Source organism: Ostrea edulis, chromosome 6, assembly GCF_947568905.1.
Source record: "Ostrea edulis chromosome 6, xbOstEdul1.1, whole genome shotgun sequence".
Taxonomy (NCBI): domain Eukaryota; kingdom Metazoa; phylum Mollusca; class Bivalvia; order Ostreida; family Ostreidae; genus Ostrea; species Ostrea edulis.
In genome coordinates this window covers 71,536,954-71,681,132 of record NC_079169.1, presented here as the reverse complement: position 1 = coordinate 71,681,132, position 144,179 = coordinate 71,536,954, and the positions used below count along the sequence as shown (strand labels likewise).

The 144,179-nt window shown below is 35.0% G+C and overlaps 6 protein-coding genes, 1 long non-coding RNA gene and 1 other non-coding gene across 10 annotated transcripts; 3 read left to right on the top strand and 5 right to left on the bottom strand.

Annotated features, from left to right (window-relative positions):
- Positions 1 to 10,001: 10,001 nt before the first annotated feature.
- LOC130047317 (neuronal acetylcholine receptor subunit alpha-7-like) lies at positions 10,002 to 11,362 on the bottom strand. The gene has a single exon (XM_056141985.1). It carries the CDS (start codon positions 11,360 to 11,362, stop codon positions 10,343 to 10,345), a length of 1,020 nt encoding a protein of 339 aa, XP_055997960.1. The 3' UTR covers positions 10,002 to 10,342.
- Positions 11,363 to 25,420: 14,058 nt separating this feature from the next.
- LOC130046938 (neuronal acetylcholine receptor subunit alpha-7-like) lies at positions 25,421 to 26,820 on the bottom strand. The gene has a single exon (XM_056140669.1). The coding sequence runs from the start codon at positions 26,637 to 26,639 to the stop codon at positions 25,515 to 25,517; it is 1,125 nt and encodes a 374-aa protein (XP_055996644.1). The 5' UTR covers positions 26,640 to 26,820; the 3' UTR covers positions 25,421 to 25,514.
- Positions 26,821 to 38,428: 11,608 nt separating this feature from the next.
- On the bottom strand, positions 38,429 to 39,622 carry LOC130047316 (neuronal acetylcholine receptor subunit alpha-7-like). The gene has a single exon (XM_056141984.1). It carries the CDS (start codon positions 39,620 to 39,622, stop codon positions 38,501 to 38,503), a length of 1,122 nt encoding a protein of 373 aa, XP_055997959.1. The 3' UTR covers positions 38,429 to 38,500.
- Positions 39,623 to 48,368: 8,746 nt separating this feature from the next.
- On the bottom strand, positions 48,369 to 50,414 carry LOC130046936 (neuronal acetylcholine receptor subunit alpha-7-like). The gene has a single exon (XM_056140668.1). The coding sequence runs from the start codon at positions 50,049 to 50,051 to the stop codon at positions 48,924 to 48,926; it is 1,128 nt and encodes a 375-aa protein (XP_055996643.1). The 5' UTR covers positions 50,052 to 50,414; the 3' UTR covers positions 48,369 to 48,923.
- Positions 50,415 to 54,726: 4,312 nt separating this feature from the next.
- LOC125647504 (phosphatidylcholine transfer protein-like) lies at positions 54,727 to 68,229 on the top strand. Its single transcript, XM_048874190.2, has 6 exons — positions 54,727 to 54,972; positions 56,250 to 56,367; positions 63,775 to 63,854; positions 64,427 to 64,598; positions 67,249 to 67,316; positions 67,889 to 68,229. The coding sequence occupies exons 1-6, from the start codon at positions 54,835 to 54,837 to the stop codon at positions 67,976 to 67,978; spliced, it is 666 nt and encodes a 221-aa protein (XP_048730147.2). The 5' UTR covers positions 54,727 to 54,834; the 3' UTR covers positions 67,979 to 68,229.
- On the bottom strand, positions 55,825 to 74,806 carry LOC130046937 (uncharacterized). Its single transcript, XR_008796007.1, has 3 exons — positions 74,677 to 74,806; positions 59,775 to 59,906; positions 55,825 to 56,177 (listed from the first exon to the last, which is right to left on the bottom strand). It is a non-coding gene; the product is annotated as an uncharacterized LOC130046937 (long non-coding RNA).
- Trnay-aua (transfer RNA tyrosine (anticodon AUA)) lies at positions 56,668 to 56,742 on the top strand. The gene is given in 2 exon segments: positions 56,668 to 56,704; positions 56,708 to 56,742. It is a non-coding gene; the product is annotated as a tRNA-Tyr (tRNA).
- LOC125683402 (transient receptor potential cation channel subfamily M member 2-like) lies at positions 74,692 to 136,092 on the top strand. 3 transcript variants are annotated; one of them, XM_048924539.2, is made up of 27 exons: positions 74,693 to 74,843; positions 79,692 to 79,786; positions 80,649 to 80,826; positions 81,122 to 81,302; positions 81,873 to 82,036; positions 86,980 to 87,169; positions 88,287 to 88,393; positions 88,526 to 88,620; positions 89,215 to 89,408; positions 94,951 to 95,051; positions 96,031 to 96,165; positions 96,255 to 96,314; positions 97,196 to 97,301; positions 97,753 to 97,862; positions 100,361 to 100,461; positions 107,276 to 107,501; positions 108,339 to 108,491; positions 109,044 to 109,123; positions 110,336 to 110,438; positions 110,811 to 110,939; positions 115,584 to 115,871; positions 118,641 to 118,815; positions 128,007 to 128,157; positions 128,492 to 128,682; positions 129,743 to 129,863; positions 135,305 to 135,398; positions 135,642 to 136,092. In XM_048924539.2, the coding sequence occupies exons 1-27, from the start codon at positions 74,790 to 74,792 to the stop codon at positions 135,750 to 135,752; spliced, it is 3,693 nt and encodes a 1,230-aa protein (XP_048780496.1). In that variant the 5' UTR covers positions 74,693 to 74,789; the 3' UTR covers positions 135,753 to 136,092. The 3 variants fall into 3 exon arrangements, with proteins under 3 accessions (XP_055996642.1, XP_048780496.1, XP_048780497.1); XM_048924540.2 differs by lacking the exons at positions 74,693 to 74,843; positions 79,692 to 79,786 and having other exon boundaries at positions 80,687 to 80,826; positions 81,117 to 81,302; XM_056140667.1 differs by lacking the exons at positions 128,007 to 128,157; positions 128,492 to 128,682; positions 129,743 to 129,863; positions 135,305 to 135,398; positions 135,642 to 136,092 and adding an exon at positions 119,934 to 122,335 and having other exon boundaries at positions 74,692 to 74,843.
- The last annotated feature ends 8,087 nt before the right edge of the window (positions 136,093 to 144,179 follow it).

Genomic DNA, 144,179 nt, shown 5'->3' with positions numbered 1-144,179 from the left:
TACAACATAGATAGTTGAGCAAACACGGACCCCTGGACACACCAGAGGTGGGATCAGGTGCCTAGGAGGAGTAAGCATCCCTTGTTGACCGGTCACACCCGCCGTGAGCCCCATATCCTGATCAGGTAAACGGAGTTATCCGCAGTCAAATCAGTGTGCCAAGAATGGCTTAACAATCGGTATGAAACACGTCAGACAGCATTTGACCCAATGCGAGGTCGTATTGACGAACTAGATCGTTATAACGACCATAGAATTTGCGAAATGCTGACTTCAATCGAGACTGTTGAAATCCCTGTACCATCAACTTGTTTGTCAGTAGCTTACCTCGATTTAAAAACTGACTATACCCAGAACAAGCTCTTGCATATCGAATCAGTTGAGATATATAAACACCATATGCAGGTGATCATGGAATATTGCTACATAAATGTGGGAAGTTGACGATGGAGAAGCTGAAATCATCCCGTTTGTCATACAGTTGAGTTGTCAGTTTGCCGTTGATGTCTACTTTCAATAAAATATCTGAGTATGAAGCAGAAGTGGACGACTCTGTGGTGTCCTTTATTTCGAGCTCTATGTTATGCTTTGTAATCACTCTTATTGGTCTGTATGTTAAACATACAACATAAATATTGGACTTCTATATCGTTGTGCTAGGGGTGTAAAGGATGACAATCGAATCTCTACAACGTTGTTTTATTTTGTGGCTTGTAATATATTTTGAATAAATAATATCCCCGTCATGTTAATTTCATAACTGCTTATGTCAATGAAAGACTAAGTAAGTGACCAGTATTGTATGATTAATGCAAGCAGTTGAGGGTAACATTGAAAATTTTCACCCCTCGAAAACCATACCAAGATTAAACATGGCTTTTTTTCGATTGGTGAACATTTCCATGTAGAGTTGCCTGTGCATGCACTGTTTGTTTTTAAATCCACAATTTTGCCAAGAGAATGAGAAGAGAATTCTGGTAATTTGTGGCTTGTTTTAGCTGTACATTCTATATGAAAGAAATAAGAAGGAATTCCTTTGTGTGAATTTGTCATGGCTATTAAAAGTAACAAATGACTAGAAAAACTAATATCAAATAATCTTGCATAACAATTAATTGGCTGGGCATAAATCTGGCTAATGAATATAAATTGAATAGTTAATGTTTAAAACAGGCTGACTAATCACATGAACTATTTACTGTAAACGAAATCCTGTTTCCCTACGCACATGCGCACATCCACCATAAAAATCACCGTTTTCTCCTTGCACTGAATACACCAACACTCCGTTAATACCAGTATGTAATTTGTCGAAATTGTCAGATACAGTGTATTATCATTCTTTTTTTTTTCTTTACAGTTTATGAAAATGACAAATTTGCAAAATTACAAATTTTGTCTGGTTTCCTACATAAAAAAAAATTACTGGTTTAATACGGCACATATACCTTAAAAAGAGCCATTAATACCATCAAAACTGTACTTTTAGATGCATTTTAAGTATAATTAGATTGATCCCAGTTTCCAATATATCAACAACATTCAACACTGCGTGAAACTAGGACTCTCACTCTTCACAACACATTAATGACATAGAAAAGCACTGAGAAAATATTGCAACCTAAAATTAACAGGAAAAAAATTATATCCAATTGCGCTCCGCTTAGTCTACATTTATTCCCAGCACAAAACGTTTTGTTCTTTCCTTCTTTGTGAATAGAAAAATGGAAATGAACAAACAAAACAGGGGTCTCCAATACAACAACCAACCCACTGACAACAAGTTGTGTTATCAGATACACCGTGAAATACGGAACTTTATCGGAAGATTTCGGCATGGAGTCGTTAATTATTGTCAAGAATACTGCAAAGGTTAAAAAGATGGCCATACAAAAACCCATCTTCTCTCCAGACTCAATTGGTACCCCAAAGCAGAACAAATTCAACACTGATAAGATCATCACGGGTAGTAACAATAGAAATCACGACATAAAAGGGCTTTCTGTCCAGATGTATATGAAAATAGAACTGCTGTTCTATATTGCTGATTGATGGGTCGTAAGACTCTTTAAGAAAAAAATCTTGAGTTCTGAATTTTCCAAACTTCGTTCGGTAAAAGATACCCATCAAGGAAGTGGGAATTCTTCGCATCGAAATGAAGATACTCTGTATCACCATTGAGATTTCCTATTATGATGGAACATACGTGAGAATCAAATGGATAGCTGGTGACATCTATTACACACTGTGAGACAATTTCATATACGAAACAAGCCCTGTAGAATACACTGTCACTTGATCCCCGTTTGCCTTGATGCATTTCTCATTCCCTACGTCATTATAAACGCATATTGATTTTGGTGACCAAATTTTATCGGCTTTTAAGAATATTGAGGTAATATTTTGGTACAAGTACGGATTCCATTGAAGACGGTGGTCAGTCCATTCGAGCACCACCCAGTAAGAACCCGACATTGTTTGACGTTTTTCGTTTATATCTGTTATGTCCGTCACACGTAGATTTATCATAACAGATTTATTCATTTTGACGGACTCAAATGGAGCTATGTCTGGATTCAGTTTATAAATAACATCATTGAATAACTGCAATTTGTTAGATGCTTCCAAATTTCCTAAATATTCCAAAAGCAATTCTATAAAGAGAATTGTCCCACCTCTGGTGTGTCCAGGGGTCCGTGTTTGCCCAACTATATATTTTGTATTGCTTGTAGGAGTTATGAGATTGATCACTGTTCGTTATCTTCACCTTGTTAATGGCAGAACTCTCATTTTTCTGCTTTAATTAGTATATCACAAAAAATCGACGTGAATACAAAGGTTAGATACATGAATACCGCTCATTTTACGTCATTCCACAAGAAGTCGTTCTCTGAATCCTGTAAGGAGTTTTTGTGCGTCCATGATAGTTAACAACAATGAGTGTTGTTAAAATTAATCCGAATGTCCAGGGTAGTTAACAATCAATGTTGTTAAAATTGTTCTGAATGTCCAGGGTAGTTAACAACAATCTTTGTTGTTGAAATTGTTCCGAATGTCTAGGGTAGTTAACAACAATCATTGTTGTTGAAATTGTTCCGAATATCCAGGGGAGTTCATTCTATAATTAGAGGTCGTGTCATCAAGCTAACACTAATTGATGTGGGTAGCACTTGACCTGTGTGTACACAATTGAGGGTACTTAACAACAATCAATGTTGTTAAAATTGTTCCGAATGTCCAGGGTAGTTAACAACAATCAACGTTGTTAAAATTGTTCCCAATGTCCAGGGAAGTTAACAACAATTAATAGTGTTAATATTGTTCCGAATGTCCAGGGTAGTTAACATCAATCAATGTTGTTAAAATTGTTCCGAATGAGCACAGCATGCGAAAGTCGCAAATCTGAATTTAGTGTACAATATTTATATATATATTGTCAACGAACGATCTGTGTCGTCTATTTAAAACGAATTCATACAAATGTGAAGAGTTGTTGTATGACCTACATTTAATATTGTTTGCAGATACAAATCTACTAAAACCAAATTTCCGTTTGATTTATAGAAAAGTTGTGGAACTCGACTGTGATTGGTCACGATAAAACTCATTATAAAGTTATCTCACAACTTAATACCAGTACTGTATAGCAGTATAGCAGACAGACTCAAAGCTTATCTAAAGCTAGGAAATACGATTTATTGATTTACAGTGAAAAACCATTATTTCACTAAAGTGATGTTTGTCAGGACGCTGTTTACTGAAGGTCGTAAACTCTACCAACTAGTCCAGGACGTAATTCAGTTATGAAATATTCTTCAAAGGAATCTTTCTAATTCATACAACAAATATGTAATTTTCAATACTTTACCAAACATGATTTCCTGGATTTGTACGAGGTCTGATTATTTTGCAAATCAATAAATCAAACAATTCCTGGAGGAGATGTACATATTCTGCTGATTCACGTGTACAGTATCTACTCTGCTGATTCACGTGTACGGTATCTATTCTGCTGATTCACGTGTACGGTATCTACTCTGCTGATTCACGTGTACGGTATCTATTCTGCTGATTCACGTGTACGGTATCTACTCTGCTGATTCACGTGTACGGTATCTATTCTACTGATTCACGTGTACGGTATCTACTCTGCTAATTCACGTGTACGGTATCTACTCTGCTGATTCACGTATATGGTATCTACTCTGCTGATTCACGTGTACGGTATCTACTCTGCTAATTCACGTGTACGGTATCTACTCTGCTGATTCACGTGTATGGTATCTATTCTGCTGATTCACGTGTACGGTATCTACTCTGCTGATTCACGTGTACGGTATCTACTCTGCTGATTCACGTGTACGGTATCTATTCTGCTGATTCACGTGTACAGTATCTATTCTGCTGATTCACGTGTACGGTATCTACTCTGCTGATTCACGTGTATGGTATCTACTCTGCTGATTCACGTGTATGGTATCTATTCTGCTGATTCACGTGTACGTTACATATTTTGCTGATTCACGTGTACAATATAGTATCAACAGCACTAAAGAAGATGTTATTTAAGTGTTTTACACATAAACACTTTATACCATGTTTGGCCTCGCTCTGGGGTCAGAATCCCTACCCCGGGGATCATGAAATTTACAATTTTGGAAGAGGCTTTTATGCTCTCCATCACCATGCATTTAGTTTTTCTTACACATATGTGGTTCTTGAGAAGAAGATTTTTGAAAATTGATCAATTTTGGGCAGTTTTTGCCCCGACCTAAGGTCTCAAGGGTGCAGGAATCCTGAAATTTACAATTTATGTTTCCCTTGTTCCAAATATGTTTCATACCAAATTTGAAAAGAATTGGAATGATAGTTATCAAGAAGTTAAAAATGTCTATTGTTCTCACATTTAATAACTGACCATTTTGACCCCACCCTGATATCAAAAATCCTATCCCTGGGATCATCAAATTTACAATTTTGGTAAAGGACTACCTATTCTTTCTATATTTCTATTTACTTTCAATTTAGTTTCAATAGCACTGAAGAAGATGGTATCTAAATGTTTTACACATAAACACTATATGCCAAGTTTGGCCCCGCCCTTTTGTCAGAACCCCTACCCCGGGGATCATAAAATTTACCATTTTGGTAGAAGCTTTCCTGCTCTACGTCACTATGCATTTGGTTTTTCTTACATGTGTATGGTTCTTGAGAAGAAGATTTTTGAAAATTGGTCAATTTTGGGCAGTTTTTGTCCCGACCCTAAGGCCCCAGGGATGCTGGAGACCTGAAATTTACAATTTATGTCCCCCTTGTCACAGTAAGGCTTCATGCTAAATTTGAAGAGAATTGGATTAGTAGTTATTAAGAAGAAGTTAAAAATGTTCCATTGTTAATGCACGACGGACGACGACGAACGACAACCGAAACTCAGGTGACCTACAAAGTGAATAGCGCCATTTTAAAGTCATAAATAAACATCGATGGTCGTGGATAGTGTACTTCGATTTTGAAGTCGATGTGCTTTACTCTCATCGCGTCTATTCTTATATATTTCATTTAAATTGACATCGGAATGCCAATCAAAGAAAGAGAAGTCGGAATAGTAGTACAATTGCTGCACCGTCCCCCACTGGACCAGGGACAAGGGGAAGCATCTGGGAATCGGGCGACAGGCTCAGTGACATTACCCCCACCGATTGACCAAGGGCGGGAGGGGTATGTAATTACTACTCGAGGGGTGGGTTCCAAAATCAGAAAAACACCAGAATCCAGTTAACAAGTTGCGAATGTGGTTCAGACCATCAAGAATAACTCCGCTCGGACCAATATGCCAGGTACATCGGCATTCTTTGAATCCCCCATTTTAGTCGACTCGGTCTAATAGAGAAGTAGACTGATGCATTTATCATTTACAGTAGCAACCCTGCATCTCACCTAGAACTTTTAAAGCATATGCACGGTGTTAGGCTTGGGGCAGGAAGGGGTGGTGGTTTTATGAGCTGGAAGACCTACGATGCCAAAACCTTGCTAAATCATAAGGCGATATTGACTATGAACTCTGGCTTATGAACATGTCACTTGTCAGCTCAACTTCTGGGGTGGGAAGTTCAAGTTTCCCGAAACAAGCAGGGAATATGAAATGTAACAGTTTCAATTTCCAGAGTCTTTGTAACTGACCCCGCTGCTTTTATTTACATAGCTGATGCATTGATGCCCATCCCATCTATCCTTGTCCTAAAGGGGCAGATGATCCCACTGCACAGACACGACAACCATTCCAGTCAAACAATAGGTCCCCTCAGAACCAACCTAATTCTCGTCCCATAACACCAAATACTCCTCCAAATACTAGACCCACTAGACCACAAACAAATCTGGGAATTAGAAAACACACTAATTAAGTTGGAGATGCTTAGAAATACTTACAACACTACTCCCAATAGATTGGAGCAATATTTTTAGAAAGTGAGTTTACCAGAGGATTTCGGTTTTGTTACACAGGCCCCAAAGTAAACAAATAAGTAACCTTTAATTTGGGATAATATTGGGTTAATTTCGTCATTTACCAACAACAAACCTCCGTTTATCTTCATTTGGGGTTATCCCTAAATCTGAAAACGACGTTTGGGGTCTTGGTTTTTTTTTTTTTTTTTTTTTTTTTTTTTTTTTTTTTTTACAAAAACCTTGATTCCCAGAACTCTTCTAACATTTTACGTAGTAACCAAGTCATCTTTTGGAAGATGAATGGTGGTGTTCTGTAGATGTGCAATGAGTTTTTGGAATTTTCTTTTTCCTCTTTAAGGCCCAAATTGGGGTTGAAAAACGATTATTTTTCTATGTTTAAAAAAACCCTGGTTTTCAGAATTCCACTTACAATTCACGCAGTAGGCAATCCTCTTTTGGAAGATGATTGGCGGTTTTCTGTAGATGTGCAATAAGTTTTCGCAATTTTCATTTTCATCCTGGGGGCCAAATGAAGGTTATGATAAAACCCACCACGTTTTTATGGCTAAAGATCCTCCCTGGTTAAATTGTACGCAGTAGCCAAATAATCTATTGGAAGATGATTTGTTGTCCTTTAGTTTTCAGAATTTTCTTTATCACCTTGAGAGGCAAATGAGGTGGAATAACAGTGAACAAAAAACCTGGTACTCAGTGTATTGTGTCATGTACAACATCTATATTTCCTTTGAGGGCTGGAATCTCAACCATTTTAAAGATATTTGAACAATACAAAATGATGGGGGTTGTAATGACCCTGGGGCGCTTGCCTATCAGAATACTGAATGCATATTGATTGATTGATGTTTTTCCAACGCAGTCAACAATTTTTCAGTTATCTGGTGGCGCCCAGTTTTTATTGGTGGAAGAGAAAACCCAGATACAATATACCTGGGAAGAGACCACCGACCTTCTGAAAGTAAACTGGGAAACTTTCTCACTTACCGGCGCGAGGGGGAGTCGAATCCGCGCCGTGTGATTTTGAGCGTGATGCTCTAACCACCCGGCCACGGAGGCCCTGAATGCATATTGATATTTGCAGCAGGAACATATATGTTTTAGGGGTCAGGACCTCTATTGTTTTAAATATATTTCAAAAATTATTAAATAGGGTTTGGGGTGGCTCAAGGACACTTGCCCAACAGAATACTCAATGCATCTTGACATATGTAGCAAAAATACATAAATGTATGGTACAAGGTGTATTATAAGATAAGTATTGTTGCTTTTTTTGCTAGATGCACAAGCACAGCGGAGAGCGTATTTAAAGACAAACACTTGCGGACGGTTATTACTGTCTTAAGACAGCATTTAGTTTAAATTGGATTCCAACAATGTAATTTACTCCAAAGGTAGATAACACAAAGCGAATTATGAATGGTAATTTTGAATGAATATATGTTGCTTTACAATTCATAAAAACAACTAAACAAACTGTCGTTCAAATTGCAGCATCTTCCGTTGATTATAACTTATAGAGAGAGTCAACTAAACTTTTCAAATAAAAATCATAATACACATTTGATAATTAAACCTCAGAACATGTAGCGAATTAAAATTGAATATTTTAAGCCTGACGTAGTTCTTGTTCATGACGTCGCATAAAAGAACAACAAATTGGTGGAACGTAATCGTAAATATAACGCATTTACATATGTATTATACGTAGATAGGGCTTCATACGAACACATTTATATGATAATCATTGTATTACGATATACTCTCTATGGAAGAATTCTGAGGAATACTGAATTTGGACAATGGAATAAATTTGGCCCCAAGCACGCCGAGTTGCTGCAAGTGTTGTGCCTCATTTTGACAATCACTACATCGATCAAGGCCAGTCTTCATAGATGACAATTCCAAAGCAGAGAGTATTTGTGATGAGTGGAATATTTTGCGTAGAGAATCAGTTGTGACACTACCATGACCTTCACGAAGTCCAGATTTGAACCCTATTGACCATATTCAGGGCATCGTTGGCCGTCGCGTTCATCAAAGGACACCGCCAATTCAAACATGAGATGAACTGACGCAGGCACTGCATCCAGAGTGGCAAGCTCTACCACCACATCCAATTCACCCGTCATTCTTGTGAATGGAAGTTACACTAGATACAGAGGAACCCCCTGTTTAGTTTGAAGTTTACAACATTAAGTTTATTTTGTTTTAATAGACATTTGAATCAATAGCTAGAAGCATAATTATTTACTGCAAATTTTCACGTCTTCCTATCTGATTTAATTATTTTATTCTATGAAAAAGATTGACCATGAATACATTTACTGATGGTATTATTTACGTATTTAGGAATCATATGATGCTAATAAAAATAACATTAAAAATTAAAAGCCTTATTAATGTTATTGTGTGACATTAATCATCATAATAGATAAAAACAACAAAAAACTTAAAACTTGTGTTGCGATATTTTGTCCATGTATAAATGTAAGATGAAGATAATGAACAGTGATCAATGTTATAAATGTGAACTTCCCGTAAAATAACACACCGAAGTACGTGTTAACAATTCCGGGAGTCACCCATCAAATGGAAATTACATTATCTAAAATACTAGATTTATCGCTTCGATAATAGTATAATAATTTGTTTTTCAGCTACTTCCGGACAGCAAATAATGACTTGTACATATCAAAACCATTGATTTTATACCTACATCTTAGAATTCGGGTGGGGGGATTTAAACCTACAATTTTTAAAATATTATTTCCACCGAAAGTGCAGTCCGATTAAAATCGGATTCTTTGAATCGATCACATAGATCACTATCTTGTGTGGCGATCTACGCGAGTGGATCAAAGAAACAGATTTTAATCGGATTGACCGAAAGTGTGTATGACAAGCACATTGTCCTACAAAATCAGAAAACAAAATCTCCACTAGTCGATTGGGAAGTGATTTACGTAGTATGTACGTGTATACATCTACATAGCATATAAATGAATTCTCGAGAATATCAGGTTTGAACCAACGTGGTATTATGTTCAGGAATATCACGGAATTTTCTGACTATCTCCGATTCATCGACCTATTGGTTAAATATTCAACTTGTGACATTGGAATCTATTCAGTTTTCTGAACCGTTGAAAGTCAACATTTTGCAAATTCCATGGTCGTTATAATTATCATGTTTGTACGGACAGCCTATGGTTGGGTTGAATGTTTTCTGACGTGTTTCATACCAATTGTTAAGCCGTTCTTTTCATATTGATCTTAATTACGGATTACTCTGTTTACCAGATCAAGACAAAGCGCTTAGGATTGATATAATTGGTCAACATAGGATGCTTTCTCGTTTTAGGCAACTGATCCCATCTCTTGTGTTTCTTGTGGCCAATGTTTGTTCTGCTCTCGATTTTGGATATAATAGGATTTATGAAATCGATCACTGTTTGTTAGCTTAACATTTTCAATCGCACATAATGCTACCTTGTGAATATAAAATATATTTTAAAACACAATGGCTTTGAATTATACAGATTTTTTTTTATTGTTCCATATAATTTTTAATACAAATACACAGTGATCTACAAATGGACTGGTCAAAAGAAACCCCGAGACATTTAATTTTTTTCAAGTTAAAGTTGGAGCAGCTACATGTACTATACCAAATTTATGCATAATATCTAAAACTCTTTGAAAGCTAGGACGTTAAAGTTCACAACACTATTACTGCAAACAAAAGCGTGTCAATTGTCCTTATTACATTTACAGCACAAAACACCGTGTTCGCAGTTCATAACACTATTGATGCATATAGTAACATGTTCATAATTCCTATCATCACCGTTATTACATAAAACACCGTATTCACAAATCATAACACATTTACTATATAGAAAATCACGGAGGCGATGTTGCAAAGAGCAATTTTCAAGAAGAAAATTATATCTAAATGTACTCCATTAAATTGGCATTTCTTCTGAGATGATAATTTTTCGTCATTTTCTTTCTCTTCTCTACTCGAAGCAAAATGAAAATGAGACAACAGCACGGTTGCTTCTAATACAACGATCAACCCACTGATAGCAAGTTGTGTTATCAGGTACACCGTGAAATACGGAACTTTATTGGAAGATTTCGGCATGGAATCGGTAATCATTGTCAAGAATACTGCAAACGTTAAGAAGATGGCCATACAGAAACCCTTCTTCTCTCCAGACTCGATTGGTACCATAAAACAACACAGATTCAACGCGGATAAGATAACTACGGGTATCAGCGTGGTAATGACGACATAAAATGACTTTCTCTTTAACTGTATGTTGAAATTAAAATGATCTTGTGTAATTTGGTTTTCTGAATCGTAGAAACTATTTATGAAAAACGATGTGTTCTGAATGTCCCAAATTTCGTTCGGTTGAAGATACTGAAGAAGGAAGAAGGAATTTTCCTCATCAAATTGAAGAAATTCGCTGTAGAAATTAACGTTTCCAAATACAAGAGAACACATTTGGGAATCAAATGGATAGCTGGTGACATCTATTACACATTGTGAGACACTCTCCAAATATTTCATATACATAATATATCCTACGGAATACACCGTCACAGGATCCTCCTTTGCGTTGATACACTTGTCATTTCCTATTTCATTATATACGCAAATAGATTTCGGCGACCAAATCTTGATAGCATTTACTTGCACAGAGGTAATATTGTTGTACAAGCTCGGGTTCCATCTCAGGCGATAATCTATCCATGATAGCACCACCCAGTATGAACCAGACATCGTTTGTTGTTTTTCGTTAATATCTGATATGCCCATCAGATTTACAGTAATCATAACAGTTATTTCTGTCGTGGCCGATTCAAATGGGGCTATGTCCGGATTCATTTTATATATAACATCATTGAATAATTGTAATCTATTAAGGCTTTCAGATTTTGGAACGCAGTTCGCAGTTCACTATTCGCAATTCAATAGCGAACTGCATTCCAGAACGCAGTTCGCAATTCAAATTTCTATATGCATAAAACAACACCACACTGTAATTATAAGGATGGGGTGCCAGTTACCACCCCAAACAATGTGAAGAAATGGTGATGGTAATCTCTCTAGTTACGGAGATCCGCCCCTCCAATTTTTATGCATAACGCATTACACTTAGTGAATAAACATCGGGTTCGGAATCATCGAAGACCCTTACACAGGGGACTGAAATTTTTATGGTAGGGTGTTAGTGGTCCTCTCTCACCACTGTCAAGAAATGGTGATGTTACTCTCTTTAGTTATGGAGATCCGCTCCTCAGACATTTTTAAATAACGCATTACACTTAGTGAATAAACATCGGGTTCGGAATCATCGAAGACCCCTACCCCGGGGACTGAAATTTTTGTAGTAGGGTATTAGTGGTCCTCTGCCACCACTGTGAAGAAATGGTGATGTTACTCTCTCTAGTTACGGAGATCCGCCCCTCCAATTTTTATGCATAACGCATTACAATTAGTGAATAAACATCGGCTTCGGAATTATCGAAGACCCCTACCCCGGGGACTGAAATTTTGATGGTAGGGTATTAGTGGTCCTCTCCCACCACTGTGAAGAAATGGTGATGTTACTCTCTCTAGTTACGGAGATCCGCCCCTCCAAGTTTTATGCATAACGCATTACACCTAGTGAATAAACATCGGCTTCGGAATCATCGAAGACCCCTACCCCGGGGACTGAAATTTTTGTGGTAGGGTATTAGTGGTCCTCTCCCACCACTGTGAAGAAATGGTGATGTTACTCTCTCTAGTTACGGAAAACCGCCCCTCCAATTTCTATGCATAATGCATTACACTTAGTGAATAAACATCGGGTTCGGAATAATCGAAGACCCTTACTCTGGGGACTGAAATTTTTGTCGTTGGGTATTAGTGGTTCTCTCCCACCACTGTGAAGAAATGGTGATGTTACTCTCTCTAGTTACGGAGATCCGCCCCTCCAATTTTTATGCATAACGCATTACAATTAGTGAATAAACATCGGGTTCGGAATCATCGAAGACCCCTACCCCTGGACTGAAATTTTTGTGGTAGGGTATTAGTGGTCCTCCCACACCACTGTGATGAAATGGTGATGTTACTCTCTCTAGTTACGGAGATCCACCCCTCCAAGTTTTATGCATAACGCATTACACTTAGTGAATAAACATCGGGTTCGGAATCATCGAAGACCCCTACCCCGGGGACTGAAATTTTTGTGGTAGGGTATTGGTAATCCTCTACCACCTCTGTGAAGAAATGGTGATGTTACTCTCTCTAGTTACGGAGATCCGCTATAGACAAAAATAATTTGATGATTTCCATTTTACTTACTTCTATTTATATTCCTGATCTTGTAGACAGATTTATTAACAATACCATGGTATTGTTGTTATTTGTATTTCTTTCTGATTATTTACCCATTCCTTTTCATTTTGATATATTTTATTTATCCATTTTTCTTTATTTACATGTTGAGTTTTCGTCTGATCAAGGTTAGGACTGCCCCCCCCCCCCTCCTAAAACGATGTTACGTGTCTAGCCTACATGTACATGTGGATATCGATCTCCCTCTCAATGAAAAATAAAACAAGAGGTACTGTGATCAATGGTCATTAAGAATAACCCCCGCTTACCCCAATCTCCCAAAGGATGTTGTGAATAGGTATAAATTACCTCTTTCCTGAGTGTAAAAATATGGTACGCCTTTGTAGAAGAAAAAGGAAGATATAGTCCGAACACAAATCCATGGCATAAACCTATAATTTTGACCTTGAGATCAAAGGTCAAGGTCATAAAGAGGTTATGAATGTACATGACACATAGTCTCATGGTGATACACCCATGTCTTATGGTATGACTATGTCAAAACCCTATAATCACTTTTGACTTTGAGGTCAAAGTTCAAGGTCATGTAGAGGTCATGAAGGTACCCGACACATCGTCTCATGGTGATACACACCCCCTGGACCCGCCCTTGCACCATTCCATCACATGTTGCACCTCTTGCCTCAACAGATGTTTCTCGTTTTTTAAATAAGAAAGTAGATTAAAATAATTATAATAGCCAATAAAAAAATTAATGCATGACTTCGGGGAGGGAGATAAGGAGTGACTGCAAAAAATTAAACCAAGGTATGTATAAACAATTCTCAAGAAACGCATACTAGTATTTCTACTGAAAAAAATTAATCAGCTCGGAATCTCTATACAGTTATTCATTTTCCCTCTTTTTATAGTACGCACTGATTTATAACCTAAACTTGGAAAATTTTAGGGGGTTGGGGGCGTTTTCACCCTGAGAAAACCATTGTCAACCGAGGCGTAGTCGCGGTTGATAATGGTTTCTCGAGGGGTGAAAATTTTCAATGTTACCATCAACTGCATGCAATATTTGTTTTATTATACTGAATGTTATAAAAACAACAAAGCAGAAAGACTTACGTCTGTTGACATTTGATCAATCACTGTCATGCGATATTTCGAATATCGATGCGGGTATTTGCGCTCAAACGACGTCGTCTAACAATCTACGGCGAACCGTACGCGCATAAATTTGACGCATGTGATAATTTTTATAATATCACCCGTTGTCAAGTACTGTTACCAGTTGCTAGATACTATCACCGTAGAGGGCGTGCTTTCTGTTCTCACAGGGTAACAATATGTTTTTTCAAATGATTCTCGACCAATCAGATTCGAGTATTTTACATGAAAGTATACTAATATATAAATATTGCATGTAGTTGAGGGTAACATTGAAAATTTTCAACCCGAGAAAACCATTGTCAACCGAGGCGTAGCCGAGGTTGACAATGGTTTCTCGAGGGGTGAAAATTTCAATGTTACCCTCAACTACATGCAATATTTGTGTTATTATACTGAATGTTATGTAAACTGGAAAGCAGAAAAACTTACGTCTGTTGACATTTGATCAATCACTGCCATGCGATATTTCGTATTTCGATGCGGATACTCGCGTTTATTACAAACGCTCAAACGACGTTGTCTAGCAATCTACGGCGAACCGTACGCGCATAAATTTGACGCATGTGATAATTTTTTTTATAATATCACCCGTTGTCAAGTACTGTTACCCGTTGCTAGATACTATCACCCTGGGGAGCGTGTTTTCTGTTCTGAGAGGGTAACAATATGTTTTTTCAAATGCTTCTCGACCAATCAGGTTCGAGTATTTTGCATGAAAGTATAATAAATTAAAATTATTAAGTGTAATATGTGGCAATAGAAAAGTTTGTTCCCATCGAGCGTCAAGACTGATTTGAACTGATCAGCCCTACGCTGGATCAAGTCAATATCTAAGCATGACAATGTACGGTATATGATAAATGGGTTATTGTTTTTAATCATATACTGTATCGTACATCTGCAAAACATAAGCAGTTAGTTATTTTCGGGGGGGGGGGGGGGGGTAGGCATTTTGGTACCCAATTGTAAAAACCTCAAATTCTCATTTTTCAAAAAACAAACGAAGAATCAGGTACGGAAACAATTTTTACTTTACTGGTCAAAAAAGAAGAGGGTCAGAAATCAGGAAAACTCACAACATATTTTTCGTATAAAAAAACTTTACAATGGAAAGTTATATATTTTTAGAATCACTAGAATTAAGAAAAACTCTATGTAAATTTCGAATTAGTGCACATAACCTTCGAATTGAAAGAGGAAGATATGAATTTATAAAAACCAATTCTGGCCAGATTTCTTTAGAAAGAAACAAAAGAATATGTTAATTATGTAACCTTAATTGTGTAGAAGATGAATTTCATTTCCTCACTGATTGTCCATTCCATGTTGAAGAGGAAAATATGTTTTTTAATGGTATATACAAGCTCAACAAAAATTTATCTATTTAACAAATAAGGACAAATTTACTTGGTTGATTATTAATGAAGACAAACCAGTAATTGTCAAATTGAGTGAATATTAGTTCAAACTTTCAGAAAAAGAAGTGATGCTTTAAAACAGCAAAAATCATTATAGTTTATTATTCATATGTTGGTATAATACTGATATTGTCCATTTACTTGTGTATATACATGATTAGCAATTCATATATGTATGTACTCGTTTCCCCAACATGCTACATCCACATGTAGTTTGCAGTCCATGTAACCTGTAGCTACATGTAATGTTGTAAACTTTCTTTCTTTTTTGAAATTTCCTTCTTTATAAATTGTCTTGCTGTTATGCCCTCTGGGCCCAAAATTGGAATAAAACTTATCTTATCTTATCTGTAAGCATGAAAAAGTACAGTATATGATAAATATAATACTATGTGCCAAAATCCATTTCATATGGCATGCATGTATAAACTCTCGAGCCCCATATCAACCCTCGGGCCTTTGACCTACGGGCTGATATGGGGCCACTTGGGCTGATATGATATACAGTGTATCATATGGTTTTTTTTCTATTGACTCCATGGATATTGATAATTACTATCTATTGGGGTGAAAATTTTTGCTGTGTTACAATATATATGATTAGTAGTTTTTTGTTAAATCTGTAAACAATTTTGCTCATTTCGGGGTATGAACTGAAATAGAGTAAAATACACCTTCTTAATCTTACCCATATCCCATGTACATGTACAAGAATTTCGATCCATACATGCATGTGTTTCTTGTCTTCCTTCTCAGAAAGTGTTGTTGTTTTTTTGTCTCATCAACACTTATGGGAAAAGAGTACCAATTCATTTCCCATAGACCTCAATGTTAACCTTTGGCCCTCTCACTAATTAACTATATCGATTTTAAACAAATGACCGCAAACATTTCAAACTTCATTCCAAGTGTTGATAAAAAATGACAAAAAATATATAGGGTCCCGTGCCTTTTATATGCCATATTTGTACTTTTTTACAACACATAGCAATCTGCAGTAAATTACACACTTCATTTTAAGCACACCCCTACCATGGTAATTTCCTCAGTCATTTCTCGATTTTGTGCGATAATTTTTCATCCTGACAATTAATTTGAACCTCTATAATATTTCTTTCAATTCCAAATAATTTCACTCTTGATATTAGCCAATCGCGCAACACCTAGACATTTATACCTCCGCTCAATCTTTGGGTAAACTGCGTCCGGGTTATGCATACGGGGGTTTGGTACTCTCATTCCTTATAGAGTAAGGGGTACAGCTTAAGGTGGGTCGAGCCTCATGTGACTTATCAATATTAATGGTTAAAAGAGGAAAAACTGTATTAATTTCCACTCAATATAGTTTAATCTAATCAATAACCAAAGAAAATGTGTATGTTGCCACCCTTTTAAAGATGTCAGACATACAAAAACAGAAGTATATATCAACATAAAAAAATTGCACATTTTCGTTGAACAGAATGATGAAAATTAATAAAAACTTGTTGAAATGACAAATTTTAAATGTCAACAGTTTAAGAAATCTGATAATTCATAGATATAATATGTCTTACGGCGTGACCGTGCTTGAGGGCGAAGCAAAAAGTATTGGCATTAGTATCTATATCCTAAACAAGACAAAAATCAAGTTAGCACGAGAACAGAGGTTCATCAAAGCATCCTAATTTTGGACATTCGATCCGCCTATATATTGAACGCTGGAAATATAACGCAATTGATGTAAACAGTACATTGTGACGTCGTATTCAGCGTCGTTATTTAGCAAATTTACAAACATAGCGTTTGAACCAGGGTAGACGAAATTCAAAATGGAGGAATACATGTCCACGTGCTAACATTCGAATCGAAGCCATTGCTACCAAACGTTTCAAGTTCCATAGGTATGGTTTACTTTTTCATTATTTTCATATATTTTCCTTTTAAACATGTATATACGTGTTACCTATAGGGAGAGCTCCGCTCTCACGGCCCTTCGGGCCGTGAGAGGGCTTCGCCCTCTAATAAAAATTAATTGTGTATATTACGGAAACCATTGTGTCATAGACATGTAGTAGAGGACATTCCAGCATAGGAGTTATTGCCCTTGACAACATTTTTAAAATTATAGATAATTGATTATCAATGGAAATTTAAAACTTTTTCAGTATCAAAAGTTTACAAATTTTTTTATTTTCTTCAGTGAATAAAGTTCCTCTGAAAGATATATTTCAATCATGTGCAAAATCTAAATAGATAAAGATTTTGCAAAAACCTATGACATCACAAGATGATCGATCCACCTTAATACGGGGTCAAACGGAAACAGAAATGCAATATAACAAAGAATTGATGTTACAATGTCCATAGTACTACTATAAGACATCATGGTTTTCTAGAATTGTATATTTGTTTTTACGCTGTTCAATATATCTACTAGTTGAAAAATAAAACACCATACTTAAATTTTAGTCCCTGGGGTAGGGGATCTTCGATGATTCCGAATCCGATGTTTATTCGCTAAGTGTAATACGTTATAAAAGAAAGTTGGAGGAGCGGATCTCAATAACATCACCATTTCTTCACAGTGGTACAGTGGTTGGAGAGGACCACTAATACGCTACCACAAAAATTTCAGTTTACGGGGTAGGGGTCTTCGATGATTTCGAACCCGATGTTTATTCACTAAGTGTAATGCGTTATGCATAAAACTTCAAGAGGCGGATCTCCGTAACTAGAGAAAGTAACATCACCATTTCTTCACAGTGGTGGGAGAGGACCACTAATACCCTACCACCAAAATTTCAGTCCCCGGGGTAGGGGTCTTCGATGATTCCGAACCCGATGTTTATTCACTAAGTGTATTGCATCATGCATAAAACTCGGAGGGGCGGATTTCCGTAACTAGAGAGAGTAACATCTCCATTTCTTCACAGTGGTGGGAGAGGACCACTAATACCCTACCACCAAAATTTCAGTCCCCTGGGTAGGGGTCTTCGATGTTTCCGAACCCGATGTTTATTCACTAATTGTAATGCGTTATAAATAAAAATTGGAGGGGCGGATCTCCGTAACTAGAGAGAGTAACATCACCATTTCTTCACAGTGGTGGGAGAGGACCACTAATACCCTACCACCAAAATTTCAGTCCCCTGGGTAGGGGTCTTCGATGTTTCCGAACCCGATGTTTATTCACTAATTGTAATGCGTTATAAATAAAAATTGGAGGGGCGGATCTCCGTAACTAGAGAGAGTAACATCACCATTTCTTCACAGTGGTGGGAGAGGACCACTAATACCCTACCACAAAAATTTCAGTCCCCTGGGTAAGGGTCTTCGATGATTCCGAACCCGATGTTTATTCACTAATTGTAATGCGTTATAAATAAAAATTGGAGGGGTGGATCTCCGTAACTAGAGAGAGTAACATCACCATTTCTTCACAGTTATGGGAGAGGACCACTAATACCCTACCACAAAAATTTCAGTCCCCTGGGTAAGGGTCTTCGATGATTCCTAACCCGATGTTTATTCACTAAGTGTAATGCGTCATGCATGAACATTGGAGGATCGGATCTCCGTAACTAGAGAGAGTGACATCACCATTTCTTCACAATGGTGGAAGAGGACCACTAATACCCTACCACAAAAATTTCAGTACCCGGGGTAGGGGTCTTCGATGATTCTGAACCCGATGTTTTATCACTAGGTGTAATGGGCTATGCATAAAACTTGGGAGGGGCGGATCTCCTTAACTAGAAAGAGTAACATCACCATTTCTTCACAGTGGTGGGAGAGGACCACCGAAACCCTACCACAAAAATTTCAGTCCCCTGGGTAGGGGTCTTCGATTATTTCGAACCCGATGTTTATTCACTATTGTAATGCGTTATGCATAAAACTTGGAGGGGTGGATCTCCGTAACTAGAGAGAGTAACATCACCATTTCTTCACAGTGGTGGGAGAGGACCACTAATACCCTACCACAAAAATTTCAGTTCCCTGGGTAGGGGTGTTCGATGATTCTGAACCCGATGTTTATTCAATAAGTGTTATGCGTTATGCATAAAAATTGGAGGGGCGAATCTCCGTAACAAGAGAGATTACCATCACCATTTCTTCACAGTGCTTGGGTTTGGTAACTGGCACACCATCCTTATAATTCCAGTGTGGTGTTGTTTTATGCATATAGAAATTTGAATTGCGAACTGCGTTCTGGAATGCAGTTCACTATTGAATTGCGAATAGTGAACTGCGAACTGCGTTCCAAAATCTAATTGCCTCTATTTAAGGCTATCAGGTGACCGAAATTAGAGAGCACCAATGTTAAAATAATTCCAAATGACAGAGCTGGCATCTTCCTGCTGTTAATTCACTGTTCATAATACCAATATCGGAATGATCACAAAATCTTATTTTAAACAAAATCCTTTTCATACGAAAACAGTTCTTCCCGCTGCTTATATACGAAATGCGTATTGCAGAACGGTCTTTCATGAAAGTTGACTGTCCTTTGTTGACAAAGTCACGCTTATTTAATCAATTCAAATGGCCTTCAGTTCAAGTACGGAAAATAAGATCGCCTGATATTTAATACGCTCAGCCATCAAATGTTCACGTTGGTTTCGATGTTATGTTGGAAATAGCCAGTTAATGGTCACTACTGAAAATTTTATGAAGCCGTGAAGCAATTCAATACAATGAATTGTTACTTGTGGCTTTATCTTAAATCAATGGAAAAGTAAATGAGTGTTCGATGTTACAGTACAATATATACAAAGAACGATGAATAATTATCAAAACAAACATGCTCTCATTTAGATAGTATTATTGTCATTTGCCTCTCAAAGGGATTTGATGTCATTTTTCTGAAATCACAACACCTGAAAGAAATCTTATTAAAGTTAGCCGTAAAGTCTCCATTCATGCAATATTCATTGACACTAGAATTCAACGAGGTCACTCATCCAGAACGTAAAAGTCAATTGCATCATGTAAGTTTCAATGTTTCTTTACAGGTATTATCACACTCGTAAAATCTGTACAAAGAAATGCAATCATTCAACTTGGCACCTCATTCTGAAATACCGGCCAAATATGTTTTTTTAACTTAATCACTTCCCATCATTTTATTTCACAATCACGTTCTTTTGGAAGTTTTCTCTGTAAATTTGTCTGATTTTTATAATTTTGAAAATATAATTCTATTTTCAACCCGACCTGACCATGCTACAAACTCTTTACTTTGTCATCTGTAGACACACTTATAACGAAACCGTTTTTCTCAATTCAGTACAACAGTGCATCATTCTTGTTAACAATGTAGATGATTAATATTTGTCGTTTCTTCGTGGTGTGTGATATTTTTTAATGTTATACATGTCTCTTGACATCTAAAGACACGGGTTGCGTTGAAAACTTGAGGTTTAGATAATCTATCTATTTATCTATATGACCAAATGAAGAACCATTTGGTCATTTCTGCATGCATGATCGACGTTGCCGCTATACAAAATACTGTTTTCCATTCTCTGCACATCCCCATTCTATAAACAACCAAGACTTTCCTTCCTTCAATATCTGCAGCCTGGGGTTTCCCGCCAAATATTATGGAAATTCATTTTCAAAAATTCTTTGTAATAGACGAAGCAAGATACCCCCTCTTTCTAAGGAAGGTTAGTTGTATTGTTGATATCCACGTCCATTAGTCTGAGATTCATCAACGCTTCTTTACAAAATTCGTGTTATATTCTTTCACGGTACCACATGAACTACTTTTGAAGATATCAAATGCTCTTACAGTGAATCAAATCTGTTTACAGTTTTTCCATTAATATTCAAGGGTTTCACTCACCTTCTTCTTTCCTTCTGATACTCAATTTTGCCTTGTGGATATTAAGAAAGACGACCAAACTTCATGGATTCTGGAAATTGCTTTGAATATCAGCATCCAGACCTTTAGAGACCACCTGACTACAGGGGCTAAGCCCGTTTTGGGCCCAAACTTTGTGATACCATGAATATAAAAAGGGGTCTAACTCTGACCCAGATAAAGAACAACCCACTCGCTTCAAATGCCTAAAAATCAGAGACTGGGTTTGATATGCGTAATGTGTCGGTCTCCTTGAATAGATTTATGTTTTAACTACAGGCATGCCAAATTTCAAGCCACAGGTTCTTAAAATAACAGAGATATACGTCATCACTCTCTCGATTCTACGTGTTTATTTTACGAGGACATTTATCGGTCCAGGTTACCGTGTGGTTTCTAGCCTATGACAGCAGGGAAATTCAGACTAGTGTTGAAGATTTCCGAGAAATCAATTAAAATTTGAAGCAAGTTGGTAGTTTTTTTTTTAAATCTTGGTCAGATTTAGGCCCCTTTCTATAGTTTTGGTATCGCAGAGTTCAGGCCCACAACGGGCTTAGCCCCTGTGTACCTCAGGAAATTGTAGTTCTCTGCCATTTTACAGCAGAACGTGCATCATAGCTACTGTTTATGCGTACCAAATTCATATATTCTTTATGGTTATGAAACCAGCTTCCTGGGCCCACTTCAAGGTCTCAGATGTCCAAATTTTGCCCAATACGGATTATTATTCCACAGCAGTACACATTTTTCAAATCGTGCAAAATCAATATTTTATGTCTTATTATTTGCGAAAATATCTCTCTCTGCAAAGATATCCTCCTCATCCATGATATCGTTTCCTGAATTACAATTTAAATGTGAATGCGTGATTAAAGCGCAAAATATCATTACACCATACATTGCATGTAAAAGAGTTGGTACACATGTGCGTGTAAATGTCGACTTCTCCAAAACCTATGTAAACTAATTGATTGAGAAATAAATCTGAAGTACGATTATCTTTAATCAAATAATAGATATCCATAGTATTTAAAGTATGAAGTATCGACAAACTGACAATAACTCATACGAATGCCAAAAGTACATATTCCGACGATACCAGCCTGATTCTTAGTTATTGGATCTTAAATATGAAATATTTAAATGTGTTGAAATGGAAAGTACTGAGTAACTGTTGAGCACTGGAAATGTTGGTTTCTTGTTTCATTGAATGAAATTCTGTCACACAATAATCTGTTTCTTTAACTACTTGTTTTTGAGAAAGATCCTCCAAAAAATTTCAACACCAAAATTACCCGATATACCGATAGTTTAAATCTGTCAGTCATCAGTTTATAGCCATGTAGAATATTTTGGGGACATCTGAATTTCTGTGTATGCACATGTAAAGTATCCATGATTTTATGTTCTCTCCCAGGGCTTCATAATTCGTTTTTAAAATCAGACAAGAATCCATAGCGGAGAAAATCTTACGACTACAAATTTAGACTTTTTAACAAGTAAGATTGAATAGAAGTGCATCAAATGTTTTTAAAAGACACAGAAAATCGTGGAAGATGACAATGAAATAGCAGCATTAGAGAATAAAAAAATGATGTCAGTAAATATTAACAGATGACAAAAAAGCCAAATGGTACTAGATACATTGTACCTATTGATACTGATAAAGATGAGAAAGAAAAAAGGTAATTAGTTTCAAGTCAAATAGAACAAATTTCAATCGTTTTAATAAATTTTCTACTTTGTCGCTTATTTCATGGTTGTTATGACACTCCATAGTTTTTGGAGTGAAATGGAAGTGGATGACAGATATCTTCGGGGTAGACCAGTAGAAGCGATTACCTGATAAATCCATCGGAAATGTATAACGGAGAGCATAACAATGAGAGATGTCAAGATAATGACATGTGTAAAATATATCTGAATATGTATAACGGTGAGCATAACAATGAAAGATGTCAAGATAATGACATGTGTAAAATATATCTGAATATGTATAACAGAAAGCATAACAATGAGAGATGTCAAGATAATGACATGTGTAAAATATATCTGAATATGTATAACGGAGAGCATAACAATGAGAGATGTCAAGATAATGACATGTGTAAAATATATCTGAATATGTATAACGGAGAGCATAACAATGAAAGATGTCAAGATAATGACATGTGTAAAATATATCTGAATATGTATAACGAAGAGCATAACAATAAGAGATGTCAAGATAATGACATGTGTAAAATATATCTGAATATGCAAGGACATTGAACTGAATATGCAAGGGCACTGAGCAAAACGGGTAGCTTCTCTACTGGCTAAGTAAGTAAAGTCACTTTATGATAGCAGCGATTTAGAAAGCACAGCCGTTATCCTGGTCATAAAGCATGGGACATCTAGTCATATCGTATATACTATGTAAGGAGTAAAACAATATCAGTGCAATCTAATTTCATAAATCCCACTTCGGATACAATATTCTAAATGGGCCATCGGACTCAACCTGTTTAGCAAGGTTCTGTCTACGTCAAACTGACTGGTTCTTTTAAGCAAATTTTCAAATCGTTAAAATGCGTCTGAACGCTCAATTATATATCAAAATGTTTCTTCTATCACAAAAATGGAAGTACACAAGCCAAATGGCTGAATTCAAATATAGGTGCGTTTAACAATGAAGACAATTATGTATCAAAATATTTGTCTTCTAACAAATAATGGAAATACACAAAGCAAGTGGCTGAATTCATATGTTGGTGCAATTAACAAAACAGGGCAATTACAAAGTTCCTAGAAAATTTATAAGTTTTTTAAAATGCTTGAAGAGGGATATACTGCTTGAAATATTTTCACTAAACATCAATGTAGGATATTTCAGACATGAACTTTTTTCTATTTTAATTTGCTACAGTACAGTCTGCTTAAAACATTGTTCCTTCAGAGAGAGAGAGAGAGAGAGAGAGAGAGAGAGAGAGAGAGAGAGAGAGAGAACGCCACAGCCGGTATTGATGTAGAAAAGCATAGTTTTTACATGTTTATGCCCATTTGGGGCCTGATTTGGTAATAAATACTATTCTATATTGCCTGCAAATTATGGCGTCACTAAGGGAATACTTACTTCTGTCCATTCTTCCAATCGTTCGTCTTTCCCGGAACGTGAGATTGATTTGCTATTTTCAATGTACATTTCGTTCGCGACTCATTTGATGTATACCACTATAAAGAATACATATACCATTGTAGTCTGTCTGTCTTTCTGTCTTCCACATCCTGGGACCTTTTAACTAGAGGACACAAAATTTTGATAGTTAATGTGTTAAGTTTTCGTGTGAGGGTCTTTGTATTCCCTGTCACGCAGAAAAACCGACACTTCGTATGTACATGTATATGTTTACGATCAATTTATAAACCGGGGTAGTCTACTTGATGTCACAGGGCTTTCAACAGTCTCATTTAAAGTAAGCGCTTTGCAAATTGTATATTCGTTATAATGATCTTTTTGCAAATACAACCTGTCATTAGGCCGAATGCTGTCTGACGTGCTTCATATCAATTGTTGGGCCGTTCTTTAATACTATTTTAACAACGAATTATCACATTTACCAGATCAAGATCCGAGGCTCACGATGAGTGTTACCTGTCATCAGGAGATGCTTACAACTCTGTGTTTTCAGGATTCATGTTTATCCTGCTCTCAATTTCGGATACTTTTTAGGGTGAATATGAGAGGTGAAGATAATGACAAGTGATCAATCTCATAACTCCTATAAGCAATACAAAATAAAGAGTTGGGCTAACACGGACCCCTGGATATACCAGAGGTGGGATCAGGTGCCTAGGTGGAGTAAGCATCTCCTCTCGACCAGTCACACCCGCCGTGAGCCTTATATCTTGATCAGGTAAATGGGGTTATCCGTAGTCAAAATCAGTGTGCCAAGAACCTCCTAACAATCGGTATGAAACACGCCAGACAGCATTTGACCCAATGAGAGGTTATATTGGCAAACTAATCATAACCGCCATATAAACATGTACAATCATCACAGAAATAATTGCATACAAGTTCCATTTTCAATGTGTCTCAGAGTAAAAGATTACCTTGACTGTACTGCATATAATAGTTTGTCAAGAAAGGTTTAAAAATGAAAGGAGAAGTCGGGAACTACCTGATATTGGAAAACATTTATTAATCATTGTACAGCGAGTTAATGTAAAAGGAAATAATTTACATCAGAAAAAAATAATCACCTTATAATTGGATAATTCACACCACATTTACAATGAAGAAAACAATGGAAAAAATATTACAAACCAGAATAAAAATAAAGAATATTATATCTAAATGCACTCCAGTTATTTGGCATTTCTTACAAAAACTTTTTTCGGTATTTGCCTTTTCTTTTCTATTCGAAACAAAATGGAAATGATACAACAGCACAATGGCTTCTAGGATAACGACCAATCCACTGATAACGAGTTGTGTTAACAAGTATATAGTAAAATATGAAATTTTATCTGATGACTTTGGCATGGAGTCATTAATTATTGTTAAGAACACTGAAAAAGTTAAAAAGATGGCCATGCAGAACCCCATTTTTTCTCCTGATTGGATCGGTACCAAAAAACAACACATATTCAAAACTGATAAAATAATAATAGGTATCACTGTAGAAATAACAAGATAAAACGACTTTCTTTTTAACTGTATATAGAAATGCAATTGTTGGTATGTACCACCCAATGTAGGATCACGAAACTCATAAATACGAAACGTGGTGTTCTCAATGTCCCAAATTTCGTTCGGTTGATGATACTGAAGAAGGAAGAACGAATTTTTCTCATCAAATTCAAGAAATTCGGTATAAGAATTAACGTTTCCAAATACAAGAGAACACACATGAGAATCAAATGGATAGCTGGTGACATCTATTAGACACTGTGAAACACTCTCCAAATATTTCATGAACACAGCAAACCTTGTGGAGTGTACTGTCACGGGGTCCTCCCTTGCGTTGAAGCACTTGTCATTTCCTATTTCATTAAAAAGGCAAATAGATTTCGGCGACCAAATCTTGTCAGCATTTACTTGCACAGAGGTAATATTGTTGTACAAGCTCGAGTTCCATCTCAGGCGATAATCTATCCATGATAGCACCACCCAATATGAAGCAGCCATCGTTTGTTGTTTTTCGTTCATATCTGATATGCCCATAAGATTTACAGTAATCATAACAGTAGTTCTTGTTTTGGAAGATTCAAATGGGGCTACATCCGGATTTAGTTTGTATACAACATCATTGAATAACTGCGATCTGTTCGAGGCTTCCAGGTGCCCAGTTAATGTGAGAAACAATGCTGTGAAGATTATTCCCAATAACGAAACTTCCATTTTTTCAGTTTCGACCACTTTTCCACAAAATGGGTGCGAACAGAAAATTCACAATGTGCAGTATTCCAAAGCTTGTTGTTATTTCGAAACACCCATTTCCACTATTTATTTAAGTCTCAAATACTAGAGACGAAAAGGGTTTACGAAAAAGCTATCAACAAAAGAAAGTTTAAAATTCAACACTGGTCTATTTGAACGGGTCACGCTTGCTTGTGCACTTAATGGACTGTCAGTATGGATGGTTTTACCTGAGATTTAATACCCTTAGCAGACAAGTACATATTATTGAAATTGGTTTTATCACGAGTCAAACAAAAGCTACAAGCACTGTTGCACACAGACATTTTTGGCATGGATTCATCATAATTATACCAGAAATTGCTATCAATTAGTGGTTAAATCAATTCACTTAGCTATGTTTGCCAGTTACTTTTCGTAATGTTAACTCAAAGAAGTAACACAATTTGTTAATGAAAACAGTAATCAGTGGAATTCATGGCCTTTATTTTAAGGTATTCAATGTATAATGACCATATTTCATATCTAATAAATGGATGGTGGAATATTTGTAATCATGGTATCATTTTGAAGGGTTCATCAAATAAAAATAATCCACCATAGGAATTTTCAAATTTTGTTTATTGCTTGATTTATTTCACCTAGAATTTAACATTGAAGTCTGTGGGAAAAGCATGTTTTATTACAATATTTTAAAAACAAATTATATTTTCATACTAATCTCTTCGTAGAAAGTTACATAAACTTTCTTTTTATGAATTTATTAAATAAAATTAATCATTGACCACACACATTTTTAGAAAATTAGATTTTTCTTATTTTTACAAAGGGCAGACAATTCTTCCAAAAAGTCTTAGGTGCACAAAGGTCAGCTTCTAATCATTTACCAGTCATGTAAATTTCATCTGCTTCACTTTCATCATTATTTAACAATAAACTATTATGTTGATCCTTCAAAATTGTTCATTATCTTTTCATTATGCATGGAATACCTTAATACCATATTCTTGAATAGAAAAGGTTAGATGGATTAATCTTTTATCTATGTTTGATATTCACATTTGTATTCAATAGATTCTTCCACTGATTACATTATTATTGTGTATATAGAAATTCGAGGTTCAATACAAGCAAATTATATGCCACAATATATTAGTATTACAGCAAGTTCCGATGAATTCCGAAATATGCATATTGACTTCTACATTTTGTGTCCATTTTGTCTGTTTCTTTATATGTTTTACTCACCCTTTTCCTTAAAATGATTACACTTTTGAGAAAAATTGGGAACAGTCAACAGTCTCATAAACTCTATAAAGAATTCAAACTTTGAAGTAAAAATCTACCTCAATTCAAAAAGTTTGCATATTGATATGAATCAGTTTGGCATTGCTAGTCTCGATTGTTTTTATGTTATGAATCTGCACTGCTTTGGAAAGTCTTCATATTACTATATTTAACCAGTGGCTTTTGGTAAGAAATATTCCAAAGGTTATATATATTGCAATGTAAAAATATGGTTCTTTATGGAATGATCATCCTACCTCCACCCTTCCCCAAAGGCCATGATTTGAAGAAAATTGAATATGCAATACTTGAGGATAACTTCATATTAATAATTATAAATCATTGTATCGGTGTTCTAAGAAAATTTTCAAATAAAATAAAAATCTCACAAAATTGCCCCCCCCCCTTCATTGTGGCCCTGCCCTACCCCAGGCGTAAATTGGATTGGATGAACTGCATTACATGGAATGCTTGTATATTACTATATCTAATCAGAAATTCTTGAAAAGAAAATTCCTATCTAGTGATCAGTCATCCAAAAAATTACTTCGTTAAACGCCACTCTGATTCCACGTACAAGTACTCTGAAAGTTGAAATAGAAAATGTGCTGGAGTTCCTCATTGACAATGTCTTCGTAGTCTTTAGTGATCGGTTCTTCCAACAGTCTGTTATAATTCCCATGGGCACCAATTGTGCTCCTATGTTAGCTGACCTGTTTTTATACTCATATGAAGCAGAATTTATTCAGAAACATCTACGTGAGAAGAAACAAATCTCTTGCTGATATTTAGATATATCGACGGCGTTTTATCTATTAACAATAATAACTTTCATTCATATGTGGATTCGATATATACCTGCGAGCTCGAAATAAAATATACAACAGAGTCGTCCATTTCTGCTTCCTACTTAGATATTTTATTGAAAGTAGATATTAACGGCAAACAAACAACTCAACTTTATGACAAACGGGATGGTTTCAGTTTCTCCATCGTCAACTTCCCATATTCCATTATCACCTGCATATGGTGTTTAAATCTCTCAACTGATTCGATACGCAAGTCAGTTTTTAAATCGAGGCAAGCTACTGACAAACAAGTTGATGGTACAGGGGCTTCAACAATCTCGTTTAAAGTCAGCATTTCGAAAATTCTATGGTCTTTATTACGATCTAGTTTGCCAATACAACCTATCATTAGGTCAAATGCTGTCTTATTTCATACCGATGGTTTAACCGTTCGTGACTGATTTTGACTATGATTAACTCCGTTTATTTGATCAAGATATAGGGCTCATGGCGGGTGTGACCGGTCGACAGGGGATGATTACTCCTCCTAGGGACCTGATCGTGCCTCTGGTGTGTCCAGGGGTCCGTGTTCGCCCAACTGTTTATTTTGTATAGATTGATCACTGTTCGTTACAGCTACAATCGATGAACTAGTTGTCAAACTTACCGACGGCATATGTTTTCTTTCGGACCACGTGTAGAGAAGGCGCGCAAGATGCAGATATTATACAAATAAGTTAAACGAAGATGTCCGAGAGTTAAATTAGTCAATAATGAACTCAAACGTTCCACCTTTTCCTTTCATCTGGAATGAAATCAAATAGCTTATGCTGGAAAGTTATTATATATCGCTTTTATAGATGCACCAACCATACTAATTTGGAAAGAAAAAATATTAATCGTTAGCATATATGTACCTTTATTTAATTTCCTTTTGAAAAGGATATGACCCTTCATTTGCAGATTTTTGAATTAACTTTACCCAAGATTACTTTATGACAAGTTTGGTTGAAATATGTCTTGTAGTTCTGGAAATGGAATTCCAAAATAAGTGATGTTTACCAATATGGAATTCTGAAATATTCGAATTATGTAATAGGTAATCCAAAATATTCGTTTAAAACATCCATTCTAATTATCCGCATAAGTACTATAGGTTGATACTAAAAAGATGCTGGAGTTCCCCCTTGATAATATATGAAGAGGTGAAGATAACGAACAGTGATCAATCTCTTAACTCTTTTAAGGAATGCAAAATAAAGCTTAGGGTAAACAAGAACCTTTGGACATACTAGAGGTGGAACCAGTTACGTAGGAGGAGTAAGTATTCCCTGTCAACTGGTCAAAACCCGCCGTGAACCTATATCTTGATCAGGTAAGCGAGGTAATCTCTAGTCAAAATCATTGTGTAAAAAGGATCTTACAATTGGCATGAAGCACGTCAGACAACATTTGACCCAATAAGAGGTTGTATTGGTAAATTAGATCGTTATTACCACCACTGAATTTACGAAATGCTGACTTTAAACGAGACTATATATGTAGTTATCTGCCAGCAGTCGATATCCCGAGGGAATACGGGTTAGAATAGGTTCTCAGTACCCCTTGCTTATCGTTAGAGGGGACTAAATGTGGCGGTTCTTCGAATGAGGCCATATAAACCAAGACCCCGTGTCACAGCAGGTGTGGTACGATAATGATCCTTCCCTCCTCAAGGGCCGTAAGCACCGAGCATAATCCTAAATTTTGCAACTCTTCGCCGGCAGTAGTGATGTCTCCATAGTCCATATGAGTGAAAAATTCTCGAGAGGGACGTTAAACAATATACAATCAATCAATCAATCAACAATCGAACTAAAAGTCACTACATAGTCATCTACATCTGCTTCATACCTGGATATCTTATCGAACAGCAAACTAACAACGCAACTTTACGACAAACGGGATGACTTTTACATCTCTATCGTCAGCCTCTCATATTCATACAACATTCTACCATGGTTATTGTGAACATCAAAGAAATACCGCGGTCATTATTCTGAGATACACCTTCATATAAAATAATTGATTATGAGAAAATTGAAATACATCTCACTTGCACTTCGTGTTTTGCTAACACGATAATAAAGTCGATAACTAATAATTCAATTTTATTATTATCATAAAAATTATCACTAAATGTTGCAAAACAAATGTATAAATGAAGAATATTTGTCCCTCCCTATAAATCAATCGTCTGCATTTCGAGATCCATACACATGTAAACAAACATGAGGATTCACAGACAAGTTAACCCTCTTCCAATAGTCTAGTCAATCTAGCTCATATGTGAGCAAAACCTCAAACTAATTGCAACAGAAATGCAAACAACATATTAAAAATCGGCTTTTGTATTTCAATGGGAAAATTGGAATTTTGGGGTAAAATGATGTGTTTTTTTCATGAAAATCGCTAAAAACTGGAAATTGAAGAAAAGGTCCATTTCATGTAACATACAGTAAAAATAAGTTTCATATTTCAAATTTCAACCTGGAAATGTTCGATTAAATTTTTTTACAGCAGAATATATTCTTTCTTTGACTGTAATTTTTGGGTAAAATCTTGCTTTTTTTAATATAATTGTTAAAGATTGAAATTTTAAGAAGAAACCCACATTTTTTCATACATTTGAGGCTACCAATAAAAAAATGAGGTTAGGATTTATTTTAAAAACTGTTCAACAAGTAAGATATATAGATTATTGGCAATATATATGAAAAATACCATTTTAGGTAGGAAAACCTATCTTTTTCTAAAACAAAAATAGTGAAAAACTGGAAATGATAGGAAATGACTGTTTTATAGAAGATATAAAATTAAAACAAACAGTGTATAGTAAAGCTTACGTTACCAAATTCTTTATTAAGCTGAGTTTTAACAGTTTGTACTTCATCTATGACGAAACAAGGTTCAGTTTCTTCGATTTTATAAAGAAATCTTTAATACGTCAAACTTCGTCAAATTCTAGAGTTTGGGAAAGTGGGGGGGGGGGGGGGGGGGGGGGGGGGGGGGGGGGGGGGGGGGGGTTAGCCGTATTTGACGTTTAGTTCTATCCAAATATTGTGCAATTAATACCGAGAATTTCAGAAGTAATTTGTTTTAAAAACAATGGACACATAGAATTAAAAGCAAAATGAATCAGGCACGCAGCATCGTAAAAAAAAAAAAAAAAAAATAAGGGGGGGGGATGAAGATAATTTCACAATATTGCCTGAAAATTGACAAGTAAATTTTAATCCAAAGTTATAAAAATCCCTGATGATGTGTGTGTGTGTGTGTGGGGGGGGGGGGGGGGTAGAGCCACTGTTGCTACGTGCCTGATAATTATATAAGTGATCATTTGAGTAATTTCAGTACAGTTCAGTCCATGTTTTTACAAGTACAACGGCTAATGTCACAATTTGCCTTGCATTTACAGCGAATAACGTTCAAAAGTTTATCTGGCGCGACTTGTAATTTAGTTTTAACGGATACAAGAATTTCTGAAAGCAGTGCTAAGCCCCAGTTCGAAGGATTCAAATTAATAATTTCTTTAGTCCACTCTATGACTTAAAAAAAATATTGCAGTGCTCCTCTTCTGCAGCTGTAGTTAGTAGTTAGTGGCAATAACTGAACTTATAAAATGATATTGTGTTAGACAATACTTCACACAGCAAATCTCCTATAACTGAGACAGTTATAGGAGATTTGCTTTGTGAAGTATGGTATTCCATCGTACAAAGTCGATATGATATCGACACCAGAAGATATCTTTTTCTCTATGGAATCCTCATTTAGAAAGGTGAGGATAACGAACAGTGATCCTTCTCGTAACTCCTATAAGCAATACAAAATGGAGAGGTGGGCAAACACGGACCCCTGGATATACCAGAGGTGGGATCAGGTGCCTATGAGGAGTAAGCACCCCCTGTTGACCGGTTACACCCGCCGTGATCTCTATATCTTAATGAGGCAAACGAAGTTACCTTTATTCAATATCATTGTGCCAAAAACGGCCTAACAATTGATATGAAACAAGTCAGACAGATTGACCCAATGATAGGTTGTATTGGCAAAGTAGATTGTTATAATGACCATAGAATTTGCGAAATGCTGACTTTAAACGAGACAGTTGAAACCCCTGCACCATCAACTTGTTTGTCAGTAGCCTGTCTCCATTTAAAAACTAATCATATACAGAATTTGTTCGCGATTTGTCTATATTTTGACAAACATTCTTGACGTTGTGTCGCATCCTATGAATGGATGTAGAAATGGCAAGGATTGACAAACTTCGTTTCCTAAAGAGACGTCTGATTTTAACGATATTCTTCACTTAGGGGCAAGATCAAAAGTTCAATGTCTCACAAAAACCTAAGTTCACATAGTTTTCACCAAGACTCCCCCCCTCCCCCTATAAAACTTAATATGACAAATGTTGAAACTAATCGAATAACAAGAAAAGAAACGTACGATTATAAATGACACTCTGTATACCTTTGTATACATTTTCTACTGTTTATTCACAAATGAAAGTGTACATTAAATCTATTTTAAATGTTCATTATATGTTTTAAATATTATTAGGTATTCAACAGTCGCTTGTCTTTTCCCTTTTTCCACTAAAGTGTAATCGATGTCGGAAGACAGAAACTTACGGGAGTTTTTATTCCCCTCCCCCTAACTAATTGAATTTAAATTTTCATCCGACATTGATCTCGTCCCTTGGGGCAGTTATGTTTGTTTCAGAGTTCGTTGCTATTTCTGTGCTTTATATAAAACATTTCAAACACAATGTGCATTTTGTATGATCCTCTAAAATTTACGATAAATAACTGTATCCCCTTTCCATTCTCAATGATCGTGTGCCAGCGTGGTAAGAATTCCATCGTCATCGAAAACAAGTTTTGTCTTGAATAGATGGCCGAGCGGTCTAGCGCGCTGGTCGCATGCTGCTAGGAGATGTGGTTCCGCAGGTCGTGAGCCCAAGAAAGAGTAACTACTAGATTTTACATCAAATCATGATACTATGCGCAAGTGTTTACTTATATTGATTTTTATTATTCATATTATCAATGTTTTATTATCATTATTATTACCCATGAATGACTCCCCAAACATGAATTTGAAAAAGAAAAGCAAAATTACTTTACTTACTTAGTTTTATAAAACTTTTAAATACAAAACGCTTGCTCAAATGATGAAGATACAAAATAACTGAAACTTTTAACCCGAATAGCTTTCCATACTTACTTTTTTTTTAACAAACGTACTCCCCCCTTGTAAATTGACACTAATTTTTTAAGATTTCATTTATAATTGATTATTCATAACTTCTAAAGCAAATATTGTGTTTCATAAATAAAATTAATTCAGTAAAGGGTCAAACAAAATATTTTGAAGCTTTGTTCGCGAAAGTTCCCCGGGAATGGAAGTCGGCAAAGAATATGAGATGCTGAGCAATATTGTATGTATATAGAAAGTCTGAAAATCACCTATTTACTGTTTAATCTCGTTTTTTATTACATGTATGCACTTTAGAACGTCGTGTATAACTTTATTCCGATGACCGTCACAGTTAAGTTACTCCCCTTTTACGTGTACGGCGTGCCGTAAACACCACAAAATATCGATGGTTTACTAAAACATTTAAGTCTAAATTTGAAATATTTCCCATTGTCCGATTTTGTCCGATTTTTTGTATGTTGATAACCGTGCTTTTGTTTATAAAATTCCATCGAGTTTGTTTCTGATGCAATTACTTTGAGGTGATTTGCTAGATTGACAAGACTACAAACTTTACGTGAAATTTTCTTGAACTGGGTACTCAAAGCAGTTGATATAATCCGTCAATGTCAGACTGAATATTTGAAATATTTTTTTTCAAATAGATCTTAAACTAGTATACCCTACTATCTCACCCTTTTCGTCAGCAAAAAAAAAAAAAAAAAAAAAAAGCATGTAGGCTTAGTCCGTTTCGGAAACTGTCATGACGTCATGAAGTGACCTAGCTCTATAAGGTAAACGATCTGAGCCTTAATAGAATAGAAATAAAGTACTTGTTTGATGAAACAGGATAACATCACCAGTTTGGAAATATAAAATCCGAGTCGTTAGCCTAGTTCTAAACAAAATTTTCTACATGAATATATTAAAAAATTCGGTTGTGGTTATGTACAGTTATATATAAGAAATGGGAGAACGGAACCGGAAATCACATGGAATTTGAACATGTATTTTGAAAACGTGGCAGGTTTGATTATAAATGTCTGATAAAGAATAGGTAAATGTTTTGCCATAATTGTCAAATGGTAAAATATCTTGAAAGATCTCGTCATTGTTGATTACATGACATGTATAACAAAGTAGGACATTCCGTGGGGAATCCGGGTTAGAACAGGTCCTCAGTACCCCTTGCTTGTCGTAAGAGGCGACTAAATGGGGCGGTCCTTCGGATGAGACTGCAAAGGCCGTAAGCACCGAACATAGGACTACATTTTGCAGCCCTTCACCGATAATGGTGATGTCTCCATATGAGTGAAAAATTCTCGAGAGGGACGTTAAACAATATACAATCAATTCAATCTAATCGTTGCGAAGATGAAAGTTCTAGAATATCAAGATCACATTCCAGAAACTTCCTCTCGTTTTGTTCAGTGTGCTTAACTAGTTTTGTCTGTTAGTTCAACAGAACATGAGCAAAACAATCATGTCAAAATTAGATTAATACATGCTCATGAATCTTAATAGTATAGACATAAAAAGTTTAATGCTATTAGATTGGAAATAAATAAATAAATGATATGTGTGCACTTGAAATACTAAAATTCCATCGTTTAAAATCTGAGACTTTGAAAGAACATACTAGCAGTAGTTTCAGTTTTTTAAGTTGCACAAAAGTTAGAATGTCTTGCCTCAAAATTTAAGAAGTGGGAGTTGTAAATCTAATTCTAGAATTAGTGGCCAAAACACTCAATTTACACCTAAACCTTCGAGTAGATTGATATAGAAAATGGGTGCTCTGTTTTGAAAATTATATGTACCTGTGGAATGTGTTTACAACATTTGGATTAGTTACTAGGTGTATGATAAACTACAAAAGTCAAATACACCTGTAGGGGTATATGTATATTGACAATACACCTGTAGAGGTATATGTATATTGACAATACACCTGTAGGGGTATATGTATATTGACAATACACCTGTAGGGGTATATGTATATTGACAATACACCTGTAGAGGTATATGTATATTGACAATACACCTGTAGGGGTATATGTATATTGACAATACACCTGTAGGGGTATATGTATATTGACAATACACCTAATTGTTCGTTATCTTCACCTTACAAACATGATGGAACTATTTGATATTTATAAACTTACTAAATTTGAATGCAGTTCAGTAGGTTGCATGACAGTTGGTAATGATCCTTTAAACAATACAAGAACACAGCGATAAGTGTTTGTGTGCAAAATCAGTTTTTAAATAATTGATTATTTTTTTTTTATTCAGGACAAACACCTGACCACACGGTTGATAAAATTTTCAAATTCAATGTTGGTGTATTCTGAACCCGGTCTCTGTTCATGTGTATACGGCTGATTGTTTGCTCTCTCTCTCTCTCTCTCTCTCTCTCTCTCTCTCTCTCTCTCTCTCTATTAGCCAGTGTATTGTGAGAATCGCCTGAAGTTGTTAAATTATGATGTCATATTAGTTGTTTTAATCAGCGAAGAAAGTTGTTAAATTATGATGTCATATTAGTTGTTTTAATCAGCGAAGAAACGCCTATATGTAAATTAGAATAATACAAAATAGCGTGCATGTGCAAAATATGAGAGTCCAGAATGCACGATGAATGAAATATCTTAGAAAATTATGTTCATTAGTGAAATTAAAAAGAAAAAAATTTTGTCCTTACATTTTGTTAGAATAATTGAAACATGAATAATTATTGTTGATAGCGATACAAAATTAATGTGCACTCTCGTCCACACATCCCCCTTCTAGAAATATTCTGAATATCAATACAAGAATAATGCTTCTGAAAAGCAAATGTTCAATTTTATTTTTATGCTCCCGTAATCGGAGATTCGGGGGGCATATATAGTTTTTGGCCCGTCCGTCTGTTTGTCAGCAAAAACTTGAATCTTCGCCACAACTTTTGAGTGAATATTGATATGGCTTTCACATAGTTCGTCAATACAACCTATCATTGAAAATAGGAAATAAACAGTTTTTGTGCAGCATAAATATGATATGTTTGTACATTTACGCTATTCACAATAAATATATTTACCACATAATATCAAAATAAAACATACCATAGATTATTTGAAGTTCATCTAATGTCAGAGGGTATCTTCTGTATAAGTAAACAGATTCTGAATTTTTGGTGTCAGAGCATGTGCTCTATGTATGGCACAATTTACATAGTTTTCATTTTAGCTCTTACAAGATTGCTATTATTTCGGTTTTCCAAAATTTCGGCTTGAGCATCACTGAAGAGACATTATTTATCGAAATGCGCATCTGGTGCATCAAAATTGGTACCGTATAAATTTTACATTATGACCCCTGGGTCGAGGCCTCTGCTGGTGGACTGTTAGTCCCCGAGGGTCTCTACAGCCCAGTAGCTAAGTACTTAATTCGTTACTAGCTTGAAAATACGGATGAATATTTAATTGCCGGGATAAAATTTAGAAATTCATTTCAAAATTAAGGATATCTCCCTCATGCATAGCTCTGATCCTTTGACGAATTTGGCTTCAGGTTTTTTGGGGTGTTTTTTTTGGCACTCTAGTTTTCATTTTAGCTCTTACAAGATTGCTATTATTTCGGTTTTCCAAAATTTCGGCTTGAGCATCACTGAAGAGACATTATTTGTCGAAATGCGCATCTGGTGCATCAAAATTGGTACCGCATAAATTTTACATTTACACTATGAAAATATTAGGTGCAATTTTTAAAAAAAGCATTCTATCTAAAAGAACGAAAACTGAAAAAGAAAACTAAATATCAAATAAGAATGGAGGATTATTAATTGGTTATATAAACAAATAAACATGTATATGTAAAAATTATACTCATATAAAATGATCAGGTTCGGTATAGAAGACATGGAACTTTAAGACTAATTTTGATCTGATTAGAAGAAATAAAATAAATGAACAAATAAACTGTAAACTACAAACAAATACACCAGGATAAGTACATATATATTATTTATCTTCTACATCCTTATCTGCTTATGCAAAGGTAGTGAACGCGTCAGCCGCCGTTCATTTGGGAGAAAATGTCACGTTGTTGAGTTCCGATTCTGACATAGATATAAAAATTGGAATAAACACTCCCCCCCCCCCCCCCCCCACACACACAATAAATCAGAAACATATCAATACAAAGGGATGTCATTGAGTAGCACGTCCTTATCTTCTTTTATGAAAAGGTAGATTAAAGCGGCTATTGAGGGAAAATGCCGAGACCGGGACCGGCTTTTAGCATTGTTATTATTTGTCGGTCCCAACGATGAGTTTTCACATATTATTTTACGAAAGAAGAAAATAATATGATCAATCAACAATCAGAATGCAGACATGAGATATCATACCTAAGTTAACGAGAAATGGGGCTCAAATATCTTGATATATTCTGTTTTTATCGAATAAAAAAAATCTGAGACCGGGGCTGAAGACCCGTCACGGGACCGAGATCGGATTTTAGTAAGTACCAAATTCAAGGAATTTACAGCACATTTACAAAAAAGAAAATCAAAGAGAAAATATTACAAACTAGTATGAACAAAAAGAAAATGATATCAAAATGCACTCCGTTTGGTTTACAGTTCTTAGCAGAAGACTTTTCGTTATTTTCTTTCTCTTCTCTGCTCGAAGCAAAATGGAAATGAAACAACAACACAATGGCTTCTAATATAACGATCAATCCACTGATAGCAAGCTGTGTTATCAAGTACACCGTGAAATATGGAACTTCGTTCGATGATTTCGGTATGGAATCGGTAATCATTGTCAAGAATACTGCAAAAGTTAAGAAGATGGCCATGCAAAAACTCATTTTCTCTCCAGACTCGATTGGTACCACAAAACAGAACAAATTCAAAATTGATAATATAATCACCGGTGAAAGCGTGAAAAGCATGACATAAAAATACTTTCTGCTCAACTGTATATGAAAAGTTAACTGCTCTTGTGTACTGCGGTTCACGGGATCACGAAACTTCTTAACGTGAAATGTTGTGTTCTGAATGTCCCAAATTGCGTTCGGTTGAAGATACTGAAGAAGGAAGAACGAGTTTTTCTCATCAAATTGAAGAAATTCGCTAAAGAAATTAACGTTTCCAAATAGAAGAGAACACACATGGGAATCAAATGGATAGCTGGTGACATCTACTACACATTGTGAAACACTCTCCAAATATTTCGTATACATAATAAATCCTACGGAATACACCGTCACAGGATCCTCCTTTGCGTTGAAACATTTCTCATTTCCAATTTCATTAAACAAGCAAATAGATTTCGGCGACCAAATCTTGTTAGCATTTACTTGCACAGAGGTAATATTGCTGTACAAGCTCGGGTTCCATCCCAGGCGATAATCCATCCATGATAATGTCACCCAGTATGAACCAGACATCGTCTGTTGTTTTTCGTTAATATCTGTTATGCCCATCAAATTTACAGAAATCATAACAGTTATCCCTGTCTTGTCCGATTCAAATGGGGCTATGTCGGGGTTCATTTTGTATATAACATCGTTGAATAATTGTGATCTGTTAGAGGCTTCCAAACATTTACTATACGTTAGCAGCAATGTAGGTAAGATTATTGCCAGTGATGGAACCATATTTGTTTTATCCACAATTCCACAAAATGGTCATAATATATTCTTCCAATGTTTGTTTTGACTTCAAAATGCTTTCCTCCGTCATTTCCGAAAAACGACTGAGCTGCGGACGGTGTTCTAAAAAAAGTATGGATGGACACACGTGTTTGTTCTGTAAATGGATTGCAATTAAGCTGAGTTTTTTTTTTTGTTTTTTTTTTTACATTAATTCAGATCTAATACACTTAGTAGACAAATACAATGAACTGAAATTGATTTTATCATGAGTTACACCAAAGGGTGAAGGTTTGTCATACATTGATTTTTTAATTGCTTTGGTGTAGAAATACATGGACCATAATGGCTCCTTGGATTTAGGCCTACATTGATCTATGTAAAATCATTTCGCCAGGCGTTTTTTTGTTGTTGTTGCCAGATTAATTTGTCATATCAATGAAGCAGTAGTACATGCAAGGTGAAGATAACGAACAGTGATCAATCTCATAACTCCTATAAAGGTGAAGATAACGAACAGTGATCAATCTCATAACTCCTATAGAGGTGAAGATAACGAACAGTGATCAATCTCATAACTCCTATAGAGGTGAAGATAACGAACAGTGATCAATCTCATAACTCCTATAGAGGTGAAGATAACGAACAGTGATCAATCTCATAACTCCTATAGAGGTGAAGATAACGAACAGTGATCAATCTCATAACTCCTATAGAGGTGAAGATAACGAACAGTGATCAATCTCATAACTCCTATAGAGGTGAAGATAACGAACAGTAATCAATCTCATAACTCCTATAGAGGTGAAGATAACGAACAGTGATCAATCTCATAACTCCTATAAAGGTGAAGATGGCGAACAATGATCAATCTCATAACGCCTATAAGCAATACAAAATAGAGAGTTGGGCAAACAAGGACCCCTGGACACACCAGAGGTGGGATCAGGTGCCTAGGAGGAGTAAGTATCCCCTGTTGACCACATGTGGTTTTCATGGAGATGATCTGAAGATGAAAAATGTACACTTAGAGACAAACGGGACTTATCTTAATACATATATAACAAATAAAAATACTGGTTTTTAAAGGTTACGCAAATTTATAAACCCTTTATATAACCATAAATCATTTATATTCTTACACTGATTAAAATGTATTTTACGTATATATATGCACTAGTATTAAAACCTGAAGCATTGCGAAAATGTGAATATAACGAACAGTGATCAATCTCAGACATTCTATAACATGTGTAAAATATCTGTCAATTTTCACAGACCTTGAAATAATGAACACCAGATAATACAGACACGCACAATACTCTGAGTTTAGTGTCCAACCGCGAAGGAATTATGAGATTTAATACACGTACAAGAAAATATCAAGCCACAGAAGTACATCGGCAAGGGGTGCTTGTTAGCTTGGACAAAACCCTAGACACAAATTTACAACATCATGCTCAAGTATCGCGCAATTTATCGTGGACTAAAAGTAAGTTGAAACACTTTAAATGAACATTCTACCTGCTCCGATATCCCTTGAATATTTATCGTTAATGCGATAATATAACAAAATTTGGCAGACACGAATGTTTGCCAAAACAATTAATGTTGTCTCCCAAACATCATCATAAGTGTGTAATGCATGTTAAAGTACACGATTTACGATATGTACTGTTTAACTGTTTTGAATAAACGCAACTGGAAAGATTCATCAACTTCACTAACTTTTAAAACAAAATTCCACCGTTGATTCCGATACCATTGACATAGTTACAGGCCTTTCTTCAGTTTAAAACTTTAAGATACGAAAATACAAGATACATAGTGTAATGAGTAATATCTCGATGTTTAATCACTTGCACACTTTCATCATCAGCCGAGATGACGTCAATGAAAAGGTGCTGTTAACAGTGATCAATCTCATAATTCCCATAAAGAATACAAAATTTTAAAAGTAGGACAAACATTAACCCAAAAACATACCAGAGGTGGGATCAGGTGCCTAGGAGTAATCATTTCTAAACCCAGCCACAGTCGCCATGCGCCCTACATGTATATCTTGATCTGGTAAACGGAGCAATCCGTAGTCAAGATCAGTATGTAAAAACTTCCTAACAATCGGTATGAAACACATCAGACAGCATTCTACCTATGGACGGGTTTTATTTGTAGATTAAATCTTTATAACGGACCATATAATTTGTGAAATGCTGACTTTAAACAAGAATGTTGAAACCTTGTAACATCAACCTATTTGTCAGTAGTAACAAACATCTTATTTGTCAACTGCTGACTTTAAACGAGACTGTTGAAACCTCTGTAACATCAACTTATTTGTCAGTAGCGTACCTTGATTTAAAAACTTATCATATGCAGAACAAGCTCTTGCGTATCGAATCACTTGAGGGACATAAACAAGTTACATGTAGTATATGCGGGTGATAACTGAATATGGGATGTTGGCGATTGAGAAGTTGAAGTTCGTTATAAAGTTTGCCGTTCACATGAAAAGGAACAGTGATCAATCTCATAGCTCTTACAAGTAATGCATCTCGGTTCAATGAAATATTCAAGTACGAAGGAGATGTGAAGAACTCTGTGGTGTCTTTTATTTCGAGTTCATTGGAATATATCGAAGCGATATATGAATGAAAATGAGTATAATTAAAATATGAAACGTCCATTTGAAGGCCAAAGCATATTTGAGGACCGGGACATGTTCAAAATCTTATTAGAGGGAAATGGTTATTTCCAATAGGATTATATGAAAGAATGTGAAATTAACGAACAGTGATAAATGTCATAAATCCTATAAAGGATACAAAATGGCGGGTATGACCAGTCAACAGGAGCTATTTACTCATCTTAGGCATCCGATCCAACCTCTGATATTTCAATGGGGGGGGGGGGGTTCCATGTTTGTTTGCCTTACTTTTTATTTATATTCTTTGTAGGGTTTAAGAGATTGATCGCTGTTAATTATCTTGAACTATTTTCATAGCATGCCTTGAGAAAGCAGCTACTTACAGATATTGACTGAAAATACTTTTAACTTTACGATTTCATTAAAAAAATCTAAAGTAGTTTGGTGTTTATTCTAAGGCTCCGCGGTAATAAAACTTAGGCAAGGTAACGTTTTCACTATGTTTTCCTGTCTATACTGGTCATATGAGTATTATACATTCCTGTACATCGATATCTATATCAGTTACATATACACACTTAAGGAAGTTAGCTCCTGAGCTTTTGAGTACAACTGCGCAGGATGCTACAACTAAGTACATTGTATTCACTGGTTCAATACTGATCCCATTGGTGCAAATATATTACACATCTATTGCTGAACCCTATCGAGTTGAAAATTTTTGTGTCAATTCAAATTTTGAAAGGGTTTGACAGGGACTATAATTTGTGGCGGAAGGATTCAAAAATCAAAAAGTTCTAATTCTGCATGATATTACAGTTTCTGTTTCATCCCATATATCGTCTATTTTTATACCCTTATACGTGTATTTCAGTTGTTAAATTTATGATACAGGTAGTTGAGGCTTGGGACTAGTTCAAATATTGTAATTTATTAACTTGGTTGTTATATTTTTCCAAACAGTACACCGATTCTTCAAAAAATTTAATTAATTTACTCGAAATTTTGTATAAAAATTCAGTATTTTCGCCAATAATTCAAAATATTGATCTCCAACCCCCACTTTTTTAAGCTGCATTTTAAATTGTAAGACCAGACATTGAAAATTGTGTAAAATTTTAGAAATTGACATTACTCCTACTATGTCCTTTTAAACTCTCAATTTTGATATCATGAAGTTTTTCGTATATCAAGTGCAAAAAGGTCATTATTTATTTCCTTTACTAGTATCAATTTCTTGTTTCATCTGTAGTGTTAGAGGACATGATTATGTATCTAATTTATGTAATGATTGATTTGTGTTGCTTATGTTGTGTTGACACTAACAGAAAATTTAATAAATTTTAAGTGCAAAAAGGTCATGTTTAGAACGCTATAGCTCAATAACAAGCGTTGCGATCCCAGTTTTTCTTTTTAATTTCCTAATTCTCCTTCAATGTAGAACTCAAAAATACACTTCCAAAAAATTTACATTACTCCAAATGTCAGGTGCGAACGTCTTTAATGTCACCGTGCTACATAAAAGTACAGAACATACACCAGTAGTACTAGTTTACAAACTTTTAAATCTGTGGCTCATGTGCAACAGAAATTGCGGCCCAGTGCTCCGAATGTAGAAAACAAATAACTAGTATGTTTGGACACTTGACAACTACCGATTTCTACCTGTCTTCATGTTGATATTTGTATAACTTTTGACACTATATTCGGTTTTAAAATGCCCTACGGTTTAAAGAGGCAAATATTTGCTCTAGTGATAAGTCATCCAAAGAATTTGATAAACATCACGGTGATTCCACGCACCATTACTCTGAAGTTGAAATGAAAATTATGATGGAATTTCTCATTGACAATATCTTCGTAGTCTTTTGTGATCAGGACTTCTAATTGTCTGTTGGAATTCTCATGGGCACGAATTGTGCTCCTGTGTTAGCTGACCTGTTTTTATATTCATATGAAGCGGAGTTTATTCAAAAGCTTCTACATGAGAAGAAAAAATATCTTGCTATGACCTTCAATTTGACATTTAGATATATCGACGGCGTTTTATGTATTAACAATAATCATTTTCATTCATATGTCGATTTGATATAACCATGTGAACTCGAAATAAAAAGACACCATAGAGTCATTCTTATCTACGTCATACTTAGGTATGTTATTGAAAATAAATTTTACGGCAAACAAACAGCTTAATTAATTTAATGACAAACGGGATGATTTCAGCTTCTCCATAAACCTCCCATATTTATGTAGCAATATTCCATTATCACCTGCATATGGTGTTTTTATCACACAGCAGTACTTTTCCCAGGTTCATAACACGGGTTCGGAAAAACGATTTGAACTCGTAGCACAGATTCATAATTATGCAAATTAGGTAGGTCAATCATTCATGCGCCATATAAAGAAAACAACATGTCATCCTTTGAAATTGTTAACATCGACCGTAAAAGACTTGGTTTTGTCACCAAGTTTGTTCCAAGAGGATTTTGTGTCTTTTATGAAGTCAAAATAATTTCAAGTTACTTCAAACCTAGTTTCTGTGGAAACGAGGGGGTTATTTATATTCGGTCTTTCTATCCTCCTCGTTTCTGTCCAAGTCCTCATAAAGTATGTGGGAAATCAGTCGCGCTTCGGTTTGAATTTATTTCAGCTTACATTTGATGTGAATCGTTTGAAAACTTACATAAATCAATTCATGAATGATTTTGCCGCAAGGGGATACAGTTGAAACCATTCAATTCCACACGAAAGCAACGATAATCGTCGTCATTTCAAACACAACAGCCTTTCGCTGTCAAATTCGCCTACATGATAAACAATGACTTCAGCGCATGCGTCACCTCATTTTGTAAAACAACTTGAGGCCCAAGAGGGGTGAAATGAGTTAATATTAGTAAATCGCACACAAATCTAACCTTTTCAGTTTATTTCTCATCACACACAATGCATTTCATATCTGTGAATGGACTTATTCTTCTGAATATGAAAATGAATTACTGGAAACAAAATAAGTAAAAAAAATGTAATTGTGAATAAAAGATATTTTAAAAAGACCACTCAAAGGTGCAAAATGGGCAGTGTGTACTGCATTCCTGAAATGGGATTAGATATCATTAAAGGAACCGCATCTCATGTATCTATTCCCCCCTTATATATTCATTCATTTTTATTTTCATATTTTTTTATTATTATATATTTATTCATTATACCTTCCTTTTCGGGGGGGGGGGGGGGGGGGGGTATCTTCTTATAGCGAATTTCATACCATGAATTGAAAAACAACAAATCTATGACAGAACAACAAACCTGTGACAGAAGAACGTTATCTGTTTATACAGACTGTTAAACTGCAAATCAATGAAGGTTATTAATTTCAGTCTACTTAACATTTATTGGCGGATCTCGGGGGGGGGGGGGGGGGGGGGGCTGCAATCCTCCTTTTGATTTTGGAGTGGGAGAGAGAGAGTTTATTTATACGGGGAAATGACTTTTAATCGCCCACGTATCTCCAACACGAGGCCAGCGCTTGGAAACAGAAGTGGTCAGTCGTAGATTTAGTTGATGCCAAGTGGAATGCTTGTCGGAATTCAATAAAGATATTTTCCAACCTGCAGAAATTATAATTCTTCATCGGCTGCACCTTACCCGTTACCAACTGCAAAGCAGAGAGGTCCTTTTCATTTCAACACTTACTTGTAAAGATGTACTTTACGTTCCACAATGGGCAAGGAGAGACTTTCTGGAGTGTCGTTAATGAACGATTACCCCCAATATCAAACTGGACATTAATTATCTAACAAAGAGATTCATTCACATGCGTCCGAAAGAATCAATTGAACTCTTTTAGGGGAAATATCAAATCATCAATGCTGGATCAAAACTTAATTTTAAATATTTATGGGGGAGGGGTTCGAAACTCCTGCAAGTTTATGCAATCCGACATCGATATTCATGTACACTGATTATTATTTTCAACATCATCAAATTTTGTTTTAAGGGGGGAGGGGGTGTTGATGAAGACTAAGTGAATTAAGTTTTTTGTCAGATATTGACCATTTATCAATGAGCATTGTAAATATAACGTTTGTCATATCTAATTCTTTTTTAAAGGATGTTTTAATCGGTAACTAACTTATAATATTGCAACCATACGATAAAAAATAAGTACACTGTACAAAACACATATCATGGTATCAACAACAGTCAACAGATCCTCTGGTTCATCTACTTTGAAAATCTATATCCGCGCCTGATATTATGGTCGAGAGATAAATCAAACAATATTTAATCCCATACATTTCAACACTTCTGTTTATCTTTTTTCTTTCTTTTTATCATTATTCATTTCTTTCTTTCTTTCTTTTTGTTTGTTTGTTACAACAATGACATTTTTTAAAACAAACAGCACAGCAAAAACAATATGCGCATTTATTTCAGACAATATCGAACTTGCGATTACATTTAAATATATTACGTACATTTTCTTCTATTTTTCATTTCAACAAACACTTAGAATAATTTATGTAACAACTTCCTTTTTATCTATATTCTTTTCTGTATTAATTCAGAAAAATATGTCCATTCACAAAAATACTATACGTGTAATGAAAAAATAAACTGAAAAAGTTAGATTTCTGTGCGATTTACTAAATTAAGAAATTTCATCCCTAATGGGCCTCTAGACGTTTTACAAAATGAGGTGACGCATGCGCTGAAGTCATTGTTTATCATGGAGGCGAATTTGACAGCGAAAGGCTGTTGTGTTTGAAATGACGACGATTATCGTTGCTTTCGTGTGGAATTGAATGGTTTCAATTGTATCCCCTTGCGGCAAAATCATTCATGAATTGATTTATGTAAGTTTTCAAACGATTCACATCAAATGTAAGCTGAAATAAATTCAAACCGAAGCGCGACTGATTTCCCACATACTTTATGAGGACTTGGACAGAAACGAGGAGGATAGAAAGACCGAATATAAATAACCCCCTCGTTTCCACAGAAACTACTTCAAACCGTGACGTAGCGACGACGTCACAATAGAATTGAAAGCAAAATATTTCTGTGATGTTTGGGTTGTGAAATAGACAGTGAATTTCAAAAAATTGTGTGATAAATAGAATCTTACACTCGTGCTTATGACACATAAAATCTATGAAATTCGTTACCGGATTTAAATATTTCCCTCGCCAAGGTTCGGGAAATATTACATCCTGTAACTCATTTCATATGTCATAAGCACTCGTTCAAGATCCTCAACTGATTCGATACGCAAGAGCTTGTTCTACGAATGCTATGTTTTTAAATCGAGACAGGCTACTGACAAAGTTTCAACGGGGGTTTCAACAGTCTCGTTTAAAGGCAACATTTCGCAAATTCTATGGTTATAACAACAATCTAGTTTGCCAGTACAACCTATCATTGGGTCAAATGTTGTCTGACATGTTCAATACCGATTGTAAAGCCATTCTTGTCACTGATTTTGTAAATAGCACTTGTTTTATTTGTATTTTGTATTTTGACCACGGATTACTGCGTTTATCTGATCAAGATATAGGGCTCACGGTGGGTGTGACCGGTTGACAGGGAAGGCTTCCTCCTGTTAGACACCTGATCCCATCTCTCAGTCATATCTGTCGATTGTTACAAATATAACTAACACAGATTTACAGTACATGAAAATCACCACCGACAAATAAAAAATCTTGCAATCTATTGTTGTAATTTTGACATTGGAATTTCTTTTGGTTATATCGATACAATGGCTGAAACATTACCATATTGAAGGAAATAGGTAATTCACTAGAGAGAAATATTGCAGTTTTCCAAAAAAAAAAAAAAAATATCGATTGGAAGTTCTTTTGTTTTCAATTCCACATCTATTTTTCTTTACTTTGAACACGTTCCAGCATTTTAGTCACGGTTCAGAATTTAAACGTTTTTATATCCTAGCTGACAGTTAGAACCCCTTTGAATAATGATGAATTAGAGGAAATGTATTGGTATACATTCCACAAGACACTATAGGAGAACAGAGTCTAATACAGACAAACAATGTACATGTTCAAATTTCTAAAGAAATACTACTACAAAGATTGATGCAAATTCAGATTTGAAACTTTATTTCGTTTTATCTGTTGGATACAGTTCGTTCTACGTGCATCCAGTCAGTACACTGTATTACAGTTTTAAAGATTGGCTGGAAATGAAATACCTACCATCTACATTTACTATTTACAACAAAGTAAAACTGAATAGTGAACAACACGTGTACAGCGTGGCAAAATATGTAAATCAGGAACTGTGTAGTGCACAACACATTTAAAACTTAGTGAAACATGTAAACTAGGAACTGAATACCGTACAACACATTTAAAACTTAGCGCAACAAGTAAACTTGCAACTGAATACTGTACAACACATGTGTAAACTTGGAAGTGAATAGTGTGCGACACATTTACGGCATGCTAAAATATACACTTGGAAATCAATACTTTACAACACAGTAAACACGTAAACGTTATCAACACCTTATAACTCAGTAAATAATTTAAACTATAAACTGAATAGTGCACAACTTATAGCTAACTACTCTGTATATGACATGTAAACTTGGAACGGAATGGTTAATAAGAAAGTAGACTATTGAGGTGTTCACAACACATTTACAAAGAAGAAAATTACAGAGAAGATATCACAGACAAGACAGAAGAAGAACATTATAATATCCAAATGCACTCCATTTAATTTACATGTATTCTTAGCAGAAAACTTTTCGTCATTTTCTTTCTCGTCTCTACTCGAAGCAAAGTGAAAATGAAACAACAGCACAATGGCTTCTAATACAACGATCAACCCACTGATAACAAGTTGTGTTATCAAGTACACCGTGAAATACGGAACTTTGTCGGAAGATTTCGGCATGGAATCGGTAATCATTGTCAAGAATACTGCAAACGTTAAGAAGATGGTCATACAGAATCCCATTTTCTCCCCAGAATCGATTGGTACCACAAAACAACACAGATTCAACACCGATAAGATGACAACAGGTAAGAGCACGGATATGACGACATAAAATGACTTTCTCTGTAAATGTATATAAAAATTCAAGTGCTCTTGTGTGTTTCTGTTCACGGGATCATAATATTTGTCGACACGAAACGATGTGTTCTGAATGTCCCAAACTTCATTTGGTTGTAGATACTGGAGAAGAAGATTGGAATATTCCTCATTAAAGTTAAGGTATTCGCTATAGGAATTGATATTTCCAAATGAAAGAGAACACACATGGGAATCAAATGGATAGCTGGTGACATCTATTACACATTGGGAGACACTCCCCAAATATTTCATATACGCAACAAATCCTTCGGCGTATACCGTCACGGGGTCCTCCTTTGCGTTGAAGCATTTGTCATTTCCAATTTCATTAAAGATGCAAATAGATTTCGGCGACCAAATCTTGTCGGCTTTCATGTGCACAGATGTAATGTTGTTGTATAACGCTGGGTTCCATCTCAGACGATAATCTGTCCATGAAATAGCAATCCAGTATGATCCCGACATTGTTTGCTGTTTTTCGTTGATATCTGTTATGCCCACCAGATTTAGCGTTATCATAACAGCTATTGTCGTTTTGGAAGATTCAAATGGGGCTATGTCGGGATTTACTTTGTATATAACATCGTTAAATAACTGCTGTCTGTTCGAGGCTTCCGAACGTCGAATATATGTGAGACACAATGTTGCGAACATTAATCCCAATAACGACACTTCCATATTTCTGTTTAACTGGTAATCCACAAAATGGGTGCGACACAGAAAATTCACAATGTATAGTATTCAAAAGCTTGTTGCTATTTCAAAACACCCATTTCCGCTCTTTATTTACGTCCCCCCAAAACCAGAAGTGACAAGGTCCACGAGAACAATATCAACAAAAGGAAGTTTAAAATTAAACGCTGGTCTATTGAAATTCCACTGGTCACGCTTGTTTGTGCAGTGACGACGTACAATGTATATGGATGGCTTTTAAAACATCTTCACAGACAAGAGCTGCTCACGTAAATAACCTCTGTCGATCGCACGCAAACATTTTTTGCATGGAAGCATAATTATCGAACCATGAGTTTATCATCAGTTACTTTTGAAATCAGTTTGTAAATAGCACTTGTTTTATTTGTATATGCTACAGCTGCGGAAAGAATGCAATAATTTTATTTAATTCTTTTTATATGCGTATTATTTTATTCTCTGATCAGGATTGTGGATAAAATTTACATTTAGATGTGTCATTAGAGTTTTCCTTTCGGTGTCTTCTAACAAAACAACAACAACAACAAAAATGTAGAAAACACCGGTCGCGGTATAACTAGTAGTAGAGTGTTCGCTACGCAACCGGAAGTCGTACGTGAGTTGGAACCCCGTTCGTGCCATGGTCGAGTCACATGGTAAACAAAGGTAGTGATTGCTCCTTCGCCAAACGATCGACATTTAGATGTAAGAATCGCTCACTACACCCGGAAATAGTTTCTCAAAGCAGTACAAATTAATTTAATTATAAAAGATATGATGATATACAATAAGTATATATGCCAAAACGGCAAAAAATATACAAATTTGGATAAAAACATGGTTTTCAAAAAAATTTATTTCAACACATATGAACAAAAAGACTCTGGGGGATTTGAACTCGAGATCTGCGGTTCACTAGCCCAATGTTTTTTCTTTCTCTCTTTTACCAGCCCAATGCTTTAACCACTGAGCTACGATGATGGACAAACAAATCGATCGTTACAAACATTTTCACAAAACATTTAAATCGCCATCTTGTGACGTCGTGTCATACAGAGTATAAGATTTAGTGTAGTGAGCTACTTTAAAAATATTAATGAGCCGTTCCTAGCAAAACGTACCATTATCTTTTCCAAAAAATGTTTTTCAAAAAACGTCAAAATGAAAAAAATGTGACATCATTTCTGCATACTTGTAAAGAAAAAGGTCATGATTACCAATCACGAGTTGGTTGTCATCTTTGATTGACTGTAATATTTTAACGACAATCAACATTGCTTCAATATTTTGAGGGAAATTATCTATAGTTCATATTTTAGAACTAATATATTTAAGGGTCCTTTTTGCTTTGATCATTGTGTTAAATTGAAATACGTCATTCCTACACTTTGTACAAGTAGATTATTAGAAAATAGATAATTAGATATAATCATCGCTTTGCTATTACATAGTGATTTTTAATTATTTTTATTATCCAATTGTGCAATTTTTGAACAGTACACCACAGCCTTTTGTCGTTCTCTTTTAAATTGCACGCATGTAGGGGGGGGATGAATGATCGGAACCCATCACTCATGGGCTAGGTAGAAAATAGATATATTTACCTGTTTACATGCATTTCCAGTTATAAAATATTACATGTTACATTGTTACATGTTACAACACAAAATAAGGGCTTATTACAGGGATAAAATTAAGGAGGTACTCTACATCGTCATAATGGCTGACTTCCTTTTAAAACATGGATGAAAATATAAATATCAGATATATTTGTCTATTCATTTCCAAAATCATCGCCTAGCTGTATAGCTCAGTAGGTTAGCACGTCGACTGCTGAACTGTAAACTACGGGTTCGAGTCCATCAGGGGTTTTATTTTTTTCCCCAGATTGCTTTCTATTAAACTTCATTTTTTGACTAAATACAGTAAATTTGGAAGTTTTCAATTTCAAAATATTGTTGTACATATCCTCCACTAAATTCATTCATATCAAATTTCTCTGGTGTAGCATACTTCCTTGAGAAAATTTAGGGTTAACACTAGGCAGTTTTAGACATTTAGATGCTCTTACCTTCGCAAAGGACAAGGTACGGTTTTAGCCAAAATCTGCCCTGTCAAGGAAATTCACCAAAATACTAAATCTGGTATTTGAGAGTGTGCCATTTATGAAAATGACCATTGTTATTCTTTATCTACCATAGTAGCTGTAATATATTCAACGGAAAACTTTATATTAACCTGACGACGTCACTAAATTTGACGTTAATTTTGACGTAATATACGAGAGTTCTCCCCAAGCGATGTTTTGAGTAGGAAAACACACATAGCAGTATTAATTCTTAATAAATGCGAAATTATTGGTTTTTGTACTGATTTGAATGGGTATTAAATGGAAATTGAAACCACATCAGATATGCCGCACAGGGGCAAAAACTGCAGGTATTCGCGGAAAGCTTTTCTGGTGCAGAAATATAATGGTTTGATCACCAAATTAATTAAAGAAGCATTTATATACTGGTAACAGTGATTTCTTATTTCTGTCTCCAACTTGGCGAATTTTAAGATTTTTTTTTATATTTGTTAGAGTCTCGCCTGCATTCGGAAAAAAAATTATGACATCAAAGGCAGCTCAAATTCAAATCACTGAATTTTATGCGAAGTTTGGGTTATCACCAATGTAATTCTTCACGAATAGGAACACAATAGAATTCATCGGTATTTGTTTTTAATTGGCATACGCAATATTCCATATATGTATATTCTCAATATTATATGCGTGGTATTAAGTTGGAGCAAAATGTCATTTCATGGGTATACTCACGAAAAAACGCAGTGTTTCTGAGAAACTAGAAACACAACTTCAAAGGGAAGATAATTATGAAACGGTTACGGTTATCAGTGGTAGGGCATTCGCTTCGTAACCGGGAGGTATAGTTTGTTCGAACCCCGCTCATGACATGCCACGTCGAACCTGAGACGTAGACATACATGTGCTCTTCGACAAACGCTCGACAAAAGTGAGAATCACGGGTCTTTCAGATAGGCACCTGATGCCACCTCGACTGTGTCCAGGGGTCCGTGTTTGCCCTACTCTTTATTTTGTATTCTTTATAGAAATTACGCAAATTCGAATTCATCACTATTCGATATCTTCAACTTTTCGTGACCTTAAAAAAGGAGGCCCTGTGTCACAACAGGTATTGGCACGTTAAAAAAAATCAATGCTATAGCCTTAAATGCTAATCATAGGTTTTATATGTGGTACGTCACATACAGCTGATGATTTCTCAATTTGAGAGAAAAGTTCTCGAAAGGACGTAAAATAAACAAACAAAACATGAAAAACTTTTTAAGTCAAACTCTCTCTCTCTGTCTTTTCTCTCTCTCTCTCTCTCTCTCTCTCTCTCTCTCTCTCTCTCTCTCAAACTCAAATTAAAAAACTTACAAAAATATTCTAAGTGCCGAAAGGGCGTCTTTCAACTATTATTGGCTATAACCTTAATATAGTCACATTAACAAATAATGGCTTTACTATATAGCTCCTCAGTTGAAAGTAAAATGGAAAAAACAACTTCTCTTTATATATTTATAGGATAAACTTCAACATTATTAAGAAATATTTGCTTTTAAAAGTATTGCTATGAATTCATATAACCTTAATGTCATATCTTAATCACAAAGTTATAACCAATAAACAAAATTACGCATGGATCCACTGGTCAGCTGCCTTTCACTGCATATGCAAACTAAGACACGTTTATGTTGTAGCCCTATCCGATTTTTCTTTCTGACGTTTCCCATAAAAAAAAAATCGGAGAGGGCTACATGTACATTATTGTAGCTAACATTTCCAGAAAATTATATTTGAAAAAATAAATTAGAGCTTTTTAAAAGGATAATCTCTTGAATTCAACATTTTTGCACAGGCACCTAAAGTATGGATTGTATCCCCCCCCCCCACCACCCCCCCCCCCACCACCACCACCACCTTTATAATGTCTTTTTTGCGGCGATAATTTCTCCGAAATGTGTGGATTCCCTGCATGTCTATCTCATCACTCTTTCGATTTATGTAATCGTTTCACGCCTTTTCTAAGCTTTAGAGATTGGCCTTCTATCGGTATAATACAATTTCTGTGCATTTTTAAAGGTATTTTATGAATATATACACTTATTAAAAAAATAAAACTTTTCTTTTCTAGGACCGTGGCCAGCCTTCTCTGGATAATGGTAGCTCCGCCAAATTGGTGTATACTACATCTGAGGAAATTGTGTCAACGTTTACAATATCGTTTCGCCATGATTTGTACGCAGCGCTAGGTGTACCTAAATTAGGATGAAGGCAAAACGAACCGGTGTGAAACAACTCGGGGCAAACCACCTGAGTAACACATAATTTGAAGTGCGTTCGAGACCGTCGTTCTTCGAACGAGTACAAATTCCTGTCGATCCGGGACGCCGAGTACACATCACGAATAGGAGTTCTAGGTACAAGAATTCACACTCTCTCTGTAGAAGAATAAGAACACGTTCGTGTGCACATGCTCTCATCATTCGCGACTCTAAGAACAGAGCACGAGTACAATGGTATTCGTAATCTCGAACGCACTCTTAGAAAAAAAAAAATACTCGAGGAACTCCGAAAGGAAAGTTAGCTACCTTGTACCGGAAGTAAACAAAACAACACATGCTGTAAACAGCAGACAGAAACGGGAACAGACACATTCACGTTATTTCATTGTCAAGTGCATAACTAGCTGATTAGACAATGACAGATTCAAATTTTAACGTGTTCAATGATCTTGAATTTGAGTCCGTCGTCCGAGAATTGGATTCTCCAGACGTTGATGGATGGGAGTTTTTCACTGAAAGTCACGGAGTCAAAATATACAGACAATATAACCAGGTACAAACTTTAATCATTTTTGTTTAATAGAATGGAACATATGAATTCATTGAGAGATATTGGTTACAATGCTCAGTCGTTTAACATTGCATGACCAGTCATTTGATCTATGGTCAACATTGGTAACACGAAAAACCGAAATTTATGTACAAATTTATTTTTGAAATGGTAACGGGACCTTTCGCCCCAAAAGACGTTTCGTACTAAGACGATTCGCACTAGGACGATTCGCCCTTATTTGTGGTGCGAAACGTCCTATGCATTTTCCAATTACTTTGGTTATTATCTATATAACTACATATCTAAGAAATTTTGTCTGATTACATTTGATGTAAACATATTAGATCTTGATTTTGATTAGTACTTGAGTGTGATTGAAGTTTCCTTTTGATATAAAGCATTCATATTTAATGATATTTAATGATATACAAGTCTGATTGGACAGGGCTGCTTAAACATTTTATATATGATTTATGGTCACATGTTCAAGTGATACAGAACATTCAATTTTTCATATTTCTTAATCGAAATTATACATGTATATCCGGTAGCGGATTTAGGAGGGTATATCTAAGGAAATTATGGTCTCTTATTTAGAAAAGCATTTTTTTTCACTCTCAGAGAAATAGATTTACAACTTGGAACAAATTCAAATGTTAATCTGGTACGTTGAAATATATAACACAACACCAATTTTTGAAATCATCTATATTAATGTATCTGGTATTGTATATGAAATTTTCATATTTTTGCCTATATGCAAAAATTTGATCCATAAACCCCACTTTTTTCTGAGCACCTCCAAATTCATATTAATCCCGACAAACGCAAATTAACTTAATATTTGAAGTGGTACCGCCATCCCGATAGTTGTCTTTAATCTCGCTTATAGAGATAACTTACCTAGTTTTTTGAGAGTGTTCATCCCTATAATATTATAATTCCTCATGTTTGATTATTTCTATATAACATAGACTATTAATTTATTTTTTAATCAGTATGGATATTTATAAACATTACTCTACAAAATAAAGAATATAAAGACAATCGTCAATTTAAGTTTAATATCTTTTTTTAACGTCTGAGTGTGAATTGTCCTAGGGCGAAATGTTTCAGGGTGAATCGTCTTTTGGGGCGAATCGTCTCAGCACAAAACATCCTCAGGGGCGTAACATCCCGTATTCTTTGAAATAGACTGAAGTCCACTATCACCACCAAAAAAAAATAAAAATATTGTTCTTGTTAATGTTGAATATTATGTTGCTTTTCATTTGAAGACTTCAGGATTGTACGAGTACAAGGTATATGGCACATTGGATGACTGCCCAGCAGATGTGTGTGCTGAAGTATACCTAGATCTTGAGTACAGAAAAATCTGGGACAGCTATGTATCTGGTAAGAACCTATGTGCTCTTAATTGTTATATTATTGTAGTGCTCAACCGGGTTCGATCACCGGTGGCCAGTTAGCTCAGTTGGTAGAGCACCTGACTAGAGATTCAGGGGGCCCGGGTTGGAATCCCAGTCTGGTCCGTTACATTTTCTCCCTCCTGTTACATTTGGTTCCGTAGACCAGCCCCTGGAACTGACAGGTGAAAATGCCTGCTAGGGGATTAAGATCCTGGGTTGGTGTCTTCAAGTGTGAAGACATTAAAGAAGGGAGGAATGTAGCAGTCAGCCGGGTTCGATTGCCGGTGGTCAGATAGCTAAGTTGGTAGAGCACCTGACTATAGAGATTCAGGGGGCCTGGGTTCAAATCCCGGTCTGATCCATTGCATTTTCTCCTTTCTTGTTACACTATACAATTATTGTAATGCATCAGCTTTCAATGTTTTCATTAAAAAAAAAATTGAGAGACCAACAAACCTACTTTCAAGAATTGTACTCTGAGCCAAATGCTATGTGAATTTTTCTAATGAAAGGGATTAAACATCGTTCAAATGAAAGGCCATGCCCAACATTCCAAAGGGAGAGAAGTAAGAAATACTAGTTAAAATAGGGTTTTGGGTTTGTATTTTTGGTAGCTTCACCGGTGCTTTTGTGACTTATCAATATTAATGGTTTAATCAATAACCAAAGAAAATGTATATGTTACCACCTTTTTAAAGATGTCAAACATACACAAACAGAAGTATTAGTCATCATGAAAAAAAATCACACATTTTGATTAAACAGCATAATAAAAATACATAAAAACTGGTTAAAATGACAAAATTTTAATTTCTACAGTTTCGAAAACCTACCTTATAAATAAATATACATGTATAAATTAGATATCTGGGAAATCATTGTATAGCATACCCACAATGAAGAATGTACAACATAAGAGTTCCTGACCTTGATAACATTTTTAAATATGGATAATTGATTATTCATAGAAAATATAAACTTATTCCGTATCAAATAGTTCACCAGATTGTTTATTACACCCAGTGGATAAAATTCCCCATCAAGATATATTTCTATCATGCAAATCAAATGATGATTTTGCATAAACCTATGATGTTGCACAAGGTTGGAGCTACCTTAAGTCTTCTAAGATCCAGAAGAGCCAGAGTTGTATTATTTTCCTTAATGAAGATTCAAGTTTGCTTATTAATTGAAGTTGGTGAATTTTAAATATATCTTATTTTGAAATAAAAATAATTCCCCAACAAGATTTTTTTCTTTGCATTAAAATATTGGTTAGCTGGAAATTGCTCATACATTGAAATATTGCTTAATTTGAAGTAAAATGATCCACTGAGCTGATACTGAGTTTTCAAAAGGGTAATATTGATTCATAAATCCTTCACATCAATTGTCATCATAGTCAGTGAATCCAGAATCATGTAGGTACATGTATATACATTTAGGTATCCCAGGACATGCTGTTCTATACCTGATACATGCTTATTGCATGTGTAACAGGAAGGGAGAAAATGCATAGGACCAGACCGGGATTCAAACCCAGTTCGCCTGAATCTCTAGTCAGGTGCTTTACCAACTAAGCAATGTGGCTACTGGCAATTAAACCCAGCTAAACGCTACACATTTCATAATAACAATTAAATTTCAGAAGAGTCTTGCTGTTCATTGATAGTGGTCTGAATTTGGCTTCGGTGGCAGGAAAATATACCCCAATTACGAAAGTACTGCAGTATTTTGAGGTCACACGGTCAAAAGCCAGGGTCATACTACTCCAGACAGAAGGAAATATTTTCTACTCAATATCTTGACAATGCTTTACTTGATAGACATTAAACTTGGAACACTGGTACCCACAAAGTAGTAGATGCCCCTGTTGTTTTTGAGGTAACAAGGTCAAACTCAGGGCATATTCACATTATGATCCGATAAAAGTATATATAGTGTGTTTATTTCTATTTATCAGAGTTAAAACTAGTAAATCATCAAATAAAATATATAGGTCAACACACTTTTTAGATATGAGACATGCATAAACAGAATCACAAAAAATTCATATCAAATAATGGAGAGCTTGTATCACTCTTTCGATGGTGAAATCATACTTCATAAGAGGTGTTTTAACGAGCCATTAAATAAAATTGTAGTGTAATGAGCTACCTTAAAGTAAGAATTTTTCAATTTCTATGGCTGTTACAGGGTGTCAAGTCCCTATTTATACCTATATTTTCTTGAAGGTTCCTATATTTTCCCTATAGATCATCAAAATCCCTATAAGCCCTATATATCCCAAAAAATGACAGTCCTATTTTCAAAAATGATTATATATATATATATATATATATATAAAAGCACAAAAACCCAACAACACCCTACTTTCTTAAAGTGTCGGATCTGAGAAGATACAAGGTCAGTAAAGAAATTTATAAAAGCACTGGAAAGGCCATGACATTTCAGTGCTTTTATATACCTATATATAAAAGCACTGAAAAGGCCACACACACACACACACACATATATATATATGAATGTCTTAATCATTGATAAAGAAGTTATTTCAAACCTCTTCACATTATATTCAAGTTAAAAAAGGAAAGATAAAGAAATTAAAGGAGAGAAGTCTACTAAGAGAAAACAGTGAAAAAGCTGGAAATGACGAAGCAAGTAGCAAGAAGCAAAAACGTTAAAAACATTTCATGCATTAGGTTCTAATATGTTAATGACATTTATTATATTCCTTTCTTTAATTTACATGTCATAAAGAGTGACTACTACTAGTTATGTTTTAATTTGAAAAGAAAATATAAAGAAATAAATGGGAGGAAAGGAAATGGCTAGGGAAGGAGGAGCCATTATTTTTGCAATCTAATTACTTTATCCATCTTGCATTACTCTTAGATTGTTGTTATATGTGCCAAGAGAAAAAAAACCCAAATAATCCAGGAGCTGATACCAGATTGATATTTAATTAGATTGTTATGAAGAGAATAACTATGATGATTGTATAAGAACTGTCTATTGGATGGAAAACTGTCCACATCTGAAAGGATTTTGTCTTTGTTTATGTTTAATATTGTTTCTTCTCCAGTAAGATATTATGCTTGCTAGATTTTTATGCATACTATGCTTGCTAGATATTTATGCAGAAACAATAAACTTTTATACAAATTCCTTAATAAAAACCTTATTCATTCCTATAAATCCGCTGTAAAAATCCCTATATTTGCCCTATACACTGCAAAATAATTTCCTATGATCCTAGTATATTTTTTAGACCAAAAGTGGCTTGACACCCTGTCGTTATAGCGATGTAGGTTGTCAATACAACCTGCTTTGAAGTTGATTTGAAGGAAATAGTATCATCTATGCAAGATGCCCATGGGGCACATCACTTACCCGAGTCATCTTTACTCTGCCATTGTTGAGCTGTTGTGATTTTTAAAAGACCTTTTCATCAATCTTTATTCCCATGAAAAAGGTTGACCCCATTCTGTGGCCCCAATCTAGCCCCAAAGGACCACGACATAACTGAAAATAAATTCACATAACACAGAGATGCATTAACACTAATATGATTAACATGATCTTGCTGTTCTGGATAAAACCTAGGTCACAAGGTCATAGATCATGGTATGATATGAAAGACCTTGCCAAGAGAAATCTATGTACAACATATGGAAGTTTTATCTAAAACAGTTTAGGAGATACTGAATAGGTCCTCAGTACCCTTTACTTGTAGTAAGAGGAGACTGAATGGGGTGGTCCTACGGATGAGACCGCAAAAACTGAGGCCCCGTGTCACAGCAGGTATGGCACGATAAAGATCCCTCCCTCCTCAAAGGCTGTAAGCACCTAGCATTGGCCTAAATTTTGCAGCCCTTCACCGGCAATGGTGACGTCTCCATTTGAGAGGGACGTTAAGCAATATACAATCAATCAATCAATCCAGGTCCAGGTCACAAGATCACATGATCACATACCATTGCATCACATGAAAGGTATTTCCTTAAAGAATGTATGTACAAAATATGAAAGCCTTAGCTTAGATAGTTCAAGAAATATTTTTAAAGATTTCCCTATGTCAGTATATAACACATTGATCCCCTGCTGTGGCCTCATCCTATCCCCAGGACCATGAATTGCACAGACTTGGATCCACTCTATATCAGGAAGCTTTCATGTAAATTTGAACTTTTCTGGCCCAGTGGTTCTTGATAAGATTTTTAAAAATATATTCACATGTAAAACTTTGATTCCCTATTGTGGCCCTATCCTACCCTTGGGTGCCATTGTTTTAACAAACTTGAATCTGCACTATGCCAGGAAGCTGCTATGTAAATTTGAACATTCCTGGCTCAAAGGTTATTGAGAAGAAGTTTATTAAAAGATTTTTCCTATATATTCATATGAAAATGTTGATCATCTATTGTGGCCCCACCATAACCCCGGGGGCCATGATTTTTTATGAACTTGAATCTGCATTATGACAGGAAGCTGCCATGTAAATTTAAACCTTTCTGGCCCAGTAGTTCTTGAGAATTTTTTAAAAAGATTTTCGCTATATATTCGCAATTTTTTCCCCTATTGTGGCCCCACCCTACCTCCAGGTGCCATTATTTTTAGAAATCTGTATCTGCACTATGTCAAGAAGCTTTCATGTAAATTTCGACTCTTTTAGCCCATTGGTTCTGAAAAAGATTTTTATTAAAAAAGATATGAGTAAACTCAGGTGACCTATTGCAATTGGTTGTCGTCCGTCGCTATGCGTCGTCCGTCGTGTGTTAACAATTGAACATTTTTAACTTCTTCTTGATAACTACCTGCATGTCCAATTCTCTTCAAATTTGGTATGAAGCATCTTTTGGACAAGGGGGACATAAATTGTAAATTTCAGGACTGCAGCTCCGCACCGCTGGGGCCTTAGGGGCGGGGCAAAAACTGCCCAAAATTAACCAATTTTCAAAAATCAAGAACCGCACATGTGTAAGAAAAACTAAATGCACGGTAATGTAGACCAGGAAGACCTCTACCAAAACTATAAATTTCATGATCCCCGGGGTAGTGGTTCTGACCCTAGGGCGGGGCCAAACTTGGTGTATAGTGTTTATGTGTAAAACACTTAAATAACATCTTCTTTAGTGCTATTGGTACTACATGTATATTGAAACTAAATAGATATTTAAAAAGAATAGGTAGTCCTTTACCAAAATTGTAAATTTGATGATCCCAGGGGTAGGGGTTTTGGTATCAGGGTGGGGCCAAAGTGGTCAGTTATTAAATGTGTGAACAATAGACATTTTTAACTTCTTCTTGTTAACTATCATTTCAATTCTTTACACTTGAGCTTTCAGTTCATTTGAGCAAAAAACAAAAACTTTCAGGATATTATATGGTTTGAAGAGTTTCCAGGTGACAGTGAAAGTAGAAATGTTTTGTGAAGTCTGCAGTAAGCATGCTGTAATATTGTAGGATATGCAGACAAGGTGTCAATGCCTCCCCTTTCCTTCCATTACCTCCTTCATCCCATCTTTTTTAGCTCATCTGAGCTGAGAGCTCAAGTGAGCTGTACTGATCACCTTTTGTCTATCTGTAAATTCTTCATATTTCCATCTTCTTCTCCAGAAGAAGGGCCGATCAATCGAACTTGGTACAAATTATTTTTGGGTGAAGGGATTCAAGTTTTAGTGATAGGGAACTCATATTTCACATACACATTTTTAGTGAAAAGACATTATATAAATACCAAAGATTTTAGCCTTGTCACATTGACCTTGGAATTTACCTACTTTTAAGAAAACCTAATGTATTCTCCTGAACTATTTAAACTAGGATTTTCATAATTTGCATGTTATAGTTTTCTTATAGTAAGGCCTTACATTTCATACATGACCTTGTGAACTTGACCTTGGAGTCTGACCCAAATTTCAAACCTTTTAAACCTTACTCACACTCATATTTCATATATACATTCGTTGTGATAAAACTTTTTTTTTGTACCAAAGTTTCTAACCTTGTGACTTTTGATTTTGACCTACAATGTACTATTTTAAAAATATCTCCTGAATCATTTAATGTAGGGCTTGAACTATTTAAGGCAGGGCTTTCATATTTTGAATATATATTCTTCATGACAAGACCTTGTGGCCTTGCAATTCAACCAACTTTTACATGTTATGCAAATTATGCAAGTAAATAGAATTAAGACAGCACAAATTTGTTTTCAAGAAAACATTAATGTAGGACCTTGTATTTATACCCCCGAACGAAGTTCTGGGGGGTATATAGGAATCACTCTGTCCGTCCGTCTGTCTGTTTGTGCAGATTCGTGTCCGGGCCATAACTTCTTTGTTCTTTGACTTAGGCATACCATATTTGGCACACAGGTGGATCACCATGAGACGATGTGTCGAGTACCTTCATGACCTCTATATGACCTTGACCATTGACCTCAAGGTCAAAATTAAAGGTTTTTTTTTTACAATGGATTCGTGTACGGGCCATAACTTCTTTGTTCTTTGACATAGGCATACCATATTTGACACATGAGTGTATCACCATGAGAAGATGTGTCATGTACCTTCATGACCTCCATATGACCTTGACCTCAAGGTCAAAATTAAAGGTTTTTACAATGGATTCATGTCAGGGCCATGACTTCTTTGTTCTTTGACATAGGCATATCATATTTGACACATGAGTGTATCACCATGAGACGATGTGTTGAGTACCTTGATGACCTCTATATGACCTTGAACTTTGACTTCAAGGTCGAAATTGATTATAGGGTTTTGACTTAGTCATACCATAAGACATGGGTGTATCACCATGAGACTATGTGTCATGTACATTCATGACCTCTTGATGACCTTGACCTTTGATCTCAAGGTCAAAATTATAGGTTTATGCCATGGATTTGTGTTTGGACTATATCTTCCATTTTCTTCTACAAAGGCATACCATATTTTTACACTCAGGAAAGAGGTAATTTATACCTATTAACAATAATACCCTTTGGGAGATTGGGGTAAGTGGGGGTATTCTTAGTGAGCATTGCTCACAGTACATCTTGTTACTATTTAGAGCACACACCTTTACTGCAGAAATGAAAGAGATTTGTAACTGAATGAATTATAGTAACAATGATAAATAGCATGTTTAGGTGCACTAATTTTACTATCCCACACCTGGTAGGCAGATTGCAACCTTACAAACTTATATAGAATTACTTTTTTTGCATAATTATCTTTTATTTTCCATCAAGGCATGTGATGTTTTCTTTTGGGGATGAGCTTGTTATTGCTACAAAATGATTTTTCAAACACTTTCATTTTTAAAAATAAAAAATTGATCACCATACACATACAATGTATAAGTATAAACTACTGATGTTTTGTAGAATTGTTTGAAAGAGAAGCTAACGGGATGAAGGTTATATACTGGGACGTTGCATATCCATTTCCAATGTCACACCGAGATGTATCCTTTATCTGTTCCATTTCACTTGTTTGGCTTGCATGGAAAATGACAAAAATTATAAAAGATTCTATTGATGGCAGATTATGGTATCTGAAATTGAATTTTTTTGTCTGTTTAAAACAAAATATGCTATTTCTATGTCAGATATTTGGCACTAAATGCAAGGAAACAACAAAATGATAAGAAATGTATTTGCTCTTAAGATGTAAATTTGACTGATATGTGGTCTTGTTTAATTTTACAGCATATCAATGTCTTATTTTTATGCATGCTTTTTAAGATCATTTTATCAATGGACTATTTCTTATATTCATCATATCATTTTCTTTGTTTTCGTGAATTGGTGAGTTCAACTCAATGTAAAGAATTGCCGAGTTTTATATAAAGGATTGTTAAGTTCAACTCAATAAATATTTGATGAGTTCAACTTAATAAAGCATTGTTGAGTTCAGCTCAAAATGAAGAATTGCTGAGTTCAGCTCAATAAAGAATTGCTGAGTTCAGCTCTATGTAAACAAACTGTTATAGACCTGACCATCAGATATATTGTTTGTACTTAACACAGACAATAGTATGTTTATAAAAGAGAGTACAAGGAGATGGATCACAATGGCCATAAAGTGTATGCAGTGATGGCCAAGAGTGTAGAATGCTCAGAGATTCCGGAAAAGTCTGGTATAATCAGGGTGGATGATTACAAACAATGCTGCGTTCTAACCACTGATGGCAAAGTGGGATCTAAAGGTACTTACTGATGTTATTACAATATAGATGCATTATACATTAACGGAAAAAAGGAACACAAGTTTATTTTCCATAGTTATATTTTATATGATTCATTGATGATTGTTTCATTGTTCGATTTCTCAATTATTTCATCATTTCTGGATTCATTTTGATGATTTTTGTTGTCCTATTCACAGACGGCAGTTGTGTGGATAGCGTTAAAACAAGGGTACCCTACGCCGTTCCCGATCCAAATCAGTAGCGTGTTTGCCCACCCCTGGATTCAATCGCTGCTCTTGCTCTCTTAACATTGATCCCATCAAGGTGGTCTATTAACCTTTTAGGAAAACTATTCCACTCCCGAATAAGGGCCTGTGTGAGTTGAGTGACGTTAAGGGGACGTTGACCCGCTTCCTAACCCTCCTGTCCGGCTAGTCCAACAAATGCTCGATTGGGGACAAATCTGAACTGTATGGTGACCAATTAAGAGCTAGGGCGTTGTTTTGAGCAAGAGAGTCACGACAAAGCCTAGCAATATGGGGCCTCGTGTTGTCCTGCTACAACGTAAGGTTACGATGGATAAAAGGAAGGACGTGTGGCCTGAAGATCTGATCCCGATATGTTACTGCTGTAAGACTACCATGGATAACCACGAGATGTTTTCACTCCTTGAGATATTTCTGTCCATACCACAATTGACCCTCCCCCGAATATGTCGCTTTCCGTTACACAAGCATAAAAATATCGCTCACCACGACGTCGATAGACACGTTGTTGTCCATCTGTGTGAAGCGAAACTCGTTAGTGAAGAACATGCATCTCCATTGAGCCAAACGAAACCGATTAGGTGTACGTGCAAGCAGCCACTGCATTAGACATTGGCATCGCCACTTCGTAAGTGGTAGACCAACATAGGGACGTTGTTGCCTTAAATGAAATTCCTGCAACCGTTTCCTATTCGTTCACTGGCTGACCATGAGTGCCAACAACTTGTCGTGCTGTCTCTGTCGCCGTCTGAAATCGGTTACGAGGTGTGATAGATGTATGCCTCTATCTTAACGTCGCGACTTAACGCGCGGGCATCAGCTCCTAGGACGGTCACTCATTCTCCCTGTGGCCCTGAGACACCCAACTAAATGGGATATTGTTGTTCCATGTACACCATATTGCTGGGCTATATGATGTTACGAATGCCCCTGCATTATCCGAGCAATGGACCTACCCCAATTGACTTCATTCAGTCGCAGCATTTTGTTCTACAATCACTTTGAAAAGAAATGGCATGTAGCTGATCTGTGCTATTCCCGTGGGGATCAGGGTTAGAATAGGCCCTCGGTACCCCTCGCTTGTCATAAGAGGCCACTAAATGGGGCAATCCTTCGGATGAGACCGCAAAAACCGAGGCCCCGTGTCACAGCATGTGTGGCACGATAAAGATTCCTCCCTGCTCAAAGGCCGCAAGCGCCGAGCATAGGCATAAATTTTGCAGCCCTTCACCGGCAATGGTGATGTCTCCATATGAGTGAAATATTCTCGATCGTGACATTAAACAATATACGATCAATCAACCAATGTTCGATTATTTATAAACCAATGTACTGATTTACCAGCTTATATGGTGCAGGAGTACCCCGTATGCACACTTTCTTGAAAAATCTGCTGAAAACAGGCAGTAGGGTCACGGTCGGATGGATTTTAACTAAAATACATTTTAACAATGCATGATGGTGGAAGCTCAGTGTCAAATTTGATTAAATTTTGTCCACATGTTTAAAAGTTCTATTACAAAAACCGAATTTCCATTTCTTTTTTCCACTAGTATATGATCTGTAAATCTTTATCTTTTAGTAAAATAAAACTTGGTCATTTAACATCATCTGATAGTGGTTTGCATGTCAGTGTATGACATTTGGTGCCCATTGGTACTGTTAGATATATGACTTTCCCACTAGTTCTTACTATCTCTTGCTGGTGGGGTAACCATTAAGCTCTGTTGGTAGGGCAATTAACTATTGTGTCAGGGGTCTCAGTTCAATCCCCAGCAGAGGCAACACAGCCTCTCTTACAGTTGGGACCTGAGTACTCTCTGGTGGCCAGGACAGATTGCATCCCGAACTTTTCCCCACAGATGCTAGTTCTCCAGGAGTCCTTGAATTGCAAATGCCTGTGGAGCTTGAGGAATGCCGGGATGCCCCTCTGCAGGCAACAATGTAGTAGTGTTAGATACATGGCCTTCATACTAGCATATATTCCTTTAACTGAATTGGTTGAGCAGTGCACTTTTATTTCAGATTTCCTGGCTTCATTCCTCAGTGCAGGAAACACAGTCTCTGCTAAATTTGGCTCCCACATCTTGTACCATAGAAACTAGGTGGAAAATAATATGGATGATTTTGGTTTTGTAGGTTTCATGGTTTTTCAAATTTTGTTTCAGGGTCTTATCATATTTAGTCTTACCATTGTTAAATGATTGTCAACATCACCATATTAAAGCAATCACGAAAACCACATGGTTAGACTCATCACTATTATTTTCCACCCGGTTTCATACATATTGTCCATCGTACATGTATGCCATTTTATAAAGCGAGTTTCTTCATAGGATGAGAGGCATAACTTTTCGGAGAGTACAAGTTTTAACAAAGAATTTTCTTTGAATATTTTGTAGCTTTCATGAGATACTATGACAATCCAAAGGGCATGATTCCAACGTGGTTAATTAATTGGGGAGCAAAGGTTTGTATATACACTGTACTTTCTTTTCATACAGAGGCTCATCTATTCCTGACCATATTAATGCCCATGAATTACCGGTCTGTTGTGCACATTAATGATGCATGCACTGGTAGATGACTGTAATTTCCGAGTTGGCAGATACTTACTACTAGTATGTTACATGGTTTAAGTTGAAAATTTTCACAGATAAATGAAATGAAGCTGGATAACTTGTTATTTAACAGGATTCTCATTTAAACAATAAAATGCTTTCTGTTGTTTCATCGGGTGATGAAGGTAGCTAGCATTGCAGAAACTATGCATGACCCGCGTAAACAATGTTGAAATTAGAAATAATAATCTGATTATTGAAGAATATTAAATGGATTGTCCATTAAAGTATTAAAGATGATGTGTATAAAACAAATGCAATACAAATGTTTGTAAACAGTATTTCAAAAGAGGTCAATCGAATATTTCCTTTTATGTACTGGTACATGTAAACTGTTGTTTTATTTCTGGACACACACACACACACACACACACACTCTCTCTCTCTCTGTAAACTTAAAAAAAGTCTGATTTATTTCCAGACTGGTGTTCCATCTTTCTTGACCATGATGCAGAAAGCTTGTCGAGGATATCCAGAATACAAAGCCAAAAAGGTGGCGTCCACCACTTAACACTGCAGGACAATGACCCAGTTCTGTGATTTTAAACGCATTCCACAATTTTATTTTTTGTTTTACCTCTTTACTTATCATTTATTTATAATTGTACTCATATTTAGGAAATGATGACCTCAGGTTCTGATTTGCTCTTTTGCAATGTGTTGTGATACTGATCATTTAATGACATTTTTGTGCAATGTACTACATGTGTCTTTTTGTAATATGAAATTCAAGTAAACTTGAATTGTTTCAAGACAAGAAAATACATTTATTATAAAGTTTCGGTTTCTCAATTCTGCTGAAACTTTTTATTGGAAATTTTGTAATTTCCCCAAGGAAGTGTTGGATTATTGAACTATTGTTAGCCTTTGTGCACATTTTGCAAAGTTCATTCCAGGTATGCAAAATGTCCATCGCATGCATATTGTCACAATATGGGAGCTAAGGAATTTTGTTTTTAAATCTTTAAAAAAAAATCTATTCAACATTTTTAGTTTGATATGTTCAACAAGAGTACCGCAAACGGTACAACACATGCCCATTATGTACTCTGAATTGATAAAAAATCTGGAAATCTGTTTGACCTACTTTTACCCCCAAAGTAGGTCATGGTGTACCCATCCAGCTGAAACAAACAAATTGAACTTATAATTTCTCCGAGGGAAGCTTGTGACTAAATTTCAGGGCAATATATGTATCCGTAGCGAAAACAAGGTTTTTCTGCTGAGTGATACTAGAACTTGACCTTTGAACTTGAGAAACAATATACATCCTCGGCTTGGCATAAGGTGTATGTGTACCACGTTTGTCGGTCCTAGCCCCATGGGTTCGGTTTGTATCCTGCCTACAAGGTTTTCCTACTAAGCGACACGGGCACTGGAAGTTAATGTAAATATATAGTATGTGCATGTATAAAAAAGGAAAGATAGGACACTCTTTTTGAGGCCAATTCAGAACTTACCTTTCAATTCAGTGCGATTAAACCGAAAGTAAGACAGTCTAGCGAAATTCTTAGACACTTGGAGGAGTAAAAACATATTTTTCTTCGTATGAACGGCATTGGAACGAAACGAAACCCTACAGATATTGAAAGTAAGGCATATGTGAACGATTCATCGCGTCAGGCCGTTTGAGAAATGTCTACAATAACCCAAACCCGAATTTGCCTCAAAAAGAGTGTTCTACCCTTCCTTTTTTATACATGCACATACTATGTAAGGTGAAGATAACGAACAGTGATCAATCTCACAACTCCTATATATTTACATTAACTTCCAGTGCCCGTGCTAAGCGATAAGTACTACGACCTCAATCTTTGACTTTTACCTATATATATATATAATCGGTGTGTGAAAGTTAAACCTCTAGACTTAGTTAGGGAGACACTGTACAATACATATTAAATATTTTATATCAATGTATTGACTGTTAAAACAAACAGATAAAGCATAAAAGGGGATTTGATAAAGCCCCAATTGATGAATCGATCGTCTAACAAGCAGCAAGAAAGATAACTCCTACAGACGGAATACTACCTGTCAATAATAGTGTTTGACGCAACGTGTTGAAAGATTAAACAAACACATTTAAATAGGCCTTGGGTGGCAGGGGACAATTTCTTTGGTTTTGAAACATGTGGATAGGGGGTATACACCAAAGTCAGATTATGACAGACTAATGAAAAATCATATTTCCCTTTTATGTCCATACTTGTATTTCATATTAGTGTAGTTAATAAATTATGACCCTAAATTACATGTAATCTATAAATACTGGTGCTGGTGCACAAAACATGCTCTGAGCAGGTTCCCCTTTTTTGCTTTGATTTTCCCTCATTTGGGCTAATCCGTACCACCCCCACACCATCACAGTACCAAACATGGGGATTTAGACACTGTGCACAATCAAGAACCCTATCTGCCCTTCTCAAAAATCTACCTCTCATATGGGGCCATCCACCTTCCCTCACAGCTACAGACCTTTTGCTAGACCCTGAGGAATTTCTTCAGCAACTGACCACGTGTCTTAGTTTCGTATTTGCACCCATCTATATGCTAGGAATCATGGTGACACCTACATGTTGTATATCAACATTTTTACTAAGCACTCAGCTACATTTGACATGCATCCTAAAATTATTATATACATTTTTACACATGTAATATCACTTCAAATACGGGGTAATTCCATTTTTTGAAAAAGTTGACCGGGCCTATAGTGCGAAACTGTCCCCTGCTACCTTGGCCATTTTCTCTTATTAATTAATTTTCTAGTAATGATTATAATTATTAGATTGCAAATGACAAATATGAGAAACAAATAAATAGATTTGTTATGACATTGATCCCTTTAATCACAACGATACTTATAGGTTATAGACTTTGTATGGGAAAATATGACGACCGAGTTTTTTGGCGCGTAGACGGACCGAGCTTGCGAGGTCCGTTCGCGACAAAAAACGAGGTCGTCATATTTCCCATACAAAGTCTATAACCTTTTTATTATATATTTTCAATTTCATTTAGAAACTAACAATAATTTTATTTTTAACAATAACTTTATCGGTTTAACTTAGTAAAAGATGAAAAACACGAAAAATTTGAAAATTAACGGCGTAGAAATTTGATTGTGACGTAATGTTTGCGGGCCGAAATGTTTCCGGGCATATATCGTGTGATATATGCCCCCAAACTTTTAAAGAAAAAAGAAGAGATGAAATTGAAAGTATATAATAAAGACAGGATATATACACACAGATAATTAAATTATATATTAAATCTCCACAATGCCATTTTTGTTTCTTTTATAATTGTATTTATGTATATGATATCCAATGAGCCTGGGGCTCACGGAAATAAAGAATCTGAATCTAAATTATCAGGTAAATTTAGATTATGTTGTCAACAATTTCACTTCACAGTTTATTCCTAAGTTTTATAATTAGAAGCCCAACCACAGAAAACAAAAATCTCTGAGAAGGAACTGATGTCGCTGGTACTCACAAATTTCTTGGCGAGTTTAGACAGAACGGTAGATTTATCTTCATTTTTGCGCCACTATAACAGAGGATCCTCGTTGGTTGGATACGCTCGCTTATGTAATTTTCTAGCTCATTCTTCCTTGTTGATTTTTCCTCTTCGGGTGAGAACTGAGTTAGATAGTCGATTCCGCTGGGTTTTCGAGACCTTTTTGCTGGTGGTTCGAGATCATTGTTAGGGACAGCAATAGAGTCACGAAGAGGAATATCATCCATGCGAGACTCTGTTTCGCACATGACAACTTTCTTTTGTTCCTTAGAGAGAAACTCGTCGAATGAATATTTGTTGACATCCCTAATATATATATATATATATATATATATACCATTTATCAAATCAAACCAATATGCTATATGTAAATTTTACTATTTTAATGGAAAAATACAAACAGATAACAAACTATAATTATGGGAATGTCAACACAAATGTCTCCGAACAACTTCCCCTGTTGAAAATGGACTCAGGTCAAAATTTTGATGCCAGAACTTCAATTAAACCTAGAAATCCGACAAACTTGATTTTTGTCAGATATTTTGAAAGATGAAGATATCGAAAAGTTATCAATCTCGTAACTCCTATAAGGATTACAAAATAAAGAGTTGAGCAAACACGAACCCCTGGACATATCAGAGGTGGATCCCACCTCTGATGGGTGCCTAGAAGGAGTAAGGATCCCCTGTCGACCGGTCATAATATGTCTAAATTTTGCAGCCCTTCACAGGCAATGATGATGTCTCCATGAGTGAAAAATGCGCGAGAGGGGCGTTAAACAATATACAGTCAATCAATGAATCATTTTCAAAGAGACGGATCATAGTAGTTAAGTGGTACATGCAGAGCAATCGCTTCATAACCGGGAGGTCGTGAGTTCGAATTCGGCATCTACAAGTGAGAATAACGGGTCATTCAGATATGACCCAAAGAACGGAGGTCCCGTGTCGCGGCAGGTATTGGCACGATAAAGAAACCTCACTGTTACGGCCCTGAGCGCTAAACATAGGTCTAAATTTGTGGCATTTCACCTACAGCTGGTGACGTCTCAATAAGAATGAAAAATTCTCGACCGGACGTAAACCAACCAAACTTTAGTGCGTTGGAGAATGCGCTCTCATTGATTAAAGTGTGATCGAAGAAAGAAATAATTGAAAACAAGGCCACCGATGTCAAAATGATATTGAAGAAGTTTAACAGCAGACATGTTGCAAGAGCAAGCATATGCACCTTTCAGTTCCATATTTAAAAAGTTTTGAAATGTTCGGGTAATGTTAGCTAAAATGTTTAAAAGAATCATTCTTTTCTATATTTCCAATTTCCTTTTTTTTTTTTTTTTTTGTCTTAGCAGACTAAATGGGTGTGCATGTATACCACCAAGGAGTCAATATGACCACATCCTTCATTAATGACTAGTATAACCTGATAAAGGCTTTAGTAAGATTGTGGTTCATTAAGAATACTATCAATGGCACTATGTGCAAGTATTCACTGCTAAATGATTGTACATCATTTACATTGCGATATTCTTTTTCATATTTTTAAAATTTCATATACAAATATAAAAATTATATGCTACATTTATAGGTGATTTGTCGCAGAAGATTGGCACTCATATAAGTTAGAGTCTTATTACGGCCCCCACGCTCCTATAAATATTACATCAGTATTTAAAAATAATAAAAAAAAAAAATTAAAAAAAAATAAATAAGAGTAAGATGTTATAAAAACAAAAGTATGCCCAATTCTTACAATGATGTCAAAATGCTATCGATCAAATCGATATGTGTTTTTTAAAACAAAATTCCATTTTTGATTGAACTTTACATCCTATTGACAACGATTCATTACCAAAAAATTAAACATTGATTTTTTAAAAAATGTATGAAATGCTTGTTTAATTCATGACCGGAAACTGGTAGACTTAACACTCATAAAAGTTTAGTTAATAATTATCGGCCTGTATCCATTTTACTCTGTGTTAGCAAAATTTTAGAAAGGCATGTTTTTAATTCATTTTATGAGTATTTGTCAGTAAATTCTCTAATTACAGATTGTCGGTCTGGTTTTAGGCCAAAGCACTCATGTGAAAGTACTCTTATTTCTCTAGTAGATAGATGGCGTAAAAATATTGATGAAGGTAAACTTACTGGTGTACTTTTTATAGACTTACGGAAAGCATTTGACACTGTCAATCACAATGTTTTATTACACAAACTCAAGTCATTTGGCATATGCAATGATACTTTTGAATGGTTTAAATCATATCTAACAAATCGTACTCAGAGAGTTATTTGGAAAGGCAATTTATCGGATGAAAAAATGTAACCATTGGAGTTCCACAAGGCTCTATTTTAGGCCCATTCTCATGTAAATATGTATGCAGATGATACTTCACAAGATGTAACAGATAAGTCAGTGGAAAACATTGAGTCAAAGATGTGTGAAGATCTTCAGCGCAGTATAATGTGGATTAAGGAAAATAAATTGAACTTAAACCTGTCTAAAACTCAATGTATGCTTATTGGATCTGCACAAAAATTATCAAAGTATCGAAAATCAAATTTAGTAGTAAATAACCATGTCATAGAATGTGTTCAGGAGTCAAAATTACTTGGTATTATTGATGAAACTTCATAAACTGGAAAAGTCATATAGAATCACTTATGAACACGATTTCCAAGAGAATTGGCATTTAAAGAAGAATAAGATATTTTATGTCAAACGATGCGCTGCTGAAGATTTTTAATACTATGATTTTTCCACATTTTACATATTGTTGTACTATATGGAGCAATCCAAGAAATGCTGAAAATGTGAATAAGCTTTTTATGTTTCAAAAACGAGCTGCAAGGGTAATTCTTAACATCAGAAATTTTGAAACACCATCTAATGTCATGTTTACAGAACTTAACTGGTTGCCTCTATCAGATTACTTTGTCTATAGAAAAGTAATTTTAGTGTATACAGTTTTACATGGTTTAATGCCAGATTATTTAAATGTTTTTAAATATGTATCAAAAGTAAGTCAGAGGCAAACTAGAAATTCTAATTCAAATATATTGTACATGTATATACCCAGGGCAAAAACAGAATATTTTAGAAGATCTTTCAGCATTTCAGGAAGCACAATGTGGAATGCCTTAAGTGAAAATATAAGAAACTCAACAAGTGTTGTGTGTTTTAAGAGAAATTATCTTAGAGATTATCATCATACTTTGTAAGCTCCATTTTGTTCCTATTTATCTTACATTCATAATTATTTCTTAAGTTTATATGTATTCTACTTCTTTTAATATGTGTTTATTTTACTAATATCTGTCTGTATGTATGTTATATGCAGGGCCATATTGAAAACTAGCGTTATCTCTAAATATGTAATCCTGGATAAATAAAGGCTTTATTATTATTATTATTATTTAGTCATGTGTATATACACAACAATGAAATCGATATGTGTTTTTGTTTAAAAACAAAATTCCAGTTTAGATTGAACTTTACAGCCTATTGACAGCGATTCATTATTAAAAAAAAATTAAACATTGATTTACATTGAAAAAAAAATGCTTGTTTAATTCATGACCGGAAACTGTTGGATTTAACACTCATAAACGTTTAGTCATGTGTATATACACAACAATCATTATATTATCTAAATAAACAAGAACTTGTAAAACTTACATTTAGTGATAATGTCACAATGAGGTGCTGTGTAGACTCAGGAAAAGGCTGGTCGGTTGTCGTCCCAGTCGTCTGCCTGACATTTACTGTAGAGTGCTGCAGTAAGTGAAGAGATGACGAGGACGTCCAGATTCATGGACCCTTCCTCCATAGGCCCAGCGGAGGAGGTGAGTAGGCAGTTGTTTTATTAATCTATTTTCAATACAGGACTTTTTGATCATCTAAAAATATCTGCTTTTGTGTCCACAGAACTGGGAAAAGTTTTCGAAGGGGATATGTAACACATGTCATATATCCGAAACAGAAGTTAGTAAACAAAGCTAAATAAGATCTCGGGGATACAAATCATCACCTACAATACGAAAAACAACTGTTCAATTTCCACAATTTACTCTAGTGCATGGTTTTTTTTAAAAACATATATCGTTTAAATGATAAATATCATATCAATACTGACAATTTTGACCAATTTGAATACATCTACATGTATTTACTCTCAACTGCGCTTTAAAGATCATCCGGAATTCAAAGGACTCGGACTTCTAATTGTATATTTACATCACGTGATTTTGAATGACAGCAAATGTGTAGAAAATTATCTAAATACCCCTGAGGGAGTCCACACTCACCTTTCAAGTATGAAATTATTCCCTGCTCCTTATGATTAATTATAAATTATTTCTTTAAAAGAAGTCCTTCTATGTTTTTATTGATCAATGTGTATAAACTAACACGTGACATGTTCAGATAAAAATAACACTTACTTTTAAAGCAATGTCTTCGCTAGTCTCAGTGGCAGATTTAAAAGGGGACAGGATCCCCTCCCTTTTTTCGCCACAAATTGTAAGTAAAACTCGAGATTTGGCACCCATAATGGCTGAATACTTTCGCTAATACTTGACTTTCATACCCCCCCCCCCCCCCCCTCAGAAATCCTGGATCCGCTACCGAGTCCTGCGAATGTTTCCCATAGTTCTTGGTTTTCCAACGGTCATACTTTTTAGTTCATTTATAAATATTATCTCATTCTTTTTTATACGTCCGTCATTAGACAGGACGTATTATGTTGTGGCGCTGTACATGCGTCTGGCTGACTGGCTATCCGTCCGAGGTCATGTTTTCCAAAAAAAAAAATTCCCTAACGGATGTATGTACACGCACGTCTTTGAAATTTGGTCACAATTTCTCCCTCAAAAAGCGTAAGAGTGAGTTTTCATTTCAGCTAGATTAGCGCACCTTGACCTACTTAAGGGCTATAAGCAGGTCAAACAGTTTTCCGGACTTTTTGCATCACAGGTATAGACACTGCCCTGAAATTTAGTCATAACCTTCCTCTCGGAGAAATAAAAGTTCAGTTTGCATTTCAACTGGATTGGTCCGTCTGTCCGTGACCTACATTAGAACTACAAGTAGGTCAAACAGTTTTCCGGACTTTTTTATATTACGGATACCGATATCGCCCTAAAATTTAATCACAGACTTCCTCTTGGGGGAGTGCAAGTTCAATTTGCATTTCAGCTGTATTGATCCGTCCTTGACTTACTTCGGGCTAAAATAGGTCAAATTTTCTGGGCTTTTTATCATTACGGATACAGATATTGTCCTGAAAATTAGTCACATACTTCCTATTGGGGGAATACGAGTTTCCATTTCAGATGGATTAGTGTACCGTGACCTACATTCGAGCTAAAAGTAGGTCAAACAGTTTTCCAGACTTTTTTTGTAAAGGATACAGATACTACCCTGAAATTTAGTCACAAGCTTCCTCTCTGAGGAATACAAGTGCAGTTAGCAATTCAGCTGGATTGGTGCACAATGACCTACTTTAAGAGTAGAAGCAGGTCAAACAGCTTTCCAGATTTTTTTCCGGTCACAGGTATTGTCCTGAAATTTTTTCGCAACCTCTCTCTTAGAGAAATACATAATCAGTTCACATTTCAAATATTTCAACTTAATTGGTGCACCACTTTAGGGATAAAAGTAGATCAAATGGTATTTTGGATTTTTTTCTCATCGTAGATACAAATATTGCACTGACATTTTGTCACAACCATCACTCGAAATTCTTTGTTATGCAAACAAGGCTCGTGTCATGTTTTTGTTTATATTAGACTGTTAATAGAAAAATGAGATGTGCCAAACACTAGAAAATACTTAATTGTGTTAAGAATTCACTTATAAATTGGGAAAAAAAATTGTTTTAAACGAAACTTTTATTACTTTATTTAACATATATAAACAAAAACATGGCTCGAGCCTTGTTTACATAACAAGGACTTGTGCCTCTGTATCTCTCATGTAACTTCACTACTGTCATTCAAATTTTTGCTGATCATTAGTAATACCGTAGTTAAACATTCTAAACATCAAAAAATAAAATTTGAAAACTTTCAACTCAAATCGTGTCCATGTCCCTTGAAGGTTTTTCTGTTCAGAATGTGTGTTGTATCAATTCAGAGTGCATAATATGCTTCCAGGTTGACTTTCGTTGTCCGGCTGGCGTATGTGTACCGTTTGCAATACACATGTTACCTCTTTTCTCGCAGATTCTGTCAAAATTCTAGGTCTATCCACTACACTTTCTCTCACAGGATGGCTTACTGCACTGTTTACTGTCTGAAGGCCGTAAGGAGGAGATTCAATGTTTTTTGTATGGGCCATTAAAAAGTATCAATTTTTGCGTTAAAACAAGGATTTTCAGCTGTAGATCAGTGATATTTTCGCAAGGTTCATACATTTAAATATGCAACAAAATTTGAACAAGCTCTGGGGAAAATTGTCATTTCATAATTTTTCCGCAAAATGAGCTGTAGTTTCTCTTTTAGGTTTCGCTTTAAAACTTGCATGTATTACATCATGACACAATTAACGATCAAGAGAGGAACATTTTAATTGCAATAAGCAGATCTACATAATTATATGATGCTTAGAAGGATCTTGAGGGGAGAGCATCCTTAAGCTATATTATAACACCTTCAACTCTACACACACACACACACACACACACACACACACACACACACACACACATATATATCACTAAATAATCACAACTAGGTACTGAAAATTTTCGCCCCAGCCCGGGGGAAGTCGTTGTGGCCGAGTGGACTTACGCACTGGTTTGACAATCTTGCTAGGCGGTGGGTGCCGTACGTCGCTGGTTCGACCCCGGGCTGGGGCGAAAATTTTCAGTACCTAGTTGTGATTATTTAGTGCTATATATATTAATTAATTAATTATCACATGTATCGTTTAGATCCTAGGGGTAAACGTAAGGTTGGGTGTTATAATTGTTTGTTTGTGCTTTATATATATATATATATATATATATAATTATACATATGTATATCGACGACGTTTTATCTATTAACACTAATCTTTTTCACTCATACATGTATGCAGATTCGATGTATCCCTGTGAACTCGAGATAAAAGACACAACAGAGTCCTCCACATCTGCTTAAATTCGTACTTAGATAATATATTAAAATAGATATTAACGGCAAACTAACAACTCAACTTTATGACAAACGGGATGATTTCAGCTTCTCTATTATCAACTTCCCATATTTATGTAGTAATATTTCATTATCACCTGCATATGGTATTTACATCTATTTCTCTCATCGGATACGCAAGAGCTTGTTCTGCGTATGATCAGTTTTTGAATCGAGGCAGGCTACTGCCTACTGATGTTACAGGGGTTTCAACAATCTCTTTTAAAGTTAGAATTTCGTAAATTCTATGGTCGTTGTAATGATCTAGTTTGCCTATACAACATAATATTGGATCAAATGCTGTCTGACGTGTTTCATACATATTGTTAGGCCGTTCTTGGCACACTGATTTTACCTGATCAAGATATAGGGCTCACGGCGGCTGTGACCGATCGACAGGGGATGTTTACTCCTCCGAGACACTTGATCCCACCTCTGGTATGTCCAGGAGTCCGTGTTTGCCCAACTCTTTATTTTGTATTCCTTAAAGGAGTTATGAGATTGATTACTGTTCGTTATCTTAACCTTTCATCTATTGTAAATGATTTGAGATGGACTGTTTAAGCACATTGCCCGTGTCGGTCATTTTTTCACTCAGTAAAAGAAATTGAATAATTATATGAATATAGAACTAAGAATGAAGTAACGAAGAAAGAATGGGTGTCCTGACATCTAGTTCACCTGTACTAGTGAATTCGTTTTCTTTAGTGAAATATGCATACCTTTATTTACGTTATTAAGCTTCTCCATCGTCAATTTTCCATATCCATGATTACCTGCATATAATATCCATGCCTCTCAAATGTTTTCGATACACGAGCGTATGTTCTGCGTATGATCATTTTCTAAGCTAATGAATGCGAATAAGAAATAAATTAGTGTCACAGGGGTTTCAATGGTCTTATTTCAAATCAGCCTTTAGCAAATTCTATGGCCGGCATTATATATAAAATAATGATCTTGTTTGCATATGCAGCCTGTTGTTGAGTTGAATTTTGTCTGATGTGTTTCAAACTAACTGTTGGACCTTCGTTTTATACTGATTTTAACTACGAATTACGTCGTTTACCCGATCAAGACAGAGGGCTCATGACAGATGTGACCGATCAACAGGGGATGCTTACTCGTTCTAGGCACCTGATCCCACCTCTGGTATTTCCAAGGCTCCGTGTTTGCCCTATTCTCAATTTTGTATTCTTTTCAGGATTTTGAGATTGATCACTGTTCGTTTACTTTACATTTTTCATTGTTAAGAAACTCTTATGGCCAATTTTCATCAGAATAGCAGAGACGCCTTTATAGGATAAGGTCACATAGAGTCCTAGATGTTGTGTTATAACTTCTGTGAATACTACATTAAAAAAAAAACCACTTCAAAGACCTAAATCAAAATTCGGACAAATATTTTAGAATGTGATCTTAGATTACATCTTTGTGACTTACATGTATTTTGAGGAACAGCCAAATACAAAGTAAAACATCCAAAGCAAATGACACCCTAGATATTTCTATTTCCAGGAATTCTCACAAAGTCCAGAATCAAGATGGATTCGAAAGCGAGTAAAGATGCGAGAGTGCGCAAGATTTGTGGCTGCAGATCAGAAATATGATGTGTAAGATTTAATTTTGTAGTAAAACATACAATTGACCTAGATCTGAAGATCAATTTTCATATTCAAATGTGACTATGTATATTAAGGTGGCTCACTACACACAAAAATAGTTTCTCAAATCATGACGAATTGATTTAATTATAAAAGATATGATGACATACAATAAGTATATATGCCAAAAAAAGGCAAAAAATATACAAATCTGGATAAAAACATGACTTTCAAAAAACAATATTTGAACACATATGAACAAAAGACTCTGGAGGATTTGAACTCGAGATCTGTGGTTCACCAGCACAATGTTTTAACCAATGAGCTACGATGAAAGACAAACAAATCGATCGACACAAATAATTTCACAAAACATTTAAATCGCCATCTTGTGACGTAGTGTAATACAGAGTATAAGGTTTAGTGTAGTGAGCTACCTTAAGTCATCCAGTAATAAAATGACATTGAAAGAAAGGAGATAAACCTTGTTATTTGACCAAACCGATGTCTCTTTAGCTGACGACTTAAGCGTGCATTTTCAAATTTACAAGGATATGGCGAGAAAAGATCAGAAAAACAGGACACACGTCATAATTGAATATAGGAAATTTCTTACTCTTTCATTCAAGCGCCGCGCCGATTTTAAGCGTTTACGAAACCACCGATAATACACCAGTGAAATCTGTTATTTAAAATTCGGTGAATGTTTTCAGGCGTAAAAAATAAAAGGGCTTATGAACGCGATGATATTGTTAAATTTTGAAGAATTGTCAGAATTACAACGTACCTATTTATTGCAGGGTTACCTGTTACCTATGTATACTTTCTGTTTCATGAGATCCTTGTTTTACAATAAATAATATCCTTGCAGAAAATCTTACAAAGAATCTGTGTGTTTATGTGGGTTACCTTTCTTCAAACACAATCGGTTTGCTTCTATTGCGGTACCATCGGCGGTCACATGGTCATGGAAAAGAGACACAAATGTTCTGCCCACTGATGCTTTTGGAGAGATAGAATTCGTAGGTTATAATGATATTCAAAGAAAGGCAAGTTTTTTGGTCACCAAGTTAAAGTTCTTTTATTTTTTAAAATTTGGATAGAAGATAAATAAAGAAGCATGGGACTTTTGGAAACTACATGCATATGCATTTGGAGAACACCAGAAAAGTAAACCACATTATGCTACAAATAGCAAAGTTTGCAATGAGATTATATCATCTCCTTGAATATGATTTATTCAGATTAAAAAATTAACACATCCTTGAAATGATCACGTGTATCTATGTCAAGAGCTAATATAGACAAAACAGTTGTTTCATTGAAGTTTTATTGTTAGTATAGTATGTTCGCATCGATGCAGAAACGAACATGCGGGATGTACTTCAACTTTTGCTTAAAGTCTGGGACATCAAAAAGCCAAACCTACTCATTTCTGTCACCGGCGGTACAGAAAACTTCCGAATGAAATCCAAGTTGAGGGACATCTTTCGCAGAGGAATAATCAAAGCTTCGAAAAGCACAGGTATGAATCTATGTAAAAACGATGGACTTCATGGGTTTGTTTTATGGATGTTTTTTATTTGAAGTTCGGACTGGGAAGTTGTTGAATTTGCTAGCCCATGTTCGTTATGCATTGTGAAATATGAATTATGTTTATGCTTCAAACGAGGACATAATTTGTAATAAAGCACTGCTAGATACACACAATATATATCAGAATTTCAAACCTTTTAGTATGAAAATGTGAGATTTTAGATAATTTGAAAATTATATAATCTACTCCAAACATAGTGAACAGTGAAATTTAAGTTATTATTTGGACCGATAACAGTTCAAGTTATGGTAATTGAATGAAGTTATACTATATTTAAAACAGAATATGTTTTACCTTATATTTTAGGAACTATGTTAAAAGTGTTGAGAGTGAATGGACACCCACCATAAAATCTAATCTGGTTAATGGAATAAGGGTGCTTCAGGCTAGCATATCTGACAGTATGAAAAGTTAAAAGTTTATCGTAGTCTGATAATTTTTAATATCTTGGGCAAAAGCGATACCTTTTCATATTTCTTCTATCAATGCATTAACCAGGTGCTTGGATTGTCACGGGTGGCATTAACACCGGCGTGAATCGGTATGTTGGTGAAGCGATAAGAGACTACTGGTTGACCACCACCTCTACTGTACCAACGGTAACCCTTGGGATTACAACATGGGGTTGCGTGAAAAATCGAGAAGACTTGAATGATGCTTTTGTGAGATTTCATTTCAATATATGATATATATATATATATATATATATATATATATATATATATATATATATATATATATATATATATATATATATGCACTGTCTTAGAATTTTAGAGCTACAGTAAAATTTTGTTACTTGAGAATTGATTTTAAAATAATATAGATGTACACATTGAGGCCGTTGATATTTTCTTTTGTAATCACTTTGTATAGCCTTTATAAGGTGATATATGAGTATAAGGGAACTCTAGTGAAAGCAGGAAATTGAATTACTGTCATGGGTACATGTAATAAAATAAATTCGGGGATTTAAAAAATCGTTAATTTTCAAATCAATACTTTTAGTATTACAGCCCATCAGTATACAAAAAATAAGACTCAAGGAATGTAAGGAGTATGACACTTTCAGTATACAATATACAAACAATGGTTTCCTACTTCATCACGAACTGTTCTAAATTGCACCACTGAAGAGTTTACAATGACTACTGTGACGATTCCTCATAATGACGTCAATAATTGTACAACCAATAGAACATTTCGATCAAAGTTTTCAGTTAAGCGTATGGGACAAGCACTGTTTGAAAGGTCTGGGTCTATAATTTACGTCGTGAAACGTGCTTTACCATTTGGAATTCATCTTTGTGATTCGCAACAACAATTCAACGCATTGGTCTTAGAGCATGTTCTTGGGGAAAAATATGGGCTAGTGCTAATAATGAACAATTATGCGGAAACCAAATTGACATTTTTACACTCAACAACTGCTGGTTTTTCAAGAAAACTAAAGGTGTTGTCTGATTGACTATCACCTACAGATTTTAGAGGAAGTTCTGTCATAAATGATTCTCACCTTTCACCTTTAATCTTTTTAAGAAATGCTATTAGATTATTTTTCTCCTTCAAGATTTCTATTATCGTTAGGAATTTTTCTTGTTGGACTCTCACCTAGAAAATTATAGTAAATTTACATAATTATCTCTCGCGTCAGTTGAGTGTCAATTACGATAAAGGTGGTTATGAGGTTTCCAACCTATGACACCTGGTCATCTAGTAAGTTACCTTAATTTGTGTTTAGGGGAATGTCGTTTCGGTTGTGGGATATTGTATAGGGAATGGACATGGTGGAAAGGGGAAGAAAGAGGTTAAGTGGGGAGAGGTTCTTATGATTCTTATTTTTATAACTCCTTTCGTTTTTCCCCTCTAATCTGCATCAAACTGATCGCACCGGACATACGTATGCAATGCCATTCCCATTGTGTTTTGACAGACAAAGAAACAATTTATAAATACAGAAAATAAAGAATACATTGAGTGGCGGAGTTAAGGGAGTGTAGCCGGCGCGCTCTCCCCCTAAAATTTTCAAATTTAAGGTAAATCGAGGTCTATTATTTAGAAAAATGTAAACGATAAAAGAAACAATAATTTCTTCCACTCTCAGAGAAATAAATGACAAAATCTTTTGATTTATTGAATCTCTTTTATTGGGAGAACTTACGTTTTATTTCAGAACCCGTTAAAATTTGCGTCATTTGATCAACTTCACCTCATTAAAAATGATAGAAAATTGTAAAAATGACTACAGAAAGAAGAACAATCATTTTTTGAAAAGTTATACACATCAGATTTAGATTATTGTGACTATAAGAATTATATTGATCAATTTACTTACAATATGAATATTCAAAAACTTGAAAAAGAGGATTCCTTGTCTTGTGAAGGACCTATTACAGTTCATGAATGTGAAGCTATACTAAACACTTTTAAATGCAATAAATCGCCTGGCACTGATGGTTTCCAAATGGAATTTTATAAGTATTTTTGGAAAGAAATTTCAGAATTAATAATTGACAGCCTGAATGAAAGTATCCAAAAACACAAACTTTCCATAGATCAAAGAAAAAGCATCATAACTCTTGTACCTAAAAAAGATAAAGATAGGACTGTACTTAAAAACTGGAGACCAATATCACTTCTTAACTTTGACTACAAAATTTTATCAAAAGTACTTGCTAGAAGAATTAAAAAGTTTTTACCTCAAATTGTAGACACTGATCAAACTGGATATATAGAGAACAGATTTATTGGAGAAAACATTAGAACTATTTCTGATCTTATACACTATACAAGTCTAAAAAACATTCCTGGTTTAATTCTTTTAGTTGATTTTGAGAAGGCATTCGACACTGTAGAATGGAATTTCTTGGATAAAGTATTAGATACATTTGGGTTTGGAGAAAGTTTTAGACTCTGGGTTAAGATACTATACACAGATATCTCAAGCTGTGTTATAAACAACGGATTCTCAACCCCTTTTTTCAAAATAAGTAGAGGAGTCAGGCAAGGTTGTCCCCTTTCTCCATATCTTTTCATTCTTTGTGTTGAGTTGCTTGCAATAAGAATAAGAGAAAACAAAAATGTTCATGGAATCAGAATTGGTGAAACAGAATTTAAGATAAGTCAACTAGCAGATGACACTACCTGTTTTTTAAGTGATGAGAAATCTGAATTGAATTACTAAACATCATTCAAAATTTTAAACATTGTTCTGGACTCAAAATTAATTTAGATAAAACAGAAGCAGTTTGGATTGGAAGTTGTAAAAATTTCAGACCAGGAATCTTACCTGTTAAGTGGTCAAAAGGTCAATTTTTTACATTAGGAATATGGTTTAGTTCAAAAGGTGAAGAAGAAATGTTAAGAAAGAATTTTAATACAAAACTAGAAGAATTGAAATTAACATTAAATTTATGGAAAATGAGGAATCTAACTCTTATTGGTAAAATCCTAATAACAAAAACACTGGCAATCCCTAAACTCATTTATCAAGCGCAAGTTCTCCCTTTCTCGTCAGAATTAATTAAAGAAGTAGAAAAAGAAATAAATGCCTTTATTTGGAATAATGAAAAGCCAAAAGTAAAAAGTACAGTAAGCAGTCAAAAAATTAGTAAAGGGGGTTTGAAAGTACCTAAATTTGATATACAGGTCAAATCATTAAGATTAGGCTGGGTAAAAAGAATTTTCACTAATATAAAATCAAAATTAAGAAGCATAATTCAATTTTACTTGCAAGATATTGAATTAAATGACTTTATTATCTCTAGAGGATGCATGAATCATTTAGACATTGATACTTTTTTGCCAAAGTTTTACAGTGATATTTTTAGTACATGGAGAGAATTCAGACATATTGTAAATGTTGAACCAGTCGTTTTTAAAGAAAGTTTATGGTTTAATGACAATATTAAAATTGACAATAAAGAGGTTTTTTGGAAGAAGTGGTATGAAAGGGGTATTTTATATATTGGAGATATTGTAGATAGAGATAAAGACTTCCTTAGCCATGAAAAATTAAGTGAAACACACAATTTAAACATATCTTTTTTTGAATACTATTGTTTAAGAAATGCAATACCCTACAGTTGGAGAAAGCATATTCGACAAAATGATAATTCTTTTATAAATAGAAATACGCTTATACTGAGTTTCAATGGTAATAGGAGTCCCATATCAAACATGACTTGTAAAGATTTTTACTGGATTTTGATGGAAAGTATAGCAGAGTTACCAACATGTATACCAAAATGGGAAAATATTTTTGATTCAAAATTAACACAGCAAGAGTTAGAGAGTATTTACAAGTTACCTTTCACAATATCAATGGAAACATCATTACAATCTTTTCAATATAAATTAATTCACAGATTTTTAGCACACAACAAATTGCTGTATGCAATGAAAATTAAAACATCACCTTCTTGTATATTATGTGGAAATTTAGATACAATAGAGCACAGGTTTTACTTTTGTGAATATGTTGGTACTTATTGGAAGCATTTCCAAACTTGGTGGAATAGATTAAACATTACTTATATAAATGATATCTCTTATCAAGACATAATATTTGGATTTTATGAAGAAAAGTGTGAAAGTCTGAATTATTGTATACTGCTTTCTAAATATTATATACAGTTTGTGTTTAATTCAGATACAGGGCACAGTGGTCCTTCTTTATATATTTTTTTGCAATTTTTGAGAAGAAAACTGTTTGTTAAAAAATCAATTTATTGTGGCAGAAGAAATCTTGATTATTATAACCAAGTATGGAAAAAGATAGAAGACAAAATAATTTCAATGTAAGATGTATCTTCCTTAAATGAATTAGTTATGCATATTTCATATACTAGTCTCTCTTTATCTTCAAAGTAATTGTACAATATTGCTATTAATTTTCACACAGTGTTTAACATGTTTGTTGAAATATGAAGTTGCATGTAACATCCTGTTTATATGATAATATATGTCCAAAAAGAGCCAATAAAAAAAATTAAAAAAAATGACTACAGAAGAAACATATTTCAAGGCCTATAAAATCTGTAAAATCCAGGGGCTTTCCCTAGGACCCACTAGGGGTCTAAGGCGGCCCAGACCCCCTGCCTCATAAAGTTGCGTCCCCAAACGCAATTCCTGGATCCGCCCCTGACATTTCCAAAATCGCGTAAGCCTTTTACATCTATATGTATTATAACTGATGCAGTGCATATGGGTAGTAAACTGGCATGCAATACGCTTAAGTACCCAAATGAAATGTAATCTATCACTATTCAGGGGGAGGGGAAGGAAAGGGGATGGGAGGGGAGAGGGTTACCCCTGTCCGCCCTTTCATGTATAGAAATAAGTGAAATACTAAAATAATAATAGAATAGCAAATGCAAAATTTGGTCATCAGAGGAAACTCAAGCTGAATTCCTTCTTTTATATCAATATTATATCAAAATTACTACAACTATTTTATATAACTCTCAGTGCAAAAATACTTGCAAATAAAAATGTGGGTGCTGTTGCGTTTTGTGCACCATTCCGCTTATTCTGTGCACACCTCAAATTGTGCTTAAATTTTTTTTTGCATTGTGTTGTTATTGTTCTCATTTTGATATGTTAGGGTTCCGGTTTGTGGCCGGCAACCTACACAGTCACGCCAGCCAGCGATCGGATAGAAAAATGTCTAGACCCTAATCATACTCACTTCATACTGGTGGATAATGGAACTAATAATCAACCTGGGGCAGAAGTAAAATTTCGGGCAACATTGGAAAGGGCTATCGCTAACATAAAAACCGGAAACTCTCAAGGTAACAGTCGTACTCAATTAAACCGGAAACTCTCAAGGTAACAGTCTTACTCAGTTAAACCGGAAACTCTCAAGGTAACAGTCTTACTCAGTTAAACCGGAAACTCTCAAGGTAACAGTCTTACTCAGTTAAACCGGAAACTCTCAAGGTAACAGTCTTACTCAGTTAAAGCAAATATCAGTTCACTACTTAGATATTATAATGAACTGTTGTCACTATTTTCACTTTCAGTGAATTTTCATATTTCATTAGGATTTTTCTTCTTTGAAAATTGCACATCATAATAACATAACATATTGTGCAAGTTTGTACTCGTGTAATGGTATATGGGAATTTGACAATTTGTCAGATATCTGTAAAACCTCAAGTAGTGGTAGATCGTGAGAGTTGGTAGCCAATAGTTTTAAGAAACCATGATATGCTAGAGAATTATCTGAAAAAGGAATAACACTTCGAAACCATCTAATCGCTGACGGTAAAAGTATATAAAAAAAAATTGACAGAAACTTGTAAATGTTCATATTAAGTACTAAGCCATTATCCGTGTTCGAGTGATTTTTATGTTTTTCTGAAGTAGATTTCAGATGTTTCCATGTAGTTCATATCTCTTAAATTATCACCTGTATATGTTGTATGTTTCTCAACTGATTAGATACCCAAGAGATTGTTCTACGTATGATTAGATTTTAAATCGAGACAGACTACTGACAAACAAGTTGATGTTACAGGGGCTTCAACAGTCTTGTTCAAAGCCAGCATTTTGCAAATTATATTGTTTTTATAACGATCTAGCTGCCAATACAACTTGTCATTGGGTCAAATGCTGTCTGATGTGTTGCATACCAATTGTTAGGCAGTTCTTTACACACTGATTTGTACTACCGATTGGTCCGTTTATCTGATCAAGGTATAGAGCTCACGGCAGGTGTGACCGGTCGACAGGGGATGTTTACTCCTCAGAGACACCTGACCCCACCTCTGATATGTCCAGGGGGCCATGTTTGCCCAATTCGTAATTTTGTATTTCTTATAGGAGTTATGAGATTGATCAGTGTTTTTTATCTTCACCTTTTCATTCAAGGAAACTGTTTTAATTTCTGCATTTTACTCTCATAAGATGATGTTCTTGTTCCGATGATAAAACTGTTGATTGAGGGTGGACTTGAATCACTGGAAAGTGTACAGGAATCCATCAGAAATGAAATTCCGGTGGTTATCGTAAAGGTAAAATTCTCTTTTCAAAATTGGAGCAAACCAAGCTATTTGATTGATACACATTCAAATATATATTTTACTGGATTCTACAATGTAGCTATTTCATGTACACACGAATGGCATGCAATGGTGTGTTTTTAGTGGACCGGTGGGCTTGCAGACCTGCTGGCTTTGATATATGACAGTGCCAAGGTAGAATACATAACAGAAATAAATGATGGTCGCTCCAGAATCAGGTAAGCCCGTGATTATAACACTTGGGAACTACAGATGTATGTAATATGTTCATGTGTACTTTATCTGATGTGACAGATGCTTTTAGATGTATAAAATAACTTGATGGGCACCTGATTTGGCGGTACTCAGATTGATATAAATAGACACAAATTGATTGGAATTGAATTAATTCAATAAATGACAAAGCAAACAAAATATATAAACACTCCTTTTTGCATGCCATACAATTTTTCGGAAAAACATATGTAAAATACATGTATGTCAAAAATATGTATAAATATTCGCCAAAAACTATGAAGCATACAATATTATACAGTGAGTTATTACAAAGACTAAAAATATATTCATGTCTTGAGACAGTGTCAAAGATGGGCCAACAACCGCCACAAATGTTTATGCCATTTTGTTTTTGAAATGTCTAATTTTTTTCTGCTCAGATTTATACAGAAATCAATACTATAACATATGAACAAAACCAAAGAATATATAACCCCAATACACAATGAATATCTAAGTTGGAATGTGCTGTTTCCTGTAAATAGGTAACGAGGGACAATAATGCAATAGGCAATTCAATAATCATGATTATTTAGGTCGCGTTCAGTGACAGATTCCATGTTACCCAAGAAAGTGAGAAGGGCCATTGAAGAGACTCTGGGAGATGGAAATGTGGAATCCCATTGGAAAATCCTCCGTGAATGTGTGCTTCGGCGAGAACTCGTCACCGTGTTCGACTATCGGAGCACACTGGAAATAGACGTGGCTATTCTGAAAGGTCTGCTGAAAGGTAATTCATGTATATGTACATCTGAAGTACTTCTGAAGGTGTCAATTGCAAAAGCTACGATATGAGTGAAAACCGACACTTCGTTATATTTATTGGACGATATATATGTAAGACTCCAAAGTGCGATTGGGACTCCAAAGTGCGATGGTCTGCGCCAAACACCGATGGTGTGACACGCCAAAGTGCGATGGTCCACACTCATTCCAACGCAAAATCGTATAGAATGTTTTGTATCATAGCATACCCCCAGGAATTAATACGTGTACGTCAAAGCAATAAATGATCATGAATTAAAGAATGTTTGGGCAAAGTAGATAGTTCGACAACAAATGTACTTTGCCGTTCTCACTATCCTCAACAGTGTAAACATTGCCGTTGCTGTCGTTCATGTTGCATTTCTTCGGTTTTATTTTGAACGACTTTAAGAATGACGTCACAATGTCACAATGACGTGACGTCACAAACGTTACTGAACTCCGCACCATCGGACTTTTGCGTGACCATCGCACTTTGGCGTCCGTAGCGTTCACAAACCATCGCACTTTGGCGCAGACCATCGCACTTTGGAGCAACCATCGCACTTTAGAGTCTTACATATATGCCACATTGTACGTAGCAATAAATTCCGCGAAAATGTCCAACTTATACTGCGCGTGTCAGGCTAGGAACCTTGATGATATGTTTGTTAATTATTTGTATGTAAAATAAGGTTAAAAATCAAATATCCTCTGACGGTTTTGTTCAGATTCGTTTGCAAATGGTTTAGTAGTAGTTCATATAATATAACGGCGCATTACCTGTGCATGGTTCTAGCTTGCAAAGCTTATAACAGCTTTTCTTTGTTTGTAAGGCTCATTATTACAATTGCATTTTAAACGAACTTGGCATTAATTCCACTTTTGGTAATCGTACTTATACTCCAACTGCCCTTTTAAAAGATGAAAATTTTCGAAACCATGCTTCAGTTTTAGACACATAATATCCCAGTCAATGGATCGGATGGATATGAGTTACCGTACTGGATTCCTAAACTTCATAAAAACCCTTACAAACATCAATACATTGCTGGATCCAGTAAGTGTTCTACCAAGCCTCTATCTTTGTTCCCCACGAAAATATTAACAGCTGTGAAGGAGAAACTTCAGACGTACTGTGCCACTACATTTCCTAGAAGTGGTGTAAATGAAATCAAAGCACTTTTAGTAAACTTGAAATTGTAAAGCTTTTCTCAAATGGCTTTTCAACACTTTGTGCGACCATTCTTCACGATAAATTAAAGACTAGACTTTTTGGCATTATAGACAGTTGCTTCTTAAACAAAAGTGGAAAACGGAAATATTTATATCTATTGATTAGTCATCCAAAATTATTTTGTTAAACACCATTCTGATTCCACGCACAAGTACTCTGAAGTTGAAACTAAAAAATGCTGGAGTTTCTCATTGACAATATCTTCGTAGTCTTTGGTGATCAGTTCTTCCAACAGTCTTTTGGAATTCCCATGGGCACGAATTGTGTTCCTTTGTGAACTGACCTGCTTTTATATTCCTATGAAGCAGAATTCATTCAAAAACGTCTACGTGAAGCGAAAAAATATCTTGATATGGCCTTCAATTCGACATTTATATATATCGACGACGTGTTAGCTATTAACAATGTTATCTTTATCCATTTGTCGATTCGATATATCCCTGTGAACTCGAAATAAAAAATACCACAGAGTCTTCCACTTCTGCTTCATACTTAGATATTTCTCAACTTTATAATAAATGGGATGAATTCAGCTTCTTTATCATCAACTTCCCAGATTTATGTAGCAATATCCCATTATCACTTGCATATTGTGTTTATATCTCTCAACTGATTCCATACGCAAGAGCTTGATCTGCATATGATAAGTTTTTAAATCGAGGCAAGCTACTGACTAACAAGTTGATGATGCAGTGATTTCAACAGTCTCGTTTAAAATCAGCAATTCGCAAATTCTAATGTCGTTATCACAATCTGGTCTGCCAATACAACCTATCATTAGGTCAAATGCTGTCTGGCGTGTTTCATACCTATTGTTAGGCAGCTCTTGGCACACTGATTTTGACTACAGATAACTTCGTTTACCCGATCAAGATATAGGGCTCACATCGGATGTGACTGGTCGACAGGGGATGCTTACTCCTCTTAGGCACCTGATTCCACCTCGTGTTTGCTTATAGGAGTTATGAGATTGATCATTGTTCGTTATCTTCACCTTTCATTAAAGAAAATCAAATCCCTGAAATGGTTTCTTATTTTCATTTTCAAGGAAAAGGTTAGGAGTGATTAATATGATAACTCCTATAAAGTAAAATTAAGAGTACCTCTACACACAACAAAGGTGGGATCTGTTGCTTAGGAGGAGTAACCATTCCCCGTATATTTCATGAATTTTTTTCAAAATAAAGAATTATTCCAGAATCACTGTGATGGTTTTCAACTATTTAATTTGAGCAGCAATATAGGTTTATGTCTTACGTGAAACAAGTGCATACAGCCAATCTAGTACATTTCCCAATTCAAGCATAGAAGTTGATAGAACTTCATGGCGTGCCTACCATTATGACGTATTTTTTCAGCCGTAAAATGCAAGAGTCATTAGTCCTTGAATTGTTCTATGCTGATTCTTAATGTGTTACTTTCTAGTCAAATATTACGTTTGTGTGTACTTTACTGTAAATAACCGTGAATTTAACACTCAAACTCCGTAAAATGGTGCAAATGATGTCGCTGGGGTGTTAAGTATAAAGCATTAGTGAGATGACAAAGAAAATATTCTTCAAATGAATCCTTGTATATGTTAAATATTAGGAAAATATACAAACAATGGAATGAACAACCACATTAAGATATCGTATTTAGCATTTAGAGGGTTTTTGAAACGTACGTTACTATCGCCAACTCCGATAAATTATATTTAAGCGACTATTTTTTTTCTTCACAAAAATATTAATTGTATCTTATATTATTTCTTGTCTTAAAAAACCATTAGGGGCCTCCGTGGCCGAGTGGTTAGAGCATCGCGCTCAAAATCACACGGCCCATGACCTCTGTCAATTTATAGTATATTAAATGGAACCTCTGTCGGGTTCGAATCCCGCTCTCGCAGGTAAGTGAGGAAGTTCCCCAGTTTACTTCCGGAAGGTCGGTGGTCTCTTCCCAGGTACATGGTATCTGGGTTCTCTTTTCCACCAATAAAAACTGGGCGCCACCAGATAACTGAAAAATTGTTGAGGGTGGCGGAAAACATCAATCAATAAATCAATCAAAATCATTATTCGTGAAATGTTTTAAATAAATTACAGAGTCTAATCACATGACAATACCAAACTCTGATTTATTATTCCATGTCGCCAAACTCCAAAGTGCGACGGGACTCCAAAGTGCGATGGTCATGCCAAAGTGCGGTGGTCGGCGCCAAACCCCAATGGTGTGACACGCCAAAGTGCGATGGTCCACACTCATGCGCCAAAGTGCGATAGGATGACTCGCCAAAGTGCGATGGTGTGACACGCGGAAATCCATTGGTTTGTAAACTACAGTGTTTTGGTACAGACTGAACCAACCGTGTGTTGTTTCACCAAAATATCAGTGCAAAATCCATGCACAAAAATAAGAATAAGAACTTATTTCATTACCATTTAGTTGTCGTGTTATTAAACACAAAATTTTCCAACGCGAAATCGTATAGAATGTTTTTTGTTATATCATATCCCATGGATTTTACCAACTTTTAATACGTGTACATCAAAGTAATCAATGATTAAGAATTAAAAAATGTTTGGGCGAAGTAGAGAGTTCGACAACAAATGTACTTTGCCGTTCTCACAATCCTCAACAGTGTAAACCTTGCCGAACGTTGCTGTCGTCCATGTAACATTCGGTTTCATTTTGAAAGACTTTAACAATGACGTCACAATGAATTGACGTCACAAACGTTACTGAACTCCGCACCATCGGACTTTGGCGTGATCATCGCACTTTGGCGTCCGTAACGTTAACAAACCATCGCACTTTGGCGTGACCATCGCACTTTAGAGCCTTACATATATACACTGTACTAGTAATATAAAGAGACTGTGACATTCATCAAAGTACATGTATAAGTATCTCGTATTGTATACACGTACGATTAGAATATCTGTACGCTTTATTCTTAAGGAAATTCTTCATAAATGAATGATACACAGAGTCGTATGTATTATCAAAGCTTCAAATGTACATTCTATCTACTCGTTTTACAAGCGTATGGGTAGGCACGAAACATTCATACATGGAATGATATCTTGTTAAAACATATGGTACAATGTACTTTTTTATTGGCCAAGAACTGTATTCCTTACACCACCCAAGATTCAATAATGTCTTACTGTTGGCTTACTAACCTGGAGGAAGTGTCTCAATGAAACAACAGTTACCAAAACATTCGTTACCAAAACTCTTAAAAAGGAAGGATTTTCAGGTTCGGGTATCTTCATCTCATTTGTGTTGTCAAATATTTCGCGCCAGTAGACAAAGTCTTTCATCCGGGGCACGCACTGCAATTTGATGTTGCATTATTCGAAATTGTTATCAGTAGATGGATAATCAAAAGCCGAACTTTGAAGAAAGATTAAAATGAATTGCACCAATTTATTGGCCATTGGGTTTGAGTTTTAATCAAGTATGAAAGGTGAAGATAACGAACAGTGATCAATCTCATAACTCCTATAACCAATACAAAATAGATTGTTGGGCAAACACGGACCCCTGGACCAGAGGTGGGATTAGGTGCCTAGGAGGAGTAAGCATCCCCTGTCGACCGGTCACACCCGCTGTGAGCCCTATATCCTGATCAGGTAAACGGAGTTATCTGTAGTCAAATACAGTGTGCCAAGAACGGCCTAACAGTCGGTATGAAACACGTCAGACAGCATTTCACCCAATGATAGGTTGTATTGACGAACTAGATCTTTATAACGACCAAATACCTCACCTATTACCTACTAGAAAAGGCAATATCAGAAATCATATTCAGTTATGTGAGTATATTGAATACTAACTAAAAAGAAATGAACTGAAGTCATTTTTCATCAATAAATTGCTAACATGGCATGCGCGTCGGAACCGGGCATCTAGGTCGTGAGTCTCCGTTTATTGTATAAAAAAAATGAAAGAGAGAGAGAGAGAGAGAGAGAGAGAGATCTATCTGCATACAGTTCTGAAAACAAAATCTCACCACATTTCAGACATATTCTTGTCACGGACGTCAAACGTCTCCTAACCCCCACTTAATTGTATTTCATTCCAACACATACATGTATACATGTAGCTTTAAATTCTCATGAATCTTATAGAGTAATTTAAAAATATATTGTATTTTGGACAGTTACTAGTCAAATACTGGCGAGCAGATAAAAATGAATGTTTATTTGGTAAGACAAGCGTAGAACCAGTTTTGTCTAAATAATAAATAACGGACTGTTTTGGTTATTTTGAGTATATACATGTACATATTTCGGTTCTTTTACAGCAAATAAAGACCAAATCTTTGACCAGCTCAAACTGGCACTGGCCTGGAACAGAATAGACATTGCGAAGAGTGAAATATTCACGGAGGACAAAATATGGCCTGTATGGTTCATTTATATCTTTGATCATGAAATGTATGCATTGCATTAAACAGAAATAGACTACTTGTAACAGCGATTATACACGAGCGAGTATCTTGAATTCATGCTTTATAGTTATTCATTTGTAAGAAATCACCTTCCGTAGATGTTGGTTCTATCTCAGGAATGTGATAAAGTAAAAACACCTCAATATGAAAGTGCATAAAAATATTTTACTTTCAAAAGCATGATCCAATTTACGGATAACTCCGTTTACCTGATTAAGATATAGGGTTCATGGCGGGTGTGACTGGTCGACAGGGGATGCTTAATCCCCCTAGGCACCTGATCCCACCTCTGGTGTATCCAGGGGTCCGTGTTTGCCCAACTCTCTATTTTGTATTGCTTATGGGAGTTTTGAGATTGATCACTGTTCGTTATCTTCACCTTTCATTTACATTTCCAATGTTTTGCCTTTGATATCTTTACAAATTGTAGCGATACGTCATTTTCCTTATGAATGCGCTGCAGTTGTGAACAATGCGCGTATGGATCTTGATGAATATAGTACGTCTATTTTAACGAATGGGGAAGTCCAAGAGAATGATAATAAAATATGAATATGAAAAATAAGTATCAGTCTTAATAATACATGAGGGTATGAAGTGTAAAGTTTCACATTGGCACATATTTCATATAGCGTTATCACGCATCATAAAGTGTGCCGTCTTGAAGTGCAGCAGTTCATGACCTTTAAGTGAATGCAATATTTTCTTTCACTTTTGTGTACAGAGTGAATATGAGAGTTATAAGATGGAATAACTACTACATGGTACTCGTGATAAGCGGCACATGTAATTGCACACTGTTGTACAGTCATCTTGCTTTCAGAACTTATATAGAATCAGTACTAGTTTGTGGAAAGGTCTATCAAATTTGTACAGTAATGAAAGAAAGTAGACATATAGTTTGAGCGTTTATTTCTTTTTCTTTTTTTTTAGCTTGGTAGTCTAAATGAAATCCTGCACTCTGCCATTACGCAGGACCGTGTAGATTTTGTGGATTTGTTGCTGGACAACGGTATATCACTCAAAGACTTTGTCACAACGGAAAGACTGCTTCTGTTGTATAATGTTGTAAGTTTTACTTTATTAGAGTTATCGCCCGTAACCCAGGTTACATGTACTAAACAGCAGAATATATAAGTAAGTTTTATTTCTTTAAGGCACAAGAACACTCCCTTCTGAAGGAACTTATCTTTAGGGTTAAACGAAAGCACCATACCGTGAGTAACTTTTGCTTTTAAATAACACTGCAATAAAGGAATCGTTCATCAGCAATTTGCAGTTGTACGAACATTACGGTATTCAATGCATAGGGTGAATCTGAGCTCAGTTTCACAAAGTTATCATAAGAACTATTCTAAGATGGATCTTTTAAGTCCATCTGAAGATCCCATGAGGATCCGTGTTAGAATGGGTCCCTAATACCCCTTGTTTGTAAGAGGCGACTAAATTGCATTGCAAAGAACATCTATATAGACGTTAAAATACGATGGCTCAGCTGGCCCAGGTCAATGATTTCTTAAATAAATCGGTCGAAATCTTTAATTGATTTTCAAATATGTCAGGAAGTACTCGAATTTGTTAGCATTCGGTGAAAATGTAGACAAAATTATCTATATCCAACTTAAATGTAAAATGTCTCTTTTGATTTTTTTAATCGCCGAAATTGGGTACCCTGTAATAAAAAGTTAAAGTCTTTCTTTATTATACATATCATATGCATCCATAAGTTCTGAGGGCCTGTGTCGAGATCTCCCATGGTGAACGTCCTCATAAACATGTAATCCTACCTATAAATCTTAAGATAATAATAATGAACGTCTTATATGATACTTATTTCTAAATAAAACATATGTTGCAGCCATGATGAATGTCGATTTGATACTTGTGGGTTACTACATGTAAAACGGCTATGGAGAGAATGTATCACATAACTTAGTCGTAAGATAATTTCGTGAAACAGACCCCTGATGAATACATTAGAACATGGTTGGCTTTGCTTGTATTTTAGGACTGGGGTCCCTGGCTATAGCTAGTGTTATCAGCATATGTGATAAAGTTTGGAGAGAATGCCACTGTTTGTACTGAATTTTATTGATAGAGCGGTGAAAGAATTACAATAAAAGACATCAAAAGACTGATCAAACTGCTGATAGACATCAATGTGGAACCTTACGCAAGTCGTCCAGCTCACCAGACTGTACTGGGTGAGTGAAGGGTATGGAGAGGGGGACTTGATACATGTAATGGTCTACTTTGGTGATTTTCAGATAACATTTAATGATACCTCCATACAGGAATACTTTATTCTGCTTCGCAAAAGCTCTTTTCTTTCACAACTTATCAAGGCTAAATTGTCCTGTTTTCTGATGAGCGTCAAAGGATGAAGGAGATGAAGTGTAGGTTCTATCCACACGTCCCTGCTGTTCAAGCTCCCTTAAAGAAAAAATATTTTTGTAGGGAAGTTTAAAATTGTGGGGAATAGTTCTTTTCGAAGTAACTGAAATTTTCAAGAATGCATTAATAATGTTTTCCACACAGCTTCCCGGCGCTTTTTTCCGAACATCTAGGAGCTGCTTATAATTTCCAGAAAAGCGCAACAACTACAAAACCTACAATCTTTCGACGTTATAATCACTAAATTGTCTGTAATTTCAGTCGAGAGTAACAGGAAGAAAGAATCCAAGTTCCCTTTTGAGGACCTCTTTTTATGGTCCGTTCTTATGAATCGGCAAGACATGGCAAAGTTGTTCTGGAAACAAGGAAAGGTTTGTACATGTAATTGACATACATTGTAACTCTTCCTCTCTCTTTATATCTTTGTAGTACTCACTTGACGCTTTAAAATGTAAGTACACTACTTGACCTATGTGTTTTGGGCAAGGTTGTGTTATTCAATACATATATATCGTTGGATTTACAAAATTTTGGCAAAAGTATCATGCTAAACGACAATGATATATTGAAAGAATATTTCAGCTGTAAAGTTGTTGAGGGAGGCATCATGGTGCCCTGAATTTAACTACAATTAATGTAAATTCCGAATTTAACCGTGACATGCCGCGAATTTCATCACGTGGTGTTCCGATTTTAACCACTACAAACCAAGGGAATTCAACAAGTTATAGGAGAAGGAGATATGGAGTCAATGGGGAACAACGATTTTATAAGATTTAATGGGAAATGCATTCATTCCTTGTAGTTAATTACAGTAAACCCTTGGTACTTTGATTTACTGTAGTAAAAACGTTGATAATGTCAAATATTTTTACATGTTCGTGATATTTCATTGTGTATTATTCTCGACATAGACTGATACACGCAACTGACCTTTCCACGTAGTATAAGGATCTTAATATTTCGAAAAGTACAAAATGAATAAAGAATAAATGCGCTGTTTGCTTGTATTATGGGGATAGGAAACAATGGTAGCATGGAAGTAATTTATGCATGATTTACTGATTATTTTCATACCACTATGATATAAACAAAACGGATATGATTTAGGTTTGGGGAATTCCAACCATCAGAATTAGATGACAGACACAACTGCATCATGAAGTTATGTTTAGTTGTATTTGTCAGTTTGGATAACAAACATTCTAGAACAATACAAAATCTTAACCCAAATGATGATTACACAGACCTAAGTTTCAAAGGTAGCAAATCTATCAAACTTTAATTACAGTTTCCTCCTCTTTTTCATACATTTGTCTATAGTTTAAGTGCAATGTAATTGAATCATGTTCATTTCATGTCCTGGTAATTTCAAAGCTTGGGAATGTTGTGAAAACAACTGACAAATACGCTAATGTTACAGAGGTTTCAACAGTCTCGTTTGAAGTAAGAATTCCGCAAATTTGATTGTCGTTATAACGATTTAATTTACCAATAGAACCTGTCATTTGGTTTAATGCTATCTGAAATGTTCAATACCAATTGTGGTCGACTTTTGCACTGTTATATTTGATTACGGAATACTCCGTTTGTCCAATCGCGATATAGGGCTCACATCGGGTGTTACCGGTCGACAGGGGATGCTTACACCTCCTATGCACCTAATCCCACCTCTGGTATATCCAGGGGTCCGTGTTTGCCCAAATGTTAATTTTGTATTCCTTATAGGATTTATGAGGGTCTGAACTCCTGATTCATGGGGTGCTTGGTATATTAACAATGATTAATTGTTATAATGTTATTATGGTGTCAGTGTTAGGTATATTAACATGATTAATTGTTATAATGTTATTATGGTGTCAGTGTTAGGTATATTAACATGATTAATTGTTATAATGTTATTATGGTGTCAGTGTTAGGTATATTAACATGATTAATTGTTATAATGTTATGTTATTATGGTGTCAGTGTTAGGTATATTAACATGATTAATTGTTATAATGTTATTATGGTGTCAGTGTTAGGTATATTAACATGATCAATTGTTATAATGTTATGTTATTATGGTGTCAGTGTTAGGTATATCAACATGATTAATTGTTATAATGTTATTATGGTGTCAGTGTTAGGTATATTTACATGTTAATTGTTATAGATTGTGGTCTGATTTCTAATTTAAAGTCTGTACAATATTATGGTGTTGGATATCCAAAAGGATTCTGTAAGACATTGTGTTCCATTAATTATACCCCCGCAACAAGTTGTGGGGGGTATACTGGAATCGGGTTGTCCGTCTGTCTGTCCGTCCGTCCGTCTGTAGAAGCAATGGTTTCCGGACTCTAAAGCATTATTCTTTCAACCTACCGTCACCATATCATACATATGGACTACCCATGGGATGAAGATGTTCCCTATCGATTTTGGGGCAAAAGGTCAAAGGTCATGCGCACTGGACATCGAAGTAGCAATATGGTTTCCGGGCTCTAAAGCGTTATCCTTTCCACCTACAGTCACCATATCATACATATGGACAACCCATGGGATGAAGATGTTCCCTATCGATTTTGGGGTCAAAATGTCAAAGGTCACATGCTCTGGACATCGAAGTAGCAATATGGTTCGGTTTGTCATGCCATTTGTTTTTTACACTCAGAAAAGAGGTAGTTTATACCTATTACCAACACCCTTTGGGAGATTGGGGTAAGCGGGGAGTATTCTTAGTGAGCATTGCTCACAGTACCTCTTGTTTGATATGGTTATGAAATTTTAATCGCTTTTAAGTGAAACAATTGAATCACACATAGAGTTGGTTTCATGCTTCATAAAGTGGATCACTGATCCGGTAACTCCTCTAATGGTTTCCTTGTAGGATGCTACAGCCTATGCACTGCTGGCGTTTGGAATTCTGAATGCCATGGCGACCAAGACAGACGACACGGAATTGCGTAACAGTCTGATCCGGAATGCAGAGTATTTATATCCGTTAAAACAATTTATCTTTTTAATATAGAAGTCGAGTATAATTGTGAAATTGAAATATTTACGACCATATGAAGCTGGGAAAGTTTACTTTTAAATATCAATTTGAAGATGTTTACCTTTTTATATTAAGTTGAATATGTTTACTTTTAAATATCAATTTGAAGATTTTTTTATATTAACTTGAATATGTTTACTTTTTAATGTCAAGATGAAGATGCTTACGTTTTAATGTCAAGGTGAACATATCTTAAGTAGTATTATCAAGATGTTTGTTTTATGATCGCTGAAAGAATATTTATCCCACGCGTTCAAGTATTCATAACTATATACGTTGAAGCTATAATTATAATATATATTTGCTATGATGATTTGAGATACAATATTTGTAGGTTTTAGGTAAAACTGATAAGATAAAAAGTCGAGAATCACGCTTACCAAAATAATCAAGAATAGCCTCAATTAAGCAAATTCAAATATGAAACATATATATTGTGCAACCTGCATCTATTTATGAAAGCCGCTGTCTAATTACAAATTTCATTAGATGAAATAGAATGTCAAACAAGTACATGAACAGTGCGAGATAAAATCGATTCCAATATGCTTTATATATCCTGCAGAGTTTTTGTTTTCGTCTGATAAACCTGTGAAATTAAAGCAGGTGGCAATAATATAATCATATCATTTCTGAAAAGATGAAAAAAAAAGTCCATGAATGCAATAGGAATTTAGAAAACGTAAAATTGATAAGCGAATTCACTCTACCTGTATACTGTATTTTCATTACATAATCGGTAATTTGAGTATGTCTAGCATATTTGCTAAATGGGACTGTAGGACAACGTGACATCTCAAGAGAATGATAAATGCAGATATGACAACGAATATATCTAAAGATGGGATAACTCTTTCTGATGCAAGAAAAATATCTATAACGAAACTTTTTCACTGACATTTTATTCAATGAAAATTCTGAGATCCAAGGACAAATTATAATTGCTAGAAAAGTACATTTGAGCGTACATACATCTGTATGAGAGCAACAATACATTGAATAGATTTTTGAAATGACACATACGCATGGCTCCATGAACATGTCCCGACTGATAAAAAGTATCACACAAACCCAAAATAAGAGCAAATTCAATGTAGTTGTATATTGGAATAAATTTGGGCAATAAGATTTGATTTCAATGAAAGTAAGTGCTATTTAATGAGCAGCGGGAAATATTTTGGGTAACAATTATAGAAACGTATCCATGAAAGGCGAAGATTACGAACAGTGATGAATCTCATAACTCCTTTAAGTACAAAATAGATAGTTGGGCAAATAGGGACCCCTGGATATACCAGAGGTGGGATCAGATGCCTAGGAGAAGTAAGAATTCCCTGTCGACCGGTCACACCCTCCGTTAGCCCTGTCTCTTGATCAGGTAAACGGGGTAATCCGTAGTCAAAATCATTGCGCCAAGAACGGCCTAACAATCGGTATGAAACACGTCAGACAGCTTTTGACCCAATAATAGGTTATATTGACAAACTAGATCATTAGACTTTGCGAAATTCTTACTTTAAACGAGACTGTTGAAACCCCTGTAACATTGACTTGTTTGTTAGTAGCCTGTCCCGATTTAAAAACTGATCATTCGTAGAACAAGCTCTTGCGTATCGAATCTTTTGAGAGATATAAACACCATATATAGGTGATAATGTAATATTGCTACATAAATATGGGGAGTTAATGATGTTGAAGCTGAAATTATCCCGTTTTTCATAAAGTTGAGTTGTTAGTTTGTCATTGATATTTGTTTTCAATGAAATATCCAAGTATGAAGTAGATATGGAGGACTCTATGGTTTCTTTTATTTCGACCGGTAGTGGTGACATCTCCATATGAGTGAATTATTATTCTTGAGAGGGACGTTAAACAATATTCAATCTTTTATTTCGAGGTCATAGGGATATATCGAATCAACATATGAATATATATATATATATATATATATATATATATATATATATTGCTTAAAACATGTGCGACAGTTTTTAGTTAGCAAAAGTCAAAATTTTATATTCGATATCAGAAAATCTTTTCAAATGTAATAATGGTAGTGATTTAAAGGAGCACATTACACACATTACAGATGACTGTCTCATTATTTGCTACATTCAGGCTTAGTTTCAATAAGTAAAACCCACAGGTTCAAAGAATACACTCTTAACATTTCTTTGCGGAGTGGTACAATCCGATATCCTAAAATAGACGAATGTCTTAAGGCAGAGAAACCGAAGTCGATGAAGAGTCGGTGTTCCGTAATTATTTTACCGGTCGTTATAACAGGAATTCTACACAATCATGGTTCAATATAAATTAATTATTCAAGGAAATCCAAGGAAATATATTGAATCATGTATTGTGAAGTCTGATAAAAGACTCCTATAGTATGCAGAGCCAAATAATGAAGGTATGGATAAGTTGATCGTGAGGTCTTAATCTTTTTAATCTTTTACAACAAAGCGCATACAACATTAATTAAGTTTTCCAGACAATATATATTATTCTGTACAAAGTGCAATCAGGATTTCTCATCACAATAACTGATATTTATAGTATGGTGTACCTTCTCCTTTGACAAGCACCAATAAACTTTATTTTCACGATCTCTATGACAACAATCCTTAAATCATTTTGAATAAAAATTCAAATCGTATTTTGAATTTTGAAAAAAAAATTACATTGTAAATATAATCAGAAAGATAAATACTCTGAATGAATGTAAACACGGTAAAAGGGATTATATAAATGCAATATAACCGTGTACTCGTAACCGTCGTGGTGGCCCAGTGGTTAGGGCGCTTATTTCCAGAGTCTCGTGTTCGATTCTCGATCTTGGCGCCGCTTCCAACCTAAGTATGTTCCCTAAACTGGTACTACGCTGCACACACGAGAGAAGCGAGGTCCACAAGGGTTCCAATGTCACTGTTCCATTGCCAAGTGCCTAGCATTATAGAAGTGAAAGTCACGGGTCTTTTGGGTATGACCTTATAAACTAATAAATAGACATGGAGGCCCGTATCACAGTATAGGCATTGACTCAGAGTTTGAATCAAATCAAATCTGGTAATTGGTTTTTAGGATATACTCTGCATAACACCCCTCAAAATGTAAAACAAAATATCCATAACTTCCTTGAATGTTAAAAAATTTCAATCACAACTTCATTATTCATATAAGATATACTTAAAGCTTTAATCACATCCATTCATCTGGACAAATGATGTCTACAGACGGACAGGGTGATTCCAGTATACCTCCTGAACTTTCATTGCAGGGGGGTGGGTATGATTAATTCAAATGTTGTAGATCTATGAATTTGTTTGATACATTTTCCCAAACGGTAAAGCCTGTATCAATCAACCCCAAAATTTTATGGGAAAAGTTTCTCAACCAATGGTTTATAAAAATGATATATACCCCCACCCCCGCTACACACACGCTTTTTGTTCCATCATGAATATTGAAATGAAAAAAAAAAACTATTTCAACTTATGTACACAATTTTTAGACAGTAGCTATTCATAGCCCTGTCTTATGCTATAGCTTCAGTGGGCGTTACATGGGAAACCTAGAGGCAGAAATTGCAGGCAAAAAATTATGAAAATGGAGTTGTTTTTATTATCAAAATTATATGTGCATAATATTAAACCGTTTTTGAAAAGCCTTTTCAATAATATTTCGTGCTATATACGCGAAGAAACTCCCCAAATACTGGTATGTTATATTACTCGATTTATAAATATGCACAAGATAACGACGTTGTAATCAATAGTCGGCGCCTTTGAAGTTGTGGTTTCCCTGCCAATCCCTCCATAGAAGACGACGTGTCCACTGAATGTCCTGGTGGGTTTTTACGGCATTACACGGAGTATAAAATGTTATTCAATGAATATGATGCACAGTACATTGTTTTCTTGCAACATACTAATAAAACATTGATTATTTAAAGATCATCAGCGAATGGGGTGATTTCTTGTTTCAACTTTATTTTTTGTAATTTTCAAACCATTTGTACTTTGGGGAGTGATTCATATTGATATTAACTGCCGTTGGTCTTAGTAGGATAGTTATGATTTCTTTGTTGGTTTGTCTATTTAATTAATTATCCGTATTTAGTATTGTAAGCATTACACAAAGCGACGGTTTCCTCCAGCAGATATGAAGAACCGCTAGTTATGATATTATGATAATTCTATGTAAGTAGTGTGAATAGTTCAAATCAAAATGGAAACAACTGGTCAACGTGGATAACGGCGACCATTGCTTTGTGCTAGCATCAAATCATAGTAATTGAAGTAAAATTAAACGCGAATCACCACATCCATTGTCCACTCAATGATTGAGTAAATCAAGAACTTTTGTTCGTGAGTTCGAAAGTACATTCATTTTATTTTAGTGTTGAAACAACCGGGGACTTTTTCGAAACTTTCCCTCGCGAATTGAATTAAATAACTACAATAGATCCAGTATTTTTTGGTGTGTTTTCGAAAAACATTTGTAATGAATAAGTTCAAAAAAATCGCACCACACAACATAGAATTTCAGTTTGTTTAAAACATTTCCCCCCATAAGGCCATGACAAATTTCTCAAGCAGCAAGCGTCAGCTGATTGTCAGATGGAGCACGTGGACCTCGTGTGTAAAAAAAAAAATCCACAGGGGCTAAGCCCGTTTTGGGCCCGAACTCTGTGATACCATAAATAAATCTATATTTATGGTATCACAGAGTTCGGGCCCAAAATGGGCTTAGCCCCTGTGAAAAAATCGGGACTTCAGTTGTACTTTGCTGAATAGACAGATTAAATGATTTTGCTGCCTCATCAGGGAATTCGATTTATAACTGTAAAATACTTTTCCTTGATACTTAGGTCATTAATATTCAACATGTCAGTGATATTTTACAGCATTCATTGTGCAGAATTAATCACGCTAACTTTCTATAAGCACTAATTTTCTCCATTATTTGTGCACAACGTCGAACACCTTAAATTATAGTCAAAATTGCTCAATAAGAAATAAATAAAGACATGGATTTCTGGAAAACGGAAAATATATTCTGTTCATTAAGATAAATGATACATGTATGAAAAAGGTTAAAGTTTGTAGATGCATACTTCGGTCGTTTACCAAGAATGTTTATCGCTTTAATTTTAAGTCTCTTTGAAGTTACTTGTTCGAAGTAGAACAATATGACTCAAAATAAACCAGTGAAAATATCCCTTAAAGAGGTCGAGCCCGAGTTTTGTAGTATTGTCAATTTCTTTCGAAGGATATTTTTAATTTCTACATAGAAATTTGATTATGAAAACCAAAAACAAAAAACAAAACAAAACAAAAACCCATTGGTGTCATAACGCAATATGAGCAACACAAATCAGGCGTTATATCAAAACATGCTATTTTTCCTCTAGTCTGGTTACTTGTCTTTCCAGCCTGAAGAGGCCTGGTAAAATTTGAATCCTTCGTTATTTCCTCCTTGGCCCTTCTACAATTGCTTAATGTTGGTATTTCTTTTTACTGCTTTGTGATGGAAAAGGCTCGACGTACTATAATTAACTATCTGAATTTTTTCCCAGTGTTTTCAATATCTCATTCTTATTTGAATTTCAATATGAGACCATTGTGGTTTTTCGAAATTAAAAGCAAAATACGAAGTCTATATAAAGAAGAAGCTTGTATTATGTTTGGGTACAGCGAAGCCTAATCCGGATATTGGATTTTGACATGTTTAATTGTACGTTAGAATCGTACGTGAATGTTGGACACTGAATCCATGTTTTTCAAAACCATGAATCTTCCTCCTGATGTAGGTTTGCATGAATCCTAGGTTATTATACCCCCCGCAACAAGTTGTGGGGGGGGGGGGAGGTATACTGGAATCGGGTTGTCCGTCTGTCCGTCTGTAGAAGCAATGGTTTCCGGGCTCTAAAGCATTATCCTTTCCACCTACCGTCACCATATCATACATATGGACTACCCATGGGATGAAAATGTTCCCTATCGCTTTTGGGGTTAAAACGTCAAAGGTCACGCGCACTGGACATCGAAGTAGCAATATGGTTTCCATTTAAATTCCTATTAACAACACCCTTTGGGAGATTGGGTTAAGCGGGGGGGGGGGGGTTTCTTAGTGAGCATTGCTCACAGTACATCTTGTTGTGAAAGCTTTGTTGTGATTGGGTGCCAAAACATTTCGCCAAAATGAATAAATTTGAATGGAAAATCAATAAAGCAGGGGTGATCTATGTGTGATCCAAGCTATAGATTACAAAAAGTAGTTCATCTGAGAAGAAGGCTCAAATGAGTTTTTCTGATCAAGTTTTATCGGGTGTTTGTCTGTCTGAAATAAACTTTCCATGCCCATCTTCTCAAGGAATAATGAGTCAATTTTAAAGTCATGATTCCCAGAGTAAGGATGGGACTAGAATAGGGTTCGAAGTTTTAAATAGAAATTCGTTTAAAATCGTTGTAACAGAACAGCAACGGTACAATGTTTATAAATTGATATGCAAGCATCGTCATCTTGAGAAGAATTATGTTTGTAAACATCATGTGTCCCAGGACCAGGGGAGTGGGGGTAATTGTGATATACTAATGCAGCTGCTCAGGTTAGTGGTATGACCTATGAATATATTGTCACGAATCCTTGATTTGGGTTGGTTTGTTGTAACCAACAAGAGATTCAACAATTCATGATACTTTTGAAAACATTGTTGAGAAATTAATATCTCTGCATAAATTGAAGGGAATTCGGGGATCTTGCTGTCGGCGTTCTAAATGAATGTTTTGAAGCTGACGAAAGGAAGACCAACTTTTTACTGATTCGACGTCACGAGCAGTTTGATGGCGCCAATTGTTTGAAAATAGCTGTGAAGTCCGACAATAAGCAGTTCATATCCCACCCCGCCTGCCAGGATTTCTTTCGGGGTGTTTGGATGGGACAACTGACCCCAGAAAATGGAACCTTCAGGGTATGGTCCTAAAGTCTGTGGGTTTTTTTTTTATTTTACTAACTGCTCTTATTCTTTTGAGACAAAGAACCGCCAGCATATAACATTAGAATGTTGTTTTATTGATGGCATTGGAAGAGGTCATGTCAATGATGGCATAGGTTTAGGAGTACATGGGGGATACATACATGTACTTTACAGCACATATGTATAGCAAGGAAAATCACGTGTCCTTTCTCAAAACTGTATATCACAAATACACAATAGAATATGTCTTAATATTGTACAAGTATGAAGCAGTTTGAGTTTAGTTCGAACTAAATTTGACACAAAAGGAAGATCGTTTTCATGAGTTGAAATACAGTATATATTCCATAGTAGTTGCATACATGTACCAAATATCTCATATATTAACGTGTCCAGTGAATAGAAGACTCCATCTCTGACGGTTACTTATTACAAAGACTTTTTAGGTTTATGAAAGGTGAAGATAACGAACAGTGATCAATCTCATAACTCATATAAGCAATACAAAATAGATAGTTTGGCAAACACGGACCCCTGGACACACCAGAGGTGGGATCAGGTGCCTAGGAGGAGTAAGCATCCCCTGTTGACCGGTCACACCCGCCGTGAGCCCTATATCCTTATCAGGTAAATGGAGTTATCCGCAGTCAAAATCAGTGTGCCAAGAACGGCTTAACAATCGGTATGAAACACGTCAGACAGCATTTGACCCAATGATAGGTTGTATTGACGAACTAGATCGTTATAACGATTTATGTACTTATGTACATTGTATTATATTTATGTACATATATCTTTAAATTCGTTTGAGTTAAAATTAAATCTTTTCAGCTCCTTATATCGCCTGTTTTCTTGGGAATATTTCTTCTTAAAGTGAAAGATGTATTTTACTATGCGAAAGATGAGAATGCACCGCGGATCTCTTTGGAATCGGACGTAAATATTACAGTCAAACAAACTACTCTGGAACGGCGGATGAATATTGTAAGTATCTATATACTACAGTATACAGTTCTTGTACAGCTGTGGTCCGGGAACACAGTTTATAACTGTTTTGTTATACACCTTCATTTTAGGTTGTTTTTACTAGATGCGCATGGTTTGTTGACTTTAAACAAAATAGTGTGAGTGCGTACACTTATCAACGTATCCACTAGTTTAAAAGAAAACATACCCAATGTCCTAACTGAATTAATAATTATATTTTCGTGTCTATGTTCTGCGTTTCATCTAATTGATTCTGCATTTTATCATCCGTCAAATCAGTTAATCTCACCATAACGTAAACAAAGCAGCAGACCGAGAATCACGTGACTTGCGTAGCCAATGGAAATAGGACAGACTATTGCCCGATCAACAGTTCGTAAACTGTTATCAACTAGTGGGTAACTGGTCAATACAGTGTGAGCGTTGGTTTAACAGTTAATTTGTTGGTTCTAAATCGTTTTAATTTTACACATAGGAAAAAATTAAGGTGTATAACAATGTATGCTAATGGTTCATAATGGAACTATTTTTCATTATTTTTTTCTGTAGAAAAGAACAACCTCTGATGCAACTGCTGCAGTATCAACATCCGAGAGCAACAAGGAATTGATATCAAGAAACAATAACGAGTAAGGCATCAAATATGTTATGGTGTGATAAGTTTTCAAATGCACACGATCAAAAAATGATGTTATCGATTTTTCTTGAGTTAATTCAAGATTGCAAGAAACTTTTGTTTGACACCGTGAATTTATTTTTTCGTAGTTTATTAGTCTTTATAGTAATAAGTGGTAAGAATTTTCAACTTTTGTTATTCAGGGGTACATGTATATTTCATGAATTGATTTCACATCAAGAAATAAACAAAAAATAACTCCACACATTTTTTTTAATTTTCAGTAAGAAATTCGCCCACATGTATAATTTTGTCGCCTGCGTTACGCAGTGGCGACATATACATGTAGGGATCACTATCCGTCGTCCTGCGTCGTCGTCGTCACAAAAAATTTCTGTCACAGTTTTCTCAAGAACCACATGGGGCAACTCCCTGATATTTGGCACAGAGCATCACTGTGGCCAACTGTATTGTGTAAGACATTTTCGAATCTGTCGCTTATCAACTTCCTGTTTAGTGACAAAAACCATTTCAATAATTTACTTTTTCAACATTATACGTGATATATTACATATAGAATGAACTAGCAGGCGACACATGTCTTCCGGGGAAGACTTAATACTGCGTTTATTTTAAAAGTTTTCTGAGCAGTATTGTGTATCTATTACTGTAGGTCCGGTTTGCTGAATTACCTCTATGTTATCTATGCATGTAAAGAATTTCGGTTTGGCGCTGGTAAAAAAAAAATGTATATACAGTGTACACCTATGCAAAAAGCTTCAAATATGAATCTTCCTCTCATAATTACACACGATAGTTCAGTGGTAGATCTAGAGCGTTCGCTTCGTTAATGGGATGTCGTGAAATCAAGCCTCACTCATGCCATGGCCGCGTCAAACAAGGTTATGATTGCTCCTTCGCCAAACGCTCCGCATAAAGAAATGAGGATCACGGGTCTTTCGGATATGACCTTAAAACGGAGGTCTTGTGTCACGACAGGCGTTGGCACCTTAAAGAACCCTTACTTCTATGGGCCTAAGAGAACATGTAGGTCTAAATGTGTTGTACCTCAGCTATCAATATGAGTTTAATACATCCAAAAATGTAAAAAGATGGGGAGTTATATCATTAGAACTTTTTCAAACATATAGAGACCAGGATATTGTCTTGAATATCAAAAGTATGTTGTGTGTGGTTTTCTTTGATTTGCTTTAACAATAAATAGAATGGAGGGGTACTCAAAAAAGAAATTACAAGGAATACGATGGCAGTTGCACAGAATCGGGAGTATATACACAGCTCCTGTCATGATCTTTGCACACAGTGTGGTAAGTATGTGCATCTATTTTTAGACCTAGCCAAATGTCAAAATCACAATTTTGCTCTTCATACTGTGAAGGCAGGAATACATTGTTTTGCATTGCGTTGTAAAATGTAATTGTAAAATTTATGTATTGAAAACTTAAAATGCATTTTAGTTCATTTATGCGCAAATACAACTAAACAATCTTTATATTGTATATCATTTATTTTACTGAAATTGATTGATAAATCGCCACTCGAAATTGTGTATCCTTAGAATGTTCCAACATGTCATTGCTCATTTGAGCTCTAGCACCCCTAGTGTCTCATCAATATTTTTTAAAATGTTTGAAAAGCTATGCCAAAAGCGTGAGTTAGCTTAATTTTGTATCTTGTAGATTGCCTACTTTGTTTTCCTGGCGATATTTAGTTACATGCTACTGGTGGAGTTTGATGAACACGTCGGAAAATACGAAATTCTCATCTTCATATGGGTTATTACCTTATTGATAGAGGAAATGCGACAAGTAAGATTAAGCAAAGCGAACTAAACGTAAATTGATTAATAAGTATGTTTGTGAAAGGTGAAGATAACGAACATTGATCAATCTCATAACTCCTATAATGTAAAAACTTATACGGTACCAATTTTGATGCACCAGATGCGCATTTCGACAAATAATGTCTCTTTATTATTATTATTATCATTTACAGTATTTATATAGCGCATTATATAATATAAAAAAAAATTACTCTAAGCGCTTTACATTAAAACAACAATAAACTACAGTTAAAAATTGAACATATCTAAAACAGTGTAAAAAAAAATTAAAATATTCGTGTCATTAAAAGAATATGAATTCTAGCACTGGCTTACACAAAACCATGATTAAACTACAGAAAATACATACAAAAAGGTTTCATAAAAAAGAATATTAATACTGTCACTGGAAATGGCTTACATAAAATCGTGATAAGCAAGTCTGAAGAAGTAAGTTTTTAAATTTTTCTTGAAAAGTTAGAAAGAATTTTCCTTGCGGATGTAACTTGGGAGGTTATTCCAGTGATCCTCAACCGAAATGTTTGAAATCGGAAATAACAATGAAGTTTTAGAGCTATTATAGGGGAAAACAGTGTGCCAAAAAAGTGGAGTCAAATTCGTCTAAGGATAAGAGCTATGCGTGAGGGAGATAATCCTTAATTTTGAAATGAATTTCTAAATTTTATCACAGCAATTAAATATACATCCGTATTTTCAAGCTAGTAACGAAGTACTTAGCTATTGGGCTGTAGAGACCCTCGGGGACTAACAGTCCACCAGCAGAGGCCTCGACCCAGGAGTCATAATGTAAAAACTTCTACGGTACCAATTTTGATGCACCAGATGCGCATTTCGACAAATAATGTCTCTTCAGTGATGCTCAACCGAAATGTTTGAAATCCGAAATAACAATGAAGTTTTAGAGCTGTTATAGGGAAAAACAGTGTGCCAAAAAAGTGGAGTCCAATACAAAGTGGAGTCCAATACAAAATAGAGAGTTGGGCAAACACAGACCCCTGGACATACCAGAGGTGGGATCAGGTGCCTAGGAGGAGTAAGCATCCCCTACCGACCGGCCACACCCGCCGTGAGCCCTATATCTTGATCAAGTGAACGGAGTTATCCATAGTTAAAATCAGTGTGCCAAGAACGGCCTAACAATCGGTATGAAACACGTCAGACAACATTTGACCCGATGATAGGTTGTATTGGCACACTAGATCGTTATAACTACCATAGCATTTCCAAAATGCTGACTTTAAACGAGACTGTTGGAACCCCTGCACTATCAACTCGTTTGTCAGTAGCTTCCTTTGATTTACAAACTTACCATACGCAGAACAAGCTCTTGCATATCGAATATAAACACCATATCCAAGTGATAATGGAATATTGCTACATAAATATGGGAAGTTGACGATGGAGAAGATGAAATCATACCGTTTGTCATAAAGTTCAGTTGTTAGTTTGCATCAATATCTACTTTCAATAAAATATCTAAGTATGAAGCAAAAGTGGACAACTCTGTGGTGTCTTTTATTTCGTGTTCACTGGGATAAATCGAATCGACATATGAATGAAAATTATTATTGTTAATAGATAATACGTCATCGATATTATCTAAATGTCGTATTGAAGGCCACAGCAAGATTTTTTTTCTTTTCATGTAGAAGTTTTGGAATTAATTCTGCTTCATATGAATATAGAAACAGGTCAGCTAACAAAGGAACACAATTCGTGCCCATGGGAATTCCAACAGAACGTTGGAAGACCTGATGACCAAAAACCACGAAAATATTGTCAATGAGGAACTCTAGCATATTTTTTATTTCAACTTCAGAATACTTGTGCGTGGAATCAGAGTCGTGTTTAACAAAGTAATTTTTTGGGTGACTGGTTACTAGATCTGAATATTTCCGTTTTCCATTTTGTTGAAGAAGCAACTGTCTATGATGTCAAAACGTCTAGTCTTTAATTTATCAATTTATCGTGAGGAATGGTCGTGTAAAGTTTTGAAAAGTCATACGTTTTGATGTTATTGATTTGAGAATAGTTTTGCTATTTCAAATTTACTAAACGTTCTTTAGAATTTTTTAGAATCCACATTTGATTAACTACACTTCTGGCATATGTAGTCGCACATTAAAGTTTCTACTTCACAGCTGTTAATATTTTCGAGAGGAGGCTTGGGGGTTGGTAAAGCACTTACTCGAGCCAGCAATTTATCTTTGTTTGTAAGGGTTTTTATGTAGTTTAGGAATCTAGTATAGGTACGATAACTCATATTCATTCGACCCATTGACTGGGATATTAAATGTGTCTAAAACTGAAGCATGGTTTTGAAGGATTTCATCTTTTGAAAGGGCAGTTGGAGTATAAGTACGATTGTAAGATCTTGCACATTACAAACCAAAAATGGCACTACCAATATCAAAAGTAAATCCATTGGAACTGAATTCTACAGACGAAAATCAACAGCACATTCCATTGAAATATCGGGAGACCAAACCTTAATATGTAGATGGAGCGAATCCGAACTCTGATGGAATGAATTTCTGCCTAATCGTATGTCGTTGTGATTAACTGTTTTATTTCATTTTTTTTTTTTTGTCTAATGGTTTGAGAAATTCATACCTATGCGGACTGAAGAATGTTGACATGAAATGTATATCTATTACTCCGCTGATTGTTTTGTCTGAAGATATGATTTGTCAGCGTTATCACATTTAATCCGCCACTATCTATATATTTCCTAAATGTGATCTTATATTTTCCGGATGATTTAATTCACAAACACAGAGAAACGTATGGGACCTGTAGAACATCTGTATGCTTCTTGAAAAATTAAATGTTTCGAATTTCTCAATAACCAATATTTTTGCTATGAACAAGAACATGGCACGTGTTGCATGCCAATCCGCATCTTTCGATTTCCTCTTATCAAAACTTTCTGTCTTTCAAATTTATCATTGATTGTACGGTGTACAGGATGATCTGAGCCTGTTATGGGTGTTTGAAATATTCTAGCACTAATAAAATGTTACAATGTTCCAATGGGCAGAAAAAAGTTAATCTAATGTGGTTCCACTTGGTACGTTTTACTTGATTCTCCTCAAACAAAGGTATCGTCTGAGGATTTGTTTCTGGATGTTGAAAATTGAAAGAAAAATCAAAATATTGCTAATTTAACGTAGTTCCACCCTCCTGTAACGTCATAAGATTTCGCAAAGAAAATGAGTTAACAAGATTTATGCATGACAGCAACAGAAATTTTGTTGGAGTCTTTTTCAACAGTTATTGAAAAAAATCTTGTTAACCATAAAATATTTTTCAAGTCTTAAGTTATATATGAATAATCAATTATATGTTTTAAAATATTGAATCCAAGGACAGTAACTTTGTTTTCGTTAAATTATTTATCAAGCCCATTATGCGATATATTTCCTTTAATTTTCAAAAATATTTTTTAAAGAAATAGTTTTATGAAATTGTCATGAATACTATTAAATCGTTTCAACCAGTTTTTGTGAAATTTTGTAAATGCTGCTTAAGGAAAATTGTAATTTTTTGACGTTGATACAGGTATATTTGTGCTAATTGAAATTTTTTTTTATTAATACTGCAACATACTTATTCTATCATTTTTATTTGTTACTAAGATATATTATTTGAATAATCAGCAATCAAATATAAGATTGAACCTACAATTCTAGAAGGGTGGAATTACCTTAAATCTAAAATCGGCAGGGTTAATTTTAGAAAGGGGGTTGGGATAGCAAAATCGGTCGACTGCTGGACGACGTTTTGGTTCATAGAGAGTATATATAAGGTCAATAAAGACGAGTTATCCCCCTTATCGGACCAGAATGACTCAGACTCACATGTCAATGTTAAGACAAAGGCTCCTCAATTGGGTTGTATACCAATGTAGTTTTAGGAATTGATTTTGCACTTACTACATGTAATAGTTTGAATGAGTATAATCCGACATATTGGCGATTTAGGGTACTGTAGTGCAGTAACGTCATAAAAAAAACTAAGGGTATATACCGGTAGTTTTTTCACATTTATATTTTGTTTTGCTTATAAGACGACACATTGCTTGCAAAATAAGTTGAGCTTTATTTTGCTTAGTAAAGCTGAATAAACGTTCGTAATACACTTGAGTCGAAACTTTAGGTGGATAAAATTGATTTTACTTAAATTTGAGTTCAGTGAATTTCAACGTTAGTGTTCCCGCGGCCAGATGTGTTTTCAAGTAATTTCATTTACATTTGCATCAATCTATACGTTTTGTAAACCGTTCAGCTTCATATAAAACGTAAGCTACTTGCAGCAAATTGATATTATATGGATAAATCGGGTAAAATTTAGTTTTCTTCCAAAACACTGTAGACAAAGTATTTGATTTTTAACATGCTATATGTAGTTGTATTATGTCTTTTTACGCGGTAACATTTTAAGGGGAAACAGTTTTGATATTATTTTATATCGATATCACTCACAGTGTGATTCGTCAGTAGATGTCTAGATAATGCCCAAATTAGAAAAAAAGATGTGCCCTTGTTTCGAATAACACCTTCATATTACAAATAACACCTTCATATTACATATTTCCTTTTTTTATTAGTTCTGTTCGACTTCACAAATTAGACAAAATGAAGAATTCACCAGAGTGGCAATTTGGCAGAAATTCCTGAAGAAGAAAAAAGAATACTGGAGTGACAGCTGGAACAAGGTGGACGTGTTGACCATTGGACTCTTTATACTGGCGGCCGTGCTACGATTCTTCCCAGCCACTATCACAGAGGCGCGCATTGTGTACAGCTTCTGCCTGATGTCCTTCTTCTTCCGGATTCTCCATATTTTCACAGTCCATAAAGAGCTCGGACCAAAGATTATCATGATAAGAAGAATGGTACATGATGTCACTATATTTACACATTATCTTTAAAGATATATATATATATACATGTGTATGTATATATATATATATATAATATATAATATATATATATATATATATATATATATACTCCAAATAGAAAGAGTTGATATCACACAGTCAAAATAATTAAATAGAAAAGCAGGAAAATATGCAGTTCCAACATATATTCAAATCACTAGCCTCTCTGGATTTTAACATCCATTCTCAGGTGAATACAAATATTGAATATTAAAACATTCAATATTTGTATTCACCTGAAGATGCATGTTAAAATCCAGAAAGCGCTAGTGATTAGAATATATGTTGGAACTGTATATTTTCCTGCTTTTTTATTTAATTATATATATATATATATATATATATATATATCTGTTACACTAGGAGCGGGGTACTGTCTGGTGGGTTTAGGTATTTAGTATTAGTTAAGACTCCGGGAGAGTTATGACTCTCTCTCTCTCTCTCTCTTTCTCTCTCTCTCTCTCTCTCTCTCTCTCTCTCTGCCTTTCTTTTGAGACAGTGATTAGCGTTAGATACACGCCCATCTTGCTACGAGTCAACCCTTCAGTTCCATCGATAGTGCATTGGCCTTTCATACAAGAGGTTTCGGGTCCCATCCCCAACAGAGGCAAATATTCAGTGAAAGAAAATATAAATCTAATCACTATACAACTTTACTTGTGTCGCACGCTCTATGACAGTTCTAATACTACTAAGAAACATGTACAGTGTACAATCTATCATCTTGGAAACAACTCCTCTGTTAAATTACAGTATGCAAAATGATGGTTATCGCAATAGACCAATGAGTTGATATGGAATAAAGAATTTCTCCTCAATTTAAGCAAAAAACCTGTGCGACTCTCCGCGATATCTACCATGGATCCACATCATGCTCACACTGACAGGTTCCTACTATTGTAAAATTCATGAGAAAAACCACACGTAACAGTTCTCTATCAATGTCGAATAAAATCGACTCGCCATTTGTTTCCTTTTAAGAACAATATGAAATGTGCCATTTAACGGACTATTCATACTGCGAAACTGTATTTACATATAAGCAGTGTTGGCACATAAACTGTATTTACATATAAGCAGTGTTGGCACATAAACTGTATTTACATATGAGCAGTGTTGGCACATAAACTGTATTTACATATAAGCAGTGTTGGCACATAAACTATATTTACATATAAGCAGTGTTGGCACATAAACTTTATTTACATATAAGCACACGTGTTACTCGTCAGATTGTCGTTCTGGGAATCTTGTTTCATAGGGAGGTAAAATTCCGTGCAGAAATTTAAAAAAAACAAAGCAGGAAAAGTTTGAATTCCAGTCGGATTTATTTAGAATCCAAAGAAAATTATATTTTTTTCCGATTAGCAGTTTGATTCCCCACAAGAATTCGATTTCCTGTAGGAATTTGTAAAATTCCTATAGCAAGTACTAGTAACATTCCTACAGTTATATGCAAAATCTCATATGAAATATGTTTCGCTTAGGATATTATTTCAAAAGGCGAATGCGATTCATCTGTGACAAAGAAAACACCTTACAGTTATAAAGAGTGGTCTATCAGATGTTACATGTATATCCCCAGTCTGAATTTATGGCATTTCTCTGGCGACACCTCTAGATAAGAGAAGATTCTCCTTACGACATAAAGGCATCTTACAAATTGATTTTCCCAGGGAAAAACAGAATGAAAAAGTCAAATTTGCCATTGGAGATTTGGTGAATTTTTCCCGAGTACAAACAGACTGAATCCTGCAAACAAATAGACAGACGGACAAGCCAACGCATCGAAGCAAAAAACGTTTAATTTGTGGAGAGGTTCATGTAACATTTATTGATCATTAATATTTAATGAATGTATATTGCATAGATCAGTAATAATCATTTCAAAAACAATAACGCCTTCAGCTGCGTGCATGTTATTGTTCCTGTAGAACATGCATTTTCTCCTTTGCTAGCAATATACCAAGTCGTAGTATATGAGGAGGCTTTTAAAAGGTCGAAGGCAGTTCAGATTTCACCGCTTAGGTACATGTCTTGGAATATTACTGAAATCTTTTAAATAATTGTGAAATCCATTTATCAATAACATGCTTCTTTTCGTACCATATAATATTGCGGGCGTTTCATTTTTATTTGTTATATCATAAGTAACATGCTTCTTCTTGTAACCCCATGATGTTTGCGGGCGTTTCATTAGAGTTATCTAAAATTAGATCATTTATATTTGTTATATTACTAACATTTTTAAGACATTTGTAAAGTAGAACGTAAACGTTTGCCCTTTCATCAAAATTCCATGAAAACGTTCCAAAATTTTATTAGAAAACTGTTTTTACATGATATTTACGTGAAAGTCTAACACAAATGTGAATAGGTTAAGAAACAATTTGAAATAGTTTTGTTTTAGAGTACTATCAAATACCATCTTCCTCAAAGAATTATCACAATTAAACGCAATGCTGTAGTACTTTTCGTCCCCTGCGTTAGAAAAATCTGGGTGATGTAATGTGGGTATTCCCGTCCGTCTCCTGTCTGTCTTACTATAGATAACACCTTGATTTCCAATATCTTAAACATCCTTTGAAATTTCACATGAAGAATATGATTTACGAATGATTCTCGGTCAACAGGTTAAAAAAGGTCATGACCTGGTTTTAAATATAATATTGTTGCGTTTGCATTTTGATAATGTTCAGTCCATAAATGGACTAATTTCAGATGATTGACCTGGTGTTCTTCCTGATCATCCTAATGGTGTTTGTGGTGTCCTACTCCATTGCAACGTACGCCATCATGTTTCCCAACTCGGTGCTCAGCTACGCATTGGTCAAACAAATCCTGCGAAAGGGATACTGGACTTTGTATGGGGAGTTGTTCCTAGAAGAGTATGAAGGTATAGTCAAGTCCACGTCTTCACTTTTACATGGAAATGCGTTTAACATTGGTCATTACTTTTGAATACTTCAAAATTGAAATACGCAAACATTTTAATTATTTAAAAAAAGGTCAAGGATCAAAACCAAGGTTAAATTTGCCAGAAATGAACAAGAGCACGCTCAAGGATATGTAGAAGTTTTCACTAAACAATTTGTTACTTGTTTTCATTAGTGTTCCAAATTTTTACCGGTCACATCATAACCGGGAGGTGGTGAGTTTGAGTCCCACTCATGCCATAGCTGCGTCAAACCTAAGACGTAAAGTTTAACATACATGTAGAGAGTGATTGCTCCTTTGCCAAACCTTCGGCATTTCGGAAAGAGAATCACGGGCTTCTCGGATACGACCTTGAAGACAAAGGTTCCGTGTCGCGGCAGGCTTTTTTTTTTTATTACAATGTGAACAAAAATTGTCGAAATTCGGACCATACAACTTTAATGTTATTTTGTTACTTTATTTATTTGCGCTTTGCTCGTAAATGCAATTCTGTAAGCAAGCGGGAAAAGATATTAGCTTTATGGGTGCACATGTGTGTTTTTCACAGTCAGGTACTTTATTTTTATTATCTTATTATTTATCATTTTTTCTTCACAAATATTGACCTAAGACAGTAAATCAGATATCATTTTCTTTTCTATTACCTCTCACACACTTTCATACTCGCACTCATACTTTTGTTCGTAAGTGCTTACAATTTTGATATAATTGTAGAATGGAAAGAAATATAATTATAACAATAATAAATAGATAAATAAAAATAGTACATGTATCAAAAGTAGGAAAAAGTATTGCTTGAAGTAGCGAAATTATGATTTTTTGATGTTGTCAAAAAATGTTTGCCAAGATTATTGGAATTCTATCTATACACCGAATAAAAGGTTGAAAAATGTATTGCATATCAGAACTTAGAAATTACAACGGTTTGAAAATACCTGGCATGTATAAAAAAAAAAAAAGTCTGGTACTTTATGTTACATTGTGAGCATTCGTACTGAAGAGAACAACGATTTAAAATGTCTTTGTACCCAAGTATTGCTTTACCTTCCATTCCAGCACTGTTTTTGATTCATGTAGATACATCACCGGCAAGGTAAAGCAACACTTATTGACCTATGCATGGTGCTTACGGCCGTAGCAATGGATATAGAAGGTTCTTTACTATTCCAACGTCTACTGTGACACGGAACCTCCATTTTCAAAGTCATTTCCGAAAGACCATTTATCGCCGGGATCGAGATTTGAACCTGGAACCTTCCGCTTGCGAAGCGAGCATCCTAAACCCTAGGTTACTGCAGCCGGAAGTTCGGAATATGATTGTGTGGGCTATCGTATTCCTGTAATGGTGTAAAATGTAATCTTTGAATAGTTTGCAAGACATATAGACCCTTGGGATTAATTTTGTTCGTTGTATGTTTGTCCATCTATGTGTTTGTCAATATGGCAACCACAGAAACTTTTTAAGAGCTACAGTGAACATGTGTGTTTAGAGTGCATTCCTTGAGGTGCATCGCAACAGACATTTGAAATTCAATAGTGTTGAAGATCCTAGATAATAAAGTTCTAGTTCCAAGTAGTCAATTTGATCAGACATATATGTACTTTTCAGTATATTTTCGTGCAAATGTGAGAAGCACTCTGTACCCAAAAGTGCTGGTGGTGTAAAACAGGCATGGAAGATAGATACATTGTGTTAGCTGTGCATAGAACGAACAATGACATCAAATATCAAATTTATTTTCATGAACAGAAATTACATCTGTATATAATACACAACGTATCTAAGTTTTTGTTTCTGGAGGCAACATCTCTCTCTCTCTCTCTCTCTCTCTCTCTCTCTCTCTCTCTCTCTCTCTCTCTCTCAATTCTTATAACGTTTGTTTTTTCTAGTCCAAATTTTCATCGTATGGCTTTTTAAAATGTTAAATTCCACACAGATTCAATATACCTGTTGTTTCAGATTTTGGGTGCACGTGTTCTAAAGTACATGTAACACTTAACGTTTTATTAGCTCACCTGAACCGAAGGTTCATGTGAGCTATTCTGATCACATTTTGTCCGGCGTCCGTCTGTCTGTCTGTAAACTTTTCACATTTTCGACTTCTCCAGAACCACTGGGCCAATTTCAACCAAACTTGGCCAAAAGCATCCTTGGGTGTAGGACTTTCAAGTTTGTTCAAATGAAGGGCCATGTCCCTTTCAAAGGGGAGATGATCACAAAAATGCAAAAATAGGGTGGGGTCATTTAAAAATCTTCTTCTCAAGAACCACTGGGCCAGAAGAGCTGAAATTTACCTGAAAGCTTCCTGACATATTGCAGATTCAAGTTTGTTCAAACCCTGGTGGTAGGATGGGGCCACAAGGGGGGATCAAAGTTTTACATACAAATATATAGGGGAACACTTTAAAAATCTTCTTCTCAAGAACTACTAAGCCAGAAAAGCTGAGATTTACATGAAATCTTCCTGATATAATGCAGATTCAAGTTTGTTCAAATCATGGGCCCCGGGGGTTGGATGGGGCCACAATAGGGGATCAAAGTTTTACTTACAAATATATAGGAAAAATCTTTAAAAATCTTCTTCTCAAGAACCACTAAGCCAGAGATTTATATGAAAGCTTTCTGACATAGTGTAGATTCAAGTTTGTTCAAATCATGGTCCCCGGGGGTAGGATGGGGCCACAAGGGGGGATCAAAGTTTTACATACAAATATATAGGGAAAAACTTTAAAAATCTTCTTCTCAAGAACCACTAAGCCAGAAAAGCTGAGATTTACATGAAAACTTTCTGACATAGTGCTGATTCAAGTTTGTTCAAATCATGGCCCCCGGGAGTAGGATGGGGCCACAAGGGGGATCAAAGTTTTACATACAAATATATAGTTAAAATCTTTTTCTCAATAACCACTGAGTCAGAAAAGCTGATATTTACAAGAAAACTTTCTGACATGGTGCAGATTCAAGTTTGTTAAAATCATGGCCCCCGGGGGTAGGAAGGGGCCACAAGTGGTTTTTTTTAAAAAGTTTTACATACAAATATAAGAAAAAGATTTTAAAATCTTCTTCTCAAGTACCATTGGGCCAAAGAAGTTGACATTTACATGAAAGATTTCTGACATAGTGTAGATTCAAGTTTGCAAAGGGTAGTTTGGGCCATAATAGGGACTAAGGTTTTACATATATGGAAAGTCTTCAGATATGGGCCAAGGTGACTCAGGTGAGCGATGTGGCCCATGGGCCTCTTATTACATATCAACTTCGCCAATTAATAAGCAGAAAAAGGGAAAGTATGATTGTTTACAAGGTAGCTATATAGGAAATAAAAGAGATTAGATCTACATCTCAACTTGAACGGAAATGACGATGTTCATATTATTCTGAGTACCTTGAATGTAGTAACTTTAATTTATAACATAATTAGATTGTTGAGATTCTTATTTTGTCGGTGTCGTAAAGTTTTGGTTTTAGTCAAGGAAAAGTACTTTATTTATAGTCCAAGAATAGTTTATGCCATTAAAATATAGTAATAAAGAACCGTGGCCTGTTGGCTTACCTCCCCTCGCCTGACTAGTAAAATGTATATTTCAATTCTCTGCATAGGATAAAAATATAAGATGTTGTCCTTTAAAAACAAGACTGCAATATGTGAATCGTATAGGCATGTGTTTCTAACAGAAACTTGAACGTACATATGCTACAATTCTAGGAACTATACCAATACTACGATATGTTCTATGAATAAAATGAAACAAACACCTCTATTAATTATACATACAAAAAAAAAACTACGGTTGTAGGGATAATTAAAAAATATAATTTCAAAGTACAGCCTGTCCTCGAACACTTTCTTTCCAAAACGAGCAGAGCGTTGACCACTGGACTGTCGTATTAACATACTAAGTACTATTTTCCAAGCAATTATTGGATCTGTGTACATGTATATCTAAATCGACCTTATAGTGTTTTACATATGATCTAGCATGATACATTTCGTCTGGTAAGTCATTTACAGTTAATGAACTTACCGACGTCATCGTTTTCTTTCCGATGCGCGCCCAATGCATACACTACAAAAATAAGGCCAACCAAAGATAAAGAAGACAAGAACAAACGTAATCCTTTCCGGCGAAATTAAATAGTCTACGTTACATAAGTTGTTATAGATCTCTCTTATAGATACATTAATCATACTAGTTGTTCTATATCTCTCTTATAGATACATTAATCATACTAGTTGTTATAGATCTCTCTTATAGATACATTAATCATACTAGTTGTTATAGATCTCTCTTATAGATACATTAATCATACTAGTTGTTATAGATCTCTCTTATAGATACATTAATCATACTAGTTGTTATAGATCTCTCTTATAGATACATTAATCATACTAGTTGTTCTATATCTCTCTTATAGATACATTAATCATACTAGTTGTTATAGATCTCTCTTATAGATACATTAATCATACTAGTTGTTCTATATCTCTCTTATAGATACATTAATCATACTAGTTGTTATAGATCTCTCTTATAGATACATTAATCATACTAGTTGTTCTATATCTCTCTTATAGATACATTAATCATACTAGTTGTTCTATATCTCTCTTATAGATACATTAATCATACTAGTTGTTATATATCTCTCTTATAGATACATTAATCATACTAGTTGTTATATATCTCTCTTATAGATACATTAATCATACTAGTTGTTATATATCTCTCTTATAGATACATTAATCATACTAGTTTGTTATATATCTCTCTTATAGATACATTAATCATACTAGTTGTTATAGATCTCTCTTATAGATACATTAATCATACTAGTTGTTCTATATCTCTCTTATAGATACATTAATCATACTAGTTGTTCTATATCTCTCTTATAGATACATTAATCATACTAGTTGTTCTATATCTCTCTTATAGATACATTAATCATACTAGTTGTTCTATATCTCTCTTATAGATACATTAATCATACTAGTTGTTCTATATCTCTCTTATAGATACATTAATCATACTAGTTGTTCTATATCTCTCTTATAGATACATTAATCATACTAGTTGTTCTATATCTCTCTTATAGATACATTAATCATACTAGTTGTTCTATATCTCTCTTATAGATACATTAATCATACTAGTTGTTCTATATCTCTCTTATAGATACATTAATCATACTAGTTGTTCTATATCTCTCTTATAGATACATTAATCATACTAGTTGTTCTATATCTCTCTTATAGATACATTAATCATACTAGTTGTTATATATCTCTCTTATAGATACATTAATCATACTAGTTGTTCTATATCTCTCTTATAGATACATTAATCATACTAGTTGTTATAGATCTCTCTTATAGATACATTAATCATACTAGTTTGTTATAGATCTCTCTTATAGATACATTAATCATACTAGTTGTTCTATATCTCTCTTATAGATACATTAATCATACTAGTTGTTATAGATCTCTCTTATAGATACATTAATCATACTAGTTGTTCTATATCTCTCTTATAGATACATTAATCATACTAGTTGTTATAGATCTCTCTTATAGATACATTAATCATACTAGTTGTAATATATCTCTCTTATAGATACATTAATCATACTAGTTGTTCTATATCTCTCTTATAGATACATTAATCATACTAGTTGTTCTATATCTCTCTTATAGATACATTAATCATACTAGTTGTTATAGATCTCTCTTATAGATACATTAATCATACTAGTTTGTTATAGATCTCTCTTATAGATACATTAATCATACTAGTTGTTCTATATCTCTCTTATAGATACATTAATCATACTAGTTGTTATAGATCTCTCTTATAGATACATTAATCATACTAGTTGTTCTATATCTCTCTTATAGATACATTAATCATACTAGTTGTTCTATATCTCTCTTATAGATACATTAATCATACTAGTTGTTATAGATCTCTCTTATAGATACATTAATCATACTAGTTGTTCTAGATCTCTCTTATAGATACATTAATCATACTAGTTGTTATATATCTCTCTTATAGATACATTAATCATACTAGTTGTTATAGATCTCTCTTATAGATACATTAATCATACTAGTTGTTATATATCTCTCTTATAGATACATTAATCATACTAGTTGTTATATATCTCTCTTATAGATACATTAATCATACTAGTTGTTATAGATCTCTCTTATAGATACATTAATCATACTAGTTGTTATAGATCTCTCTTATAGATACATTAATCATACTAGTTGTTATAGATCTCTCTTATAGATACATTAATCATACTAGTTGTTATAGATCTCTCTTATAGATACATTAATCATACTAGTTGTTTTATATCTCTCTTATAGATACATTAATCATACTAGTTGTTATAGATCTCTCTTATAGATACATTAATCATACTAGTTGTTCTATATCTCTCTTATAGATACATTAATCATACTAGTTGTTCTATATCTCTCTTATAGATACATTAATCATACTAGTTGTAATATATCTCTCTTATAGATACATTAATCATACTAGTTGTTCTATATCTCTCTTATAGATACATTAATCATACTAGTTGTTATAGATCTCTCTTATAGATACATTAATCATACTAGTTGTTATAGATCTCTCTTATAGATACATTAATCATACTAGTTGTTATAGATCTCTCTTATAGATACATTAATCATACTAGTTGTTCTATATCTCTCTTATAGATACATTAATCATACTAGTTGTTCTATATCTCTCTTATAGATACATTAATCATACTAGTTGTTATAGATCTCTCTTATAGATACATTAATCATACTAGTTGTTATATATCTCTCTTATAGATACATTAATCATACTAGTTGTTATAGATCTCTCTTATAGATACATTAATCATACTAGTTGTTATAGATCTCTCTTATAGATACATTAATCATACTAGTTGTTATAGATCTCTCTTATAGATACATTAATCATACTAGTTGTTATAGATCTCTCTTATAGATACATTAATCATACTAGTTGTTCTATATCTCTCTTATAGATACATTAATCATACTAGTTGTTATAGATCTCTCTTATAGATACATTAATCATACTAGTTGTTATAGATCTCTCTTATAGATACATTAATCATACTAGTTGTTATATATATCTCTTATAGATACATTAATCATACTAGTTGTTATAGATCTCTCTTATAGATACATTAATCATACTAGTTGTTATAGATCTCTCTTATAGATACATTAATCATACTAGTTGTAATATATCTCTCTTATAGATACATTAATCATACTAGTTGTTCTATATCTCTCTTATAGATACATTAATCATACTAGTTGTAATATATCTCTCTTATAGATACATTAATCATACTAGTTGTTATATATCTCTCTTATAGATACATTAATCATACTAGTTGTTATAGATCTCTCTTATAGATACATTAATCATACTAGTTGTTATAGATCTCTCTTATAGATACATTAATCATACTAGTTGTTATAGATCTCTCTTATAGATACATTAATCATACTAGTTGTTATAGATCTCTCTTATAGATACATTAATCATACTAGTTGTTATAGATCTCTCTTATAGATACATTAATCATACTAGTTGTTATAGATCTCTCTTATAGATACATTAATCATACTAGTTGTTATAGATCTCTCTTATAGATACATTAATCATACTAGTTGTTATAGATCTCTCTTATAGATACATTAATCATACTAGTTGTTATAGATCTCTCTTATAGATACATTAATCATACTAGTTGTTATAGATCTCTCTTATAGATACATTAATCATACTAGTTGTTCTATATCTCTCTTATAGATACATTAATCATACTAGTTGTTATAGATCTCTCTTATAGATACATTAATCATACTAGTTGTTATAGATCTCTCTTATAGATACATTAATCATACTAGTTGTTATATATATCTCTTATAGATACATTAATCATACTAGTTGTTATAGATCTCTCTTATAGATACATTAATCATACTAGTTGTTATAGATCTCTCTTATAGATACATTAATCATACTAGTTGTTATAGATCTCTCTTATAGATACATTAATCATACTAGTTGTTATAGATCTCTCTTATAGATACATTAATCATACTAGTTGTTATAGATCTCTCTTATAGATACATTAATCATACTAGTTTGTACGTGTGTACCTTAAATTAATATAATATTCTAGATTGAAATAAGATCTGGTTTGAAACATCAAATTAATATGAAGCATCTTTGGCACAAGGAGGTCATTAATTGTAATTTTCAGGACTTCTGTACCCCCGGAGCTTTAGGGGCGGGGCAAATATTGACATTTCAAAGGGGTTTTTCCCCCTCTACAATCGAGCATCTGTATGGGGGGAAAATACATGCATAGTTATGCAGAATAGGAAGGCTGCTACCAAAATTGTAAATTTCATGATCCCCTGGTGTAGAGATTCTGACTTCATTATTTTGCTGTTACGATATATAAAAACTTAATGCATATTTAGGAAAAGCAGAAAGGGGTGTACTAAAATTGTGAATTTCACAATCCCAGTATTCTGACTCTAAGGTGGGTCCGAAATAGCCATAAAGTGTTAATATAACATATATTGTATTCTGTAAAGTCTTATCAGTATGGGCACTTTCGGGGGCATTTGTGTGTTTTAATAGAACACTTGTTTTATACTGCTTCTAAATATCAGAATTTAGCTTAGAAAATTGTCATAGATTTCGCAACCCTTGTGGCTAGTGATACTTTAACGAAGACTCAGATGATCGATAAGGCTCTTGTTTTAATTCTCTTGACAATTGTTTCTGAAACTTTGTCAATCCCAATAAACATGTACTTGTGCATGCACAAGCTGACCCCCCCCCCCCCCCCCCATGTGTGATGTCACGTGCTACCCTGTTAGATTTCAATATATAAAGGTCGCGTCATCAGTCATCAAGTTAAAGTTTCCCTCAAAGCAGTCGGTGAATCTTGATTCATATAAACGTACATTTGAGCATGCGCAAGCTGACCTTCACATAACATCCGGTATAACCTTGCCTATACATTTTCTGTGTTGACCTCAGTGTCCACGCAATATGTCTGTATCAATCTTCTATTGTGTACAGGTGGCACGGAGTGTACAAATAACATTACCATTTATATGGACTCTCCTGATCGCCGCTGTCCAGAAGGAACAATGGTGGCAACTCTTTTAATGGCCATTTATGTTTTGTTTGCCAACGTCCTCCTCCTCAATATCCTGATTGCAATGTTCAGGTATATACATCTATGTAACATGCATTTCAGTTTTTAAAATAAAACTTAGATTGTTTTTAATGAAATTCGAGAATTATATTCAGTAGCAATTAAATTAGAGTTTATACTGTGAATTTGCCATATTTTCCTAGAATTTACAAAATGTTTGCCATGTGGTAATGTTAAAGTTACAAATTTTACTGCATTTTCTATAAAATTTCATGAATTTAACATTTTCCAATTATATTAAATATTTATATGTGTACTTTGTATCAGGATAACACATTCTGACTCTAAATGTAAAGTCTTTACAGTTATCAAGCTGATATGAAGGTAACGATTGTTATTCCTGCAGTAATACATTCCAAAAAGTCCAGGATAATACGGATCGACTCTGGAATTACATGAGGTGCTCTCTCATTTACGAGTTCTACAACAAGCCGTTTCTTCCAGCACCTCTTAGTCTCCCCATTTACATCATCCTGATGATAAAATGGGTCCTAAACAGAGGATGTGGAGTTTGCCTTGACCTCATGCCGGACCTCAGTAAATAAATATCACTGCATGCTTACATGTAATGCGATATACATTTGTTTTGAAGCTTATTCATAATAGTTCTTTGTAATACTCAGTCAAAAATAGTTCAATGTATTGCTCAGTCAAAAATAGTTCAATCCGTTTACATGATCAAGATATAGGGCTCACGGAGGGTGTGACCGGTCGTCAGGAGATGCTCACTCCTCCTTAGCACTTGATCCCACCTCTGGTGTGTCCAGGGGTCCGTGTTTACCCAACTATCTATTTTGTATTGCTTATAGGAGTTATGAGGTTGATCACTGTTCGTTATATTCACCTTTCATTGCTCAGTAAAAAAAAAAACGTTCCATGTATTGCTCAGTCAAAAGGTGTGTTTGTTTATATACCTTTCGGAGAATGGCCATTCATATTTATGCTAGTGATAGGTGTAGTAAAATCTTTGAGAAAATCCATGTGTCAACGACTCCTGTATTGGGTTGATAGATGGTAATGTCACAGGTATGTGTAGTCCTAGCAAAGATATTTACTGAAATCGAGTGCTAGATGAAGACATGTGCTTTGAGAAATTACAAAATGCAGTGAAAATTATATGTTAAAAATTAACTCGAAAGACCCTGAAATTTCATCAAACGCCTGGCGAAGACATTGCCTTTAAAATCTCTTTCGACAGGACCTTGACAACTAGATTAAACATAAGTGAGGCAGTGTATATGAGTTTCTATAAATCCTCTTTGAAAGTTTAATAAAATGTTACTGATGATGTATTATACACTTCTGCGACCGTCTCTCGCTTTGTACACTTGACAGTGTAACTTCATACCTTGTCGCATTTGAACCTAATTAAAATTTTAAGAATGACATTGTGCGAAACGTGCGGCGGGTTTCAAGCTTTCATCAAAATATTTTATACTGAGTTTCGCACTTGTTTCTACCACATTAGTCAGGTTTTTCCCGCCTTTGAGCTCACAGAACAAGACCTCTGCCAAGTAGCCCCTGATGTATTACCTTGTCTGTTTTGATATAGTGTTTCATTGAATGAAAAAGACTTTTAATTTCTTCATTAACGCAGCTGAGGCTCAGGACAGAGAGATAATGCAATGGGAGAACGTAGTGGCGGACGCTTACAGCCAGAAACTGAAACGAAACCGAGAAAACAGAATGGAAACTAAAGTTTTTGAAATGAACGAGAGGTAAGATAAGTTTGATAAAGAAGATATAGATTAAAGGAGTCCACATTTCCTACTCAAGTGAGTATCACTAACAAAAAGTGTAGGGATTAAAAGTGTGGTACGTTGATGATGAAAGAGTTAATCTTTCACACTGTGTGGATTGGATGTAATATACAATAAGTTTCTTTGCGATCAAAAGCAAAGATCATTATATGTTTGTACAGGTTCTAATGAGAGAAGCTTTCGAAAGACATTGTCTCTTTATGACCTATTGAGACCGTCGTTTGGCTAAAATCCTTGGCCCTGGGACCAAAAGTTTTCACAATTTTTGGTAGAAACCACCATGGCAACTACACCTATGCACTCGGTTTGTCCGCTACAAGATTTTCTTTTATATAGCCCTGAAACCAAAGCCTAAACTCTGGTGCCAAATGTTTCACAAATTTTGGTTGAGATTTCCATGCTCTTAATAAATGTCCACTTAGTTTGTTTGCTACATGTACGTGGTTTAGGGGACAATGAGATGATACAATTTTTTTAAAAACACACATGCCATACCTCCAGGGTTCCTATGACCATGATAAAATTCACAATTTTGTTCCCCTACCCATGTAGACGTTATGTACATGTCAATTTTGGTGACAAACGATCAGATATGAGCAAAAGGTAACGACAGGTGGGCACGGATAGCAATTTAATATGTCACAGATGTCGGTAGCCGAATGATTAAAAGTTGATGTTTTACACGTGCAATATAATACAAATCCACCGATAAGTTGAACAGCATATTTTGATCCACATACAATATTGTCTAATGGTATACATGTATATATGTATGTACTCGCAAGGAAACAAGTGCAAAATTAACAAAACTATCATAATTTCTTCATATGATACGAACAAGTACGGGTATTAGTTCTATTACAATTTAGCAAGACCCGAGTCGTGGAAAATGTTGATTTTGGAGCAGTGATGCATCCCCATTCTCTAGTTCAGGAGACGCTGGACAAAACTTCTGTCCCTGACGTAATATTAACAATAAGGATACCATTCATTATAAACAATAGCATTTGCATTCACGAGTGAAGTTTGATATGGAACATTGGCTGCTGAATACATATACTAAAGATTAAGGATATTTGTTAGGTAAGTACAAAATAACAACATTAAGTCCGGAGTAAGGCGGCGGAAATGCAATCTTGTGTGAAGCGGCAATATTTCTGTTCCAGATTTCCAAATATTATTTCATGAATGATGTACTGAAAAGTATCATCAGATCAGTACCAGTCGTGTGGAAAATCGAAAGACCAAACGTAAATTAAATACGACTCATAACGTTCAATGAACCTGAGACTGGGTCCACGTACAAAACTAATTTGTAAAACATAGCATCATCATTATCCTTTGATGCAACTCTTGTTTAGTCTGACAGTCTGAGTATACATATCAACTTTCTCTACAACTTCATCTGGCACCCAAAACAACAACCATTTTGAAAGAAAAAAACATTAGTCAACAACAACAACAACAACAACAAAAAACTTAAATGTTGCTGTAATTGTCAGCATCAAATCCATGGTAATTCTAACACAACAGTAGACCTCGCCTATGGACCAGGACCCAATCATGAATATGTTTACGAGGAATGTCATGACATTGGCTGGATCCCAGCATCGACGAGTTGTCACCGTTATTATCATAGCGATCTTTCCGCCATGATAATTATGTCATGCAAACACTGTCACTACATGCACCTGGTTAGCTTAAATAATTAGGTCATGACCTTAGGAAGTGAAATGTTATAGAAAAAAGCCGTTAGTGTCGGGTAACATGTCATAAGATGCTTATAAGAAGCAATAATCCTACTTGTATAACTTTATAGTTTGATCCGAAAATAGGTGCTAGGATGCCAACCTGCTCATATACTGAGTGCTGTTTGATGATGCTGGTGACAATTTCAAAAGAATTCAATTACGACCCAGAGGGGCACGTGAAAAGTTAAAGCCGCGATAAGCTCAGGAAAGGAGGAGAAAGACGATTTTAAGAATCCGAAATATGACGGTGACGACAAAAGCAACCATGATTTTTTCATCGTGAACCTTATCAGGTGCAAACATCACAATGGAGAAAATTATTACACCAAAGTACGATTCTACCTGAAAGTGGTCATGTCCGAATAGGAATCAAGACAACAATTTCGACAAGACGATTGAGGATCTAGCCGTAAGAAGATGACAAATTTCATGACATTCATGAGTTTCAACTCTCATGACGTATTATGACATTTGAATTCAGGCTGTCTTCTACGAGGGTTAGTGTGGTAGCAATATGGCGGTCTTGTAAGGATACTCCGCAACAGTGTATGTGTCAGTTTTCAAACGACGGATGTGATTGGTCGGAGTAAGAAAGATCATGACTAACTAGATACACGTACCCTGGTACATGTACCAACCGAAGTCACCCCAAATTCTTCGATAATGATAAAATAGCAGCACACGCAACTTGAAAGATATTTTGAAACTCAAAAGTACTTACTGGATAGGATATTTCAGTAAGTAGGTGTATTACTATTTTAAATTAAAGCTGAATTTACTGTAAAACATCATTGATTTGTGACTACTCTATTCACGAATCTGCAATAAGTACGCACATAAGCATTCTTCGCCAGTGAACTCGCACGCGAATTAAAATTGGTTTACAGTACTGGAATTCTATCTGGTGATAAAATCCTCTCACATGACTGGTCATACTTGAAATGGATTTACAATAACAAGGGAGTACGAACTATTATTATGTATTACGCAGAGTTAAGAAATTCGTAAGCAATTTTAAAATGTGATCAATATCGGTTGTAAATCAAACACCTATTGGGCGGCGATACATCAATTTCAAGTACATTAGGAATAAGTGGTATATTCGACCACAACCGTGCATTATTTTCCTGTCACACAAACTGGGTGAACTTTATTCGTGGAGAATGTTAAAGTCATGAGTCACCTAATCATCTTACTCTCACTTAATGTGCAATCGCTGTCTTCCCTTATCCCCAAACCCTGAAGGCATACACATAGGTATGAAATGATCGTAGCTGTGATCTCGCCAACAGTTTTTATGATGGAAATATTCAGTGAAATTTGTTAATGGGATTCAAGTTGAATTTACTTCACTTTAATGGCCCTTGAATCCGGACTGATCTCTATTCATCGATGCATTTTTAAACACTGTCCCATATATGTGTTATTTGATTCTTCCTTGAACTTTGTCATTTTGTTGGAACATGTAATACCCCCCATTCTGGACTTCAACCCCCTGTCCTTCACATGTCTGTCTCCTCCATATCTATCAACATACAATGTATCTAATGACAAGGAACATACTCACTTCATCCTTGTTTTAACCTTTTGCTAAAGTGACGATTTACATCCCTAAAGGGTGGTAGAAATACACATTGTGATAATGCTTTTCATAAGAAATCCTACTTTTGTTCTGAGTATTGACAGAGATCAGCAGAGCAAATAAAAACCCCAGCTACTTTTGTTGTGAGTCGGACTATTAACGTCACGAATTCCTTTAACATTAATTGCTGTGTATCGTCAAACTGTAAGTACCATTCTTCCGATCATTCACGTGATTCGTAATGAGTTATTTGACATCCGGTTGTAACGTCATTTCCTGAGCCCTCGGGAGGGAGGGCTCCACTGTGTTAGAATTATCATTTTCCATTACTGTTATCTAGACAAATATAGCTTTTCAAAAACTTGCTGTCTTTAGCAATAACTTTAGAGAGTGAACTTGAATTATCTCTATGTTTTCATTATTGAAATGGATGTTCTTACGAAAGCAGTATTCTGAGTCTCATTGCATACAATTTTCTTCACAAGTATGAATGTGAATTGTGCTAATTAAAAATCACTGTTGCCCATATTAACACGGATTAAAGCCTCTATATCAAAACAAAGAAAAAGAGATTTACAGTGTGTTTCATAAGATATAAGTTAATTTCTAAAGACTATAGTAATGAAACAGAGCAAGCAGGTTTGATTTTCTCAAAATTTCATAAATGTTACTCTTGCACAAGTAGTAGAACTGTGTTAGAAATCAGGAATCATATATGAATTCATTAAAACGCCTAGTGAAATTGAGTAAAAAGTCTTATGATTCAAGGTTATTTGAAACGTTAATTCAAATCATAATGATTGATTGTATCTTGCTTAAAACATCTCACTCGAGAATTTTTCACTCTTATAGAGACGTCACCAAGACCGATGAAGGATTTCAAATTTAGGCCTATGCTCGGCGCTTACGGCCATTGCGCAGGGAGGGGGTCTTTATCGTACCACACCTGCTGTGAAACGGGACCTCGGTTTTTGCGGTCTCATCCGAAGGGCCGCCCCATTTAGTCGCCTCTTACGACAAGCAAGGAAATACTGAGGATCTATTCTAACCCGGATCCCCACGGAATCAAATCATAATGAAATGTCATTCACAATATCTAACTCAAAATATGACCATAATCTTATTACTAACTGTACTTCTTGAAGTCATTTAAAAATGCATAATTTAGACTTGTTTACCTAACCTGTGGTAATAGATGGACGAATTATACCTTGTATGCTGTTACAAAAAACTAGTTAACTTAATTTTGTGAACAGGTCTGATTATTTTTATGTAATTCTTAGCTTAATGTGATTACAAAACTGTTTGTTGTGATTAAGCTTACCAAACAGAAAATTCCCAAAACACAACCAAAGCAAAGAACAACGAGAGTTTCTGTTTTCATGCAAAAAATGATTGATTGATTAAATATTGTTTATAGTCCCTCTCGAGAATATTTCACTCATATGGAGACATCACCACTGCCGGTGAAGGGCTGTAAAATTTAGACCTATGTTCGGCGCTTATGGCCTTTGAGCAGGGAGGGATCTTTATCGTGCCACACCTGCTGTGACACGGGACCTCGGTTTTTGCGGTCTCCACCGAAGGACCGCCCCATTTAGTCGCCTCTTACGACAAGCAATGGGGTACTGAGGACCTATTCTAACCCGGATCCTCATGGAACTGCAAAAAATGAGATACTCTCTCTAAATAATGATATCACATAAATGACTTGTAATACTTGTATATCAATTTCATTAATCTTTTGCTCTTTTTGTCATTTTTTGAAGATTGAAAATCTTGTTAAATTGTTAATTTGTACGTAGATTAGATCACAGCAAAATTATCTACCATGGGTAGAACGGCATCTTAACCAATGGAAATTAAGAAAATTTCCACATCATGCGTTTTCTACCAATCACAACAGAGAGGAAGTGCACAGTCCGAAGACTGTAAATCACTTCAACTATCCATACCGTCTTCCTTGGAAGACGGTAATAACAATTTTAGTACCAAAAATCGTGACCTACAGTACATAGTGTATTAAATGAAAACAATGAATATATATATATATATATTACTTTTAGGCTGGACAAATTAACAGCAACAATGGGCAAGATGCATTCTTCCTTTAACACATGTCAGCTCCTAGATCGTCGATTGGATGCAATTGACGAAAAAGTAATCATCAACTTAAACTTTTATTTCACATTCATTTATAAGGAATTGTTCCACCGGGAAAATGAAGCATCATAGGAAATTCTTTTAAGTATTTTTAAAAATTGAAACATGCTTCTGTTTATGAAACAAAAATAAAGAACACATAAGATTCAAATTTAATGGAAAATGTTCCATCCAACTACGAATGCAAAATAATTAAAGCTTAGATAGACAATGCTTTTTTTCTATTTGTATTTTCAATAGATATCAAAGCTTCTGGGACATGTAACCTGGGAGAGAAACCACAGAGTCACTCTATGTGATGAAACAGACAAAGACAGTTCACCTGTATCTGCGCGGCATCAGAGTTGCTAAAAGGAAGGACTTATGATTTTACATATAGGTGACATAAGAGATAATATTCACACGCAAATAAATACACACACAGTCACACACACACACACACACACACACACACACACACACACACACAGTGACACAGACACACACCGGTATATCAAAGCTTCTAATATCAATACAGCTGAGGATATTAACACATAGTCATTAATTTGACATTAGTTTTATGTACGTTTACTGTATTTTATTCCAACGGCAGTTCATGGTGGAGTTACTATGTACAGTGTGTGATTCTTACTTCCTTTACAGTAACGTAAAACATTTTGTAGATCTGAATTAAAGCTTATAACAATACGCATCATGTCATCATTTGTTCTGTCTGCAAAAATTTAAATGTCGTTTCTTGTTTTGACTTTCTGTTTGAAATCAGCATATGAAATTGGGTGCATTAATTCTTATGAAATGGAGAAAGAAAATATGAAATATTACAATTTACACTTACAAGGCTGAGCATGTTCATATCCCTTCCTTTTTCTCATGCATATACAACACATCATCCTTCTTGTCGGGGAAAGGTGAACTACATTATTGAAAATGGTACTCATTCTAATGCCACACAATTGAAGTGAATATTTTTTGCCGTAGATATTATTTTTGAAAAATTTCCCTTATAGTACTTTAATTTTCAACCAATCTGGTTTTTGAAATGTTTCTAAAATTTGTAGTGCTTTACAAAATATAAATGTAAAATAAAAGTATACTGTAAGGTGAAGATAACGAGCAGTGATCAATCTCATAGCTCCTATAAAGGTGAATATAACGAACAGTGATCAATCTCATAACTCCTATAAAGGTGAAGATAACGAACAGTGATCAATCTCATAACTCCTATAAAGGTGAAGATAACAAACAGTGATCAATCTCATAATTCCTATAAAGGTGAAGATAACGAACAGTGATCAATCTCATAGCTTCTATAAGCAATACAAAATACAGAGTTGGGCAAACACGGAGCCCTGGATATATCATATACTTTGTGATACTATCGTGTATGACAAATTATTCATACGTTTTTAGAATGATAACAACGACGATGTTTTCTAACGTGTGGAGGGATAAAATTTGGAGTATTTTAAAATTTGAAATGGACAAAATAAAGCTTGTACTTAAAATGATTAACAATAAAATTAATACAAACTTTGATAACAATAAAGATAATTATTCAAGTGCTGCTTAATCCAACTAGACAGTTCTAGACAAATATAATGAATATTTTGACGTCCACACTAAACTTTATCGTATGCAGAATTGTAAATAAATTCCGAGTGGTCTAGGGTTAATAATGAGTGTAACAAATTGAAAATAATGTGATATGATTGATGAGACAAGATTCAACTCGTATCTCGATCATAAAAATGAAAATCGAATTATCTTAATGAGTGTTTGGAGATTTCAAATGTCGATGACTTTTGGATTTCAATAGAACGAAACCCCCTAACCATTGTATTGGGACTGCTGTTATAATCGTGTTTCGGCAATAATAGAAAAAGTAATTAAAAATGTCAAAATTTCAGAAAGATGATCAGAAAATTAGTTCCAACTGTGTTTGATATCAGATTAAATATCCATATTTACAAACTCAGAAATATTCTATTACTAATTGTACAAAAAGGCAATGGTGTATCATTTTGAATTTAAAGAGATCGAAGACCATGCATTTTGTGTCAGCACAAACTTCTTTCCAATAGATTGTCATGAATTCAACCCAAAGTCACGTGGATAATGCCAGTGATACCTGATGAAATAATGTGAAAGTCTTGTATGGGCGACTCCTGCTATTAGAGAAATATTAGATAAGAATTTTTATGACGGTACAAAGTCATATTATCGTTCGGCATATACATTAGAGACAATTGATAGAGCACCAAATTAAACAGAAGATATCTTTAAATATTTTAAGGTATCATCAATACATTTGATGCGCGTTACAATTCGATTAAAGACATCTTTTAATAATAATAAATAAATTTTGTGGCGGACGGATTCTTTAATGATAAAGATCTAAATTTGCCCGATTTTACAGTTTTCATTTTATCCAACATGTCGTCAATAATTATAACCCGAGTTGTGTATTTCAATTTTGTAAGATACAAGTAGTAATTCATATGTTGTAATTTCATTAATCTGGTTAATATGTTTTTGAAAACGAAACGCCGATTCTTAGAAAACATCTATATTGATTTCCCTGAAAATTTGTATAAAAAATTCAGCATCGTGACCAACAGTTGATCTTTAACCCCGGTACCTTAAGTTTCATCTTAAATTTAAGACAAAAGTTTGTAATGTATGTGGAATTTTAAAGACTTGACAATACTCCTACTACATGTATGTTTTTTTGAACTCTCAAACTCCATTGGACCAATTTCAACCAAACATGGCAAAAACATCCTTGGGTTAATGGTTTTCAAGTTTGTACAAATGAAGGGCCATGCCCCCTTCAAAGTGAAGATCATCACAAAAATGCAAAAAATAGGGTGGAGTCATTTAAAAATCTTCTTCTCAAGAACCATTGGGACAAAAGAGCTGAAATTTGCATGAAAGCTTCCTGACTTGATGCAAATTCAAGTTTGTTAAAACCATGACCCCCGGAGGTGCATTGGGGCCACAATAGGGGATAAAAGTTTTACATACAAATGTTTTCGGAAATTCTTTAAAAATCTTACGTAAGCATAATCAACCGTGGGATTCCGACGATGGTGCGAACCTTGCTACAAAGAAATCGAACTTCTCGGTTTTCAAATATTTCTGTACAACATGTGAATGCGAGATAGACAAACGTGTAGAATAGCATCATTACAAACAAATTACTAGTGTTTTTCAGAGCTTTCTAGTATTGAGACAATCTGTAATCGCTTGAACTCTTTTCACAGTTTGATTAAAATATTGCTCTAGGTACATCATGTTGGTACATAAGTATCAATAAATACTAGTACTCTGCAGTGAGGAAACTTTGAAGCATGTAAGAATTTTGTCAAAAACTGTGAAAATTCGAACTCTTCAAGATGTAGAAATTTGTCTTCGGCGACAATACCGATATATACTTGCAATTATTTCATGTACATGTACTAATGGTGCATTCACAGTTATCCCGTTGGTTAATGTTGGTATCTTTAATTAACATTGGTAAACGAATGGTACAAAAGTCCACCAAAGGTAGTTGCCGTTGAGAGATTTCTGGCAGGTCGACCACATTCGCGGTACCGTTGGTAGCGCGGGCGGGAATTTCGTTTATTAGTGACATCTTCAAATTGGCGACTAATGTAGGCGTCCATGGCTGTCGACATTCCCAGTGTAGTATTGCCTCTGCAAATTAGATTAAAGGACAAATACTATAGATTCCTTTTCCCGACATTTGAATGTACAAGAAAAACGTATTTGTAATGTTCTGCGTCTACATGAGCAAAGCAAACATCAATTAATCTGTGGCCCTGATGCTACAAAAATTGCTAGTCTGACACCATTCGTTACCAATGATTACCATTGGTAAATACTGGTTGCCAATGTTAATGTCCCTACCAATGGCTATCAAAAAAATTTGTTCACAGTTTTGAGTATCAATAATATCCTTGGCAAACAATGTTATCAATAGTAGATCTTGGTACTAACAACATTTTTACCTTTGGTAGGACGCAACCGTTGCATCAGGTACTGACCCACATATCTCGAACATGAATAAGACCCTATTAAAATAAATTTAGAGTCTTTTTTTATACATATATTCAATGATCAGCTGAGAGATATTTATGGTGCATGTATGTTGCTAAGAAAGTAAAAACAAATGATTCATACAGTTTAAGCATATTTCTGATTTCTGTCTGACGTGTTTCATACCGATTGTTAGGCCGTTCTTGGCACACTGATTTTGACTACGGATAACTCCGTTTACCTGATCAGGATATAGGGCTCACGGCGGATGTGACCGGTCGACAGGGAATGCTTACTCCTCCTAGGCACGTGATCCCACCTCTGGTGTGTCCAGGGGTCCGTGTTTGCCCAAGTATCTATTTGGTATTGCTTATAGGAGTTATGAGATTGATCACTGTTCGTTAATTACACTAGATATGAATATTTCCGTTTTCCACTTTTGTTGAAGAAGCAACTGTCTATGATGTCAAAATGTCTAGTCTTTAATTTATTGTGAAGAATGGTCGTGTGAAGTGTTGAAAAATCATAGGTTTTGATGTTGTTGATCTGAGAAAACTTTTGCGATTTCCAGTTAACTAAAAGTTCTTTAGAATGTTTTAGAATCCACATTTGATTTACACCACTTCTGGCATGTGTAGTCGCACAGTAAGTTTGAAGTTTCTCCTTCACAGCTTTAATATTTTCGTGAGGAGCAACGATATGGGTTTGGTAGAGCACTTACTGTATCCAGCAATGTATATTTGTTTGTAAGGGTTTTTATGTAGTTTAGGAATCCAGTATAGGTATGGTAACTTATATTCATTCAACCCACCTACTGGGATACCAAATGTGCCTAAATCTGAAGCATGGTTTTGAAGAATTTCATATCTTGAAAGGGCAGTATCAATAACAGTAATCGTGTTACAGTTCCATTTTGTGATTAAAACCAAAATTATAAATTGAAGATGCTTATTACACAATGATGAGTTATTTCACTGGAAACGTGCCGCATGTGGAATTTTAACAGTATATACAGTGCCACTTGGACAGTTTGTAAACATGACAACTCTAAAATGTGTTTTGAAAAGAACCTTTCACCAGTAATGTGGATATGTAATACACAACTTGTTTCATGCATATAATATTCACTGGCAAACTGTATCAAATCCATATATATATTTTTTAATTTATGAATTACAATGTACATTAAAGGATATGCAAGTTAATGGTCTATTAAAGGATATGCAAGTTGATGGTCAACGTTTTATTACTGTCTTAGCTAAACATTAAATGGCTAATGTCCATATTATTCATATTTTTCATGGCAGATAGCATATTATCTTTTAATTGTTTTGTTAACTCATTAAACTACTGCGTGCAGAAAGCGGGAAAGAAAGGGAAATATATTCATATGATCTGTATGTTCTTCTTCAACTAAATTCCCTAAATTGAATCAAAACAGTATTCCTAAATCTGTTAAATCAGCACTAACGCATACAAAAATGTACATGTCTTACATCTAATGATGATATCAATGCTAGATGTCATCAGAACCATTTTAAACATCACTTTCAACTTTGTATAATTGCCCATGCTGAAAGGGAGTTCTCTAACTAAACTATATATTCTAAGTTAGATACATCCGTAAATCGTTAAAACAAAAAAGAACACTTCGATCTCAACAACATAATACGTTGGTAATGCCTATTAAATGACTTGCAAATAGCATTATGTTGAATATCAAGATTAGAGAATATAAAGCAGTATTTAGGAGTAGTGGAAGTTACGATGAGCTGATGGTTCCTGGAAATCCTAAATGAGGATATTGAACTTTTCAATTAAACAACGAAGGAAGAATAGAAGCACAACAGAAAATTGTCAAATATAGCAGTTTCATCTTTAAAAAAAAACCAACAACACAGGATTTACATGTACTTACAATTAAAGTTGACGTTAGGATAGGAAAAGAGAGAAAACTGTCATTCTGTTACAGACAAGGGTTTGGAGAGAGAGAGAGAGAGAGAGAGAGAGAGAGAGAGAGTAATCGGTTTAATGTGATTTGGGGTGATAGAATCAACGGCGAAACTAAATGTTAAATACCAAGAGTCTTTCATAACATTTCATGTTGTATCATTTATTAATACATAGTGCGCCGTTTCCGGAAAACGATTGAGTTCTATTGCAAGAATTGTTATGTTTTGTATAATCTGTATATACATGTACATATCGTTCACTTTATTTGTCTCTTGTCTCAATGACGCAAAATATTCGTATGGCATTGAAATAATGTGGTCAAATGGTGCCCATTAATGAGATAGGACACAAGTTTGGTGATTTTACGCAAGTTTGTTGGTTGTAATTGGAATTGGGGATTGGATTTTACGATTTAATAGGATGGTCAGCTCGATAAACAGATAAATCGGACTTTATACGCTGCATTTACACAGGAAGTGGCGTGGCGGAAGTCTAATTTCCGGTATCTTGTCTCGATACAATAAAGAAACACGTGACGTTCTAATGATCTGTGACCTGAACAATCACCCTCTTTTCACTCATTAACCCTAGTTCCGAACATATTGAAAATATTTCTTGTGCAATGTAACGCTCGTCATTTTATGTAATATATGAAAGCAATTCATCTGTTTTTATGTTGTAATGAATTTTCATTTGCATTCATATTGACCTGTCATGAAGGCCTCCTTTGCTTAATCGAGACAGCAGTCCTTGTAACTGGTATAATGGAATTTGTACGACAATTAGTGGTCTTATATGATATAGAAATGCAGAACTACTATTGGAAAATTTGAAATGATTCCCGTGGAAGCATTGAGGCACGATACTGACATTTATGAAGGTATAGAATGACATCAATTCACTACACATTATCTGGCTTTGGTATGATTTGATTATTTAATAATTCTGTTACTGTGAAGAATAACTGTGTTCGATATTTGAATTAAATGCATATGCCTATCTTAATGACTGCAAAACCACTTTTAAATAGAACAGAATTATTCAATGTACGACGGTTAATGATAAGGTTGCCTGCGCCTGAAGTAAAGTAGGTGTACGACGGTTAATGATAAGGTTACCTGCGCCGGAAGTAAAGTAAAGTAGGTGTACGACGGTTAATGATAAGGTTACCTGCGCCGGAAGTAAAGTAAAGTAGGTGTACGACGGTTAATGATAAGGTTGCCTGCGCCGGAAGTAAAGTAAAGTAGGTAATAAATTTTTAAAGGTTTCATTGGAAATATTCTTAACTTTCATTTCCCATACCAAGCGCGTGGAGACAGAAGTTCAATTTTCAGGTCTGACTCAGGAGTGATTTGAAACTCGCTCTTAACCTGCGTGAGAAAAGGATCTTCCCACTACACAACCGCGGCCTATCTTAACATTCCCACCATGTGTTGACAAAATAGGTTTGCATTTTATTAATGAACATTTTCAGAGGAGCAATATATATATATAAACTCTATACACTTTGTTGAAATATTTCGACCGTGTTACCGGTCTTCTTCAGTCGTGTTTATCTCTCATAGCAACGTAACGCACGACTACATACAGGAAAGTACTATCTATCTATCTATCTATCTATATAGATATCATGAGGAAATCTCGTTCAAATATCATGTATACATACAATTTCTATGAAAATGAAAACAAAAATCCACGAACCATGGACATCATAAACATTAAGAACAATATAATGCAATATGCGCATGCCGGTATAATAAATGTGAACTCTATTCTATCCCTAAACTACTTAATCAAAGATATTGTGACACTTCGGACAGTAGTATTCACTGGTGGGTGCACAAATTATCTAAAAATGCATCAATGATTGCTTAAATGCATTGGGAACACGTTATTATGCATAAATAAGTTTTATGTTAAGACTTTGTTTTTTAATATGGCCATTCACAAGTTCAATACCATGGTGATGCACTTTGTTTTAGAAGCACTGATTAAAAACTATCAGTAACCGTTAATAGTGCAAAACTGAACAGATGGTACAACTCCATTGTAGGTCAACACTAGACCGTTGCGCTATCAATCTGAGAGGCTGTTGACATACTTTCACACACTTCAAAGAGAGCAACAGTTGAATCTGATATTACTTCTAGTGGATTATTATCCACTAACCATTAAATGCAAAAAGTCCTGCAATAACTGACATTTGCAGACAAAATGTCGGATCCAATTTTATTGTCGGCACTTTTAAACGAAGCCTTTATTATTAATTGCTCTTTTACGTTGGGAATAAAATGGAATTGTCGTACCTGTGAAGTACTATGACCTTTTGAACTAATGTATCGAGATTCTGTTTCCTTACGTCCATGTGTTGTTGCACGACATTGTGGCAGCTTCGTATTCTTTCATCAATTTTACTCATAAAACAGGCCATGACTATAGCAGTGATTAAGATTTCATTTGATCAACGTTGTTACATCATGCTTTGAAATAAAAATCCAGCAAAACCAAGCAAAGCTATAAGAGATGGTATCCCTTGTGCTATTTATTTTTGTGAAGTACAATGCATGTATATTGTGCACTAACAACAATGAACTATTTAATTCAATGTAAAAGATATTTTATTAAGAATTTCAATTTGTGTACTTTGAAACAAATGATTGTGTTCCTAAATAACTATAATATCGATAGAAAAACATCAGACAGCATGTAATAAGATCCATCCTGTGCCCACATCTTTGTAAATAAAATTTACAATTACAATCATAATTTCGGTTATAAGTTTAAAGG

What these genes read in the sequence shown, in the direction of transcription:
- LOC130047317 (XM_056141985.1), bottom strand. Translation starts at nt 11,362, where the DNA reads ATGAATCCGGACATAGCCCCATTTGAATCGGCCACGACAGAAATAACT.
- LOC130046938 (XM_056140669.1), bottom strand. Translation starts at nt 26,639, where the DNA reads ATGGAAGTTTCGTTATTGGGAATAATCTTCACAGCATTGTTTCTCACA.
- LOC130047316 (XM_056141984.1), bottom strand. Translation starts at nt 39,622, where the DNA reads ATGGTTCCATCACTGGCAATAATCTTACCTACATTGCTGCTAACGTAT.
- LOC130046936 (XM_056140668.1), bottom strand. Translation starts at nt 50,051, where the DNA reads ATGGAAGTGTCGTTATTGGGATTAATGTTCGCAACATTGTGTCTCACA.
- LOC125647504 (XM_048874190.2), top strand. Translation starts at nt 54,835, where the DNA reads ATGACAGATTCAAATTTTAACGTGTTCAATGATCTTGAATTTGAGTCC. An exon ending in TGGCAAAGTGGGATCTAAAG is followed by an intron (nt 64,599 to 67,248) that starts GTACTTACTGAT and finishes AATATTTTGTAG; the next exon opens with CTTTCATGAGATACTATGAC. An exon ending in TAATTAATTGGGGAGCAAAG is followed by an intron (nt 67,317 to 67,888) that starts GTTTGTATATAC and finishes ATTTATTTCCAG; the next exon opens with ACTGGTGTTCCATCTTTCTT.
- LOC125683402 (XM_048924539.2), top strand. Translation starts at nt 74,790, where the DNA reads ATGACGAGGACGTCCAGATTCATGGACCCTTCCTCCATAGGCCCAGCG. An exon ending in ATAATGATATTCAAAGAAAG is followed by an intron (nt 80,827 to 81,121) that starts GCAAGTTTTTTG and finishes TTGTTAGTATAG; the next exon opens with TATGTTCGCATCGATGCAGA. An exon ending in CGGAGGACAAAATATGGCCT is followed by an intron (nt 95,052 to 96,030) that starts GTATGGTTCATT and finishes CTTTTTTTTTAG; the next exon opens with CTTGGTAGTCTAAATGAAAT.